General features: G+C 43.4%; 1 protein-coding gene across 1 annotated transcript; it reads right to left on the reverse strand.

The window, feature by feature from the left end:
* Positions 1 to 60521: 60521 nt before the first annotated feature.
* On the reverse strand, positions 60522 to 105509 carry LOC143998340 (opsin-5-like). Its single transcript, XM_077493955.1, has 5 exons — positions 105412 to 105509; positions 95574 to 95736; positions 77911 to 78038; positions 76509 to 76843; positions 60522 to 61697 (listed from the first exon to the last, which is right to left on the reverse strand). The coding sequence occupies exons 1-5, from the start codon at positions 105494 to 105496 to the stop codon at positions 61089 to 61091; spliced, it is 1320 nt and encodes a 439-aa protein (XP_077350081.1). The 5' UTR covers positions 105497 to 105509; the 3' UTR covers positions 60522 to 61088.
* Positions 105510 to 143324: the final 37815 nt, after the last annotated feature.

Genomic DNA, 143324 nt, shown 5'->3' on the forward strand with positions numbered 1-143324 from the left:
TGGAAAGAGAGGGCCCAGGGACCAGAAACAGCACAGATTGAGAAGGGTAGAAAAGAGAGACTACGCAGGAAACGTCCGCGTAAAAAGCCAAGTCTTCAGTAACCTGTGGTCTCTTCTACCTTTCTAATCCTGTCTTTTATTGTGGGGCTTTCTGTTTCTTGCCAGTATCTTGGTATCAGACTTTTGGCTGCATTAATCAAATGAGGTAACACAGATTCTTTTTATTGTTTAATTAGACTTTCTATACCATGAAACAAACACATCCAAGGTTCTAATAATATTTCTCTGTTGGTAATTTCTTTTATTAACTGTAAGATCTCCATTTCTGAAAACGTTTTATTTTTGGGCAGTCCCAGATGTCATTGTTCCCACTACTTTACATTCCTCCAACACTATGGTGATTTCCCTATTTGATATTTACTTATTTTGTCTGGTGTTATATACCACCTTATAGGCATTTATAGTTCATCTCTGCTGTGTTAGCCCTTGTACACACGGTTGGACATTCCGACGGAAAATGTCTGATCGGACCGTGTTGTCAGATAATCCAACCGTGTGTGGGCTCCATCTGACTTTTTCTGTCGGAATGTCCGACCAACAAAGTTTGAGAGCTGGATATAAAATTTTCCGACAACATGATCCGATCGGACTTTGTCCAATTGTTTGTAGAGAATTCCGATCAAAGTGCTCAGATCAAAGTACGAGAGCAAAGCTATTGGTTACTAGGCTGAACTTGGTCCCATCGTAACAAATGAACGTCATCACGTTCCGAACGATCGGATTTCCCGACAACTTTGTCCGACCGTGTGTATGCAACACCAGTTTCGGACAAAATCCGTCGGAAAAAATCAGACGGATTTTGTGGTCGGAATTTCCGACCATGTGTACAAGGGCTTAGAGTCGACTGCGGAACTATGTACCAGTCTCAGAATTTTTCCTAATTTTTGTTTATTACCTCGTGCTCCCAATTCTTTTTTCCATTTTTTTTTATGTATGGTGGGGCCTCCAGTCCTTCCTCTACCATTAAAATGTAATAAATCCATGCTATGCCATTTGTTGGTTTTTGATTCCTTACTTAGCCGCTCCAGTGGCCTTAGATCTTCCACTGATCTTATTGGCTGTGGCAGAGATCTAACAAAATGTTTCAACTGGAGGTACCGCCATTCATTGGTCACCGTTAAATCTGTCTTGTGTTTTAATTCTTGAAATGTGCGTATTTTCCCCTTATCTACTATATACTTTAATTGTGTGTTTTCATTTTTTATCCAGTCTCCAAATAATTTCCCTTATCCCGGTGTAAAATAATTTGTTCCTTTCAGTGATTATAGTGGAGAATTATATTTCTATTTACCTTGTTTGTGTATTAGATCCCAAATACTAAGTACGTTTTGTGTCATAGCGTGTGTGTTCTCACCCAGTGCTCTATAGTCAGGTTGGATCCAAATGATTCTGCCCAACCATGTATCAATCATTATGTTCTCTATTTGTACCCATATTTTTTTATTTATCTCCTTTGTCCACTCCATTACTCGTGAAATTAACACCGCGTTCAAATATTTTTAAAGGTCTGGTATTATTTTTTTTTAGCCCACCTTCGTTTTATCTCTCCTTAATACTAAAAATGAAATTCTTGGTTTCCTATTCTGCCATATGAACTAGATTATTATATTTTTTAAAATATGTCTGAGGTAGGGGAGTAGGTAATATTTGAAATGTATATATCACTTCCGTTACTATTACCATCTTTATGGTATTTATTCTGCCTGTCCATGAGAGAGGCCTAGTTGCTATTTTTCTTATTTCCGTTCTTATTTCATTTAATAGTGGGATATAATTCAACTGGTATATTTCCCCTGGGATGATGTTAGTTTTATTTCTAAATATTTTAGTTCTGTCTTCCAGGTGAATTGAAATTCTTGCTGTAGGCACCGTTCTTGTTTATTTACATTTATATTTAACATTTCTGATTTAGAGAGATTTATTTTTAAATTTGATCATTCTCCATAGTATTTCAGAGTCTTCATTAGCTTGGGCATTGTAATCCTGGAGTTAGATATATAAAAAGGTACATCATCTGCGTAAGCTGCTATTTTATGTTCGTTCCTCCTCTCCAATCTTTATTCCTCCTATATCTGGGTTCTTCCTTATCGTTGCCAACAGGGGTTCCAATGATAATACAAATAATAGCAGTGGTAGGGGACACCCTTGTCTCGTTTCGTTATGCATTTCAAAATGGGGGCAAAAGAGTCCTGTTGACCTTCACATTTGCAGTGGGATGCTTATATAAAACTTTAATCCATTGGACCATCCTTGGGCCCACATCCATAGCTTCCAGGGTATACAACATAAATCCCCAGTCTACCCTGTCGAACGCCTTTTTCAGAGTCGATCGACAGGAGTAGCCCTGGGGAACTTTCTTCTCTAATTTTCTGAAGCAAGAGCAATATTCTTACCCCAATGTCTCTCCCTTCTCTGCCAGGGATGAACCCCACTTGGGCTGCATGTACCAAATCGGTTATCAGATTTTTCATCCTGGTAGCTAATACTTTTACGAATAATTTCGTATCTGCGTTCAACAGAGATATTGGTCTATAACTAGAGTATAAAGTACTATCTTTACCCTCCTTTGGAATAATTGTGATTGAGGCCAACAGGGCTTCTCTTCCCATCACGTAGTTTGTTCCATCCGTTCATAAATATGAACATAGTTTGGGTAACAAGTTTTCTTACATTTTTTTATAATAAAACATTGTGAACCCATCCGGACCTGGGCTTTTTCCCGATGCCGATCCTTTTAAGGCTATATTGATCTCCTCTTCTGTTATGGGTTTTTCTAGTGTGATTAGCTTGTTCTCGTGTACCTGAGGTAATCTAGCGCTTATTATAAACTCTTGCTAGTCCCCGCACCTCCGACATCGAGCAAATGGTCGAGGACTTGCGATTAGACCGTCACATCCTCCACAAAGCATACCAAGGGCCTCAACATCCTCAGCGGTATAAAGTATGAACCACCCCTGCGGCAGCTGGCGGATTCCCGTGTCAGTCAGTGCAGTGCCAGGTATCTGCATACTTGTAGGACCTCTGACCGATGGCATCCTAGGTCCTGAAGCAGACGGTACACCCGGAACAGGAACATGGTTGCTCAGAAATGTCCTTTTTTGCAGCAAAGCAAAATGTGACTAGCTCCGCTCTCTTCCTGCGACACACTCACGCGGTGCCTCGTGTAGGAAGATGAAACAGGCGTTGACTCCTCCCACTGGTTCCTCTGTTTGTGCAAGTTTGCAGGCTTTTCCACAGGGCTCCTCCCACACTTACGTACAACAGTGAAAGTCTTTGCCTTAGTCAAAAATGGCGCGGTCCAAAAAAAAGTCACCCTCTATTCCAATAAACTCACATGTATGTCTTTCTCCATTGTGGCAAATCCCGGACTACCAGCCCACACGTGTAGCACTTACCCCCGAAGGATCGGCTGAATTTTTCTGGGCTTACTGATTATTTCCACCAGCTCGTAACTCATTGTCCTTGTCTAAGGGTTCCCAGGGTTGATGACCCAGTAACTGTAGAGACCGACACTTGAATTCCTTTTTATTTTGCGTAAAACAGTTGAACAAACTCAGTTTCTACGCTGGGAATAGAGGGTATCAGGATAAAGTTTAGCTCAGGTACTTGGAACTGCTGACTTCAATAAGAGTCTCTCTCTGTACATAATCCAGGGAATAGCCACTCACAACTGGATTCTTTAACTGATGGATAAATCATTGACCTTGGATCTAGCAGCCAACAAGTAATTCTAATCTTGCAAAGTCTCTCACACAGACTTGGTCAAAAACTTAGTTGTAACTGAAAGGATAGAGGTAGGAACTTTTCTTACTGTACCAGAATCTTGTGGTTGGTTCGGCGATAGCGTAAGAAATATGGATTCAATCAATCTCCATAGAAGCTCAGCTTCCAGGCTCTTATCGAGCAGCCAGCCTCGTGCATGGCCCTCTTACCGAAGAGTCCTCCCCTGGTTGCATGTAGAGTTGCTGGGCCTCTCCAAACCCGAGACAGCACTGGAAAACACCTTAGAATCCTCCTAGTTACTGCGCCTCGAACTAGCCAGTTCCGAGGCTTGGAAATGGATGGATCAGCACCCCAGGCCATGAGGGCCTCTGGGGGCTGGTCAGCAGGACCTGGACCACGGAGTCAGCAACAACTTCTGGGCCAGAACCCAGAACCACGTGACTTCAGCACCTTAAGTACCCTCTCCTGGAATACACAGCGAGACAAACGCCCACTGATTGGCTCAGAGAGAGAGATTGGTACCCAATACATCCAACCAGACTATTTTCTAATGCCTCTCACTGGTGCGAACCCCACCTATGACCAGGCAGAACCTCAACACAGCCCAGCCAAACTGATTCCAAAGCATAATTTAGAACAATTAACCCCAAAACGTAACTATAGTTTTGGACAAAAAATAAATTTACAGACATAGCGCGTTCTCATTAGGAGTATAAATTTTATGAATGTCATCTTTGATCATAGTAATTTCTTTCTGACCTATCTGGGAGAAAAATAGTCTGTTTGATGTAACTCACGTAGATAGGGATCCCCTGCCTCCCCCTTTCTCCCTCCTCCCTCTCCCTCAACCCCATCCCCCTTTTCCTCCTGTCCATAGGTGGATTTTTATTTAATTTCCACCAGTGATTCTCTTATCTTGGGGTGAGACTTTGAATTGTAGGGGGGGGGGGGGGGGGGTGGGAGAGTAAGCCATGATCAAAGAAAAGGGGGACTTTTTGGTTTTGGGACTCTCAATCTTGAGGCAGTCCTCTCTGCTGCTTTGTCCAACAGAGGGTTAAATATTTTATTCATTATTTTTCCCAAATCTTCTCCTCTTTCTTCTGGCACCGCCCGAATCCTCAGATTCTGTCTTCTGTTTTGATTCACCTGATCTTTTAATTTATATATTTTCCTCTGGCCTGATTGCATTTCTTTTAACTTTTTGTTTTTTATTTTATTAATTCTTGAGCTTGTTTATCCATTTTTTTTCTGTCTCTTTTTCTCGTGTCAGCATTCGCCCCAGATCAGCTCTTAATGTGGAAATTTCAGATTTAATAGAGTTTTCCAATCTTGTGAACATGTCTGCCATGTTCATTTTTGTTGGTATTTGGGCACTGGCACTTGGTTCTTCCGTTTTACTTGTCTCCAATTCACTTTCTATACTTATGTCCTCACTAGATTGTTCAGAGGTCTCACTTTTTTTTTTTCTTGCCTTTGTTCATTTGTTGCTGTTTTTCTGGTCCTGGGCTCTTAGGACTTGCGTCTTTTGTCAGATATTTTTTAATTGTGCTTGAATTTGTGCTTTTTTTTAAGGGTTTTTGACTCATTATCCTTTATAGTTCTAAGAAAGTATAGAAAACTGCGCCAACATACAAAAAATATTGTATACACCAACTTCCCAAAATAAAGAAAATTTCTAATAAATTAATATATAATTAGTATACTTCAAAACTTATAACAAAATAGTGACAGTCAATATGAATCCATAATTAATGAGTTCATGAAAAAAAGTCCATAGATGGTCAACCCTTGCGATCCTATATAAAAACACCACGGTGGTTGCACACACTTGAAACTGCGCACACGCGCCCGTCACCTTATAGTGAGTGCGCTTACCAGATTAAAGCTTAATGAGAGCGTGGTAAATATATCCTTAGTCGCCACAGGGTACTCCTCCTCTTAATGGATCAGCATACCATAATTATGAGCAGTATTCATATGCACACATCCTATTCAATGGTCCCACAGATTGAGCCATTTATGTATCTAGAGGAACATTTGAAGACCTTCACTTGTCTGCATCAAGTGAACATTGATCATTACAAATTTTCTTTATTTTGGGAAGTTGGTGTATACAATATTTTTTGTATGTTGGCGCAGTTTTCTATACTTTCTTATTGCTGTTATGTGTGTGTATCCCACTTATTTCTGCTGCCTTCCTTATAGATTAATTCTATAATAATTTTTGTTTGTTTTTTGGCTAGCGCAATTTATTTTTTCCTTTATAGTTCTACCTCTCATAGTGTTTTTTTTACTTGTGGTTTTTCATTTCCCCAGTTTAATTTTCGTGTTTGATGTACCTTCTTCACTTTCCTTAGGCCTATGCAAGTGTATAGGTCCTCCAGTAATTCTCAAGGGAATTCAGGGGGTCCTTACTTTCCACTTTCTCTTTTCCCTTCTATTTCGTTCCTTCCTTCCTTCCTTCCCAAGAAAAATATCTTTCCCCAGACCAAACCGTTCAATGACAGTTCATGGACAATTCAAAGTGAATTTCACATATATTTCAACAAGCGATTTTGTGACAAGTTCATGAGCGGTTTTATATTCGTTTCATGCTCCAGTCTATAGTGTATGTGTTTCATGCTCAGTGTCCTAAGGCCGCGTACACACGCGCGGACTGTTTGCCCAACCTTGTTCGTCAAACAGTTTCGGCAAACAGTCCGCTCAAAATTTGCATGAGCGGACTTGCCCACACACGAGCGGACTGTTTCAGCGAACTGTTTGCCAAACAGTTCGCTCAACTTTTGAAATGAACGGACTCGCCCACATAAGGAGGAGGCAAATCCGCCCATTTCGAGCGCGTGTACAGGTAGGCGGGGCCCGCGAAGGAGACGTCGCGGGCTCCGCCGCCTGGAATGGGCTTAAAGGGGAACCCCAACGCCGAAAAAAATCGGCGTGGGGGTTCCCCCAAAGTCCACACCAGACCCTTGTCCGAGCACACTACCCGGCCGGCCAGGAAAGGGGGGCGAGCGAGCGCGCCCCCCCTCCTGAGCCGTACCAGGCCGCGTGCCCTCAACATGGGGGGTGCCTTGGGGAAGGGGGGGCCGCGCGGCCCCCCCACCCCAAAGCACCTTGTCCCCATGTTGATGAGGACAAGGGCCTCTTCCCGACAACCCTGGCCGTTGGTTGTCGGGGTCTGCGGGCGGGGGGCTTATCGGAATCCGGGAGCCCCCTTTAAGAAGGGGGCCCCCGGATACCGGCCCCCCACCCTATGTGAATGAGTATGGGGTACAATGTACCCCTACCCATTCACCTGTGAAATAAAGTACAAAAAAAAACACAACACAGGGAAAAAATATTTTATTGCACAGCTCCGGGGGTCTTCCGTCTTCGGGGGTCTTCTCGCCGGACTCCTCCGCTATCTGTGTGTAGCTCTTTTGCTAGCGGAGGAGTCCGGCTTTCTTCCTCCCCGCCGCCGGCCTCTTCTCCCGACTTCGGGGGTCTTGTCCCCCTCTTCGGTTCTTCTGCCGGGCCACCGCGCCTTCTTGTAGCTCTTTTGCAGGCGGTGGCCCGGTCTTCTGTCGCCGCTGCCTTCCGTTCTTCTGTCGCCGCCTTCGGTTCTTCTGCCGGGCCACCGCGCCTTCTTGTAGCTCTTTTACAGGCGGTGGCCCGGCCTTCTGTCGCCGCTGTCGTCGCCGCCGCCGCCTTCCGTTCTTGTTCTTCTTCTTGTTCTTCTTCTCCTGGAGATGTTGACTCGAAGAGCTCTCCGGCCGGAATGCCAGAGCCGCGCTGTGCGGTCACTTATATAGTGACAATGGGGCGGTGTCACATGGTATATGTCACATGGGTTGGTCACATGGGTTGATGTCACATGGGGACTATGACATCGTAATGGGGCGGGGTCACCATGTGACCAACCCATGTGACATATACCATGTGACACCGCCCCATTGTCACTATATAAGTGGCAGCGGAGCGTGTCCCTGGCATTCCGGCCGGAGAGCTCGTCGAGTCAACATCTCCAGGAGAAGAAGAACAAGAAGAAGAACAAGAACGGAAGGCGGGGGCGACGACAGCGGCGACAGAAGACAGGGCCACCGCCTGTAAAAGAGCTACAAGAAGGCGCGGTGGCCCGGCAGAAGAACCGAAGGCGGCGACAGAAGAACGGAAGGCAGCGGCGACAGAAGACCGGGCCACCGCCTGCAAAAGAGCTACAAGAAGGCGCGGTGGCCCGGCAGAAGAACCGAAGAGGGGGACAAGACCCCCGAAGTCGGGAGAAGAGGCCGGCGGCGGGGAGGAAGAAAGCCGGACTCCTCCGCTAGCAAAAGAGCTACACACAGATAGCGGAGGAGTCCGGCGAGAAGACCCCCGAAGACGGAAGACCCCCGGAGCTGTGCAATAAAATATTTTTTCCCTGTGTTGTGTTTTTTTTTGTACTTTATTTCACAGGTGAATGGGTAGGGGTACATTGTACCCCATACTCATTCACATAGGGTGGGGGGCCGGTATCCGGGGGCCCCCTTCTTAAAGGGGGCTCCCGGATTCCGATAAGCCCCCCGCCCGCAGACCCCGACAACCAACGGCCAGGGTTGTCGGGAAGAGCCCCTTGTCCTCATCAACATGGGGACAAGGTGCTTTGGGGTGGGGGGGCCGCGCGGCCCCCCCTTCTCCAAGGCACCCCCCATGTTGAGGGCACGCGGCCTGGTACGGCTCAGGAGGGGGGGCGCGCTCGCTCGCCCCCCTTTCCTGGCCGGCCGGGTAGCGTGCTCGGACAAGGGTCTGGTGTGGACTTTGGGGGAACCCCCACGCCGATTTTTTTCGGCGTTGGGTTCCCCTTTAAGTCCATTCCAGGCGGCGGAGCCCGCGACGTCTCCTTCGCGGGCCCCGCCTACCTGTACACGCGCTCGAAATGGGCGGACTTTCCGAGCGGGAACAGTTTGCTCATTTCGAAAGTAGCCTACACACGGGCGGACTGTTCGCTCAAACACAGTTTCAGCGGACAGTTTTTCGGAATTTCCGAAAGACTTTGTCCGTCCAACTGTCCGCTGAAACTGTCCGCTGAAAGCCCACACACGGGCGGACTGTCCGCCCAAACACTGTTCAGCGGACAAGGTTGGGCGAACAGTCCGCCCGTGTGTACGCGGCCTAAGTGGTTATTTCAAACGGACCTCTAGCTACTGGTGACACAGTTCATAAGGGATTCTGTAGAACTATGCGAGAGAAAACTTTCCTCCATCCGGTCAAGACTGTTCATGAACCATTACATATGTAGTTTGTAGGTGATTTCGAAAGTAAGTCAGAGGCAGTTTCATAGAAATATGATAAGCAGCTTCCTTAATAATTTATAATCTATTTCATAGCCAGTTCATACCAGTTTCATAAACGATTTATATGCTAATTCATAGGTGCTTTTTAAGCAATTTCCCGAGTAGTTTGCACATATTTTCATAACAGTTTATGAGTTGTTTCATAGGCAGTTCATATATTAGCTTAATCGTTAGAGTTTATCACTTTAGGTGCAAATTAACACTCACCCCCTACTTCTCCTCTCAATTCTTTATTTCCGGCATTTGCCAGGCACCCACAGGGTATTCCTGCTTCTCCTCTCCCTCCTCCATTTTCTTCAGGTAAAATATGCAACAATTCAGAGAACAATGAAGAAAGGGTATAGAGGGCAAACAAAAAGCAGTGGCACCATCAGATCGATTTTAGGACAGCCACCCTGTGTGAACTTGTGTTATAATAATCTTTTTTATATCCGACTCAGGGATTCCCCTCTTTCTGCTCCAGCTCCTTGTCTATCCCAACACTCACCTGCTCTCTCCTGATCTCTTGCATTCACTGACAGACAGGTATGCAGATAGACAGACTCAGATCTCATCAGCTGGCCGGGCTTCGACCGCTCCGCTCCACCGTTCCACTCCGCTCACTCTCCTCCTCTCCTCTTTTATTCCAGTACTGCGATCGGAGATCTCCTTCGAGCTGCCCGCCGGATCTCCTTTCCGCTTGGTTCCCCAGTGCGGTTTCCTTACACTCGGCTGGTTAATGCTGACTTACAGGCAGGGGGTATAGCAGGGGAGAGAGCAGGGAGTTCTCTGGTTGCCCAGCACACTCTTCACCATGAGCCAATATGCCACAAATCCAGTCGGGGGGCAACGGGTCTCAGCGAAGATCGGGGCCATCATATATTGGGACCCCATGGCCTCTCATGCCACAGGTCTACATCAGTTCTTGTTGGCTCACCCTCTCACGCTCCTTTCGGCACTATGGTCAGGCCTCTCCCCCAGCAAGAGTGCATCACCCTGTGGTATTGTTCTAATCACGGTAATAGTGCGCCACAATATTTAAAGGGATATTTCATTTTTATTGTTTCACTTTAAGCATTATTAAAGTCACTGCTCCCGACAAAACGGCCATTTTTAAAACTTTTTTTTTTGCATTGATACATGTCCCCTGGGGCAGGAACCAGGTCCCTAAACACTTTTTATGGCAATAAATTGCATATAAGCCTTTAAAATGAGCACTTTTGTTTTTTTCACGTTAGTGTCCCATAGACTTTAACGAGGTTCCGTGGCTTTCGAATTTGCCATAAACACATAATGTTCGCTGTTTGCCAGGCGGACAGGCGAACAGCCGATGTTCGAGTTATGTTTGACTCAAACATCTGGCTCATCCCTATCCACAACAGTAAAATCAGTCCGTAATTGCAGTAAAACATGCTTGTTATGCTCCCTGTGGAACCTAAGAGGTAAATCCTCCTCATCGTGTACAAAGGCTGTGCGATCCTGTCTTCTCTGATCCTCCTCTTCTTTAAGTGACTCCAACCCTTCTCTTGATAGAACAGAGCATTAGGAGTTAGGCTGCACATGCTCAGTTTTGTGTGTATTGCTAGAGAGTCGTTTTTTCAGTTTTTTTTGGGAGAGTGCATGTGATCAGCACAGGGCCAATCAGCGCTGTTCAGACAGGATCAGGCAGAATGAAAACTCCTCCTACAAGCTTAAGCAGACAGTGGTACAATTCACAAGATTGCTATATACTGATGATGAGAAAGGGTATTTAGCAGTTTATATTTACTAAAATAATTGCATTTCCATATTCTGTGTACTTTGGGAGACCAGATATATATTGAATGCAGGTTCTGGGTTTAGTAATACTTTAAATCTGTGTCTCTGTTGGAGAGATTTCTTACCACTTCCTGTCCTGACAGGAAGTGAGGGAAAATCTCTCCAAAGGGGTCCTGTACTGCAATAAAAACCTAAAAGGGGGGTCTACATCTTTCCTAAAACAAACAAAAAAAAAAAGAAAAAAGTTTTAACTGGTGATTTTGATTAAGTATTTTTAAGTATTTTCAATTGCAGCACAATATTTTTTCAACTTCAAAACACAACACATCAGCCTGAAAAGTTTGTTATATACAAACTATAGAAACCATTATTTTCATCATATATAACATGTTTACCCCTAAGGAAGGCACATGCATTTTTTCTAAATAAACAGTTATGTAGAAAAAAAAAAGCAAAGGGCATTTAGAGTGGGGATCGAAAGTTTGGGCACCCCAGGTAAAAATGTGTATTAATGTGCATAACGAAGCCAAGGAAAAATGGAAAAATCTCCAAATGGCATCAAATTACAGATTAGACATTCTTATAATATGTCAAAAAAAGTTAGATTTTATTTCCATCATTTACACTTTCAAAATGACAGAAAACAAAAAAATGGCATCTGCAAAAGTTTGGGCACCCTGCAGAGTTAATATCTTGTACTGCCCCCTTTGGAAAGTATCACAGCTTGTAAACGCTTTTTGTAGCCAGCAAAGAGTCTTACAATTCTTGTTTGAGGTATCTTTGCCCATTCTTCCTTACAAAAGTGTTCCAGTTCTTTGAGATTTCTGGGCTGTCTGTCACGCACTGCTCTTTTAAGGTCTATCCATAGATTTTCAATAATGTTGAGGTCAGGAGATTGTGAAGGCCATGGCAAAACCTTCAGTTTACGTCTCTCTTGATGTAATCCCCCATGAATTTTGAGGTGTGTTTAGGATCATTATCCATTTGTAGAAGCCATCCTCTCTTTAACTTCAGCTTTTTCACAGATGGCATCAAGTTGCCATCCAAAATTTGCTGAAATTTTATTGAATCCATTTTTCCTTCTACTCGTGAAATATTACCTGTGCCACTGGCTGCAATACAACCCCAAAGCATGATTGACCCACCCCCATGCTTAACAGTTGGACAGAGGTTCTTTTCATTAAATTCTGTGCCCTTTCTTCTCCAAACGTACCTTTGCTCATTCCGGCCAAAAAGTTCTATTTTAACCTCATCGGTCCACAGAACTTGTTTCCAAAATGCCTCAGGCTTGTCTATATTTTCATTTGCAAAGTTCAAACTCTGATTTTTGGGGTGAGGACGTAGAAGAGGTTTTCTTCTGATGACTCCATGAAGACCATATTTGTAGAAGTATCTCTTTATAGTGGAATAGTGTACCACAACTCCAGTGTCTGCCAGATCTTTCTGGAGGGATCGTGCAGTCAAACGTGGGTTTTGAATTGCTTTTCTCACAATCCTGCGAGCTGTTCTGTCTAATATTTTTCTTGGTCTTCCAGATCTTGCTTTAACTTTCACTGTTCCTGATGACTGCCATTTCTTAATTACATTCCAAACAGAGGATATTGACATCTGAAAACACTTTGCTATCTTCTTATAGCCTTCTCCAGCTTTGTGAGCGTCAACTATTTTCAGTTTCAGTTTTCTAAACAACTGCTTAGAAGAACCCATGGTGCTGATTTTTGGGGCAAGGTCAGATGAGTCTGGCCATTTAAAACCTTTGAGATTAACATCACCTGGTCTTCCCAGACGATGATTGAGAACAATCCATGACCCTGGCAGGTCTCAGCTTTGCAAAGGGGGCAGTGCATGCTATAAATTCTGCAGGGTGCCCAAACTTTTGCAGACACCATTTTTTTTGTTTTCTGTAATTTTGAAAGTGTAAATGTTGGAAATAAAATCTAACTTTTTTTCAAATATTATAAGAATGTCTAATCTGTAATGTGATGCCATTTGGAGATTTTTCCATCTTTTCTTGGCTTCGTTATGCACATTAATACACATTTTTACCTGGGGTGCCCAAACTTTTGATCCCCACTGTATCTGTAATTAGACTGTAAGTTCTTCCAGGGCTCCCTGCAAAATGTTTTGTATAAGGTAAGTGCTATATGAATGAGGTCAGGAAACTGATATATGTATATATACAGTATACATAGATGTACTGTATGCATACCTACTAATGATAATGACAGTGAGCACAATTTCCTTGTAACACCTGAGATGGCCTATAGTTACATTACAGCTGTTAAATGCTTACTAGACAAACAAATTCCACACCTCTGACCATAAAATTTGTTGGCAGCTATCAAAGAACACACTTTATTCCACAATAAAACATTTTATTACCTAGTGAATAGCATACTAGACAGCAGTCACTTTGCCCATAGCTCCCAACTGTCCTTGATTTGGAACAAAGTCCCTCTTTTCCTCTTCCCTCCTCATGTATCCCTCATTCTGGTCCGATCTGTATAGTTGTATATAAAATTGACTATTTATCTTTCAAAAAGTGGGCAAGGGGCTGTGTGTGTATACTCTTTTGCCCATTCCCCCCCCCCCCCACCCCTCCTGGCCCTGCAGAGCGGTCAGCTTGTGAGGCTTAAGGAGACTTGCTAATGCAATGCATCTCAATGCAGCTCCTCCTCCCATCCCTCCTGGATGATGCAACCACACAGGACACTGGGGAATGTAGTCAGGACAGAGAGCTGTGCTGTGAAAGTTAATTGGGCTGCCAACTACAAGAGCCAAGGACATTTTGTAATAGGAGGAGAGATGAGCAAGTTTTCTTCCGGCCTTTGGAGAAGAATTTCATCTTGTTGCTGGGGACTAGAGCAGTACACACCAGGGTGCTGCGTGTCTTTGTGTGCCTATACCGGAGTGTGGGGAATCGGAGCTGGAAAAACAGCATGCTAAGTGACCAGAGTGCTGGAATCAAACATCTGAGGACCTAGTGTTGGGACTGAGCTTTTAAAGACTGGATTGGTAAGAATAGAGCCAGAGGGACTACTGACCAACAAGTGTCCAGGCCAAAGTCTACTGTATGTCAGGACTGGTGAGCAACTGCAGCTGTGCTCATCCTAAGGACTACTGACCAACAAGTGTCCAGACCAAAGTCTAATGTATGTCAGGACTGGTGAGCAACTTCAGCTGTGCTCATTCTACCACTGTTTCACAGTTTAACACAACAGATGACCTATTTGCCTAGCAGACCCAAAAGCAATTGCTTGCAGTCTTAGAGACAGTGATAAGTGCCCTACCGCACAGTTTGGGCCGCACCGTTAAGCTGACAATACATGGATAGAAGATCTGTCGAATGACTGCATTAATGCCATCATTGTACCAAATTGTTTTACACATAATAACAACATAAATGATAAATTGTTTGTTGATCAATGCACATGTGCTGTTTGTTTTTTTGAACTATGCACAATTGATTTCCCTACTAATGTTTAGAAAATTGTTAAATTTTTTTGGCATAAAACTTTGCATTTCAACAATCTAAATGCACCCACTAATATTTCTAAAGTTGAACGATTGGGCTTATCAAATGTTTTTTGAATGATTTTCTATCCATGTATGGCTAGGTTTAGCCAGCTGAAGTAGCAAGTCAGATACCTTACAAGGGTACCACTTTTCAGGAAAAAAAATTGCATGTGTAGCACTGACTTCCAAAGGAGCTGCTGGTTTGATTTGGGCCTGCACTCTGCTGATAAACCCCACTAACTTGCCTCAGTCCCTTTGACACAGCTGCGGTGCAATACAATACAGTACAATATAATATAACACAATATACCTGTATTGTCCTCTCAGGATCCACTGGCTCCACCTGCTGGGAGAAAACAATACTCCACACAACGGGGTACTTAACCAAAGTATATTTTACTATATATATTGGTAAACAGGTGATTACAGCAATTGTACTGTCATCCCAACATAGAATGACAGGACAATGAATTTTGATAAAACAGTTATAAACAATATATTATATATATGGGAGCTCTCCCTACTTTTATAGCTATACATGAGATCTCACTTAAAGTACTCAGTCTTTAGTCTTCCTGTCTTCACTAGCAATGATAATTCCTTATAATTTGTAACCCAAGGGTTAAAGTAATTAAAGTTGAGGATGATCCTAGTGTTGCTTCCGTAATTATAATACAATACTTGAGATGCGATAGTAAGTAGGCCTTATGCCTGCCTAGTGTCAGTTGCTATACTTCTCCTCCATGGGACTAAGGATCCCAGCGAGGCCTGTATATAAGTCTGATTAGGTGTAAAGTTTAGAAAAGTGTGGGCCGCAACCCGCTCACCAACTGGATCGGAAGCTCGTTATGGTAAATTTAGTCCGGTGTTTGCAGCTTGCTTCTACGTCAGCCAACTCCGTCACTCTGTTCCATTCCGATAGGTGGACCTTGTCTTCAAACGAGTGTCTCTGGATCTTTCCAATCTGATCACTGTGTCTCTGGCACTTCAGGTCACTCACACAATCGAGCAGAATTGCGCTCCGTAAGAGCAACAGGCCGCTTCCTCCAGGAGGCCTCCTCACAAGTCCTCACAGGTAGGCCATGCGTTCCCAAGAGACCTAAGATGGCCGCTCGGGGTCCTTTTATGTCCTAGTGCAGTGCAAGAGAGGGTGTCCATGGGTAGGTCACCCAGCATCCTGGGTAAAAAGGTCAACTCTCCATTGTAAGTAACAGTCATTTCCTGTAAATAGTTTAATGCTTGTGACAGCAAAAATCATTTAAGTCCACTTTCAGTTTTTGGCCACTAGATGGTGCCAAACAGTAAGCCATAGAAACGTCCATAGACTTTCATTGTAAATGCTAATACACATTAGTAGACAAGGATACCAGCACTACACATGTAGACAAGGGTTCTTGAAAAAGTTTCCACGCTTTTTTATAAGCTTCCCAGCCGTCCTCACCACAGCGTCACAACTCTTATACTAAACTGCAATATCAGCCGGGTTGCCAGACAGAATTGACACATGACACTCTCAGACATAAACTAATTACTATTCCCCCTGCTCTAAGTGTTTCCAATGAAAATATAAAAGTATAAAAGTGCAGAATATATATATATATATATATATATATATATATATATATATATATATATATACCCTGTTTCCCCTAAAATAAGACCTAGCGTGATTGTCGGTGATGGCTGCAATATAAGCCCTACCCCCCAAATAAGCCCTAGTTAAAATCCCTGTAGGTCTTCTTTTCAGGGTAGGGCTTATTTTCGGGGGAAACAGGATAGGGCTTATTTGGGGGGTAGGGCTTATATTGCAGCCATCACTGACAATCACACTAGGTCTTATTTTAGGGGAAACAGGGTATATATATATATATATATATATATATATATATATATATATATATATATATATATATATATATATAAAAACACACCTACATATGCTTGAGAGATATAATATACAGTGCCTTGAAAGAGTATTCATACCCCTTAACATTTAAAAAAAAAAATTCTCATGTTACAACCAAAAATATAAAGGTGTAAAAAAATACTGCGCTGTGAAAAGATGTGTTCTACCCAGCTGCCAACACTACCGAAGACTACACAGTAACATACAAAAATTAAAACAAAAAAGTGTGGCACTTAGGTGGCAACAAACCACATGAACCAGTAAAGCACTAATTCAAGCAAAGAAAATTACATACACTTAAAAAAAAAGAAAATATGTGTAAATTCCGTTGTATATCAAGAGATCTTACTCCCAGGTGGAAGAGTGCATGAACCTCATGCACACAAAAGGTTAAGGTAAATAAAATTAATTTAACATATACAATCCATCAAGTGAACGTCTAACAGTCCTTGAAATGTGTAATATCAATCACAATTCCAAACTTGAGGTGACGTGAAAAAAGGTGAAATTCAACTTCTGATGTGTAGAATAATACCACCACCACCGTGATAAAGAAGGGGAGAGGAGGCTTACCAAATGACGTGGACTCAGAGGAAGGCTTACGCCTCTCGAGTCATATGGGCCTGTAGGTTAGCAAACCAGATAATCATACATCTAGTATGTAATCTCCCGCAAGTCTTCAGGTCATGAAATCATCCGTAGCGATCCTCCTATAGTGCTCATCCCACGAAAATAGGGGGCTCGGGTATCAAAGACCATGGAAGTAGCAAACTAGCATAGCGTGATACCGTTTTAACATCCAATTTATTAAAAAATAATAATAAAATTACACTCACATTTGGTTCAATCGTAATAACATAGTCAGAAAGTAGCGATGTCCGTAAGGGGGTCCACCCGACGCGTTTCAACTAAACAGCCGTCCTCTGAGGAGTGCACACTAATTGTTGTCCCTGTCGACAGATTCTCCCACCTGAGCTGTGGATCTCTGCAGCTCCTCCAGAGTTACCATGGGCCTCTTGGCTGTTTCTCTGGTTAATGCTCTCCTTGCCCGGCCTGTCAGTTTAGGTGGACGGCCATGTCTTGGTCGGTTTGCAGCTGTGCCACACTCTTGCCCATTGGCTGTCTTCAATATTGATTGGGCCCTGGGCAAACATTTTCTTGGGAACCCCACCGCCCCTCCTACGGCATGCATGTATGTGTATGTGTGTGCATGCATGTGTGCATGTATGTATGCATATTTATGTATGTGAGTGTGCATGTATGCGAGTGTGCATGTATGTGCATGTGTTTATCAGTGGCGGTGCATCCATAAGGACGCACAGGCGCCGCCCCCTCTCTCCAGCCACCCCCTCTATGACCAATGGATTGATTCATGCTTAGCATGAATCGATCCATGGCCACTGCTGCCACCCCCATATTTAGGTGTCCGGCTCCTTTTCGGGCGCCAGTCGCCTGAATTACAGCGGCGGTGGGTGTTTTTGAAGCACGTATTAGAGCCATAGGCTCTAATAGGCTTCAAAATAGGTGAACTGTGAGCGCCATGCTTGACACTCACAGTCCACCCAGGTGTGTTTAGAGAAACAAATTAATATTCACTTTCCTAACACTGAACCACCTTTCCACCAATCGGGTGTGCAGGTCTGTTACCCGTCACCTGATTGGCTGAAACTATAGGCACGGCTATTGGATGCCTATCAGGAGGAGAGGATGGGAGATGAGGACGGCAGGAGACGCATAGAGGACCCCGCTCGTGGCCATCACCCGCTGCTCCACTGAGACAGGGTAAGTGCTGGGCAGACGGCGAGCGGGCCGGGGGGTTTCTAAGTGGCAGCATTCGATGGCACAGTTGCAGCATTTGATGGCACACTGGCAGCATTTAATGGGCACAGTGGCAGCATTCGAAGGGCACAGTGGTGGAGTTTGATGGGCATAGTGGCGGCGTTTGATGGGCACAGTGGCTGCAATTGATGTTTTTTTTCTGAATTTTTCAGTTCGCTTGCGCCCCCCTAAAAATTTGGATCACCAGCCACCACTCGTTTATATGTACGTGCATATGTGCATTTATATATACATATATATATATATATATATATATATATATATATATATATATATATATATATATATATATATATATATATAATGTGTGTGTTTATATATATGTGTGTGTGTGTTTACATGTATGTATGCACATTTTATGTATGAGCTTTTAATCCTGACCCCCTATATGTGTACAATCAGAACTGATTTTTTTTTGCTTGTTCATAGTACCAGCAAAAAAATGCTGTTCCTCCGAAAAGCGATCCATGCTCAGATCGCTTTTCAGAGGTATTTGACAGCCGGTAAAGAGGCAATATGTTGCCTTCTGAGAGCCTGTTTTAACCCCTTAAATGCATCATCACTATGCTGCAACTGCATGCAATGTACACAGTTGCAGGGTGGTTGCAGTCCAGCTAAATTCCCCTAGGGGTGTACTTCAAGGGTACCCTGACTAGAAAAAGATTGACTGAATGTCTGCGGGAGGGAGAGGAGGAGAAGAAGCTGGGGGAAATGGAGAAATCAGTAACTTGTGACCGGGCCCTGGTGTTCCGCCAATCGGTGCTCGTAGAAAACAGCCCTATCCGGGGGTCAGGGGGGCCCCTCCATGGTTTCTTGCATCGGGGCTCTGAGGGTTCTAGTTACGCCACTGGACTGCGGACATGCTATAGGTGACAATCTGAGACTGCAGACATGCTATAGGTGACAATCTGAGACTGCGGACATGCTACAGGTGACAATCTGAGACTGCAGACATGCTACAGGTGACAATCTGAGACTGCAGACATGCTACAGGTGACAATCTGAGACTGCAGACATGCTACAGGTGACAATCTGAGACTGCAGACATGCTACAGGTGACAATCTGAGACTGCAGACATTATACAGAAGATGGTCAGAGAACTTTCAGCAATGCACAGTTTTACAGTTGAATAACACAGCTCAGGGTTTTAGCAGTCAGGCATTTTATGGGTGTAAGGACATACCTAGCCAGCCAAGCTCACTACATACATTCAGAGGTCCAGGGCGGGGCTTCCACTGTCTGCTCCCACTACAACTGCTCCACCCTAAGCATACAGGCTGCATGAGGCAGGGTTAAAGCATCAGTGCAGCTCCTGGCCCCACCCCCTCTCTGCTGTTCAGCTCGGGAATACAGCCTGCCATGTCCTCTGTGCACTCTGCAAAGCCATCATCGGGGCCCCAATTCGCAAGAAGCGGGCCCCCCAACAAAGACTGGGCCCAGGGCTAGTGTCCCATTTGCCCCGTGTTAAAGATGGTCCTGCTCTTGCCATTTTTGGATGACGGATTGAACAGTGCTCCGTGAGATGTTCAAAGTTTGGGATTTTTTTTTATAACCTAACCCTGCTTTAAACTTGTATAAAGAAAAAAGTGGGCAAGTGGGACTTTAAATGAAGCATGTCAATTGAAAATAAAAATAATAAATACATGTGAGTAGATGAAATGATTTATCAGAAAGTTCATACATAAATTACCAATCAAAACTCAGATTATAACAGCTACCATTGCTGGAAGTTCTGCCAAATTTTTGGGCTATATTGTAAGTCATTTTTTCAATCAAGTGCATCAATGTGATATTCTCTCCATTTAACTGAGGTTCCACATGTTCAATTAAGCTTATTTTAATCCTTGATTATATCAACTTTGTCCTATAGAGTTTGTACTCAGTCATGTGATTTTATGATTTTGATTGGTAATTTATGTATTTCTGATATGAACTGCATTCATGTATGTCTATTGATTTGTCTGTACTCCAGATTCTCTGATTATTATTATGGAAATATATTAATTTTATATCTGTATTTATATTACTGTATTATTTATGCATTCAGATCATGGACTACCCCTAGGGGTTATTGACTATAAATTAAATCTAAATCATTTTATCTACTCACATGTATTCATTATTTTTATTTTCAATTGACATGCTTCATTTAAAGTCCCACTTGCCCACTTTTTTCTTTATACAATTTACCCAGGATGGAAGCATGCCATTGCTACTTGGTACTGCGGCAGATCACTTCTCTCAAACCTGCTTTAAACTTGTTCACAGCTTTATCCCTGACCTGTCTGGATGCAACACTTTTCAGATATTTCTTTGTAAAAAAATTGAAAAACCATTTATCATTTTCCTTCCATAGAATCTCAATAAAATACATTTACGTTTTTGTTTGTAACATGAGAAAATGTGGAAAATGTCAAGGGGTATGAATACTTTTTCAAGGCACTGTATATGGAGTGCACTTTGATACAACTGTTAGTGATTTATTGCAGAGGAGATACTGTGAGATTGCTGTTTATGCTGTTCATTTGTTTAAGCAGTTCACTGATTACCCTGCCCTTTACCATTACTGCTGCTATTAATTCAGATCACAGTGATTCTAAAGCCTCATACACACTATAGGACTTTGTACAAACTTTCCCGTGAATTTTTGTACAAAGGGCGTCGGCCCTGAACTTGTATTGAATATACACGATTGGACTTTTTCAGACAACTTTCACCAAATCACGTGGTTTTTCTGCTCTTTACCGCCACCTTTGGACAACTTCTGTATTGTTCTCTGATCTTTTGCATTGGTTCTGAGCATGTGTGTTTGTACTTTGTACAAAAGTCCAATGGTTTTGTGTACACACGATCAGACTTTGCTCCATCTGACTTTTGTTGCCAGAAAGTTTGTCCGTTCGCACAGCCAACAAAAGTCAGATGAAAACCAAAAAAGTTTGTCCGATGGAGCGTACACACGGTCGGATGTTGCTCCAAAACAGCTAAAGGCCCATACACACGATCAGACTTTTTGACAACAAACATGAAAATTAGCTGTTTTGGAGCAACATCCGACCGCGTGTACGCTCCCTCGGACAAACGTTTTTGGTTTTTATCGGACTTTTGTTGGCTGTGCGAATGGACAAACTTTCTGGCAACAAAAGTCCGATGGAGCAAAGTCTGATCGTGTGTACACAAAACCATCGGACTTTTGTACAAGGTACAAACAGGCATGCTCAGAACCAATGCAAAAGATCAGACAACAATACAGAAGTTGACCAAAGGTGGCGGTAAAGAGCAGAAAAACCACGGGATTTGGTGAAAGTTGGCTGAAAAAGTCCTGCTGTGTGTATGCAATACAAGTTCAGGGCCGACGCCCTTTGTACAAAAATCCAAGGGAAAGTTTGTACAAAGTCCTATCGTGTGTGTGTATGAGGCTTTATTTGCATGTTTGTTGTCAAAAAGTCCAATCGTGTATACGGACGGGCCTTTAGAAAAATATAACTAAAGGCCCGTACACACGATCTGGAGCAAAGTCCGACCGTGTGTACACAAAACCATCGGACTTTAGTACAAGGTACAAACACGCATGCTCAGAACCAATGCAAAAGATCAGACAACAATACAGAAGTTGACCAAAGGTGGCCCTGGAGTAATTGAACGTCCTCTTTTGAAGTGTCGTCAGTACATTGAAACGTCACTACGTTCGTGTTTGTTGCCTAAAAAGTCAGATCGCGTGTATGCAATACAAACTAACGCCAACGCCCTTTGTACAAAAGTCCACAGGAAAGTTTGTACAAAGTCCGATCGTGTGTATGAGGCTTTAGGCCGGGTTCCCACTGGTACAACAGGACAGTCGTACAACTGTGGATGTGACTTTGCCCTGTGACTGACTTGAAGTCCTCCGAATTCAATGGGCGATCAACAGGGATCTGACTTTGATCTCGACAATGCCAGGCACCTTGTATCTGGTATGAATCTTTAGGGCAAACTCCACGCAAAATTTAAAAAAAAAACCGGCATGGGCCCCCCCTCCCCCAAAATCCATACCAAACCCTTATCCGAGCACACAGCCTGGCAAGTCAGGAAAAGGGAGGGGACGAGCGAAGGCCCCCTCCTTGCTGGACCATACCAGGCCACATGCCTTCAACATGGGGGGGTGGGTGCTTTGAGGCAGGTGGGGCCCTGCGCCGTTTAAAAAAAAAAAAAAATTATTTGGCATGGAGTTTCACCTAAAGATTGAGGCCCGACACAAAGTGCCTGGCATTTTTGGGATCAAAGTGAGATCCCCATTCATTGAAGTCGGACAGATGTCCGACTTCAAGACGCAGGGAAAAGTCAGATCCACAGTCGTACGTCTGTCGTGTCATACCAGTGTGAACCCGGCCTTAAACCCAAAACCAAAATGTAATATATTGGAGCTTACTCATCATTAGATGTGGTGGCTGCATGGATTTTATTTTTATTTTTTTGGGGCTTTTTCCCCCCCTGTTTTCACTTGCGGAATTGGCAAATTACAGACCTCCTGTATGAGGCTCAGTTCACACCTGGATTGCTGGATTGTGAAACAAAGTGCCAGAAAACTGCCATATTATAGCCTGGTATTCATGTCAATTGGTTCATTGCAATCAAATGGATTCATTTACTAGTTTATCACTTTTATCCATTGCTAATTATTTTTAATTGCAATAATATACTTACTCTATTTATAATCAAGTAGCCTGGTGACCATTTCCATATGCTAATACAGTGGTGGTAGTGTACTGACACTTATTCCCGGTTCACACCAGTGCGCTATGCGATATCGCATGTGATTTGCACCGCACTGCAGTGCAAATCACATGCGATGTATGTATGAGCCAAAGGGTCACACGGGACCCTTTTTTTTGGTCCACACCAGAATCGGATCGCATGGGTGTTCACACCCATGCGATCGGATTCATATCAGAACTAACAGTTCGCACTGTGATATGCAAACTGAAATGGGGGTCATTAACCTTCTATTGACACTCCCAGCAGTTTGCATAGTGCAGTGTGAACTTCCTTGCGAGTCAGGTACGATGTGGGAACCAGCAGTGGATTTCCAAGGTTCCCGCATCGGACTAGTTTGAACTGAGCCGTAAGGTGGTCTGTGTGCAGCAGCCCCCTCGGCCGCAGTAACACTTACCTGTATACAACAAAAAGAACCGCTGCTCCAGGTGTATGATCAGAGCCTAAAATGGAGTATCTCATAGAGTGCCAGCCCCGGCCCGCCTCCGTGGGAAACTTGTAAGAGAAGAAAGAAATGGCTGCACATCCAGAATTCTTGATTGCCTTTTATCATTCACAATGATAACACCAAAGACGCCAACATAAGGTCACGGAGACGCATTTCACACATACATCTTGTGCTTAATCATTACAATGATTGAAATAACTGATAGATCTTAAATAGACTGCCCCAGTAGCTACAGGTGTTCTGGGGGCGGTGATAATCAGTAGTAAAACACAGCCCGGTCAATCACCAAACTTCAGCTGCAGTCATTGGCTCCTGCTACTGTCAATCACAGCCAGTGAGCCAATGAGGAGAAAATGGGGGTGGGGGGGCCGAGCCACTGCTCTGTGTATCTGGACACATAGAGTGGGGCTCGGGAGTGAGCATGCACCAGTGCTCCCAGAGCAAGTGGCTTACTATTGGTGGCGCTGGCTGAAGAGGAGGAGCCAGGAGCGCCAGCAGGGCACCCAAAAAGAGGAGGATCAGGGCTGCTCTGTGCAAAACTACTGCAGAGCGCACGTAAGTATAACATGTTTGTTATTTCAAAAATAAGTATATTTTTAAATATAAGTATAGATTTTGAAGGACAGAGCAGTGATCCAGTCGTGGCATACACCTCAGCAGGGGTAGCATTTGTTTACACAACAGAAAGTAACAGATTCCCTCTGCCTGCTTTTAAGTATAACTAAAAAATTGTATTTTTTTATTTTTTGGATAGGATGGTGAAGAATAAAAACATCTGTCAGGTTTTTATTGCTGTCAGTGTCCCTGTTAGTCAGATTTACCCTCTCTATTTTTTCTGCCTTATATTACCGAGAGTGAAAGTGATAGAAAATCCCAAATTTTGAGTTGTCACCAGAACAGGAATAGAGGGGAAATCTTTTAATGGGACATTAATTCTGGTGACAATCAGGAATTCTGTCACTTTGGACATTTTGATTGTGGGACATGAAGCAAAGGGAAATCTCTCCACTGGGACACAAATAGCAAAAAACTAACAGGGGTTATGACCCTCCATTATCCATCCAAAATGATGTAGCACTACCCCGCAGGAAATTCTGGTAACTGGTTCCTTCATTTCAACACAGCCAAGCAAAAATATTTTTAACTCGCATCTGGACACAAGAAATTAGTCTCTGAGCTTTTGTTGTGTTATTGCAGGTAATAACTTGGATGGGTTAAAAGGGGTTGTGGGACACCCAACTTAACAATGAATGGTGACAACTTCCATCCTATGTACAAAATCCTGCAATGTCCTCCTTCTTGGACACCGTCACTCTTTAGTGATCAAAAACAAAAGTACCTTGAGGACTAGGAGCTCTCAGTCCCTTTTAGAAAACAGCACAGTATGTTGTAAATTACATACAGGGGTATCTCCTCTCCTCTGTAGAACTGCTCCCAGCTCTACTGCCTACAGGAACCAAGAGCCCCCCTACTGCTTTTCCAACAGCCCACCTGGCTGCTTCAAATATCTCCTAGGACAAGGGATAGGAAGGGTTATGCACAGTGCTCCCCTCCTGAAAGCTTGCTACATGTGGCAGTCTCTCCCCTTGTGAATCCCTGGGTGTGCTGATGTACTCACTCTGTCCTCTTTGCACCCTTCTGCTCCTTGGGCAAGATTTCTCCTCAAGCCGAGACACTGATAGGATCTTCCCAAAGTTGGGTTTCACTTGTCCAGGATTCACCCGGACAGTTCAGGTTTGGAATCGTGTGTCCAGGTTTCAGACTGTCTAAGACCCAGACATATCATTTAGACTGGACTATGGTTTCCCAGCAGGGTTGCTGGCTGCAGTTGTCTAAGCTGAGAGTGTCTGTTACACTCTTTCACACTGCCCAAAGCCAGCACTAACAACCCCCCCAAAAACACACACAGATGGTAGAAGAGAGAGGGCTCATTTTGCACCTCTTCCCCCCACCCCTACTTTGTCTGCCCACACTCCAATCCCCGGTGCTGTGCCTCAGAAAAGGAAAGTTGGGTCCGGAAATCTGAAGTCGAGCAGCCTCAGATACATCTGGATGAGAGGTACTGACTGCCAATGGGTGAGTGAGCTCACCATCCATCCTGTCTATGACTGAAGTCTCCCCCTTCTCTCTCCTGCCTCTGAGTAAGTACACTAAGGTAAATCAGGGTTCTCAGAGCACCCCTTACATAAGAGTTCCCCTTTACACCAGAGGCCACAGTGTTTCCCTTTACATCAGTCTTCTTCGTACATCAGAGTTCTCAGTGTTCACCCTTAAATCAGGGTTTCCAGAGCATCCCTTATGTTAGAGGCCTCAGAGTTCTACCTTACACCAGAGTCTGCAGAGTCCCCCTTACAGTGAAAGGGAAAAAAACAAGGAATTTGTTGCCCACTGGAATTCAAAATTATCTCAATGACATCTTTATTGTCAAAAGGGTCAGACAGATACAGGCAATGGTAGACATTTCACAAGTGACAGCTTGCTTGTTCACAGTGAAAGGGAACTCTGTGAGTTCAGATGTAAAAGGGGAACTCTGTGGACTCTGATGTAAAGGTGGACTCTTGTTATTAACTTCATATGATTAGAAATGTTATTTAATAACAAAATATATCTATAGTTTATACTATAAAAAAAAATTGGCGTGCACCACTAAAGTGGTTGGGTTTGACTTGAAGAAATGATGGCAACCCTATCCCAAGCTAGCCTGAGTCCCTCCCCAGAACCAGAGGTCCCCTCCTAGGCCAGCAAAAGCTTTATCAGCAATCCATCCTCTACCTGAGTCTATTCCTGTCTTGGCTCCACCATATTTAAGGGCTGACTCAGCCGTCCTGGGGATTGGCCAAAATCCCCTCAAATATACAGATCAGAACCTCCTGGCCTCTGCCCACTAACTTCTAGAAGCTTCTACAAACTTCTAGATCCAAGGGGAGGCACCAAAGACCTGCTTCTGTGGAGACATCCAGCCTGACCTGCAGTAACCTCAACCCAATTTCTGACTCACAAACTTATCATGAGTCATACCTTAATTTTGCCTGTGCTAACACTAGTAGCACACTAGATGGTGCTACAATGAAGAAAATGTTTGCCTTTACATCTACTTTAAAGCAGACCTTCAGTTATTTTTTTAAACTTTCCATTTATTAAATCTTCTGCCCTTGTTGTTTTAACTTTGGATAGTAAAACATTTTTGCCAGTAAATACCTTATACAGCCCACTTCCTCTTTCTTGTCTGGTCCTTAACCTAGGCTTATGACATCATGCACAGCTCTCGCTCTCTCACTCTTGTGAGAGTTTGTCAGGAAGGATGAGTCATAAGAGGGCCAATGAGAGCTGCAGGGCTGCAGAGCTGGAGGTGTGTGTTTGTTTACATCCAGGAAGTGAACAGGCAGCAGCTTCAGCTGCCCACAGTTAAAATGGATGTAGCCAGACTCAGTGGAGGGAGATTTCTGCAGCATATTTGGCAAGTACAGAATCCCAGTATATATAAAATATGCAAAGTGGTTGGAGGGAAGCTTCAGAATGGCAAAGATGTTTTTATTACAAATTATGTGAGCAGACTGCAGTTTCTCTTTAAGGAAAACTTTCTTATACAGTGTAACATAGTATAATTTTGAATGTTCTTTAAGCACAACTCTGTTAAAAGTTTTTTTTTGTTTTGGACAGATTTTTTTAATGATTTAAAATGTAATGAGTAATTTATTATCTTTTTGCTGTGTAATGACAGGGAGGAAGGTTTAGAGGTATTTAACAAATCCTTAGAGATGAACTTCAACCATTAACCACTTCCCGACCAGCGCACGACGATGTACGTCGACAGCATGGCACGGGCAGGCATATTGGCGTACATGTATGTCCAATATTCGTTGCCGCTGTGCCATCGGGAGCGCGCCGCCGGCGGCGCGCTCCCGCGCTGGTCGGGACCCCCGTGAGTCCGGTCGCGGGACCCGCGGACTCGATCGCCGCGGGCATCCCCGCGATCGTCTCACGGAGCGGCCGAATGGAGGAAATGCTGTATAAACAACATTTTCCCATTCTGCCTAGCAACTAGTGACGCTGATCTCTGCTCCATGTGATTGGAGCAGAGATCAGTGTACACTAAATGAAAGCCCAACCCCCCCACAGTTAGTAACACACCCCTAGGAACACTTAACCCCTACACTGCCACCCACTGGTTAACCCTTTCACTGCCAGTGTCATTTACACAGGAATCACTGCATTTATATAGCAGTGATTACTGTATAAATGACAATGGTCCCAAAAATGTGTCAAAAATGTCCGATGGGTCCCCGACAATGTCGCAGTCACAATAAAAATCGCAGATCGCCGCCATTACTAGTAAAAAAAAAATAATAAAAAATTATTAATAAAAATGCTATAAAACTATCCCTATTTTGTAAACGCTATAACTTTTGCGCAAACCAATCAATAATCGCTTATTGCGATTTTTTTTACCAAAAATATGTAGAAGAATACGTATCGGCCTAAATTGAGGGAAAAAAATGTTTTTTTATATATTTTTGGGGGATATTTATTATAACAAAAAGTAAAAAATAATGCGTTTTTTTCAAAATTGTCGCTCTATTTTTGTTTATAGCGCAAAAAATAAAAACCGCAGGGGTGATCAAATACCACCAAAAGAAAGCTCTATTTGTGGGAAAAAAAGGACGTCAATTTTGTTTGGGAGCCACGTCGTACGACCGCGCAATTGTCAGTTAAAGCGACGCAGTGCCGAATCGCAAAAAGTGGTCTGGTCTTTGACCAGCAAATTGGTCCGGTCTGAAAGTGGTTAAATGAACAATCAACCATCTACTTTATCTCCCTTTCTATTACACCAGGGGTAGGCAACCCCCGGCACACAACGCCTCTTTTGCTGGCACTTGACTCTCTCCCCATCAGCAGAGCACTGCAGGGAGGTGTCAGTGAGACACTAATGCATTCCAATGTCAGAATTCCCCGCGCCGCATTGAGGGGGAGGCACTGTGCCCCCACACATTGTAAAAGATGGGGAACATTGATTGGTTCTCTAACTTTGCTGTAGCTGCGATCTTCAGCTTTTGTGATGGGGAAGAGATTGGGTTCAGTCCTGCTGGGAGGGGCGGTCCCTGTTTCCAGAAGGAAGATGACTCACTTGGTTGCCACTCCCAATCTCAGAAAGAAGAGATTTACCTGTGATTGAGAAAAACACAATCAGGTGACTGTTTGTGGAATGACTGTTGAGCTTCTGGGAACTTTGTTGAAATTATTCCTGAACCTTTGCGTCACTACTGAACCCCTGCACTCTGTGTCTCTTTAAGCCACAGCCAGTATTCAGCGCAATGAAAATCACACCTACTTTTCCTGCTGCGGGGGCCCAACTTATGATCCTGCACACAGGCTCACTGCTTTCAGAAAATGCCCCTGACCTGAGCTCATCATTGCACATCCATTTTAGATACTTGTATGTGACATCACATACATCACATACATTACATACATTTCATACATTACATACATCACATACATCACATACAAGCACGTGGGCTGTATGCGAGAGGTGGATGAGTGTGCCAAGACAGGTAGATGTGTCTCATCTCTGCTTCCTTGCACAAGTCTGCATATCACGCATATCATAGATGAGAAGAGGGTACAGTGGTGGAGCAGATGAGAAGGTGGGTACAGTGGTGGGGAAAATGAGCAGGGGGGGTTCAGAGGTAGGACAGATGAGCAGGAGGGTACAGCGGTGGAGCTGATGTGCAGGGAGGTACAGTGGTGGAAGAGATGATAAGGGGGTTCAGCAATGGGACAGAAGAGCATGGGGGTTACAGTGTTGGGGCAGATGAGAAAGGGGTTCAGTGGTGGGACAGAAAAGCAGGGGGGTAGAGCAGTGGTGCAGATGTGAAAGGAGGTGTATTGGTGGGACAGATGAGCAGAGGGTTACAGTGGTGGGGCAGGAGAGCAGGGGGGTACAGAGGTGGGGCAGATGTACAGGGGGGTACAGTGGTGGGGCAGAAGAGAAAGAAGGTACATTGGTGGAACAGATGGGCGGGGGGGTTACAGCTGATGGGCAGGGGGTACACAGGTTGGGCAGATGTGCAGAGAAGAAAGGAGGTACAGTACAACAGTGGAACACATGAGCAGGGGGTTACAGTGGTGGGGCAGAAGAGCAGGGGGGACAGATGTGGGACAGATGTGCAGGAGGTACAGCGGTGGGGCAGATGAGCAGATGGTTCAGTGGTAAGACAGAAAAGCATGGGGGTACAGTGGTGGAGCAGATGTACAGTGGTGGGGCAGATGAGAAAGGGGGGACATTGGTGGGGAATATGAGCAGGGGGTTACAGTGGGGTGAGAGATAAGCAGTGGGTACAGAGGTGGGGCAGATGTGCAGGGTAGTACAGTGGTGGGGCAGATGTGCAGCGGGTTACAGTGGTGGGGCAGATGAGCAGGGGGTACAGTGGTGGGGCAGATGTGCAGGGTAGTACAGTGGTGGGGCAGATGAGCAGGGGGTACAGGGGTGGGTCATATGTGCAGGGTAGTCCATGGTGGGGCAGATGTGCAGCAGGTTACAGTGGTGGGGCAGATGAGCAGGGGGTACATGGGTGGGTCAGATGTGCAGGGTAGTACAGTGGTGGGGCAGATGTGCAGGGTAGTCCATGGTGGGGCAGATGTGCAGCAGGTTACAGTGGTGGGGCAGATGAGCAGGGGGTACAGGGGTGGGTCAGATGTGCAGGGTAGTACAGTGGTGGGGCAGATGAGCAGGGGGTACAGGGGTGGGTCAGATGTGCAGGGTAGTACAGTGGTGGGGCAGATGTGCAGTGGATTACAGTCAGACAGACATTTTTTTGTTATAAAATTGGCACGCTCAATTTCTTTGAAAACATTTTTCGGCACACTGTGCTCAAAAGCTTGCCTACCCCTGTATTACACCATAGTAGATAGTTTGAAGGTGTGACTTCCACTTTCTGATTCCTCACCTAGGCGAGGATGACATAGGAATCACCCCCACACACTGCCTTCTGTCCACATTACACACCCCAGTAAACAATGTTTTAGGGAGTGACAAATGTGCCGCAAGATCCCATGCGTGCGCAGACATGCTGATGGTCTGTCAAGTATCTGGATCCTGGCAGAAAGCTGCAAAATGTGATTTGCCAGCCTTTTTAGTGCATCTTTGTGTATTTTGTTGCACATAAACCCACATTTTTAAAGTGTTTTTCATGTGTTATACAACCCCTGGCAAAAAGTAAGAAAGACAGCAGCTGATGTCACAGATGGTTCTAAATGTTCATTGAGCAAGAGAAAAATGTCAGAGACTTATAAAACGCATGTGCAACCCCTGGCAAAAAGTATTGTATGGAAAATGTTCATTCAATTGTTTAATTGTGTAAAAAAAAAATAATAATAATAATAACAAACTTGCCTCGAAACTATTAACATTTCAACCTTCTGGCTTTAAGAAACCTAAAAAAATAAAGAAAACTGAAGTTAGTTGCAACTGTTTTTGCAGATCAATCAGAGGAAAAAAATATGGAATCACTAAATTTTGAGAAAAATATTATGGAATCACCATGTACTTTGCAGTTCTACAACAAACCTCTGCATCAGATGACATTCTGAAAAAATGATGTCATCACCAAAGATCCTTTCAATTGATGGAATAAAAAAAGTGTCCAAAATCTCAATATAAACTTGTGCATTTATTGAAGATTTAATGACTGTCATCTCCCCCGTACCTTTTTCTGACATGCAACCCCATGTCATCAGTGATTGTGGAAATTTGCTTGTTTTCTTCAGGCGGTCGTCTTCATACATTTCATTGGAACAGCACCAAACAAACGATCCAGCATCATCACCCTGCCCAATGCAGATTGGTGATTCCTTGCTGAATATCACTTCTATCCAGTCATCCACAGCCCAAGATTGCTTTTTTTTTAATTTTTTTTAGCTGTACCCTTGTTTTCTCTGTTAGGCTGGGTTCACACTGCTGCGGGGGGAGATCCGGATGTGATTCGCACCGCAAATCACATCCGATCTCCGTAGCGATGCGAGTTCAGCCATACAGATAGTATGGCTGAATTCGCAGCGCTCCCGCAGCAAACTCACACGGGACCCTTTTTTTGGTCCGCAACAGAATCGGATCGCATGGTGGTTCACACCATGCGATCCGATTCCTGTGCGAGTCGGCAGATCGCACTGCGATATGCGGACGGATCTGGGGGTGTCATTAACATAACATTGACACTCCCAGCCGTCCGCATAGGGCAGTGTGAACTGCCGGCGGGAGGTGTGCGATCCCGCATCGCAGCGGTGTGAACCCGGCCTTAAGGTGATAAAAATGAGTTCCGCATTGGGAAAAACATTTTTTTTAAATACTGTAGCTGCTGACTTTTAATATATGGACACTTAAGCCCCATACACACTATCAGTTTTTCTGCTGAGTTTTTCCTTCAGATTTACCAAAACCATATAGTATCAAAATATCAAGGTCAAACCTTAGGAGTTTCAATGTGTATGCAATCAGGCAGGCCCTTACACTACATGGTTTTGGTAAATCTGAAGGAAAAACTCAGCAGAAAAACTGATAGTGTGTATGGGGCTTACTCTCTCCAGGGAGCCCGCAAGGTTGGCACACCAGCCGATTTCCGGAATGGTTGTCGGGTTCTGCCGCCGCCATTCATCTACTGCATGCTGCACTTTTTAACTGACCCGGCGGGGGGGGGGGGGGGGGGGGGGTGAAAGGTGGAACTCCACATTATTGATGGTTTGTGTTTGGCTTTTCTGTATGTAAATTCCATTTCCTTTAACCACTTGCTTACTGGGCACTTAAACCCCCCTCAGTCCCAGACCAATTTTCAGCTTTCAGCGCTGATGCAGTTTGAATGACAATTGCGCGGCCATACAACACTATACCCAAATGAAATTTTTATAATTTTTTTCCCACAAATAGAGCTTTCTTTTGGTGGTATTTAATTACAGCTCGGAGTTTTATTTTTTGCTAAACAAACAAAAAAAGATGCAAAAAAAATAATCATGTTTAATAGTTTGTTATAAAATGTTGCAAACAGGTAATTTTTTTCCTTCATTGAAGTGCGCTGATGAGGCGGCACTGATAGGCTGCACTGGTGGGCACTGATAGGCTGCATTGGTGGGCACTGATAGGCTGCACTGGTGGGCACTGATAGGCATAGTTAAGGCGGCACCGATGGGCACAGATAAGGCGGCACTGATGGGCAAAGATGGGCACAGATAAGATGGCATGGATGGGTGGCACAGATGGGTGGCACGGATGGGTGGCACTAAGGGGCACTGATAGGTACCACTGATAGATGGGACTGATGGGCACTGATAGGTGGCTCTGATAGGTGGCTCTGATAGGTGGCACTGCTGGGCACTGATGGGCTGCACTGCTGGGCACTGATGGGCACTGATGGGCGGCACTGCTGGGCACGGATATGTGGCACTGGGGTGCAGCACCTTTGTTGAGGCAGATTGTGGGCACTGCTGGGTGGCACTGTGGGTGGCACTGCTGGGTGGCAGTGTGGGCACTGCTGGGTGGCACTGTGGGCACTGCTGGGTGGCACTATGGGCACTGCTGGGTGGCACTGACAGGGGGGACACATTTTTTATTTATGTGGCAAAGCAGGGGGCAGGTGGGCACTGGCAGGGGGCAGGTGGGCACTGGCAGGGCTGGCCGTGATCGGGACTGATGTCCCGATCAGGGCCGCCGGTGATCGGCTCTTTTTTTTTCTCCTCGCGCTGTCAGCGCGAGGAGGAATAATAGCCGATTACCAGCTCCGTTGTATCACATGATCAGCTGTCATTGGCTGACAGCTGATTACGTGATAAGGGGTCGGGATCGACCCCTTGCTCGGATCGGTGATCAGGCGAGTCTCATAGACTCGCCGATCACAGAGCGCGCCGCGCGCGCCCCTCAGGGGGCATGCAGGCCGCTCGTGCACGGGACGACGTCAATAGACGTAGTCCCGGCAAAGGAGATCCGTGCTGTAGCCGCCATTCGGCTGTAGCGCGGGTCTCAACTGGTTAAGCTAATTCTTAAAGTTCGGTCGCAGACATTGACTCCAGTTTCTGACCATTTGTTCCTCATTTGTTTTGTTGTGCATTTTCTATTGCTTTAAATTTTCTAACTTGACGCTTTGATGTCTTCCTTGGTCTACCAGTACGCTTCCCTTTACAAGGTTACAGCGGGCTAAAGAAAAGCAATCATGGACTGTGGATGACTGGATAGAAGTGATATTCAGCAAGGAATCACCAATCTGCATTGGGCAGGGTGATGATGCTGGAACGTTTGTTTGGTGCTGTTCCAATGAAATGTATAAAGACAACTGCCTGAAGAAAACAAGCAAATTTCCACAACCATTGATGATATGGGGTTGCATGTCAGGTAAAGGTGGGGGGGGGGGGGGGGGGGGGGCGATAGTCATTAAATGTTCAATAAATGCACAAGTTTATAATGAGATTTCGGACACTTGTTTTATTTATTGAAAAAGGAAGTTCGGTGATGATGACATCATTTTTCAGGATGTCATCTGATGCAGAGGTTTTGTTTTAGAACTGCAAAGTACATGGTGATTCCATAATATTTTTCTCAGAATTGAATGATTCTATATATTTTTCCTCTGCTTGATCTGCAAAAACAGTTGCAACTGACTAGTTTTTATTATTTTTTTATTTTTTTAACTTTTCCTAAAGCCAGACGGTTGATTAAATGAAAATAGTTTTGAGGCATGTCTGTGATTAGTTTTATTCTACACAATTAAACAATTAAATGAACATTTTCCAACAGTGGTGATTCTATACTTTTTTCCAAAACATGCGTTTTGTAAGTCTCTGGCATTTTTCTCTTGCTCAATGGAAATTTAGAACCATCTGTGACATCAGCTGCTGTCATCCTTGTAACTCCTAGCTTTTTTTAATGGTTGTTATGGTGGCAAAGAAACGCTTGAAAAGCACACATAAATCATGCACAACCACTTGTGTCACGTGTATTCAGGCATAGCTCCCAACTGTCTCTGATTTTGAGGGACTGTCCCTGATTTGGAACAAAGTCCCTCTTCCCTCCCTCTCACTTGTCCCTCATTTTGGTCAAATCTATATATAATGGAACCTTGGTTTACGAGTAACGCAGTTAAAGAGCATTTTGAAAGACCAGAACTTTTTTTTTTTATTCTGACGAGCAGAATTCAAGCTAATGTCGTGTAGCAGTACCTTATTTGGCCAGAGGTGTGGGGGCGCCGGAGACACTCAGAACAGTTCGGAGCCATTCAGAAATACTTGGAATCACTCAAACACTCGGAAATACTCATACATACTCCATTCCCGAGTGTTTCTGAGCCTTTCCGAGTTCAGCCGAGCTTTCCCCGAGTATTTCCAAGCCTCACCTCTGGCCACATGCGGTATTGCATGTAATATATATATATATAAAACGCTAGCCTCTAGCGAGAAACCATTGCCCGTCTAGGCTCTGAGGAAAGGGGTTCTCCCCTGAAACGTGTCTGCCATTTGTGTTGGGGTATCAGTCAATTTACTTGACATCAGATCTGGGCATGTTGATGTTCAGTGAGATGGACCCAGCTGTATTGATTATGCCTTTTATCAATACTCGTTTGTGAGTAGCCATTTTGCTATATGTTTTTTTTTTTTTTTAAATAAAGCTCTGTCTATGGTAATGCACTAGGTCAGTGCCCCCTCTTTTCTTGTTTTGTTTTCTCCAGCCGCCATACCCAGCCATACTCAGCCAATATTACAGTGGGGGAGATGTCCATTACAGTGGGGGAAATGACGTGGATATTACAGTGGGGAGATTGTGGATCTTACAATGGGGACTATATGGTGGTGGAATTTTCACAGGTTTTTGCTAATTCAATTTTTACTTGCTGATCCAAAAAATTATCTGATCTGTGACTCTGATCCAAGGAACGATCCGATCCGTGAGTTTTTTGATCCGTTGCACCCCTAATTACAAGCATTCTCCTGGGACGGAATATGCTCGTAATCCAAGATTCCACTGTAGTAGTATATAAAATGCACTTTTTATCTTTCATAAAAGTCTTTCCCAGTGCTAAAAAGTGATAAACATTCTAAATGACTGCATTTGTAAATTTCAAAAGCTAATATAAAGGAATAGCAGTGGTTAAAAAAAAAACAAAAAAAAAACACTTGTGCATTTAACTAATCATTTTTTTGTAGAATTCTCCTCTAAGGGGGCATAGAAGGGGGCTGTGTTATGCCTACACACTTTGGATAATAGGTGTCCCATGTGTTCTCATCTCAAAAAATTGGGAGGTATGTTCAGGCACACCTATTAAACTCTATGGGGTTAAATATGCGCAAATCTGCAAACAAAAAAAAGCTCTTGTACTTCTCCCATTATGGATGGCACGCTAAAAGCATTAGAGTGTACTAGGTGCAATTTAAATAAAAGAATTTGTACTTGTTGAGCATTGTTGCACTTAGGCATAGGGGCCTTAGGGTGCATATTCTACATTGCTTACATAGATTGCCCTTCCTTTTATGGTTACATTACCCACATTCCTAGAATTTAGATATACTGACAACCAAATACTTCAGAAAAATATTAAACGCTAACATTTGAGCAATAATAACAAAATAGAGATGTAGTATTTATTTTAAAAACAAAACAAAGAAATGGCAACCACCTCAACCTATAACTGGCCTTTGCAGCAAGGAGCACATAAAATGCCAAGGCATGTCAAAAAAACAACAAACAAAAATTCCCAGCTCACTTACCATTTAGCCTGCAACAAACCAAATTATCCTTGTTTAACAGTTTGCATTAAAGCCAGGGGTTTATTTTGCACACATTGCAATTTGTAAGCTGCAGCGTCCAAGTCACGGCACCCCAGTGTACTGCAGCCCTAACTCTATAATCGTGAGAGTCTCTTGAGTTGAAGCATGTATATAATAATGGATAGAATAAGGACAGGTGTGTCAGGAGGGAGCCCACCCCTACTTAAATGTAGAGGAATGTACAGGGACGTACTGGACATTCAGCAATAGCACAATGGCAGTAAAGGTATCCAGTGCATCCCCTCACCAATTGGGAGCAAGGAGCACATGAAATGGCAAGGCAGCTAACGAAACAACAAAAATTCCCAGCTCACTTGCCAACCAGTCTGCAACAAACCGAATTGACCTTGTCTAATGCCGCGTACACACGATCTGAATTTTGGTCGGAAAAAGCTCTGATGGATTTCCCGATGGAATTCCAATGGGATTTCGCTCAAGCTGTCTTGCATACACACGGTCACACCAAATTCCGACCGTCAAGAACGCAGTAAGGTACAACACGTACGACGGGACTAGAAAAAGGAAGTTCAATACCCAGTAGCCAATAGTTTCCATCTGGTAGTTGAATCTGAGCATGCCTGAGTTTTTGCGTGTCAGAATTGCATACACACGATCGGAATTTCTGATAGAAACTTTTTCCATCTGGAAAATTGAGAACCTGCTCTCAATCTTTTGCTGGCAGGAATTCGGCCACCAAAATTCCGATGGAACATATACACGGTTGCATTTTCCGACTAGAAGCTCCCATCAGTCTTTTGCTGGCCGAAATCCCAACCGTGTTTACAAGGCATAACAGTTCATGTTAAAACTCAAGAGTTTTCATTTACAGACATTTTCAAATACGTGCACCAGTAGAGGTTGGGGTGGTTGCCATTTATTTGTACTGTTTGGCAAGTTTACTGTATCAGATGTTCTAACAGCAAAACATAATTTTTTTTAAATGTGCAATTGTTAAAAGATAAATAAGCACTTGTGGCAACAACCTTTTGTTTTCTTTAAGTGGGTTTACATTCCCATTTAGATCTAAAGGGATGCAATATCTGCTTTCAGCAGGTCAGACTGCAGTTTAAATGCATCTGTTAATGAAATATGAATGATCTCCGAAGCATTTAATTTGATGCCATCAATGCAAACCCAAAGCCCATCAAAATAGGGGCCTCAAAATGATCATTATTTAGCCCCATATTAAAGGGGTTGTAAACCTTCGAGGCTTTTCACCTCAAAGGTTTGAGGTGAAAGTCATACATTCAGCTTCTATGAATGCTGAATGAATGGCTCGGGAGCACGCCCGTAAGGTAACCCCCATGGGAGAGATTCTAATGCAGGGAGGAGCCACAAGAGCTACCGGGGGGGACCCCACAAATGGACAATCGGGGCCACTCTGTGCAAAACGAGCTGCACAGTGGAGGTAAGTATGATATGTTTGTTATTTAAAGAAAAAAAAAATGAAGCTTTAGTGTCACTTTAAATCTTCGTTTTTTTATTTAGTCCCTGTTAAATCCTTTATCCACTTTCTCGTTTAGCTATTTTGTAACCTTTATATGTATGCTATGTTTATTTACATAGGGTGGGTTCAGTTGCTCTCTGCCTATTGGCAGAGATGTCTAGCATTGCCCCATTTCACCTCCACTGCAGGGATAAACCTGGAAAGATGTTGTGCAGGGAAGATCTTAGATTTAGATATCCGAGTTCTGCTAGGGAATGATAAACTGAAGATCATGAAATAATGACATTTTTCATGTGGTGCTTTAAAAGTTGCCTTACTTCTTTGTCTCTTTCAAAGCCCCCCAGCATCTGACCATGAACTTCTACAATGCAGTCATATTTCAGTGTTAATTTGTACATCTAATTCATTATATTCTCAACAGGGAAAAAAATATCAACAGGCAATATTGATAGAAACTGGAACAATGTGCTTTGAGGGGTTTCACAGATATACAACTGGCCTTGAATAAGGACGGTGAACAGCTATAGCTTTGTGAGTGAAAAGTGAACACAGGCTGCATGGAACATTATAAATGGCAGGAAAAAGTCATTGTTTCTGCTTGCAGGGTGCACTTTTTAATGCAGTCACTGATTATGTGTGGGAAGCATTTGCTTTGAGCTCACTTTATAAATTGTAGAATTAGAGTGTTTTAGCAAGAGAACAGTTTTAAAAGTGGACTCTTGTGCCATCTAGTGGTTGAAAAGCAGATCTATACTAGTCTCCATATCATATAAGATCATATCATTTACAGTACATATCACATAATAGTTATATAATAGTTAATCACTTCTCTGTCACAGCCTGGAATCTTCACTGAGAAAAACACAGACACTGCTATTGCTGACTCCTGACATTAGTGGTGGTCAGTGTTCAGTATGAATGTCTCTGTTATATCAATGATCACGGTGAAAGTAGAGTTTGCATGTTCTCTCTGTGCCTGCATGGGTTTCCTCAGGGTACATTCGTTTCCTCCCACACTCCAAAGACATACACACGTGTTTATATGAATGTGAGTTAGGGACCTTAGATTGCACACTCCTTGAGGGCAGGGACTGATCTGAATGTACAATGCATGTAAAGCGCTGTGTAAATTGACAAAGCTATATAAGTACATGTAATAAAATAAAACCATGGGCTAATCTTTTTTTTTTCATTTTGGAGTAATACCTCGTATAACCCCTGTTGGTTTTTTGTTTTTTTATTATTCTATCTGTGTCTCATTGGGAGATTTCTGTTCACTTCCTCCCTCATAGCCAATACAAAGTGAGAGGAAATCCCCCCCCACCCCCCAAAGTGAGGGATTGGTTGTCACTAGGGTCACCAGAACTAGTGTCCCAGTTGGAAGATTACCCCTCTATTACTTTTCTGGGGACAACCCAAAATGTGTGACTTATTTTCACTTTTGGTGATGCCATTAAACAGGACAAATAGAGAAGGCAAATCTCCCTCATGGAATCACAGACTTCAATAAGGACCTGACAAGTGTTCTAATCCTTCTCCACTCTGTCCCAAACAAAAAAAAGTTTTGCCTTTAGACATATTTTAATGTACCCATTTCTTTAGTGATCAGTGTGAATAACCCATTACATTCGTGCTCAGTCAACTTTTTGAGATGTGAATGAGGGACACCTTTTAGCAAAAGTATGTAGGCATTGGACACACCTCCTGCCATGCCCCTTTAAAGAATAATTCTACAAAAAAAAAATGTTTTTTTTCACCACTGTTATTTCTTTATATTGGTTTTTGACAATTACAAATGCAGCAATTTAGAAACTGGATAAAAGGTTAAGCACTTTTGAAAGATACATAATGCATTTTGTATACAGCTATATAGATCAGACCAAAATGAGGGACAAATAAAGAGGAGAGAGGGAAAGAGGGATACCCCAGGATGCCAATCAATGCCATCAATCAGTGCCACTTGTCAGTGCCAATCAGTGGCAACCAATGCCACCTATCAGTGCCACCTGTCAGTGCCAATCAATTGAAACCAATGCCACCTATCAGTGCCAATCAGTGCCACCTGTCAGCGCCAATCAGTGCCAACCAATGCCACCTATCAGTGCCAATAATTGCCACCTGTCAGTGTCAATCAATGTCACCTATTAGTGCCACCTGTCAGTACCAATCAGTGCCAACCAATGCCACCTGTCAGTGCCAATCAGTGCTACCTGTCAGTGTCAATCAGTGCTGTCAATCAGTGCCAACCAATGCAATCTATCAGTGCCAGTGCCACCTATCAGTGCCTATCACCATCAGTGCCAACCAATGCCACCAATCAGTGCCCATCAGTGCTGCCAATCAGTACTGTCTATCAGTGCCCATGAGTGCTGCCTATTAGTTCCCATCAGTGCTGCCAATTAGTTCCCATCAGTGCTGCCAATCAGTGCCCATCCGTGCACTGAGTGCAGGGATGGGGAAATTAATTTAGCAGCCAGGCACATTGTCCATGGAGGGCCGGCCTGGTGGGGTACAACTGAAATCTGTTGATGTTTATTAATGCCACAGGCCAATCTTTAGTATAATAGGTAATCACCACACTACTATTTACAATAAACTACTGGAGGTAACTTAAAAAAAAGTCAGTAAAAGGCCTGCCAGTAAGCACTGTTATGTGTTCCCACACCACAAAAAAAGTGGAGCGCTAACATACTAATCAATAACTTAACAATAATGGTGGAATCGTCTTAATGTATGGAAATTTCAATAAACTTCAATATTACCCCAATACCGATCTCTGTGATATGTAACGTCATGTACAGTGTTGGTCATCTTACTTTAAAAAAGTAATTAGTTAAGTTACAAATTACTTCTCCCAAAAAGTAATTGCGTTAGTAACTCAGTTACTACATTGCAAAAGTAATTAGTTACACAGCAAAGTAACTGACTTTTTTTTTTAATATTCTATAGATGGGACTAGCGAGGGAAGTGAATGTCGCCACCTCCATCGGCAAGATTGACACCTCGCTAGCCCTGTCGCCTGGTATGAATTTAAAGGGGAGCAGTTTTTTCAGCGTAGGGGTCCCCCCAAAGTCCATACCAGACCCTTATCCGAGCACGCAGCCCGGCCGGTCAGGAAACCTCATATTGACCTAAGCCCGGCCATTCATATATAATAAAACCTTCGCTAGTCCTGTCTACCTGGTCCCGGGCGGTAGATGTAATTACGGTAACACCGCCCAAGTAATGGGAACGGCGTTAGCATGAGGGGAAGAGTAATCAGTTAGATTACTCGTTACCCTCTAAAGTAACTGCGTTACGTAACTCCGTTTATTTTAACTGAGTTACTTACATCACTGGTCATGTATAATACACATCAAACTGAAAAAAGACATAAAAAATGAAACTTAGCAGGGATGGGGGAAACCCCACTGGTAGATATTTGCCATACAGATTAACTTCAAGTGCAATAATTCCAGTGATATGTAATTTCACATGTAATACACATCAAAATGAGAATAAGACAAAAAAAAATGTATTCAACTTAGCAGGGATGGTGGAAACCCCTCTACAGATAATTGCAATACAAACTATCTTCAAGTGAAACAACTTTTTAGTTGGGAGGTTCACACCTTTATCGGACTTTGATTTTTTTTTTTAAGATTGTTACATTTACCGTATAACACGCACCCACGACTTTCCCCCGATTTTAAGGGGGGAAAAGTGCGTGTTATATGCCGATAAATATGGTAATTCTATATGTTTTAGTTACTATTATAATGTGAATTTTTGCACTTGAAGTTAATTTTCCGCCACCCTTGCTAAGTCCATGTCTTTATGATCCTTGCTTTGTGCATTGCTGAACAGTCATGTTTGGAACAGAACAGGGCCATATCCAAACTGGTCCCACAAAGTTGGGAGCATGAAATTGTGAAAAAAATATCTTGGTATGCTAACGCCTTAAGAGTTCCCTTCACTGGAACAAGGGACCAAGCCAAACCCCTGAAAAACAACGCTACGCCATAATTCACCCTGCACCAAATGATTTGGACCAGTGCACAAAGCAAGGCCCATAAAGACATGGGTGAGTTTGGAGGAACTTGACTGGCCTTCACCTTAGAGTGGAGACTGCAAGCCAGGCCTTCTCATTCAACATCAGTGCCTGACCTCACAAATGCGCTTCTGGAAGAATGGTCAAACATTCCTATAGACACACTCCTAAACCTTGTGGACAGCCTTCCCAGAAGAGTTGAAGATGTTATAGCTGCAAAGGGTGGGCCAACTCAATATTCAACCCTACAGACTAAGGCCGCGTACACACGGGCGGACTGTCTGGCCAACTAAGTCCGTCAGACAATCCGACAGACAGTCCGTCCTACTTTTGAATGAACGGACTTGACCACACACGATGAACAGACAGTCCGCTGAAAGCTTGCGCGATGACGTGTACAGCACGTCTGACGGGACTAGAAATACGACGTCCAATACACTGCAATGCAACCTTCGGCCGTGTAAATCCTTTCTGAGCATGCGCCATACTTAGTCCGTCCAACTTGCCTACTCACGAGCGGACTGTCCGCTGAAACCAAAGTTGGACGGACAATATTACGGAAATTCCGAAAGACTTAGTCCGCCAGACTGTCCGCTGAAAAAGTCCGCTGAAGCCCACACACGAGCGGACTGTCCGCTGAAACACGTTTCAGCGGACCAAGTCCGTCAGACAGTCCGCCCGTGTGTACGCGGCCTAAGATTGGGATACCATTAAAGTTCATGTGTGTGTAAAGGCAGGAGTTCCAAAACTTTTAGTAATATAGTGTAAATATATATATATATGAGTCTGTGACGTGTCCCAGACGATTGCCGAGAGGGAGGGGGGAGAGGTGAAGTTACTTCCAGCGCTGTAGCGCCCTGGGAGGAAGTGGGAACTGGAACCCTCTAAAAAGAGGGTTTCCGCCCCCCCCCCCAAAAAAAAATGACATGCCTGTCCTTGGTCAACAAACATGTTCTCAAGCACGGTGGCTGTAAGTGCCTGTATGATGACAAGATTTTCCCTCTGACTAGACGTTTTGACTATTCCAAGATACTCACCGCCACTCTAACCTGGATGTCCTCAGTTTGCTGTGCAGATGGATGGTGCTTGCAGTCAGCCCTTGATTGCCGTATAACAGTGTTTAAGTTTAATAGAATGGCACACATCCTTGGAAAGGCAAACATGATTTATAAGCCACTTGTACATCCCGACGCTAAACACTATTTCATAGGAGGTCGAGGCTCCTGTGAGTTCTTCCTGCTAGTTTGGTCCACTCTAAATACTTTTGCCAGAATGGAAAACTTCAAGAGCAAATGGAAGGGTGCGCTTTTCTGACGGACGCACAGCCATTGTCCTTTTCAATCCTTTCATCTCCTACGGGAGTCTGGTTGATGGGAGATTTCCCCCCCCCCCAGGCTAGTGCCATGGGGACCAGGGTGGCTAAATGTACGCACAGATGGTAAATCCAATTTTTTGGGATACGTGAGTGTCATCTACAGTAAAATTCTGTTACCTTTGGTACTTCAGACATCACACTACAGACCATTTCTTCATCCTGACAAGAATTGCGCATTCCACTCAAGAGGTGTATGTCCGCTCTGATTACATCAATATTATATGACTGCAATGGAGAATGATTCTAAGTCCTCCCTCAGAGAGATTTACAGGCTTTTATTCTCCTTTATGTTTCATACAAAGAAGATGGCTATTGCATTTTAAAGAAACTGAGTCTCTGTGTAAGATGGTGTAAGATGGTGTAAGATGGGTATTTCCAGTTCATGTGTCTTCCGTTCAGGCACTCCATCTCACCAATGACATTTATGGAGGTTCTAATCTCTGTGTAGCCCCTCTGAGAAAATGGGAGTGCTTCAAATCCATCATTACTTGGATGGTATTCTACAGTTGGCTCCAGATGACCTACTAATTCAAAAGGAGATTCTTCTGGCCAGCTTGAGATGTTTTGGCTGGATAGGAGGTGTCAAGACAGTTGGAGCAGACCTGACTAGTCATCAATACGGAGGCCCAATACAATGCTCATGGAAGCACTTTTCTCCTCCTTTGAATGGGCCAATCAGAAGGCAGTACTTGAACCAATTTAAAGTGTTTCTCCCCAGATGGTGATGGGTATGTCAGGGGACCCTCACTTGATCAGATCTGGACGGTTCAATATCAGGGACCATTGTCACCACTAATGCCAGTACTTGGTTCCCAAATAAATGAGTCTTTAATCGGAAGATCTTGCCCATATAACTCAAGCATTTAGCACCCCTCGGCTGAGTCTGTTTGCATCACCATCCATTCAGAAGGTGCCTCTCTTCCTACCCTCACCCATTGGTAGAGGAAGTGGATGCTCTCACTCACCCAAGAAATAGTCATCTAGCAGATGCCTTTTCTCTACTGACTTTGGTCATGAAGTCCTAGGGGAGACTGTTGTCTCAGGGTCTTACTGTGATAGCAAGCATGCCGATTGGCTTGGGTATACCCTAACCATGCAATTTGGTCAGGACCAAGCACTTCAGCTACCAGTGTTTCCACAACACCTGTCCCACGATGGACTGTAAATTGAGGGGGAAGGATTGGAGGACCTGGGCCATCTTCTGGAAGTGGTTCAATCCCAACAAGGTTCCAGAAAGGACATCAACAAATGCTATTTACTCTGAAGTCTGGAACAGGTTCACAGCCTTCGCAGCCTGAGCAAAATTTGGATCCTCACAACTCCTGCAGAGTTGCTATCATTTCCTCACATGGATCTGGATTTGTTGCTCAGCCTAGTTCCATAAGGGCTAAAAATGTCAAAAGGGAAAATGGGCATGTGAGCAGCCGGTGGAATGCTTCACAATGTTAGTCCTGAGACTTTGCCCTAAGGAGGAATAACGTTTCCCAGTAGGTTTTTTTTCTGGTCCTGGATTTTCTTGCCAGAACTGTTTGCATCATCAGAAAGCAGTCCTCAGTGGGACATCACTCAAGAAGCAGTGTCCCTCGATCCCTCGAACTTCAGGCGATAGTTTCAAGGGGCAGAGTGTGGGTTCTGCAAGCACTTGGAGCTACAGAGTGCAAGAGCCTCTAGAAGCGATACAGGCTCATTCAGCTAAGTCCATTTTTAGATCTCTAAATTCAGGCATTTGCTTATGGAGACATCTGCAAAGCATCAGGCTGGTTTGTGCAGTGCACCTGCCTCCCTCAGGCACTACAGGGAAGATCCAATGGCTTGTAAATCAATGGACTTTAATGGAATGACGGTCAAGGCTTCCATGTCCATTGTAATAAAGTTTGATTATTCATTTTAGCCCTCCGTGTTTAGCTCATTATTTATCATATGTATGTTGCCATGTTGGCATCAGGAAAATTGAATCAAAAATGTACCATAATTTTCCTTTCCTGACCCTAATCCATAGCAGCATACGAATCCTCCCTTTTTTTGACCTTGATATTTTTACAGAGAAAGGGGGAGGTTTCTCTCAGTCAGAATTTATTAGATTTGGACAGGTTCCGTGGGTGGATATAGGGGCGGAGCTATATTGTGTATGTGTATGTATTCTACCATTAATTGGCATCAAGAAAGAAAAATTACGGTAAGCATCTAATACAATTTTCCATTTTCATGACCAGCATGCCTATACACAAACCATCGGACCCAGTTGTTATTGTTTAATGTTTTAACAACTAGCTCATGCAGTAAATAATTGACCTGAATCTTGTACTACTGTTTTGTATGAGCGCTTAACATACTTTCATATACTTTTAATCTTTGTACATTTCTCTACATTCCAATATATACCAATCCAAAATTCTAACCTGCAAAAACTGCATAGATATTTGGAAAATATTTGGAGTAGAATGTGTGTATCACTTATTCCAGGATAACATCCTCCAAGAATTGAGTGGGTTCTTGGTGCCAAAGAGAAATTTTACCCCTATTTGAAACCCATTCTTCCTTTAGTACATGACATGATGCATTTTGTAACCTCTATTGCTACATTCAACTCTCTAGAAAAGCTCTAGTTTAAACAATGTACTCTAATAAGCAAGAGGGGCACTCTAATATCATTAGGGTGTAAAGCAGGATGAAAAGAGGATGTAGGGCAAGTAACAGAGGAATACTGGAACAAAGCATTAAGTAGAGTCCCACGGGAGGGTACATATGCTATGGAGATGTCCCAAACTGCATGGATAATGTCAGCAAATCATACTTACAATCAACTGAGTTTTCACTTTGATTATAGGGCCTGACCCTAAGTTGTACCTTTTGAACTTTCTTGACCTGTCAGATCTTGATCAGTTTACTGAATTAACCTTAACTATAACTCTTTTCTGAGCCCCAAAAAAAATATTGCTTTGAAGTGGATATCCCCAACTGCACCTACACTGTGTGGATAGATCCGTTTAACTCTTCACTGCACATCCACAACCATTTGAAAATACATGGTTACATAGTTTTGGTTACATAGTTACATAGTTATTCTGGTTGAAAAAAGACACAAGTCAATCTAGTTCAGGGGTGCCCAACCAGTGGCCCTCTGATGTGGCCCGCGACCTCCTGCTCTGGGATAGAATAGAACGAATACTGTTATTAAAGGTCAGTTTATTACTAAAATCACAGTGCATATATGGGCATATCTATTCTGCAGTGGTTACTGGGCTGCTTTAAAACTGATCCACAGGTGCAGAGCAATTTACCTGCGGGTTACCTGCACTGAGCCATAAACTTCTATTATTATCTGAGAGTTTGGTGAGCTTTCTGAAAGTGCACCAAAAATATATAATATAATAGAAGTCTATTGCAAAATGCAGGAAAGCCAAAAGTTCACTGCATTGCACACATGGTGTGGGTAAACCGCAGCGCATCAGTGTGAAAGCAGCCTTGGACCCCTTTCACACGGTCAGTCCAACATTCCAAACAACTGGACCCTCCATTCACCTCTAAGTAGTGGCAGACATAAACTGACTTTCAGCATTACCCACCCTTGTCATTGATTAGTACATCCCATACATATATGCTACAAAAAAAGGGTGAGGGGAAGCAATTTCATCCAAGAAGAGCAGTGAGAGAACCGTTGCTTGATTCAAAAAAGGTACATTTTTATTATGTATCAAAAACCATTATAATTATATAGCACAGCAAACAGAGATCAAAATCGCAGACCACAACCAATTAAAATAAGACAACATTGTCTAATTAAAAAGGGGGAGGATGTGCAGCTGCACACTTACTTACATTCATCATACCATTCAAGCTACACATGCACACCTCTGGAAAAAAGGCTTAAAAAAAGGCTAGTATACAAAGGGGCATTCCGCTGTATAGAGTTTTTTTTGGTGATGTGTAAGTATTAATACCCAAAGCTCAAAAACGGACACCATGGAACACATTGATTAATATGGAAGACTTATCCATCATCATTACGGGTTCCATTCCAGGGCCATTCCAAATTAACTTTGTTGAAATGAACAATTTATCGGCAGATAAAGTCGACCAAACTAGTGAGTCTGGGTGCAGGGCAGGTGAACCTGGATGGATATGTTTTTGTATCCTCACTCACATTCAGCAGAGTGGAAAGAAGCAAGTACACCAGGCTAATACGCAGTAAAAGCGTAGGCAGAGCAGCAAATATATTTCTATGTTAGCTCCAGAGCACTTTAAGAACAGTCTCTCCTTCAGCTTTGGCCGTTATGCAGGTAGGAATCAGATAAAGGTATAGCAGAGCAAGGAATAATGCATAAGACAGCACCTCTAGTCTTTATATTGGCAATAATTTAACATGACAGTGTCTCAGTACTGCTTACCACTCCTTGCACATCAGTCCATCCATCCATTCTTACTATAGGACAAACCGACCGTTTGTAAAAACCATAGCTCAGTCCATACGCTGCTCTGTCACTGATATTTCAGATGGTCGTTCAAACAAACTGCCCGCCCAAACACGCTGTGTATGCTGCCGTCGTTCAGTTCACGTTCGTGTGACAAGCTCACAGTCTCCCCCTGTATGACGTGCTGACGTCACATCAACTGACGCGTTTTGTTAGCCAATGGGAGCGCTAACTTCCTCAGAGCGATGAGGAACGATACATATATGCTGTCATGCTTGTGTCAGGAAAGAGGAAAATGTTATACCTGAAAATAATTTTCCTTTCCTGATGCAAAGCATGATGACATATAGGTCCCTCCCTAAAGGACTTTGCAGTGATCCTAAAGCCGCATACACACGTAGCCGTCTGTCCGACGTACTTAGTCTGGCGGACTTCCCGCCATACTGTCCGCCGTACTTTCCGAACGGGCTACTTGCCCACACACGGCACTTTTTCAGCGGACTAATACGGCGTACTAAGTCTGCCGTACTATCCGCCGTACTTTTGAAATGAACGGACTCGCCCACACACGCGGAGGAAAGTCCACTCACCGCGAAGGAGACGTCACTGGCCCCGCTGCCTGGTATGGACTTAAAGGGGAACCCCAACACCGAAAAAAATCGCGGCCCCCCCTTCCCCAAGGCACCCCCCATGTTGAGGGCACACGGCCTGGTACGGCTCAGGAGGGGGGGTGCTCTCTCGCCCCCCCTTTCCTGGCCGGCCGGGTAGCGTGCTCGGACAAGAGTCTGTTGTGGACTTGGGGGGGACCCCCACGCCGATTTTTTTCGCCGTTGGGGTTCCCCTTTAAGTCCATACCAGGCGGCGGGGCCTGCGGCGTCTCCTTCGCGGGCCCCGCCTACCTGGAGATCCGCTCGAAATGAGTGGACTTTTCTCCGGGCGGGAAAAGTCCGCTCATTTCAAAAGTACAGCGGACTGGCATACACACGGCCGGATTGTCCGCCGAAATGCGAGTCCGGTGGGAAGATTGGAGTGCAACACGGCATTCTAAGTCTGCCGTACTTTCGGGTCAAAAAAGTATGCCGGAGGCTACACACGGGACTTGAGTTTGCCGGACTTTTCCACCCGCTTGTTTGATCGTGTGTACGCGGCATAAGTTACGAGAATGCAGCCTACAGGGAGGAGACTTACTTATATTATATAACCAGTCCTGGAATAGGGCAGGGGGCGGAGCCAGCCCCATACGTATATATGCCGTCATGCTTTGCATCAGGAAAGGAAAATTACCGTCAGGTAAGTATAACATTTTCCTCTATACCCAAAGTTGGTCCAGAGGAAGGCAAAAAACCCAGCAAAGTTGGACTTGATATTTTGTTAATATGGAACACTGGACACTTTATGGATTTGAATCACTGGTCTTTTTTTTTTTTTTTTTAAATATGTTTATTGAAAATTTCCATTTTAAAAGCCTCAATCAAAAACAGAAAGGGGTAGATTTACAAAGCTTGTATCTAACCCACTACCAATTTTCTTTTTACTGCATTGATTTTATGTCTTTGTACCTAATACCATGCAATTTAATCACAATAACATATTTGTAAATAGGTAACTATTACCAAATTATTCATAGTGGAAGCATGTACAGTATGAGTAATTTAAGTTTAACTGATAATATAACCAATTAATCCATATAGAAGATCTACTTTGAAATCTAGAAAAAGAAAATGAAAGAAAATAACAAAGAAAGAAAACAGAAATAAAATACAATAAAGAATAAATCTTTATATTAGCAATAATATAAAGTAATAATTACAGTTGTTTGTCGATAGTATTGTGGTTAACTATGCTGGAGGTCTACCCCAAACATGGAGAGGCCATAATACTAAAGGATTAAGAGTCACAAGTTCATCAGCGATGCACAATCAAATTGTGGTAAATGACTACATCATACCATTGTACTGTTGATACATTTTTATGTTTATCAGCATTTCTGAAATTATAATACAATAATATTTTGGAGTCTTAATTATGCATGGGTAAACTCATAGTACTGCAAACACATAAATCTACTACATTAATACCAATATATACTGTATCTTCTTATTATTACTGTAAGATGTGAAAGGTTATTCCTATAACCTGCAGCGACTTCATTAATTGGGTACCTGTTATGCCCAGACATAATGTATGTTACATCTGTTTTTCTATGTTATAATTGTACAGTGGATATTAAAAGTCTACACAACCCTGTTGAAATGTCAGGTTTCTGTGATGTAAAAAAATGGAACAAAGAAAAATAATTTCATAACTTTTTCTACCTTTTAATGCGACCTATAAACTGTACAACGCAATAAAAAAAATGATATCTTTTAGCGGGAGGAAGTAAAAAAAAAAAAAACTAAAATAATGTGGTTGCATAAGTGTATGCACTCTCTTATAACTGGGGATGTAGCTGTGTTCAGAATTAAGCAATCAGATTCAAACTCATGTTAAATAGGAGGCAGTACACAACTGCCATCATTTGAGGTGTCTCTGATTAAACCCAAGTAAAGTTCAGCTGTTCTAGTAGGTCTTTCCTGACATTTTCTTAGTCGCATCCTAGAGCAAAAGCCATGGTCCGCAGATAGCTTCCAAAGCATCAGAGGGATCTCATTGTTAAAAGGTATCAGTGATGAGAAGGGTACAAAAGAATTTCCAAGGCATTAGATATACCATGGAACACAGTGAAGACAGTCATCATCAAGTTGGCAAAATATGGTACAACAGTGAAATTACCAAGAACTGGACGTCCCTCCAAAATTGATGAAAAGACGAGAAGAAAGGTAGAGGGAATTATGAACAGTTTCAAATACCAGTCAATATTGGCACAAAACCTTCAGGCTTCTGCTAGAAAGTTTAACATGAAGAGGAACTTCATCTTTCAGCATGAGAATGACCCAAAGCATACATCCAACTCAACAAAGTAATAGCTTCACCAGAAAAAATAAGTTTTGGAATGGCCCACGTTTCAGCGGACCAAGTCCGTCAGACAGTCCGCCCGTGTGTACGCGGCCTAAGATTGGGATACCATTAAAGTTCATGTGTGTGTAAAGGCAGGAGTTCCAAAACTTTTAGTAATATAGTGTAAATATATATATATATGAGTCTGTGACGTGTCCCAGACGATTGCCGAGAGGGAGGGGGGAGAGGTGAAGTTACTTCCAGCGCTGTAGCGCCCTGGGAGGAAGTGGGAACTGGAACCCTCTAAAAAGAGGGTTTCCGCCCCCCCCCCCCCAAAAAAAAATGACATGCCTGTCCTTGGTCAACAAACATGTTCTCAAGCACGGTGGCTGTAAGTGCCTGTATGATGACAAGATTTTCCCTCTGACTAGACGTTTTGACTATTCCAAGATACTCACCGCCACTCTAACCTGGATGTCCTCAGTTTGCTGTGCAGATGGATGGTGCTTGCAGTCAGCCCTTGATTGCCGTATAACAGTGTTTAAGTTTAATAGAATGGCACACATCCTTGGAAAGGCAAACATGATTTATAAGCCACTTGTACATCCCGACGCTAAACACTATTTCATAGGAGGTCGAGGCTCCTGTGAGTTCTTCCTGCTAGTTTGGTCCACTCTAAATACTTTTGCCAGAATGGAAAACTTCAAGAGCAAATGGAAGGGTGCGCTTTTCTGACGGACGCACAGCCATTGTCCTTTTCAATCCTTTCATCTCCTACGGGAGTCTGGTTGATGGGAGATTTCCCCCCCCCCCAGGCTAGTGCCATGGGGACCAGGGTGGCTAAATGTACGCACAGATGGTAAATCCAATTTTTTGGGATACGTGAGTGTCATCTACAGTAAAATTCTGTTACCTTTGGTACTTCAGACATCACACTACAGACCATTTCTTCATCCTGACAAGAATTGCGCATTCCACTCAAGAGGTGTATGTCCGCTCTGATTACATCAATATTATATGACTGCAATGGAGAATGATTCTAAGTCCTCCCTCAGAGAGATTTACAGGCTTTTATTCTCCTTTATGTTTCATACAAAGAAGATGGCTATTGCATTTTAAAGAAACTGAGTCTCTGTGTAAGATGGTGTAAGATGGTGTAAGATGGGTATTTCCAGTTCATGTGTCTTCCGTTCAGGCACTCCATCTCACCAATGACATTTATGGAGGTTCTAATCTCTGTGTAGCCCCTCTGAGAAAATGGGAGTGCTTCAAATCCATCATTACTTGGATGGTATTCTACAGTTGGCTCCAGATGACCTACTAATTCAAAAGGAGATTCTTCTGGCCAGCTTGAGATGTTTTGGCTGGATAGGAGGTGTCAAGACAGTTGGAGCAGACCTGACTAGTCATCAATACGGAGGCCCAATACAATGCTCATGGAAGCACTTTTCTCCTCCTTTGAATGGGCCAATCAGAAGGCAGTACTTGAACCAATTTAAAGTGTTTCTCCCCAGATGGTGATGGGTATGTCAGGGGACCCTCACTTGATCAGATCTGGACGGTTCAATATCAGGGACCATTGTCACCACTAATGCCAGTACTTGGTTCCCAAATAAATGAGTCTTTAATCGGAAGATCTTGCCCATATAACTCAAGCATTTAGCACCCCTCGGCTGAGTCTGTTTGCATCACCATCCATTCAGAAGGTGCCTCTCTTCCTACCCTCACCCATTGGTAGAGGAAGTGGATGCTCTCACTCACCCAAGAAATAGTCATCTAGCAGATGCCTTTTCTCTACTGACTTTGGTCATGAAGTCCTAGGGGAGACTGTTGTCTCAGGGTCTTACTGTGATAGCAAGCATGCCGATTGGCTTGGGTATACCCTAACCATGCAATTTGGTCAGGACCAAGCACTTCAGCTACCAGTGTTTCCACAACACCTGTCCCACGATGGACTGTAAATTGAGGGGGAAGGATTGGAGGACCTGGGCCATCTTCTGGAAGTGGTTCAATCCCAACAAGGTTCCAGAAAGGACATCAACAAATGCTATTTACTCTGAAGTCTGGAACAGGTTCACAGCCTTCGCAGCCTGAGCAAAATTTGGATCCTCACAACTCCTGCAGAGTTGCTATCATTTCCTCACATGGATCTGGATTTGTTGCTCAGCCTAGTTCCATAAGGGCTAAAAATGTCAAAAGGGAAAATGGGCATGTGAGCAGCCGGTGGAATGCTTCACAATGTTAGTCCTGAGACTTTGCCCTAAGGAGGAATAACGTTTCCCAGTAGGTTTTTTTTCTGGTCCTGGATTTTCTTGCCAGAACTGTTTGCATCATCAGAAAGCAGTCCTCAGTGGGACATCACTCAAGAAGCAGTGTCCCTCGATCCCTCGAACTTCAGGCGATAGTTTCAAGGGGCAGAGTGTGGGTTCTGCAAGCACTTGGAGCTACAGAGTGCAAGAGCCTCTAGAAGCGATACAGGCTCATTCAGCTAAGTCCATTTTTAGATCTCTAAATTCAGGCATTTGCTTATGGAGACATCTGCAAAGCATCAGGCTGGTTTGTGCAGTGCACCTGCCTCCCTCAGGCACTACAGGGAAGATCCAATGGCTTGTAAATCAATGGACTTTAATGGAATGACGGTCAAGGCTTCCATGTCCATTGTAATAAAGTTTGATTATTCATTTTAGCCCTCCGTGTTTAGCTCATTATTTATCATATGTATGTTGCCATGTTGGCATCAGGAAAATTGAATCAAAAATGTACCATAATTTTCCTTTCCTGACCCTAATCCATAGCAGCATACGAATCCTCCCTTTTTTTGACCTTGATATTTTTACAGAGAAAGGGGGAGGTTTCTCTCAGTCAGAATTTATTAGATTTGGACAGGTTCCGTGGGTGGATATAGGGGCGGAGCTATATTGTGTATGTGTATGTATTCTACCATTAATTGGCATCAAGAAAGAAAAATTACGGTAAGCATCTAATACAATTTTCCATTTTCATGACCAGCATGCCTATACACAAACCATCGGACCCAGTTGTTATTGTTTAATGTTTTAACAACTAGCTCATGCAGTAAATAATTGACCTGAATCTTGTACTACTGTTTTGTATGAGCGCTTAACATACTTTCATATACTTTTAATCTTTGTACATTTCTCTACATTCCAATATATACCAATCCAAAATTCTAACCTGCAAAAACTGCATAGATATTTGGAAAATATTTGGAGTAGAATGTGTGTATCACTTATTCCAGGATAACATCCTCCAAGAATTGAGTGGGTTCTTGGTGCCAAAGAGAAATTTTACCCCTATTTGAAACCCATTCTTCCTTTAGTACATGACATGATGCATTTTGTAACCTCTATTGCTACATTCAACTCTCTAGAAAAGCTCTAGTTTAAACAATGTACTCTAATAAGCAAGAGGGGCACTCTAATATCATTAGGGTGTAAAGCAGGATGAAAAGAGGATGTAGGGCAAGTAACAGAGGAATACTGGAACAAAGCATTAAGTAGAGTCCCACGGGAGGGTACATATGCTATGGAGATGTCCCAAACTGCATGGATAATGTCAGCAAATCATACTTACAATCAACTGAGTTTTCACTTTGATTATAGGGCCTGACCCTAAGTTGTACCTTTTGAACTTTCTTGACCTGTCAGATCTTGATCAGTTTACTGAATTAACCTTAACTATAACTCTTTTCTGAGCCCCAAAAAAAATATTGCTTTGAAGTGGATATCCCCAACTGCACCTACACTGTGTGGATAGATCCGTTTAACTCTTCACTGCACATCCACAACCATTTGAAAATACATGGTTACATAGTTTTGGTTACATAGTTACATAGTTATTCTGGTTGAAAAAAGACACAAGTCAATCTAGTTCAGGGGTGCCCAACCAGTGGCCCTCTGATGTGGCCCGCGACCTCCTGCTCTGGGATAGAATAGAACGAATACTGTTATTAAAGGTCAGTTTATTACTAAAATCACAGTGCATATATGGGCATATCTATTCTGCAGTGGTTACTGGGCTGCTTTAAAACTGATCCACAGGTGCAGAGCAATTTACCTGCGGGTTACCTGCACTGAGCCATAAACTTCTATTATTATCTGAGAGTTTGGTGAGCTTTCTGAAAGTGCACCAAAAATATATAATATAATAGAAGTCTATTGCAAAATGCAGGAAAGCCAAAAGTTCACTGCATTGCACACATGGTGTGGGTAAACCGCAGCGCATCAGTGTGAAAGCAGCCTTGGACCCCTTTCACACGGTCAGTCCAACATTCCAAACAACTGGACCCTCCATTCACCTCTAAGTAGTGGCAGACATAAACTGACTTTCAGCATTACCCACCCTTGTCATTGATTAGTACATCCCATACATATATGCTACAAAAAAAGGGTGAGGGGAAGCAATTTCATCCAAGAAGAGCAGTGAGAGAACCGTTGCTTGATTCAAAAAAGGTACATTTTTATTATGTATCAAAAACCATTATAATTATATAGCACAGCAAACAGAGATCAAAATCGCAGACCACAACCAATTAAAATAAGACAACATTGTCTAATTAAAAAGGGGGAGGATGTGCAGCTGCACACTTACTTACATTCATCATACCATTCAAGCTACACATGCACACCTCTGGAAAAAAGGCTTAAAAAAAGGCTAGTATACAAAGGGGCATTCCGCTGTATAGAGTTTTTTTTGGTGATGTGTAAGTATTAATACCCAAAGCTCAAAAACGGACACCATGGAACACATTGATTAATATGGAAGACTTATCCATCATCATTACGGGTTCCATTCCAGGGCCATTCCAAATTAACTTTGTTGAAATGAACAATTTATCGGCAGATAAAGTCGACCAAACTAGTGAGTCTGGGTGCAGGGCAGGTGAACCTGGATGGATATGTTTTTGTATCCTCACTCACATTCAGCAGAGTGGAAAGAAGCAAGTACACCAGGCTAATACGCAGTAAAAGCGTAGGCAGAGCAGCAAATATATTTCTATGTTAGCTCCAGAGCACTTTAAGAACAGTCTCTCCTTCAGCTTTGGCCGTTATGCAGGTAGGAATCAGATAAAGGTATAGCAGAGCAAGGAATAATGCATAAGACAGCACCTCTAGTCTTTATATTGGCAATAATTTAACATGACAGTGTCTCAGTACTGCTTACCACTCCTTGCACATCAGTCCATCCATCCATTCTTACTATAGGACAAACCGACCGTTTGTAAAAACCATAGCTCAGTCCATACGCTGCTCTGTCACTGATATTTCAGATGGTCGTTCAAACAAACTGCCCGCCCAAACACGCTGTGTATGCTGCCGTCGTTCAGTTCACGTTCGTGTGACAAGCTCACAGTCTCCCCCTGTATGACGTGCTGACGTCACATCAACTGACGCGTTTTGTTAGCCAATGGGAGCGCTAACTTCCTCAGAGCGATGAGGAACGATACATATATGCTGTCATGCTTGTGTCAGGAAAGAGGAAAATGTTATACCTGAAAATAATTTTCCTTTCCTGATGCAAAGCATGATGACATATAGGTCCCTCCCTAAAGGACTTTGCAGTGATCCTAAAGCCGCATACACACGTAGCCGTCTGTCCGACGTACTTAGTCTGGCGGACTTCCCGCCATACTGTCCGCCGTACTTTCCGAACGGGCTACTTGCCCACACACGGCACTTTTTCAGCGGACTAATACGGCGTACTAAGTCTGCCGTACTATCCGCCGTACTTTTGAAATGAACGGACTCGCCCACACACGCGGAGGAAAGTCCACTCACCGCGAAGGAGACGTCACTGGCCCCGCTGCCTGGTATGGACTTAAAGGGGAACCCCAACACCGAAAAAAATCGCGGCCCCCCCTTCCCCAAGGCACCCCCCATGTTGAGGGCACACGGCCTGGTACGGCTCAGGAGGGGGGGTGCTCTCTCGCCCCCCCTTTCCTGGCCGGCCGGGTAGCGTGCTCGGACAAGAGTCTGTTGTGGACTTGGGGGGGACCCCCACGCCGATTTTTTTCGCCGTTGGGGTTCCCCTTTAAGTCCATACCAGGCGGCGGGGCCTGCGGCGTCTCCTTCGCGGGCCCCGCCTACCTGGAGATCCGCTCGAAATGAGTGGACTTTTCTCCGGGCGGGAAAAGTCCGCTCATTTCAAAAGTACAGCGGACTGGCATACACACGGCCGGATTGTCCGCCGAAATGCGAGTCCGGTGGGAAGATTGGAGTGCAACACGGCATTCTAAGTCTGCCGTACTTTCGGGTCAAAAAAGTATGCCGGAGGCTACACACGGGACTTGAGTTTGCCGGACTTTTCCACCCGCTTGTTTGATCGTGTGTACGCGGCATAAGTTACGAGAATGCAGCCTACAGGGAGGAGACTTACTTATATTATATAACCAGTCCTGGAATAGGGCAGGGGGCGGAGCCAGCCCCATACGTATATATGCCGTCATGCTTTGCATCAGGAAAGGAAAATTACCGTCAGGTAAGTATAACATTTTCCTCTATACCCAAAGTTGGTCCAGAGGAAGGCAAAAAACCCAGCAAAGTTGGACTTGATATTTTGTTAATATGGAACACTGGACACTTTATGGATTTGAATCACTGGTCTTTTTTTTTTTTTTTTTAAATATGTTTATTGAAAATTTCCATTTTAAAAGCCTCAATCAAAAACAGAAAGGGGTAGATTTACAAAGCTTGTATCTAACCCACTACCAATTTTCTTTTTACTGCATTGATTTTATGTCTTTGTACCTAATACCATGCAATTTAATCACAATAACATATTTGTAAATAGGTAACTATTACCAAATTATTCATAGTGGAAGCATGTACAGTATGAGTAATTTAAGTTTAACTGATAATATAACCAATTAATCCATATAGAAGATCTACTTTGAAATCTAGAAAAAGAAAATGAAAGAAAATAACAAAGAAAGAAAACAGAAATAAAATACAATAAAGAATAAATCTTTATATTAGCAATAATATAAAGTAATAATTACAGTTGTTTGTCGATAGTATTGTGGTTAACTATGCTGGAGGTCTACCCCAAACATGGAGAGGCCATAATACTAAAGGATTAAGAGTCACAAGTTCATCAGCGATGCACAATCAAATTGTGGTAAATGACTACATCATACCATTGTACTGTTGATACATTTTTATGTTTATCAGCATTTCTGAAATTATAATACAATAATATTTTGGAGTCTTAATTATGCATGGGTAAACTCATAGTACTGCAAACACATAAATCTACTACATTAATACCAATATATACTGTATCTTCTTATTATTACTGTAAGATGTGAAAGGTTATTCCTATAACCTGCAGCGACTTCATTAATTGGGTACCTGTTATGCCCAGACATAATGTATGTTACATCTGTTTTTCTATGTTATAATTGTACAGTGGATATTAAAAGTCTACACAACCCTGTTGAAATGTCAGGTTTCTGTGATGTAAAAAAATGGAACAAAGAAAAATAATTTCATAACTTTTTCCACCTTTTAATGCGACCTATAAACTGTACAACGCAATAAAAAAAATGATATCTTTTAGCGGGAGGAAGTAAAAAAAAAAAAAACTAAAATAATGTGGTTGCATAAGTGTATGCACTCTCTTATAACTGGGGATGTAGCTGTGTTCAGAATTAAGCAATCAGATTCAAACTCATGTTAAATAGGAGGCAGTACACAACTGCCATCATTTGAGGTGTCTCTGATTAAACCCAAGTAAAGTTCAGCTGTTCTAGTAGGTCTTTCCTGACATTTTCTTAGTCGCATCCTAGAGCAAAAGCCATGGTCCGCAGATAGCTTCCAAAGCATCAGAGGGATCTCATTGTTAAAAGGTATCAGTGATGAGAAGGGTACAAAAGAATTTCCAAGGCATTAGATATACCATGGAACACAGTGAAGACAGTCATCATCAAGTTGGCAAAATATGGTACAACAGTGAAATTACCAAGAACTGGACGTCCCTCCAAAATTGATGAAAAGACGAGAAGAAAGGTAGAGGGAATTATGAACAGTTTCAAATACCAGTCAATATTGGCACAAAACCTTCAGGCTTCTGCTAGAAAGTTTAACATGAAGAGGAACTTCATCTTTCAGCATGAGAATGACCCAAAGCATACATCCAACTCAACAAAGTAATAGCTTCACCAGAAAAAATAAGTTTTGGAATGGCCCTGCCAGAGCCCAGACCTGAATTCCATTGAAAATCTGTGGGGTGATCTGAAGAGGGCTGTGCACAGGAGATGCCCTCGCAATCTGACAGATTTGGATTGTTTTTGCAAAGAGTGGCCATATATTGTCAAGTCAAGATGTGCCATGCTGATTTTAGTTTGTTGTTTTACTGAGTTGTACAGTTTATAGGTCACATTAAAGGTGGAAAAAGTTCTAAAATTATTTATCTTTTTTTTTTACATCCCAGAAACATGACATTTAAACAGGGGTGTGTAGACTTTTTTATCCACTGTATATATTGTTTACTGAATATATAGGCTATATAAATCAACTATGCACATGTGTTATCCCATTCTGCATGTCAGTCCCAAACCTGAGCAATTGGGGAGGGTTGATGACCTGGTGACCTAATCTGTAGAAAAAAAAAAGAAAATCACCATCACTAAAAATATGTATGGAATAGCTGGCCCGTTGAATCACAGAGAGTTGGATACAACTTAAAGTGTTTGCTACCCTAAAAAAAAAAATGGATCCTGTGCCCTTAACCATTCAAGACCCAGCCTTTTTCTGACACTTGTTTACAAGTTAAAATCTGTATTTTTTGCTAGAAAATTACTTAGAACCCCCAAACATTATATATCATTATATATCATTTTTTAACAGACCCTAGGGAATAGCATGGCGGTTGTTGCAATATTTTATGTCATATGGTTATTGCGCAGCAGTCTTTCACTGAATTTAAACAGTAAACTTAGCCCAATTATTTTGTATATTGTGAAAGATGATATTACACTGAACAGATAGACTTTAAAATTGCACGCACTTGTGGGATGGTGACAAACTATGGTACTTAAAAATCTTCATAGACGACGCTTTAAAATTTAACAGTTACCAGTTTTGAGTTACAGAGCAAGTCTTTCACTAGAATTATTTTTCTCGCTCTAACAATCGCGGCGATACCTCACACGCGTGATTTGAACACTGTTTACATTTGCGTGCGCGACTTACATATGCGTTTTCTTTGGTGCATGATCACGCGGGGACATGGGCACTTTAGATTTTTTATTTTTTTTCCCTATTTTTACACTGTTCCTTTAAAAAAAATCAGATTTTTTTTTTTTTTGCTGTCACAAGGGAATACCGCAAATAGCAAGTAGAAAGTAAAACAAATATTTGCTATAAAATAATAATAAAAAATGATTATTTCTTAATTGCAATGCTTAAAAATATGTAAACTAATTCAAATAGTTAATAGACTCAGATACAGTAAAAATCACATTAACTGTTTGATCTCCTGTTTACTAGTAAGTTAACCTATATACAGTAAAAGACGTATTTTTAAAAAGTTCTGTAGTTTAATACCATGGTGTTGTGTTCAGTAAGTGAATTTTTATAGAAGATGCATATATTGAAACAACCTGAGTTGTGTAAGCTGTCATTTGCTGACCTTTTTGCTGAATCAGAAGTAATTAAGCCAAAGCCAGGCAACAAGCATTTAGTAAGCAATGGCAAATCCTATATTTCTCCCTTGACAAGCTTATTTTAATCAAAAATTAAAATGATACTTTTTTCCTCAGGAGTGGACCTAAAGAGCAATTTTATATAAGTAAAAAACAAAAAAAACATAAAAAAAAGCCCTCTGCCTTCAATCTGATCTGTTTGTCTGGCAACCCATTTGTAAATGACCTCCTTAGAAGCACAGAGAAACTCAAAAAACATCATCTGATTACCTAGAATGGCAATGGTGTACTGAAGCAAAATCAGTAATGCATTGTTTCCCAATCCTATAAACAAATACCAACAGTGTGGTATGGGCAAGAGAATGCACCAGCACACCAAGGATCTTCAGAACAAGTCCAAAGCTTTATTCAGCGATCACATTGTTACAGCAGATAGTAAAGTTTCAGGGCCATGCAGGACCCTTTCATCAGGCATGTGACCTCACATGCCTGATGAAGGGGTCCTTTGTAGTTCGGAAACGATGCTATCTGCTTTAATGATGTGATCGCTGAATAAAGCTTTGGACTCATTCTGGAAATCCTTGGTGTACCGGTGACATTATCTTGCTCTGACTAGACACAGTTCCAGCCGGTGGTGACTTCAGCAGCCACTTATATGCACAGCCTTTTCTACAGGAACGTGTGTGTTGGGAATAGTGTACTATAAGGTATGAGCACTAGTTCAGACTCTGCTCTGTTGCACTGCTCTTCAACTTTAACAGCCATTTTTTAAAGCTGCTTTATATTCAATAGTACTTTTGTGCCATCAGCAAAATATGGTAACTGTACAGGCTGGCCAAGCTTAATATGTTGTGTGTCTAGGGATTGGCAACAACTGTAGTACTAAGCCCAAAGGTTCACAGAGGGTAGTTAGACAGGGGAAAAACACTCCAGGTGTTGATGTAGTTATAGGAGACCGAAGCAGGGAGCACAGGTGGGATCAGGAGGAGTAAGTTAAAGACAAGACAAGACCAAAGAGGCTAGGACAAGGGAGGAACCAAAAAAGAATGGAATACTGAACATGGTTGAAGGCTGTAGCATTGGAAGGTAAGGAAGGTAAGAGAGAGAGCAGTGAGTATAAAGGCTCCTCTATATATCTCAGTATATACAGTTACTAGACACAGGAATTACTTCTAAAGTTATTTCAAAGCTGTCCACACCAGTTCTTTTCTGTCCTTGCACACTCACTCTTAAAGTCTTCTTGGCACCATGTCTGAGATCTGAAGGCTTCATCTCTGAAACATTATCTGTTTGTTTAGTATAAGGCAAAGCTGTGAGTACATCATGGCAACATCTTGGGTAGTGCTTGAAACATTCAAATGTATCTTTGCACTTATCACATGGGAAGTACTGACATTCTTCTTTTGATTTCCCTGAAAGACAGTTTGATCTTTTTCTGCCAAACAGTTTGTGGAATAGCCCAAGAAGTGATACATGATGGCAAATATTGACATGTTTCATGCACAGACAGTGAAAGGTACAAACTTTGCGTAGAACTGTAAAATGCTTGCCAAGCATATTTCGGAAATTTGGCTTCAACAGAAGATAAATGATGGGATTGTACATTGTTGATGCTTTTGCAAATACTGCAGGCACGGCAAATGCCAAAGGAGGAATGATATCAATAGACCCAAATGCTGCCCACATAGCAATAATAGCATATGGACTCCATGCGGTGAAGAAACCAATGCACACAGCGATGCTTAGCTGAAAAACAAAAAAAGAGAAGACATTGCATTAGTTAGGAAACGGATATATTTAAAATTATTAGAGTTACTAAGAACTACATTTTTTCTTATGATGACTATTTATATACATAAATGAAAATATCATATCTTCTAAATTATTGCTTTGATATGCAAATTTTCATTTTAACCAAAATAAAATAATTGATTCTGACAGAAAATTCAACTAGGTTTAGGAAAATCGATCTTTGTTTTGTTGAATGACGCTGAACATTTTTCATTTAGCATATCTTGTAAAGACAGTGGGGATCAACAGCATGGACAGCAGGGAGGGTAAGTATTAACCCCTTTCTTTGCAGGGATGTCGTTGATTTAGAGATTAGATAAAGTGACATTGTCACTTTAAATTGAGGACTATATTATGATCAATAAGTTATTAATAAGTGATTGTTACATGTATGGCTAGCTTAGATAAATTATAATGAAAGGCAATGAGACAATGTATGCTTGTACATTCATAGCTGGGACTCACTCATTAGTTCTGCCAAGTTCCATAACTGTTTTACCCATAGGGGGAGCTGTTATCAGTTGCAAAGAGATTGCTCAACATGCTGTCACACAGAAATGCAACTGCTGCTATCATTAAAGTGTAACTCCACTTTTGTTGAGAAAAAAAAAGCATTCCCCTCTGGGTGATCTATGTACATTGCAAGGATTATACCGACCTTTGTTGTATATTCCTACCGTTTGTTATTCTAAAGGAATCCCTGTTTGTTCCTGTGTGCCTCTGTGCTAAGTGGGTCTAATAGGAGTGGTTTCATAATTATCAATCAGCTGTGGCAGCTGTAGAGCACTAATGAGGAAAGCTGCTGGGCCTGCATCCATTTAGACATATTCCTATTGGGGGTATCTCACCAAAAATGACATTTTTGTTGCAGGGGATGCCTGAAATCTGACTTCTATTTTAGGCAGACTTTTGGGAAAATTGGCGAGCCAATCACGCAAGCAGGAAATGACATTTCTGGGGAGTGGTCAGTACACATTCTGTGTACAGAACAACTCCAGGTAGCCATAATTTATTGCATTTTCAGAAAATGACAGCGGCTGCATATTGTAAAGGAAAGGTCATTTTTAATAACATTCAATTACAATATGAATTGTGTCGCAATTGTATACACTATATCATTTTTTCTTTATTTGCTTTTTTTTTCCCCCCACGAAAGTGGAGTTACCTTTTAATCAAAGTCACTCCCTTGCTGGGCAAATGCTGCATAATCTCAATTTATAACTGCTCTGATAAAAAAACATGGCTTTAGATTTGGTGCTCACTTTCCAAAGTACATTTTTGGCAAAGTGGCAGAGATCAGAGAGAGAATCAGTGATATCAACTACCAGGTATACCAGCCCAGAAAAAAAGCCCCTCCAAATATACTATGTAAAGCTAATAACATCCTGGAATGATTGGAAGGATCTCTTAGTAGACCCCTAAAGTATTAGCAGCAAGAGGTATACCATAGGTTAGGATGTCAGAGATTCTGTCTGCTACTAAGATTAACTAGATGCTGACCGCCGGCCGTCAAATGATGACCAGGCGGCGCACCTATTTGTGTTTAAACAGGGAATGCGCGCGATCGTGCGCGCGCATCCCTGTTTCTTCGGTGGCGGCGTGTCACGGAGACACCGCTCGCCACCGAAGGGGGTGAACAGCCATTGGTTATGGCTGTTTACCACATGATGAAGTCACGGCCGATCACAGATGGTTACACCCCGGCTGTGCATGGTGCATGCGCGCGATCGTGAGCTCGCTGCGCGTGCACGTCGGTGGCGGCGTGTTCCCCGGGAACACTGCTCGTCACCGACGCTGGTAAACAGCCATTGGCTGGCTGTTTACCCACGTGATCGGCTGTGAACCTTTCACAGCCGATCACTAAAATGTAAACAAACCGCGGTAACGAGATGTTACCGGGTTGTTCTCCTCCTCACACACCGATCGTGTGTGAGGAGGAGATTGCGGTAACATCTCATTACCGCCTAGTGTACACCAATCACACTGATTGCCTGCCTGCCCCCCCCCCCCAATAAAGAGGACCTGTCACCACCCCTCATAGTACCTGTCAATCACAGTCCATCAGAGTACCTGTCACAGTCCATCAGAGTATTTGAGTACCTGTCCCAGCCCATCAGAGTACCAGAGTACCTGTCCCAGCCCATCAGAGTACCCGAGTACCTGTCACGGCACATCAGAGTACCCGAGTACCTGTCGCGGCACATCAGAGTACCCGAGTACCTGTCACGGCACATCAGAGTACCCAAGTACCTGTCACGGCACATCAGAGTACCCGAGTACCTGTCACGGCCCATCAGGGTACCCGAGTACCTGTCACGGCCCATCAGGGTACCCGAGTACCTGTCACGGTCCATCAGGGTACCCGAGTACCTGTCACAATCCATTAGAGTACCGAGTACCTGTCACAGTCCATTAGAGTACCGAGTACCTGTCACAGTCCATTAGAGTACCGAGTACCTGTCACAGTCCATTAGAGTACCGAGTACCTGTCACAGTCCATCAGGGTACCCGAGTATCTGTCACAGCCCATCTGAGTACCCGAGTACCTGTCACAGTCCATCAGGGTACCCGAGTACCTGTCACAGTCCATTAGAGTACCGAGTACCTGTCACAGTCCATTAGAGTACCGAGTACCTGTCACAGTCCATCGTGGTACCCAAGTACCTGTCACAGCCCATCTGAGTACCCGAGTACCTGTTCCAGTCCATCTGAATACCCGAGTACCTGTCACAGTCCATCTGAGTACCCGAGTACCTGTCACAGTTCATCTGAGTACCCGAGTACCTGTCACAGTTCATCTGAGTACCCGAGTACCTGTCACAGTCCATATGAGTACCTGTCACCGCCCTTCAGAGTACCCAAATACCAGTCACCAAACCATCAGAGTACCTGTCACCAGGCCATCAGAGTACCCGAGTACCTGTCACCAGGCCATCAGAGTACCCGAGTACCTGTCACCAGGCCATCAGAGTACCCGAGTACCTGTCACCAGGCCATCAGAGTACCCGAGTACCTGTCACCAGGCGATCAGAGTACCAGAGTACCTGTCACCAGGCCATCAGAGTACCAGAGTACCTATCTCCAGCCCATCAGAGTACCCGAGTACCTGTCACCAGGCCATCAGAGTACCCGAGTACCTGTCACCAGGCCATCAGAGTACTTGAGTACCTGTCACCAGGCCATCAGAGTACCCGAGTACCTGTCACCAGGCCATCAGAGTACCCGAGTACCTGTCACCAGGCCATCAGAGTACCAGAGTACCTGTCACCAGGCCATCAGAGTACCAGAGTACCTATCTCCAGCCCATCAGAGTACCCGAGTACCTGTCACCAGGCCATCAGAGTACCCGAGTACCTGTCACCAGGCCATCAGAGTACCCGAGTACCTGTCACCAGGCCATTAGAGTACCCGAGTACCTGTCACCAGGCCATCAGAGTATCAGAGTACCTATCTCCAGCCCATCAGAGTACCCGAGTACCTATTTGCAGCCCATGTCTCATAGAATATACGTTGGGGTGTTTGCTTTCCAAAATGGAGTAATTTTGTTTGTAATTTTACTGTCCTGGTGGTCCAGGACCTTCAAAAGTGTGATAGGTAGGAATGAAATGAGATGTGTCATTTATGCTCCTAGAATGCCTGAACGTACTACTTCAATGTTCGACCTCTCTACGTGGCCAGGCTGTGTAAAAGTCCTACACATGTCGTATCGCCATATTCGGGAGGAGTAGCAGAATGTATTTTGGGGTGTAATTTTTGCTATATACATGCTATGTGTTAGAAATATCTTATAAATTGACAATTTTGTGTAAAAAAAAAATGTGTTTTAATTTTTTTCCACATATTCCAAAAACTTCTGGAAAAAAATGAACCACTCAAAAGACTCATTATGCCTCACAGATTATACGTTGGGGTGTTTGCTTTCCAAAATGGGGTCATTTTATGGGAAATTCCATTGTCCTGGTACTCCAGGGCCTTCAAAAATGTAATAGGTGGTTGAGAAATGAGATGCGTCATTTTTGCTCGTAGAACGTCTGAAGGTACTACATCAATGTTAGTGCTCTGTATGTGGCCAGGCTGTGTAAAAGTCTCACACATGTGGTATCGCCGTACTCGGGAAGAGTAGCATAATGTATTTTGGGGTGTAATTTGTTGTATGCACATGCTGTGTGTGAGAAATAACCTGATAATATGACAATTTTGTAAAAAAAAATAATAATAAAAAAAAAAAATCTTAATTTTGCAAAGAATTGTGGGAAAAAATGACAACTTAAAAAAACTCACCATGCTACTTACTTAATACCTTGGAATGTCTACTTTGTAAAAAGGGGTCATTTGGGGGGTATTTGTACTTTCCTGACTTGTTAGTGTCTCAAGAAATGAGGTACACCTGATGTACTGAAGGCCTGATCAGAAGTGATCAATTTTCAGTGATTGGCACCATAGTTTGTAGACTCTATAACCTTCACAAAGATCAAATAATATACACTAATGTGGGTTATTTTTACCAAAGATATGTAGCAGTAAAAATTTTGGCCAAAATTTATGAAGAAAAATTACTAATTAGCAAAAATTTATGACAAAAACAAAGAAAAAGGCATTTTTTTCACAAAATTTACGTTTTATTTTATTTATAGCACAAAAAATAAAAAAAACCAATAGTGATTAAATACCACTAAAAGAAAGCTCTATTTGTGTGGAAAAAAGGACGCAAGTTTCATATGGATACAGTGTTGGATGACTGAGTAATTGTCATTCAAACTGTGAGAGCGCTGAAAGCTGAAAATTGGTCTGGTCAGGAAGGGGGTGTAACTGCACTGTATTGAGATGGTTAAAGAGGTGAGAGAGGTTTCAGTAGTTCTTGAAAAATCAAGTGGTGTTTTCATAATTACCTGGCCAAATTAACATAATGTACCATGATATTGAAACTGAGCCTCACATCAAACTAAAGGTAAGACCTTATCAGGTACTAAAAGCTCAGATTTTTTTATATTTCAAAAGTGGTTCGTAGAATGGGTTGGATTAAAGAAGAATATAACAGCGAGTTATATTGCTCATCCCTTAACCAAATGGCAGCCTGAGGTTCTTTGATGACTTTAGGAACCTAAATAAAATATCCACAAATTTGACACTTATCCTATGCCTCAAATGGATGAGTTGATAGAAAGGTTTGGACCCTTCCAGGTACATCACCAACTTAGAGTTCACTTTTAATGGCCAGGGCAAAAAAAAAACAGCTTTTGCAACATCTGTTGGGCTGTACCTGTTTGTGGTATTAGAATTACTGCATTCTTAAGATGTATTTGCTTTGGCATGGCATATGTAGATGAAGGTTTTGGCAGTGTTATGCCCTGTACACACGATCGGATCATTCCGACAATAAAATCCATCAGATTTTTTCAGACGGATGTTGGCTCTAACTTGTCTTGCATACATACGGTCGCACAAAGTTGTCAGAAATTCCGATCATCAAGAACGAGGTGACGTACAACACATACGAAGGGACTATAAAGAGGAAGTTTAATAGCCAATAGCTTTCGTCTCGTAGTTTATTCTGAGCATGCATGGCAGAATTGTCTACACACGATCGGAAATTAAACAATTGGATTTTGTTGTCAGAAAATTTATATCCAGATCTCAAACTGTGTGTCGGAAATTCCGATGGAAAAAGTCAGATGGAGCCTACACCGGTCGGAATTTCCGTCAACACGCTCCGATCGCACATTTTCCATCGGAAAGTCCATTCATGTGTACAGGGCATTAGAGTTTATTCGTAAGGCAAGGTAAACACCCAAAACAGAAAACATGAGTAATAGGCCTGAAAGAAGCGACTGTGAAGGTACCAATTTTAAAAGTGACAGTACCTGCAGGGGAGAGAAGGTGCTTGGCAGGGGAGAGGGGGGTGTTCTTAGCAACACGAAAAACCCTAAAAATGGATGTAACACATAACATGTTGTATAGTTTGAACCCTTTTAAGAAAATCTGTTTTGAAAGAAATGTGTAGGCTACCAAAGCTAACCTCCATCTGAGAGTTAGTTTGTTAGTTGCCTGGATGTTACTCTGTTCCAGTAGCCACTTCTGAGTTATTGAAACAACACTCAGAAAGCAAGTTAGAAATCTGGATCTGCATAATTGTTGTGGCCCAGTGACTCTGTGATTGCAATTCAGTGTGCATAACAGCCAGAAATGTAAGCACTAGCAAGCTATGTATTTAATGTATTGCACTGGTCTCCTTTAACCCCTTCAGCACCGGAAGAATTTACCCCCTTCCTGACCAGAGCACTTTTTGCGATTCGGCACTGCGTGGCTTTAGCTGACAATTGCGCGGTCGTGCGACATTGCCCCAAATAAAATTGACGTCCTTTTTTTCCCACACATAGACCTTTATTTTGGTGATATTTGATTGCCTCTGCGGTTTTTATTTTTTGTGCTATAAACAAAAAAGTCTGACAATTTTGAAAAAAATACAATATTTTGTACTTTTTGCTATAATAAATATCCCCATTTAAAAAAAAAAAAAAAAAAAGAATTTCTTCTCAGTTTAGGCCGATATGTATTCTACATATTTTTGGTAAAAAAAATAACAATAAGCGTACATTGATTAGTTTGCGCAAAAGTTATAACATCTACAAAATAGGGGATAGATTTAGAGCATTGTTATTATTATTATTATTTTTTTTACTAGTAATGGTGGTGATCAGGGAAGTGTGTTTACACACACTCGTCCCTGTCCTGTGTCCCCTGCTCATAATCGCTCATGGCAGGTGGTCATCGCGACCGTCGGCCACGAGCATCGGCACCCCGACCCCGCGAGCCGACATATAGCTATGATGGCTTGTGCAGGGGAGCCAACCTACAGCGGTTGGTTGGGAAGCAGCAGTACTGCAGCTGTCCCCTGCTGGCTCTAAGACCAAGAGCTGAGCAATCAAATGGCCGCTGATTGGTCAGTTCTCAGTCTACACTAACAGTCACAGATCTTTTAGCTCTGTCTCTAGACTGCCCAATGGAGTGCCAAGCTGTGCATGGGAGCAGCTGGCTCAGACTATCAGCGGCATCTTTGGGTTGGGTTATTGATCGGATTACTGCAGAGCCTGGGCCAGCTCTGCGACATCTTCTGACAGCAGGCTTCAGCTGAATCTGCATCATATGAGTGCAGAACTAAGAAGTATTGCCAAAGAGCCTTGGCCATTCTCCTTTAAATTACTTTTGTAACCTTTACTTACCAAATCAGTATACAATCTATTGCTGTATTGATCATGTCCCTGAATAGTGGAAATGTTCTTTTTTTATGATTTTTGTGCAAAGATGACCTTTTACTTAAATCTGTCATTAACTACTATGTGGAAAAAAACAGAATGGCAAAGAGTAAAGAGAGAAACTCAGTCAGATGCAAATGCAATACAATTATCTAATAAAAACATCTAATTCTGCTGAGACGATATAAAGGAATTAGTGAAACTAGGAATAAACCAGAACACTAGAACAATTCATTTAGCTACAATCGCAGGAATGCATATATAATTCATATGTGATGACACTGTCATCTGCCACCTTGCTTGTCCTTAATTTGTGATTGCATTTGATTTTCCTCAGCTCAGCCCAAGGCGATGACAGTAGCAATTACTTTGCTTTTTATATATTTCTTGATCGTAATGCTGTTCACTTTGATTGAACTTTACTTAACTGCAGAGATCACAAAGTCAAAATACCAAATTCTTACTTTTTCCTAGATGATGCCACATTAAATATTAGCTGTCTTTTTTTAAGTGCATTTTGATTAACCTGGCATGTTTAACATTTCTTTCACTGAAATCAAAAGAACAGAAACACATAATAATGTTTATTTGCAATGTTAGTTTGAAAAAAAAAACAGGAATGCAAAAAGGAGATTTAGAGTGATAAGAGTTATACTGTATATACAGTACAACAATTTGTCATACATATTGACAGACAGGAATGTCTAAGCTGCGTTACTGTGATTTCTACAAGAATCGTAGTCTCCTACCTCCCGTTGGGTCTGTTGTACACAATACTTTGCCCCACATGGCATAAGTACTTGAGGTTTCTCTGAATGGGTAAAGTACAGGATTCCTTTAAAGTGGACGTTGCACTAAAAATGAAAAGGTTCACTTATTCAATAGTGGACTACCCAACATGAAGAATCCTTTTTCCTCCTGTAGAAAAAAAAACCTGTGGTAAAAAGTTAAAAATATCTTTACCTTCCCTCCCACCCAGCTTCTACCTGTGGTGCCCTGGCAAGTATGACATCACAATCTTTCCAGCGAGATCCTGAGAATACAGAAGATCTCAAATCTCTTGTTAATACACTCTTGCATTGTGCTGGAGGGTGTTTTCCAAATGAGCTTTGGAATACACAGCATTCACCCTTTCACCCTCTACCATTTTGAAGCTGGGTAGAAGGTACTATATATTTAAATTTTATTCTGCAGGGGGAATAATAGATTTTCCATGGGGGGTCCACTTATGCATAAACAAAGCTTGCATTTTAATGCAACTACCCCTTATGCAGCTTAATGGGAGTGTGCTTGGAGTGTACTTCCTGTACAAGGTGCTTCCAGTACCACTAATCACATTCAAATTTCCAACCCAAGTTTGAATTTGATTGGTGGCTAGAGGAATTCTCTTGCTGCCATTTTTTACATGAGGCTTTCTGTTAAGAAAAAAAAAACAGGAAGCCTGCAGTGGGTGTGCCTGAGAAATAATTAAAGGAGTTATAAACCATATTCATGAAAATTTGACCTAGGCACTCTGTAGTGTTATCTGTAGTGTTTTACTTATCTCTCTTCAAGGCTCTAAGTGCCGTTTGTCTCTGATGCTCCATTCCTATATTAACAGCAGGGTCACTTCTGAAAAGTTCTCTGACACACAAGATAACAGCAGCTAAAAATTTGTGTTGGGGAGGTAGCTTAGCGGTAGATAGGCAGAGAGCTTGTCTATTCAGACTATAGCTCTGCATGTTTCTTTGTTCTTCTGGCTATGTGTGCCTTTCCTCCAATCAGCTCTCACACAGTGTAAGCCCAGACTCCACACCCACTGCTGAAAGAGGAAGAAAGATTTCTTACACAATCTGCACTTTCCAAAGAGTGTAGAAAAGGGAAGACTGCAGATGTACAAGTAAAATCTATGTAGAAGGATTTGTTTAATCTCTGTGTATCATCTGAGGCTATTCACTTCACTGGGTATATGTGAGAGTTTACATCCACTTTATAGTAAATTGTAAGGACTTTTCGTTTTTCCTAAATAACATTAGCGGTTCATTGAAAGATTTTAATTCTTTTCTAGAGCTCCTTGTTTTTATTGTTTCCTGGCTGCTTATTAATGGTCTGAAATGAAAAAAGAGCACTTTGTTTATAAACGTCAATTATTTTAACGTCTAACGGCTTTATAACTACAAAAGCACCATTTCAGTCTTTACTAATTGTGCCCCAACTAAATAGGAAATAATGTTAGAGCATTGATATTCTTTATCTGAGGAAAGGCAATTTTGTTGGTGAAATGTACTCATTAATGCTTTCATAAGACTTGGTTGTATGAACATAGCATTCTAATGGAGGTAATGAGGACAGAGAACACCAAAGAGACGTGATGGGGAGGTTTGCTGGTTTTCATAACGCACAAGTCAATGTAATAAGAGAAAGACCAAGAGTCTGATCAATGGTCACTCACCGCGCTAGATCATATAAGTTGTAATAAAATATTCTTAATAAAGATTCTAAGGCTTTCTACACTATGTGAAAATACTACAATAATTTTACAGGACTTTCGGAATGTTCTTTAAAATATTTGGGTAATTTATTGGTAATATATTCTGAAAGCAATACATTTATGTCTTTTTTTCTATAATTTATATTCTGCAGCTAGCAAGGACTGATCTTGAATAATACTGCCTGTCATATTTGAAAGTGCAGTGTGGAACTCTGTGCCAAGAATGTATTGGTCCTGACAAGTTACCATTACAGCATATAAATCATGCGTAGCTTGACAAGTGACATTTCAATGTTATCAAACTTCTGGGTTCCAGCATAGCAGCATTCCCCATGTCCTACTGATCATGGAATTATGTTTTGTGGACAATATTATATATGCATATTAAGCTGCCAGGAATAATCTGCATTGCTCATTTCTAAGACTTCAGGGATGGCTGATGGACAATTTAATCTAAATTACATTAAAGGAAGCATGATCCAACACAAAACTTCACATGGCCAATTCTTAAAAAACATGACAAAACATGACATATCATTTTAAGCATAGCATTACATTGCAGCACCCCTCTAGAAAAAGTAAGAAAAAGCGATCATATGAAGAAAATTTATAAGAACATAGAAATATATGTATTATTCTTTTAAATTCACATATTTTATGTTTATGCTTTTTACCGTATGTTGAATTTCACAACCAGAAGAAAGATGGACTGTTCTTGGCTATGAAACATCACTCCCTAAATGGAGTATTGACACTTATGTCCTAATCATCAGGTACTGACATCTTCATCAGTTTTAATCAGAAAAGGCTGGTGTCAGTCTCAATGATGTCATGAGAAACAATGCAGTGCCTGCATTACTTTTGGTAAATATGAGCAATAGAGCAGGGCTCAAAATTTAAAATCGAGTTACTCGCCACCAGTTGCCCCACCCAAAGCCTACCCTGCCCAGCCCCCAATTCAGCGCCTAAACACGCCCTCGTAAATTATCTCATGAAATGACACAGTACAGAGGTGTTAAGGTACAGGGCAGGAAAGAGGGCACAGTACAGGATGGGCAGGAGGGCACAGTATAGGGTGGGCAGGAGGCCACAGAATAGGGTGGGCAGGAGGGCACAGTACAGGGTGGGAAGGATGGCACAATATAGGGGGGAGGGTCAGAGGGGCAAAGTACAGAGTGGTTAAAGGACAAAGTACCAGGCAAGCAGGAGGGTATAGTACAGGGGGCAGGAGGGCACAGTACATGGGGAGGTCAGGAGGCCACAGTATAGAGGGGTTAAACAACAAAGTACAGGGTGGAAAGGAGGGCATAGTACAGGGTGGGAAGGAGGGCACAGTATAGGGGAGGGTCATGGAGGCCACAGTATAGAGGGGTTAAACAACAAAGTACAGGGTGGGATAGAGGGCATAGTACAGGGTGGGAAGGAGGGCACAGTATGGGGGGTCAGGAGGCCGCAGTATAGAGAGGTTAAACAACAAAGTACAGGATGGGAAGGAGGGCATAGTACAGAGTGGGAAGGAGGGCACAGTATGGAGGGGGGGGTCAGGAGGGCACAGTACAGAGGGGCTAAAGGACAAAGTACAGGGTGGGCAGGAGGGCACAGTACAGGGGGTCATTGCTCGCAGTGCAGTAGGCAGAGCTCTGTCTCCCATCCATCCCTACACAGCCTGAACACAGGCACTAAGATCTCCTGCTCCCCACACAGCACACACTGGAGCTGAAATTGGATTCCTTTATACAAACAGGATGTGCACAGTGTATATCTGGCTACTGTGTTACAATTCTGACCTGTGAAATTCCCTAGTCAGACCTGGAATGGCAGCTCAATTTTCAGTAGCCTGCTATACACTGTGAATATTGTAGCTGTCAGATGGGGAGGAGGAGCTCTTAGTACCTGTGCTCAAGCTCAGCTGTGTACTGTGCAGGAATGGGAGACTGCCGGCGCAGTGTCAGGGTTGGTGGAGGGCTTTGGGAGGTTCAACTGACTAGATCCATCCATGATCTTTACACTGCTGTTGTGTGGGCAGATACATGTTCTGCTCTGATCCCTATTGGCCCCAATTACCTATTCATTCCATGAATCAGAGCAGTACACCGATCCCTCACACAAAAGCAGCAGTAGTGAGATGCTCCGCCTTGGGGGTTCCCACACTTGTCCTCAGCTTATGTTCACTCTCCCAATGCGAGCAGGCAAGTGGAAATTTTGAGGGCTGCCTTAGAGAATATCCCAATGCAAACATTTAATTCTTGTTGCAGGTGTTTTTTTATATTTTATTTGTAGCTCAGTGCAGACTTCTGGGAAAAAACACTGACCTAATCACACAAGCAAAAAAAAAACCTTTACGCATACAAATACCAAATATCTCTAGGTTGCCATTTTGTAAGCCAGCCACTTTAAAAAAAAATGTAAAATTTTCACACTGATAGAAAATTAGATTTTACTGATTGTACTGAAATTAAAGTTTTTAATAACAGCAAATTGCAAAATTACATTTGTAGCAATTATGTGCAATACAGACTTCACTGAAAGGGACATAACATTTCTTTACGTAATTATACTCTGTATTTTGGGACCATACTAACATTTACCTACAATAGCAAAGATCTGAATGGTTAAAAGAACAGATGTACAGTCAAGGTGAACCCATATGGTTTTATACAGGATATCAGAATAAGAGCAATGACTAAAGTCTTGGGTGGCTCATTTATGTTCACTGCAGTTTTGTGCTACAAAAGAAGAAATTAGTGAAAATAAAAATCAAAATATCATGATCAATTTCTTTGTTTTAAATGGAAGCTCTGGAGGCCTCACAACTTGGTTTAAAGCCCAAGTCGAGCCTGGCAAAAAATAAATAAAATAAATAAATAAAAAAGGCTTCTATAAAATATGGGCAACATGGTTAAACTCCCTGCTGTCCACATAGGCACCTTTGTGGTAGCTTTTAGAAAGCTTTTATGGGATGCGACTTCTTATATTTATTATCAAGGGTTTACTGTGAACCACTTACAAAGCGTCACAGGGGGAAGGGGAGTTAAAGATTCACAAAGCTCACTATCTCACCAATTATATGATGAGGGTGTATGTACCTAAATAAACTACTATCAAAAAATATGTCAGCTGTATAGGACAGATTGAAAAAGTAAGTAATAAAGACACCCTTGCAGTTCAGCTAATAAAAACGTACAAAATGGTAATAATTACAAAGTTTGATAAAAAACCTTAGTAGGGTAAATTTCAATTCAATCCAGATAGCAGCCTTATATTCAATCCGGATAGCAGTTTGCTGTAAACCTCATTCCAAATCCCTGTAATGAAGCATTAGAGCTTACTATGCTCTTTTTTAAACCAGGGACTTCTTTACTGCTTTAATATTTTTATCTATAACCCAAACTTTACTGTCCTTATTATAGAATGATCATGTTTCACAGAAATTCTCAGCTAATTGGAACTCTTTAAAAAAATGTCACCTTGGGGTACTCAGTATTATGCCTTTATTGTACTTTAAGGTGCATATTGTGCACCTAGAATCTATGTTTGTATTGGTAAATTCAAATATTCAAAAAACATATCCAAAAAAATACCATTGTGGCTGCTATACTTTCTCTAGGTACTGTCCACCACAGACTCATCTGCTCACTACTCCAGTGCAATTAATCTTCATGATTAAATGATGCCAGGCATCATTAAACCCCACTTCCTTCCTGCCCCCTGCCCTTCCCTGCCCATATATAACAATGCTGCAAAGAACAGTATATATATCATATGTGGCATGGCTTTCTGCAGCATTCAAGATCTGCCCACTGCTGGATGAAGACGAGGGTAAAGATAACCTGTGATGTCACCGTAGTAAATAGAAGACATTTAGAAAAAAAGGTTTATGCCCTGTACACACGGTCGTAAATTCCGATGGAAAAGGTCCGATCGGATTATATTGTCGGAAAATCCGATCATGTGTGGGCTCTATTGGACCTTTTCCGACGGAAAAAATTTGAGAGCAGGATCTCAAATTTTCCAACAACAAAATCCGATCTGACTTTTTCTGATCGTTTGTAGAGAATTCTGATAGGACAAAGTGCCATGCATGCTCAGATCAAATTACGAGACCAAAGCTATTGGCTAGTAGCCTCAACGTAGTTCCGTCGTAATGAACAAACGTCATCACGTTCCAAATTATCGGATTTTCCAACAACTTTGTCCGACCGTGTATATGCAACACCAGTTTCGGACAAAATCCGTCTGAAAAAATCTGACGGATTTTGTGGTCGGAATGTCCGACCGTGTGTACCGGGGCTTACAGATTTTTTTCTCCTGAGCAGATATGCTTCAACGGTTGAAGAAGGAAAGAGGGAGGAGAAAATCCTAGCTCGAAGTTGAACTTTAAACCTTCAACACCTTTATTACCTAGCCTCCATAGTGATCACCAGTGAAAATTTTGGATAGAACTAATTTTGACTTAATGCATTGCATAGCTATCATGACCCAAAATATGTAGAAACTCTTGTTTCCAATTCATTTTGGAGTTACAACAGACAAAATGCTAATACTATCAATTTGCTTCTTTCTTTACCCATGCAACCAAAAAACAAGACATTAAGTTAAACAGTTTTCCTTTATGGTTTATGCATTCCACAGTTTGAATTTCTAAAATAAACTTGCTATAGACAAAAGATAGTGGTTGTACATGGAGGTATGATTCAGCTGTCACAAGACCTTTTTTTTTTCTTTTTACAATGGTTGCATAAACAGGCTTACTTTTACTGTACATCTTTGATGCCCAGGCATGCATGTTTCATGTGTAGACTGCTTGTTATTATCTGATAAAATTATGTTGTCACTTTGGGTGCCTGATGTGAATAAAAGCGGATTGGATGGTATGGGCAACAGCACCTATTGGGATAAAATCTCACTTTTTATTAATTCCCCTTAGATTTTCATTTTTACCAGCAATTTGCAATTATTTTCAGGAGGCAGAGGAGGTGGATACTATAGGCCGTGCTACCATGATTGATCCCAGTTTCATATTATTTCTTCAGAGTAATTTACCTTTACAATGGTAATCTGTACATTGCTCATCCTTGCAGGAACTGAACTGTGACGTCCCACGGCTTTCCGAGACTCCTTCAATGTTATCAATATAAGCGTAAATGAAGTTATTATGACTCCACAAGGAATTAAGAAGCAAAATACAAAAAGAGCTATTATGTAAGACATGCCGGCTTGGCTCACGTTAGAAGAACGCCAGTCGATGCAGCAAGCAGTGCCATATGGTTCTGTTCCATAATCTCCCCAGTGAATTAAAGGTGAAGTTGCAAAAAGAGCCGAGTATGCCCAGGCGCAGCAAATGAGGATGCTTCCATGTTTATGGCCAAATCTATTTCCTAAAAAAGATGAGTTTTTTTAAATTACAATTCACGTACCAAATTATATACACAAAATAAGCATTTCAATTTGCATAATCTAATAAGAGAGGTAAAGTGAAACGTTCTCTGACTTCATGAATAAGCTTCATTAGCTGACATTCCCAAGATGCTTTCAGTAGGCAGTAAGGACATTCTTATTGAAAAAGATTACAAATCAGAACCCAGAAGAGTTTTTTCTGGTTAATACAGATTTACAAAGCTTTACACATGTATAACAATTTTTATTTTCATCCATCTAACTATAATTTAAAATCTCTTTGGACTTATAAAACTAATTAAAATTTTTGGAAAACAAGCATTCTTATCACATTATTTTTTCTTTGCGAGTCAAAGTTATATTGTGGTGTCTGGTAGTAAGTGAGATACTTCCTTAAAAAGGTAAAAATGGAGTAGAGGCTTATTTGAAATGGTATTCCCACATATTTTGGAACAAGATTTTGTCCTGTGCAAGATTTTTACTGTCAGACTTCCACTCCAATATATAACTAGCCCCCATTCATATGAGGGCAGGAGAACTTTAAATGGTGTGACATAGCATTATATCCTGATGGCTAGAAGAATTCTAGAAACCCAAGTAGTAGTATTTGTTTTTGTGCTCCTTTACTGACCGGCTTGTTGTGAATAAGTACGTTTTTAAAGGCTTTAAATTCCTCAATTCCTTGATATCTTCATATCAAGAAAACTGCTAGGACTGCAAAAACATTAAAGAATTTCTTGTGGTTCGAATGACATGCTTTCAGGAAATCCTTTACCTACTTTTGATCTAGGCAGTAGTACCAAGTCCTTAGAGAACTGTTTGGCAAGAAGAAGGAAGAACATTTTCTAAAAGCTTGTCCAGAAAAATTAACTGTTAGTATAGATAACAAAGTATCAGTTACATTGCTCAACTGTGTTTTCACAAGTGAGTTTCTGTAGTCACCCGAGGGCTCATTCATACTTGAACATTCCATGGTGGTGCATTAATGCACATTCCATGTAAAAGCATTTCTTACGCAAATTGTGTGACTGTCAATAAGTAAACTTACCATAAGTAGGAAAACAAACTTTAATGCAGCACACCGTACTTAGCAATGTTACAGTTGACAAGCTACAAATTCCGAACAAAACACCACAGAAAGCATAAAACAAACAAACATGGCTTCCATATATCCACCTAGAAACAAAGACAGAGAAATGTGATAGATACAGTAAGACTGTTAAAATGTAAAAATATTATATATAGAAAATGTAATTCATACATACTTCACATATATTTCTTCTCAAAATGTGTGTTAAAGTATATGTAAAGACAAAAATGTTTCCACTATGTCTCAAGACAGCACACCTCTGTGTGACCACCCACCTGCGGGGGAGAGGAAATAGAGTTATTAAATTTAAGTCAGACCACCTTTGTGATTTCCTGCCCCTCCCAAGGGCACGATCAGTGACAGTTTTTCCATAGGACCTCAGGTGGGAGTTTCTGTGGGCTCCATTTCAGTGTCTTCCTTTTCAAGCTAATCCCAACTTCCTCCTGACTGATGTATCTTGCAAGGGAGGAAACCGGTCAGGGTCCCAGTTTGAGGGAGATGCAGGATGCTGTTTGTGTACAGGGTGACAGTGATTCAAGTTCTAGACATAAGTCCTGGAGAGGATAGACTTTTTCAGCGGGCTCCAAGCGAGTTTTTGCTTGCAGTAGTTCACCTCTCTTTCTCTGCATGGTGGCAAAGAGCCTCAGCAGCATCCGGATGCAGCTGTGTGGCATCCTGCATGGTTTTTGTCTACGTCTGGTTCTGTTACTACCATGGAAAACATGGCAATGTTGGTAACATCGCTTCTTGACTGGTTAACGTGCAGGGATTATGAATTTTTAATGGTTTCTACTTCATGTAAGGTACGTTTATCTTCTTTTTTTAGTGCATTAGAGTCCTTTTTCAGAGTCCTGCTAGCTAGACTGGTAGATTTAGAAGAGGTGGGCAGGGAAAAGCAAAGAGAGAACCTGGTTCTGTGAGCAGTCTTTGGTCTATTTAAAATGGTAGTAAATCACATGAAGAAAAATGTACTGGGCAGTTAAAGTCATAATGTGCTAGTATGCTAGCACATTATGACAGATTTACATGAAAATGAAGCCCTCCAGTGGCATGCTGTCCCCGCTGAAGGCGCTTCCATTTTCAACCGGTCTTCCTTCTAGGATCGCAGGCTTTGACAATATGAATGGCCAAGCCAGTGATGACATCATGTGTGTGGGAGTTGCCATTTATGGCACAGCTCTGAAGGAACTGCACGGGTATACTGTTTTCTTTCAGAGTGCATGCACCAGTGACATCACCAACTGCATATAAAGTAAGTATTTCCTAAACGGTGCATGTTTAAGAGATTTTTACTGTATCTATAGGTTAGTCTTATTATAGGCTTATCTATAGGTAAAAGCCATACAAAGGAGTTTACTCCCACTTTAAGACCCGCTGCTGGTGTGGCTGTAAGATGAACAGAAATGGTGGTGCTACTGCTCATGAGACTATGCTAGGCCTGATATAAGTATTCTCCTTCTCTTTTCTACTACTTTCCTTCAAAAAATTCAGTGTTTGTACCAATTATTATTTTTCCCTTGTGTTTTTTAGAAAAGTAAAGAAATCTTCCTCTAAGCCTAGGAAAAAGGTTAATACTACAAAAAAAGTTTACTGCTTGTAATTCTAAACTTCCAGACTCCTTTTCCAAACCACTATGTTCCTAATGCAAAGACAAAAAAAAATTGCCATCTATTTCTACTTCAGGTGACTGTCAACCGCAGCGGCATTGCAGTGGGAGAGAAAGTCAGGAGGAACATGATTCCTTTATGGTTTCCTGGATCACTGCAGAAGATATCTTATTGGATACTGGCATCCCATGTGACTCTAGCAGCCAACTTGGGTCAGGCAGAGCCTATTTAAAGCCCTGGTTTCCAGGTTTGGAGCGCATTTTACATGAGGGTAGGGTACGGACCAGTCACCCCTCTGACAGGGTCAGTGGTTAGCAGCAGGGAGAGGTTCCAGACAAGTAAGGTAAGGATAGGAATGTGCCATCCTTCCTGGAGACTTCTCCATTTGGGTACAGACTGGCCAGGCCCCATTCCGCCCCTCAAGACAAACGCTGGTGGCACATCTGAGACCTGCTCTGCTACACAATGAGCAATTAACTGACATATTGAATGATACTCATGACAAATTTCTCTTGATCTGGTAATCATGGCTTAATTATTCCCCACCTGCACAGCAGACATCCCCCCTCCATTCAACCTAAAGCAACCCCCACATACTTAGCTAAACAATAATCTCTTTTCTTTTTAACAGGCCTTCACTAGCTAACCTCGGGAGCCACTGGGGAACCCCCCTTTCCCCTTTTCCCCATCCCCACACTCTTCACTTCTTTCCTACTCACCCCACCATGCGCCCCCTCCATACTAACCTCATTTTCTTTTTCTGATCTGCAGCCCTCTTGCTTGTTTCCCCCTCTTTCTGTCAAAAGCCCACGTGTTTCTGTGTTTTAAAGTTAAGAGCACCCTTTTTTTAAATTTATTACTTAGCAACTATCTAATGGCATGCCCCTTTGGAAAGCGCTTGATGCTTAACTGATTATCCTTGTCCTTTTACAAAGTGTAATTTAATTTTTGCGCTTTCTGGTCAAGTGATTATGATTATGATACTTTGATCTTTTGATGTCTACATCCTGATGTAATGTCATTTGATTCACCTGAAGCTATTGGGCATGTACTATATCTTTATGTTTTCAATAAAATATTTTGCTAAGAAGGTTCCCTTAAATACCCTATTGAAAAGAAGGAAGATCCAGTAATCAGTAATTATCCACCCCGTGATGATCCGCTCGCTCAGCGGGGATCGCTCCATTGTCCCCGCTGAGCCGGCGGATAACAGGGCGGTCTCCGCACACTGTGCAGGGACCGCCCTGTCAGCTCTCCGCTCTCCTCTATGGGGATCGGATGAGCACGGACCGTCTGTCCGTGTTCATCCGATCCGCTCTGCAGACAGATAGAAAAATAGGATTTTCCTCCGTCTGCAGAATCGGACCACAGCGGAGGCGAACAATAGCGGGTGTCTGCGGATGTTCATCCCGCTAACCCATAGGGATGCATGTATGTCCGTATTTCATCCGCAAACAGATGGATGAAATACGGACATACTGTCCACATGTGTGAAAGGGGCCTTGGAAGAACACGGTGTCAGAAACCATGAATCAGGCTGAGACAGAAGTACAGTTAAATCACACCTGTTTAATAACAATAAAAAAGGTAAACAGAGTAAACATAGTCAAAACATAGCCAGAGTTCAGGAACCGTAACGGATAGTAAGACAAGCCAAAATTTCAGGGAGCCAGAGAACAGCATAGTAGAACAGGATCTGGAGCCAGAAGGAATGCCAGCCAAGCAAGTCTTTAACAGGGACACAGGAGAGCATCTTTAGAGATGTGACCAAGGCGAAGGTAAAGATCCTCTGGACTGGACAGCTTAAGTAGGCAGGGGTGACGAGAAAGATATCATCAACAGGTGAGTCACTGTGGAGAGATAGGAGCTGGCAATTAGCCAACAGCTGAACGACCAGCTCAGAGAAGGAAGGGTTGAGCCCAGCCCTGACACACGGAAAGTAGCAACCAGTATCTTTTGTCCAAACATTCCTACCACAGAGGGCACCATATCCTCAAGAATTGGATAATGCAGCTTGAGCCTCATCTGCAAAACAGCACCCCCAAACATCAGATTTTGGCTTCCTGTCCAGTTCTTACCAAGGTGACATCTGTGACATCTGTGATGCATTATTAGAAACATTAGTGTAATATGAATGTCGAATTATTATTATAAAAATTGTGAAATTCATGCAGACATAAAAAAAAATTAATATGAAAACCGTAAATTAAAAGTTCATACAAAAAGATGCCTGTGCCAGCCTTTCACAATTCCGAACTGAAGATTGCTAGATTTCCACCATGCATGTGGGAAGATTCCAACTACCACCAGTAGCACAAGGATGAGATATCCCCTTTTAAAACAGGCCTTTGAATTATAAATGTCATATAGCACCTTAGCTAAACTCTCTGGTAGATTACATCCTATCCTTTGACAGGTCCACTCCACAAAGCATATTAATGGTCATGAAAAGGTGGAGACAGCCTATTGCTGCTCCTGGTTGCTCAAAGCTATACGATCGCATGATCACATTGTCAATAAGCTGTTATGAATTAATTTCTGTGACTGGCCCACAGATATCACATGGTACCCGGCAGGGGCGGGCTGGGCCGGGGGGCAGGGTGGAAATTTCCCCCCAGGCCGGCGCCTACATTATGTTTGAAACGGCCGCTGACTGTTTGTTCATTTTTTATTTTTATTTTTTTCACGCTGTGACGGCAGCCGGGACCCGGCGCAATAATCCCCTTCTCTCTGTGGTCACGTGACTCACGTCACGCCGTTCTGATCAGTCTCGGGCAGCGGCTGTCACTCACAGCCAAGCAGAGTGAAGCCGCCTCCCCCTCCTCCATGCACAGCACTGTGTAGACAAGGAGGGGGAGGCGGCTTCAATCTGCTCGGCTGTGAGTGACAGCCGCTGCCGGGACTGATCAGAACGGCGCGACGTGAGTCACGTGACCACAGAGAGGAGATTATTGCGCCGGGTCCCGGATCACTGAGCCGACAGATGTCACTCCACTCTGGTGCTGCTCGCACCTCCCCCCTGCAATGCCACTGCCTTTGGCTCGAGGTACATTATGGGTCCTTAGGTCCTTCTTTACTGTGGGGGGTCCTGCACTGTAGAGGGGGTCCTGCACTATAGAGGGGGTCCTGCACTGTAGGGGGGGTCCTGCACTGTAGAGGGGGTCCTGCACTGTAGGGGGGTCTGCACTGTAGGGGGGGTCCTGCACTGTAGGGGGGGTCCTGCACTGTAGAGGGAGTCCTGCACTGTAGGGGGGGTCCTGCACTGTAGGGAGGTCTGCACTGTAGGGGGGGTCCTGCACTGTAGGGGGGTCCTGCACTGTAGAGGGGGTCCTGCACTGTAGAGGGGGTCCTGCACTGTAGGGGGGGTCCTGCACTTTGGGGGGGTCCTGCACTGTAGAGGGGGGTCCTGCACTGTAGGGAGGGTCCTGCACTGTAGAGGGGGGTCCTGCACTGTAGGGGGGTCCTGCACTGTAGGGGGGTCTGCACTGTAGGGGGTCCTGCACTGTAGGAGGGGTCCTGCACTGTAGGAGGGGTCCTGCAGTGTAGGGGGAGGGGTCTGTACTGTATGGGAAGATTCGGCACTGTAGGGGGTTCTGTACTGTAGGTGAGGAGTCTGTACTGTAGGTGAGGAGTCTGTACTGTAGGGGAGTCTGTACTGTAGGGGGGGGGGTCTGCGCTGTAGGGTGGAGGGGTCTGTACTGTAGGAGGGTCTGCACTGTAGGGGAGGATTCTGTACTGTAGGGGGGTCTACACTGTAGATGGGGGTCTGTATGGTAGGGAGGGGGGTCTGCACTGTAGGGGGTCTGTGTAACATGCAGGGGGTCCAGAGCTGTGAGGGGCTGTGTAATGTAAAGGGGTGCAGAGGTGCAGGGTGCTGTGTAATGTAAAGGGGCCCAGAGGTACAAGGGCTGTGTAATGTAAAGGGGTCCAGAGGTTCAGGGTGCTGTGTAATGTAAAGGGGTCCAGAGGTACAAGGGCTGTGTAATGTAAAGGGGTCAGGAAGTTCAGGGTGCTGTGTTATGTAAAGGGGTCCAGAGGTACAAGAGCTGTGTAATGTAAAGGGGTCCAGAGGTGCAGGCTGCTGTGTAATGTAAAGGGGTCCAGAGGTGCAGGCTGCTGTGTAATGTAAAGGGGTCCTTAGGTGCAAGGTCCTGTGTAATGTAAAGGGGTCCAGAGGTGCAGGGTGCTGTGTAATGTAAAGGGGTCCTTAGGTGCAAGGTCCTGTGTAATGTAAAGGGGTCCAGAGGTGCAGGCTGCTGTGTAATGTAAAGAGGTCCTTAGGTGCAAGGTCCTGTGTAATGTAAAGGGGTCCAGAGGTGCAGGGTGCTGTGTAATGTAAAGAGGTCCTTAGGCGCAAGGTCCTGTGTAATGTAAAGGGGTCCAGAGGTGCAGGGTGCTGTGTAATGTAAAGGGGTCCAGAGATGCAGGGTGCTGTGTAATTTAAAGGGGTCCAGAGGTGCAGTTGTGGAGAGGGGGGGTACACAGTAGTGACAAAAAGATATTGAAGGATGCAGAGGTATGCAGGGGACACAGTGGGTGTTTTTACATTTTATGGTGGGGGGGGTGCCAGATATAGGATCCGCCCCGGGTGTCAAATGCTCTAGGTACGCCCCTGGTGTGAGCACAGCAGACTACAACTCCTACCTCCCAGGAGTCTCAGAGGCAGGCCAGGTGTGTGGCACGTCAGGGGAGGGGACGCCCGGCGTCAAGAACGTCACCTCGCACGTGACCTGCTGGGCTTATGGGGAGCAGTGGCTAGCTTAATCCGCTTCAGTTGTAAATTTAATTAATAATGCATAGTCATCATGACAATTAAAAATGTTGGCAGTGGCAGCGTGTGTTGTTTTTTTTTTTTAGCACCTCCCTCCCCACCAGTGGACTTAACACCCTCCCCCCCACCAGCGGACTTAACACCCTCCCCCCCACCAGCAGACTCGACACCCTCCCCCCCACCAGCGGACTCGACACCCTCCCCCCCACCAGCAGACTTATCTAACACCCTCTCCCCACCAGCGGACTTATCTAACACCCCCCCACCAGCGGACTTATCTAACACCCTCCCCCCCAACCAGCGGACTTATCTAACAACCTCCCTTCACCAGCGGACTTATCTAACACCCCCCCACCCACCAGTGAACTTATTTAACACCCTCCCCCCACCCACCAGCGGACTTATCTAACACCCTCCCCGCACCAGCGGACTTATCTAACACCCTCCCCCCACCAGCGGACTTATCTAACACCCCCCACCCACCAGCGGACTTATCTAACACCCTCCCCACCCACCAGCGGACTTATCTAACACCCTCCCCACCCACCAGCGGACTTATCTAACACCCTCCCCTATACCAGCGGACTTATCTAACCCCCCCCCCCCCACCAGTGGACTCACCTAGCTGATTAAGTGGTTCAATGGGCCACTTGACTGGACTTGCCCCCCAGGCCTAAGGCTGCCAGCCCTCCCCTGGTACCCGGGCCAAGCACCCTGTACCATGTGGTATCTGTAGGCCAATCACAGCACACTAAATGCTAAATCGGAGCTGATATGAATGTACCCCATTTATGACAGTTCAAACACTGCTGTTACAGTGATCATCAGTGGAAGAGCAATCAAAAGGGTTACAAAAATCCCTGATCACCCCCCCAAGGTGCTTTGGGGGAGCCCCTTTGCCTCAAAGCACCTCCCCATGTTGAGGGCATGTGGCCTGGTATGGTTCAGAAGGGAGGGGGCACTGGCTTGCCCCTCATCCTAGCCTGCTGGGCTGCATGCTCGGATAAGGGTCTGGTAAGAAATTTGAGAAGGGCCCCACACCATATTTTTTTACATTTTGTCTTTAAATCAATACCAGATCCAAAGGGCCTGGTATGGATTGGGGGGGGGGGATCCCCACGCTGGCCTTTTTTTGGAGACAGCAATCTTCATCTTGGAATTATGACATATTATTGTTACTATATAAACGTCATGGTTCCGTTGGTTCGCGACCTACTGAAAAAGTCCTATTTAGGATGCAATGCGTATAGGAATGGACCTTTACCATTGACACCATCACTTTATTTGCCTGGGAGCAGGTGGAGAGCTGGAGGATTGCTATGTTTTCTGCAAGTTTTTGTAATTTTCATGTTAGTGTAATTTGATCTTTGTACTGGAATAATAAATACAGTATCTCACAAAAGCGAGTACACCCCTCACATTTTTGTTAATATTTTATTATATCTTTTCAAGATACTACACTGAAGAAATTACACTTTGCTACAATCTAAAGTAGTGAGTGTACAGCTTGTATAACAGTTTAAATTTGCTGTCCTCTCAAAATAACTCAACACACAGCCATTATTGTCTAAACCGCTGGCAATAAAAGTGAGTACACCTCTAAGTAAAAATGTCCAAATTGTGCCCAAAGTGTCAATATTTTGTGTGGCCACCATTATATGACGACATCATGGAGCTGGTGGATGTTAGAGACCTTGGGTTCTCCGCCTTCCGTTTGAGGATGTCCCACAGATGCTCAATAGGGTTTAGGTCTGGAGACATGCTTGGGCAGTACATCACCTTAACCCTCAGCTTCTTAAGCAAGGCAGTGGTCGTCTTGGAGGTGTGTTTGGGATTGTTATTATGTTGCAATTCTGCCCTGCAGCCCAGTCTCCGAAGGGAGAAGATCAAGCTCTGCTTTAGTATGTCACAGCACATGTTGGCATTCATGGTTTCCTCAATGAACTGTAGCTCCCCAGTGCCGGCAGCACTCATGCAGCCCCCAGACCATGACACTTCGGTTTTGTTGCCAGCGGCAAGACACACTTGTCTTTGTACTCCTCACCACCACACAATCTTGACACCATCTGAACCAAATAAGTGTATCTTGGTCTCATCGGACCACAGGACATGGTTCCAGTAATCCATGTCCTTAGTCTGTTTGTCTTCAGAAAATTGTTTTCTTGTGCATCATCTTTAGAAGAAGCTTCCTTCTGGGACGACAGCCATGCAGACCAATATGATGCAGTGTGCGGTGTATGGTCTGAGCACTGACAGGCTGACTCTCCACCCCTTCAACTTCTGCAGCAATGCTGGCAGCACTCATACATCTATTTCCCAAAGAAAACGTCTGGATATGACGCTGAGCAGGTGCACTCAACTTCTTTGGTCGACCATGGTGAGGCCTGTTCTGAGTGGAACCTGTCCTGTTAAATCCCTGTATGGTCTTGGCCACTGTGCTTCAGCTCAGTTTCAGGGTCTTGGCAATCTTCTTATAGCTTGGGGCATCTTTATGTAGAGCAACAATTCTTTTTTCAGATCCTCAGAGAGTTCTTTGCCATGAGGTGCCATGTTGAACTACCAGTGAGCAGTATGAGAGAGTGAAAGTGATAACACCAAATTTAACACACCTGCTTCCCTTTTACACCTGTGACCTTGTAACACTAACGAGTCACATGACACTGTGGAGGGAAAATGGCTAATTGGGCCCAATTTGGACATTTTCACATAGGGGTGTACTCACTTTTGTTGCCAAAGGTTTAGACATTAATGGCTGTGTGTTGAGTTGCAAATTTACACTGTTATACAAGCTGTAACCTCACTACTTTACATTGTAGCAAATCGTAATTTCTTCAGTGTTGTGACATGAAAAGATATAATAAAATATTTACAAAAATGTGAGGGGTGTACTCACTTTTGTGAGATACTGTATATACTGTACTGTAAGTCTTCTTTTCCATTTTATGCCATTCATTATTATTATTATTCAGGATTTATATAGAGTCAACAGTTTATGCAGCGCTTTACAACATGGGAGCAAGACAGTACAGTTACAATACACATCAATACAGGAGGAATCAGATTGCCCTGCTAGTTAGAGCTTACAATCTAGAAAGGAGGGTCAAGGGGAACAAAAGGTAATAGCTGTGGGGGATGAGGTGATGGAGAAAATGAAAATGCAGTTACGTGTGTGTGTGTATGATTGGCTTCTCTGAAGAGAAGTGTTTTCAGGGATCCATGTTCATTCATGATGGATTGAAGGGGGGAAAGACTATGTAGAGGTAAGCCACTGAGAAGGGAGTTACAGTAGTTGAGGCGAGAGATGATTAGGGAGTGAATTAAAAACTTTGTTGTGTCATTGGTTAGAAAGGGGCATATTTTGGAGATGTTGTGGAGTTTGAGGCTGCAAGATTCGGACAGTGATTCGACGTGGGGCTTAAAGGAGAGTTCAGAGTCCAGGACTACACCTAGGACTACATTCATGGTCTTGTGGTTGGCAGAGGATGTATATATGAAGAGTAGAAGGTGAAAGCAGACCAGAATGATGTACCTACATATGGGATAAGCTTATATGACCATTTAGGAAGCTTTGAGGTCAAATATGGAGGTGGGCAGACTCATGTTTCACTGGGTGTAGTGTGTTAAGCACTTCTGAGAAGGGTGACTCACTATCATAGAAGATCTTGGCGCTTTCTATCATGGAAGATTTGTGTTGGACTATATTGCTTTCTTTTTTTTTTTTGTGGAGCTATATTATAATTTAGGACTCCACAGGGTGCAGATTTTTTGTTTTTATGCACATTATGAGTTCTGCTTTTCACTTTTATTATGTATTTAGTATAACATGTTTTTGGGTAGCTGCACACTATTTGGTTTATGAATATCTTATTCTATGATTTTTTTATTTACAGTTTTCATATAAATTTTTTATTACAAATTTTTAATCACATATTTTATAATTGAAAATTCAAATTGCACTTGATTTTTTTTTAATGAATTATACCTTAGTATAAATAATTTTTTTAATTTAAAGCCACACATTTGGTAAACATATTTGCCCAACAAGGTTAGATAACTTTGAATGATGCAGCTGCATATATTTTTTATTGTTTGCTTGTTTAGGTGAGCACAAAGATTCTGAGTATTTCATTGCTTTAAAGGCATCATTGGAGATGGTTTGCATCACTGCCAAAACTGATGTTTCAGATAAGGCATCTAGGCTAAGCTCCGTGGCATCCCCTTGGAAGGAGAATTTGTGTTTGACAAGACTCTGGACACAATCTTGGATAAAGTGGTAGACAAACAAGATTTTCAAAAGCAAAAAAAAAAAAGACATCCCGGCTTATCTAAACCTAACACCAAAATTGTATATATTGCAGATTAACAATCCTTAAATGTAGCGGCTGCCTTAGTTTAGTTTTTTTATGTTTTTTTTTTCCCTGGTGATCTGGCCAGTAACTCTTAGGCAGCGTACACACGGGCGGACTGTCTGCCCAAACTAAGTTCGTCAGACAGTCCGCTCAAACTTTTGAATGAACGAACTTGCCCACACACCGCACTCTTTGAGTGGACTAATACGGCAGACTAAGTTCGTCGTACTAAGTCCGCGCAACTTTTGAAATGAACGGACTCGCCCACACACGCGGAGGAAAGTCCGCTCATTTCGAGCGCGTGTCAAGGTAGGCGGGGCCCGTGAAGGAGACGTCGCGGGCCCCGCCGCCTGGAATGGACTTAAAGGGGAACCCCAACGCCGAAAAAAATCGGTGTGGGGGTCCCCCCAAAGTCCACAACAGACCCTTGTCCGAGCACGCTACCCGGCCGGCCAGGAAAGGGGGGCGAGCGAGCGCCCCCCCCCCTCCTGAGCCGTACCAGGCCGCGTGCCCTCAACATGGGGGGTGCCTTGGGGAAGGGGGGGCCGCGCGGCCCCCCCACCCCAAAGCACCTTGTCCCCATGTTGATGAGGACAAGGGCCTCTTCCCGACAACCCTGGCCGTTGGTTGTCGGGGTCTGCGGGCGGGGGGCTTATCGGAATCCGGGAGCCCCCTTTAATAAGGGGGCCCCCGGATACCGGCCCCCCACCCTATGTGAATGAGTATGGGGTACAATGTACCCCTACCCATTCACCTGTGAAAAAAAGTACAAAAAAAACACAACACAGGGTTAAAATATTTTATTGCACAGCTCCGGGGGTCTTCCGTCTTCGGGGGTCTTCTCGCCGGACTCCTCCGCTATCTTCTTGTAGCTCTTTTGCTAGCGGAGGAGTCCGACTTTCTTCCTCCCCGCCGCCGGCCTCTTCTCCCGACTTCGGGGGTCTTGTCCCCCTCTTCGGTTCTTCTGCCGGGCCACCGCGCCTTCTTATAGCTCTTTTAGAGGCGGTGGCCCGGTCTTCTGTCGCCGCCTTCCGTTCTTCTTCTTCTTCTTCTTCTTCTTCTCCAGGAGATGTTGACACGACGCTCTCTCCGGCCGGAATGCCAGAGCCGCGCTGCGCGGCCACTTATATAGTGACAATGGGGCGGTGTCACATGGTATATGTCACATGGGTTGGTCACATGGGTTGATGTCACATGGGGACTATGACATCGTAAGGGGGCGGGGTCACCATGTGACCAACCCATGTGACATATACCATGTGACACCGCCCCATTGTCACTATATAAGTGGCAGCGCAGCGCGGCTCTGGCATTCCGGCCGGAGAGAGCGTCGTGTCAACATCTCCTGGAGAAGAAGAAGAAGAAGAAGAACGGCGGCGACGGCGGCGACAGCGGCGACAGAAGACCGGGCCACCGCCTCTAAAAGAGCTATAAGAAGGCGCGGTGGCCCGGCAGAAGAACGGAAGGCGGCGACAGAAGACCGGGCCACCGCCTCTAAAAGAGCTATAAGAAGGCGCGGTGGCCCGGCAGAAGAACCGAAGAGGGGGACAAGACCCCCGAAGTCGGGAGAAGAGGCCGGCGGCGGGGAGGAAGAAAGCCAGACTCCTCCGCTAGCAAAAGAGCTACAAGAAGATAGCGGAGGAGTACGGCGAGAAGACCCCCGAAGACGGAAGACCCCCGGAGCTGTGCAATAAAAGGCACCCCCCATGTTGAGGGCACGCGGCCTGGTACGGCTCAGGAGGGGGGGCGCGCTCGCTCGCCCCCCCTTCCTGGCCGGCCGGGTAGCGTGCTCGGACAAGGGTCTGTTGTGGACTTTGGGGGGACCCCCACGCAGATTTTTTTCGGCGTTGGGGTTCCCCTTTAAGTCCATACCAGGCGGCGGGGCCCGCGACGTCTCCTTCGCGGGTCCCGCCTACCTGGAGACGCGCTCGAAATGAGCAGACTTTTCTCCGGGCGGGAACAGTTCGCTCATTTCGAAAGTACAGCGGACTGGCACACACACGGGCGGACTGTCCGCTCAAACCAAGTTTCAGCGGACAGTTTTACGGAAATTCCGTAAGACTTTGTTCATCAGACAGTCCGCTGAAACTGTCCGCTGAAGCCCACACACGAGCGGACTGTCCGCTGAAACACTGTTCAGCGGACAAAGTTGGGCGAACAGTCCGCCCGTGTGTACGCGGCCTTAGCCCTTGTACACACAGTCGGAGATTCCGACAACCAAATCCGTCGGAGTAATTCCGACGGATTAATTCCGACGGATTAATTCCGGAAGAGGTCCGGAAGTGATGTTGCATACACACGGTCGGACCAAGTTGTCGGAAAATCCAATTGTACATAACGTGATGACGTTATTACGTTAGACGGGACTACGTTCAGGCTAGTAGCCAATAGCTTTGGTCTAGGAATTTGATCTGAGCATGCGTGGCACTTTGTCCGTCGGAGTAGGCTACACATGATCGGAGTATGTCCGATAGGAGCATTTTGTTGGAAAATTTTACCGGCAAATTGGAAAAATTGGTCCGTCGGATATTCCGAAACAGTCCGATGCAGGCCACACACAGTCGGAATATCCGACAAAACGGTCCGATAGGAAACATTCCGACGGAATCTCCGACCGTGTGTACAAGGGCTTAGTTTGGCCATACATTATATGATTTTCTGGTTCCATTTTTCTTTAAATTTACCAAAACCATGTAATATGTAGTCAAACCTACACACTTTCAATTTGTCTGCAATAAGGCAGGCCTTTGCACTACACCGTTGAAGGTAAATCTAAAGGAAATTGAATAAGGAAATTGTATAACGTATGGCCATCTTTAGGGTGCCTCCACCTTATGGAGGAGCAAAGGAGCCAACCTTGGACAGCAGCATTGCCAACATGTAAAGAGGGTAGTGTTGGATTAAAATTTAGAGGGACCCGACTTACAATTTAAAGTCAAATTTGGGCAAATACTTTTTAAATGGTTACGGCAACACTTTTTTTCCCTTTGGGATAAATGTTTTATATAAACTAATAAAAGCTAATGGTTGTAATCACTCCTGTCAATGTTAATGGTTTATCTCAACCCTCTAAATGCCACTTTTGCTGGACAGCTTGGTCTGTTAAAGAAAGTTGAAAAATACCAGACTTACTGGGTGGGCCACAAGGTGAAAATAAAGTAAAAAAGTCTATCAAAAAAGAATATGAATACAGCCACCATATTTAAAGATTGGTAACCTGCAATATATCACATCTTTGTTTTTAAGTTTAGCTACGCTTTAGAAGTGATTTGGGAAACCATTCAAAGGAAGTTAAGCCAAAAAAAATGTTCCTGAGCAGAAAATTTAAATATTCCCCAAAAGCAAATCTTCTGAGAGAGAAAAAAAAAGTCTGTTTTGGATCAAATGGATTTGTGTCTAAAGCACAAGGCTCTTTTCTTTATGCAAGAGAGACTTTCTGGAGGGGTTGGATGCCCTTGGCCAGAGGTGGCATTTTGTTCTTTTTTATATGTTTCCACCTCTACCCATTCTCCCAATGGTCTTAAAGAAGATGTAGGAGAAGCAGGTAGAAGTCTTTATCGTACCTTCTCAATGGCCCCGCAAGGGTGATTTACACTACCTTAGCAGTTGTATGCAGCCGAACAAATTCCTTTCCTATACAGTATTAACCTTCTGTTCCAAGGACCAGTTCTGCATCCAGCAGTAGTGAGACTCAGATTGACTGCTTGGTGTTTGAGCAGGGGGTCCTCAAGAAAGCTATTACTCTCTAACAGAGTAATCTCCACCTTTCAAGAGTAAGCCCTTGTACACACGATCGCACATTCCAACCACAAAATCCGTCGGATTTTTTCCGAAACTAGTGTTGCATACACACGGTCGGACAAAGTTGTCGGAAAATCCAATCGTTCAGAACGTGATGACGTTCGTTCGTTATGACGGGACTACATTCAGGCTAGTAGCCAATAGCTTTGGTCTCGTAATTTGATCTGAGCATGCGTGGCACTTTGTCCGATTGGAATTCTCTACAAATCATGTTGTCAGCTCTAAAACTTTGTTGGTCGGACATTCCGATGGTGCTCACACACGGTCGGATTATCCGACAGCACGGCCCGATCGGACATTTTCCGTCTGAATGTCCGACCGTGTGTACAAGGGCTAAGAAAGTGCAGACTTCAAAAAATGATTTTTACATTTGAAAATTTTTTGCAGATTTTGATGACAAGAAGTTGATCTTGAGTATCCCCAATTTTTATTTATTCTAGACATTCAGCTAGGTCTTGACAAGGGGCCGAAGCCAAGTGCCCTAAATGTTCAAATGTATGCACTTCTTACTTTTTTTACTTCAGCCTGCAAGACCATCCTTGGAATAAGAAGCTTATGAGATCAGATCCACGTTTTAACCTACATCCATCCAAAACTTCCTCCCTGGAATTTATCCTGGGAATAAGAGGTTTAACAGGAAAACCCTTTGAATCACTAGATCAAGCCTCTCTCAACTTCTTAACATTCAAGAAGACTTTTATTTTGGCTATGGCTATGTCTAGGGCAGTGGGAAATAGCTTTCTCTATACTTCCTTGTCAGAGAAGGGTTCTTTCCAGCCACATCCAACGTATACCTGTGCGCATGTGCTGCAGAATGGCGCTCCAGCGCATGCGACCCATTGGAACGGTGTGCATGTGCACAATAGCGCACATGTGTGCACAATGGTGCATGCCTGACGTGGTGCTCTGGCGGGACTATTTAAAATGGCTCTGGCATCCAAATGGGTTGCTGGTTTGTCTTCAGCTTCCCGTTTGTACCTGCTTCCTGTTTACCGTATTTGATTGCCCGTTGTCACCCGGACTGTTCCTGACTACTCTGCTATTCTCCTGACCCTCGGCCTGCTTAATGGACTTGTCTTGTCTTCTCTAGTGTTTGACCTTCTGCCTGTGACCTGGATTGCCTGCCTTCTCCAGTGTGTGACCCTTGCTTGTATCTCGGACTTACCTTGTACCCCTGTATCAGATCCTCAGCCAGTTCCGGAATTCCTGCAAACCCTGGTTCAGCCCTGCAGCCCTCTCTCAGGAACTCTACTACATGCTGGTGGTCCATGCCTCTTCATGCCACCTATTCCCTGTACTACCTCCAGGGGGCGGGGTGCGCTTAGTCGCAAGTCTCGGCTTCGGTAAGTACTCCCCTGACATCCCTACATACCTACTCTTCTTACATACCTTCTTACAGACCTTTCCTATATTCTGAAGGAGACATCAAATTCCTATCACTCTACTGGGATTCCATCCCTTCATCCTGATCTTTCTAATAAAGAAGATTAAGACTTTCACAACTGGATGTAAGGAGGTGTTTTCTCCAGTAATTACAGGACACATAACTTTGGGGAAGAGACAAAAATCTTTTAGCTCAGTTCCAAGGTAGGAATAAAGTCCAAAATGCCTCTAAGATTACTATAGTCTGATGGATTACTGAAGCCATCCATTGCAGTTATTTCGCCATTAAATTGAAAGCATGTTTTTCCCTCTTGGGCTGAGGCTTCCTCAGCAATGCTGGATCAGATATGTAGAGCTGCAACAAGATCAAGTTTTAATACTTTCACCAGGCACTACAAACTGGATGTGTATCTGGATCAGTGGGTGGACTTTTATGTGTAGCTTCACTCTCTCGGGTGCGCTGTCAAGGGATGTAGTAGAATACAGAAACTACCCTTACTGGTCATTCTCTTTCTATGTAGTCATCATAACAGACACTGTAGTTATGAATACATCTATCTCTTTTGCTAGTAATGTATTTGGAGACTCTGGCAGTTGTTTGGCCACTCATTACACACCACACCATTAAAATTAGAAGAAAAGAGGTTTAACCTTAAACTAAGGGAATTACTGGTAACAGTAATTTGTGTTTTCTTAGACTTGAATAGATTAGGGAAGGGTTGGAGTCCTTGTTAGGTTTTTATTGCTGTACATGTACCCACTGGGGAGATTTGCCCCTTTATTTATATTAAGGACCACTGTCACAAAGACAGAGGCTGAATAGAAATCCAAAATTTAAAGTTGTCCTCAAAACAAGAGGGTGAGGGTTAATGGTCCAATGTAGACATGTGGTCTGGTGACAACTGTCTAAAAGGTGAATTCCCCTCACTGGAGAGAATTCCTTTCATTCCAACAGCAAAAAGTAACCTGATAGGGTTTTAACCCTACCGCCTACTATATCCAAAACTAATATAAGGATTTATATACACTTTAATATCATATACTGTTCATCTAGACATATTTTTGCACACTTCGGGGATTTTCTGGTAAATTAACAAGTATTATAAGCCATAGCAATCAGATTTCAGGCTAGTAAAAATGGATGAATGTTAAATTTGCCTCCTTGCACTGCTACAGATTAAGCATACATGTCTATGTGCACTGTAATGAGCTGGAAAATGTGTAAACAATATTATTATTATTATAATGGAATAACACAAAGAAAAAAAAATAGCTGCAGTTGTTGGTAAGTGGGCCTCTTTGCTGAAGGTGATGAGACATACTGCTGTGAATAGAATACTATGGCCCTGGTTGTTAACAATAACTATTTTTATATACTAATACACAACTGGCGGAGTCTCCAAATACATTACTAGCAAAAGAGACAGATGTATTCATAACTACAGTGTCTGTGTTAATGAAACATCCTAAGTACAAAATAATATGTCAATTTTTGAACAATGGGACTTCTCATTTATAAGATTGAGTATACAGGCTGTGCTGTACACTGTGTAAATAATAAAGAAACAGCAATTCACTGGGGAAATATCATTAAATGTGTTTTGCATATATTTATTTTCGTCTTTCTTTCATCAAAAATGATCTAAAACAAAGCAATGTATTTTACTACATTAGCAAGCAAGGCGATTGGTAGCACAGCTGCAGACTAACCTGTGTGCAAAGCTGGAGGTGATGGCTAGAGGGTACAGAACCACAGTCATTCCAAGGTCACTCAAAGCCAGATTCACTATGAAGTATTCTGCTGGCTTTAACAGCTGCTTCTTCTGGTAGGATATGTACAGCAAGATGCTATTCCCAAACAGTGAGCCCAAACCTGTGTACAATTGGAAGACAAACCATGAGAAGTAAATATGGGACTCTAAGATATCCATACAATAAGGTGCCATAAACATATGATATAACCATCTGTGCAATTTCAGTTAGACAGGGTGAGGATCATATGCCTATGACTGCCATGCAACTGTGCAAGGCATCTGCTGGCCCACCAGTCCTTGGTTTGAATTGGCCAAGTGGGATTTTCAAAGTTAATTATGCTTGCAATAGATAAAGCAGGCACTAGGGGTATGTGCATGGAAACAATAGCTGGAGACCTAACCACCAAACAATACTTTTTATAAACCATGGTTCAGTAGTCATATCATCTGACTACCATATTTTCTCTATGAGCAAATTTTAATCCTTAGTAGTAACTCTGTCTTGAGCCCACATTAGCCCTCATGCTCCATTTCACACTTCCCATAACCTTTACACAAGCACAATTTGCATACTGTATGCAATGATGTCAAAATGTTCAATATCATTTTTAACAACGAGTTTTATTTATACTTTGATCACTGCTTGATGGGTGGCATCAGGAGGGTACTTGAACACCAAATGTTGCCTCAGCCATCCTGTAGCAGCACCCCCACCCCCACAGTCTATGGCAGATGGCAGAATTCAGTAAAGGATTGCAGCCTATGTTGAGTGCTGGAGGTTGCTAATGCATTGACAGTTTTCACCTTATGGCCAGCACTGTAGGGCTGATTGAGGTACTGATTCAATTGATCGATTGGTGGCAAATAAAGAGGTGGCAAATATAGAAAATATGGAGAACTCTATATCTGCCACCAGTCGACCAACTGAATCAGTGCAAAGAGGCTTGGCAGTGTGGAAAACCAGGGCAATCTGTATCTCAGGTGAGTTAGTAGTACACCTTGCAGGGTATTACTTACCAATTATTAATGATAGCAATTTAAATTATGCATTACATAAGGTAACATTATGTGTGCATTACATTATGTATAAGCACACATTCACAACAAAGTAAGGGGAATTATCTTCCTATTGACACCAATGTAAGGGGAATTATTTTCCCACGTACACCAATGTAAAGGCATTATTTTCAGCATGACACCAATGCAAGGCATATGTACAGACTGCCATTATTTTCCTACTGACACGAATTGAAGGGGCAGTACATTACATTCTCTTGACCACCACACTCTGTATTTGTGCTGTACTCTACAATCTTCTGACTGCTAAACTCGGTATGTTATGTTGTATGAAACATAATGCTGACTGATACACTTGAACCGTGCTGTGCATTTAACTTTCAATCGATTTTTATTGAACATTTTAAGTACAAAACATAACGTAAAAGGACTGTTTGCAGTTGCCGAGAAGGTGTTAGATGGAACGTAACTGCCGAGGATGTGATAACATTCAACAGTAAAAGTAGCATAAAATAATAAGCAAAACTTGTAGCCTGCAAGCGAAAGAAGGTTTCAATGGGCCAAGTAACTTTGTTGCAGGCCGTGAAACAAAAAGCAGCTCAAAACATCAAATCCGAATAAACAGCATGATCTGCAACAAGGAATGAAGAAAGAAAAAAAGAGGAAAGAAGGATGTCCAAAGTAGGAAAGTGGGAGAGAGAGGTGGGGTGAAGGGGAAGGAATGCCCAAGACCAGCATCACAAATTTGGACTATGATAATGAAGTATAGCTCTCCATGGACAGTGATGGATGGGCATATTGTATCTATGCTGCACATTTCATATGTGTTCATTACATGTGTTAATTGTCTCAACAGCAGTGGTCCCCAAGCCATAACTAGTTTAATAAAGTTGTCCTTTAAGGTAGACTCATGCAAATTGTTAGCTCTTGGTCTGTATTTTTTGTGCAAAAAAGCATACAAAGTGAAAGCTTTTTATATTTATAAAAGATAACCCTCTGTCCTGAGATTTATGTCGGTGTGATAGATTCTCAATCGTTACATTGTAATTAAGGCATATTTGGTGGATAGAAGAACTGTGACAGCGCATACTACAAATACAGGCATACCCCACTTTTAAGTACCCAACTGAGTTTATTTACTAAAACTGGAAAGTGCAAAATCAAGCTCACTTCTGCATAGAAACCAATGAGCTTCTAACCTCGGCTTGTTCAATTAAGCTTTGGTAATAAAACCTGGAAGCTCATTGGTTTCTATGCAGAAATTAGCCTGATTTTGTACTTTCCAGCTTTAGTAAATAAACCCCATTGTGTACTTAAAAGTGGGGTATGCCTGTAGACTCATGTTGTATTTAACAATACCTCTTTATAAGCTACGTTCACCTTTAAGAATAAAATAAGAAATGCACATATTTTTTGCAGGAAAAAAATGTGCATTTATTATTTTTTTCCTATAGGAGCCTGCAAAGCATTGCACTCACTATGAGAAAACTAGAAGTGTCAAGAGTCTACAAATGTGCTGATTACGGCACATTTTGTCCATTGATAACTACAAGCTTCTTTTTTAATCAGAACTTGTAGTCTATTCATTCAAAGATCTCTGTAAATAAATGATGTGGCTGTGCGGACAGAGCTTTGCACAGTCACACCGATTTTAAATGTGACAGTGGCTGTGGGTTAAGAGAGCCCCTGCATAAAGTCAAGGGGACATAGGAGTGACCAGGTGGGGACTTAGGGGGTGGAAGGCAGGCGCTTAGGAACATGTTACATGTTACATGTTACACCCTACATATGGGTGTGAAATGTTCCTAAAGGTGACCTTAGCCTTTAAGTCACACCTACTGGTCTCTTTTTAATGTTCTCAAAGGGGCTTCAGTCTGTGTTTTTACACTATAATTGATTACTTTATTATATATCCTTTTTCATTCTCTAATCATTTCTCAGTTTAACATGTCTGCTTTTCCAATATGTGGAATATCGTATTAACCTCCCTGGCGGTACGATTATTTCGGATTTTAGGTGCTAAAAGCGGTACCATTATTTTGCATGAAAATTTGGCGTTTTATATTGTAGTCCTGCAATTCTTAGGAATAACTCTCTTAAATCTGTCCAAACCAGAGTCTAGCAGACATCCCGGGTATGATAAAGTTTGAAAAATTAAATCATAAATTATAATATAATAAATAATTATAAATAATTGTACCAAATAATAATATAACAATAATAAAAATTATTCAATAATGTAATCAAATCAAAAACACTGAAATTTGCTCAGTTGCAGAATTGTCACTGTCATTACTTTTCAGTATTTGATGACGGATCTCCCCACAAATCGCTATCGCTCAATTCTGCAAGTGATTCTAATTTATTATCGCTGTTTTCTAGCTGGTCTAAAATCATTTTTGATGTACAGTGACAGTTTTGGTTGCTATGGGCAATCTCCAGTTTCCAGGCATAAAGAACAGTTTTTATTACATAAAACTGCATGCAGGACACTGGGCAGACCACTAGGGACAACGGGGATGTGAAATATTTACATACAGCAATGTAATCTGTAAGATTACATTATACTGTATGTTTACTGTTTGTTTCACTTTTTGAATTTGGCGCCGATCTCTGTGCCCGTGCGTCGCAACGCTCGCAGGGCACGGAGATCGGCGATGTAATGCATCGAGCGAGACACGGCTCGCTCGTACAGCGGGGAGACAACGCTGGATCCGAGGGAGAAGGTAAGTAAACCTCCTCCTGGATCCAGCGATGCAGTCCCGAGTCTGACTCGGGGATACCGCTCTTGGTATAAAAAATCCACCCCGAGTCAGACTCGGGAATACCGTCAGGGGGGTTAAGGACCTAGTTCTCCCACCTATAATCATAGCCCCAGTGCAGCATCGGCAAAAAATAAAAAAGGATTTAGTCACCATGGCATTTTGGTGCACTGCAATGTGGCTGATAAGTTGGTAAACATGGGGACCTCTGCACTAGACTGTAGATGTTTGCCTTTTGACACCTGCTAATTCCGCAATGAGAGTGTCCTGAAGTCCTGCATGTGATGGTTTGGCTCCCACGGAGCCATGATCTCAACATCATGGAGTCTCTCTGGGATTACATGAAGAGTCAAAAAGGATTTGAGGCAACCTACATCCACAGAAGATCTGTGGTTGATTCTCCAAGATGTTTGGAACAACCTACCTGCTGAATTCCTTCAAAAACCGTGTGCACCACTAGGTGTACCTAGAAGAATCGATGTTGCTTTGAAGGCAAGGGGTGGTCACGCCATATATTGATTTAGTTTGGATTTTTTTCCTTTTTGTTTTATATTTTCCATTTTGTTAATTGATAAAAATAAACATACAGCCAATGTCAATATGAACTATCTTTAGTGTAAAGAAGAACATGGAGTCCTGGAAGTGATGGTTTGGCACCCACAGAGCCCTGGTTTCAACATCAGTCTGTCTGGGATTACATGAAGAGACAGTAAGATTTGAGGTAGTCTACATCCACAGAAGATCTGTGGTTAGTTCTCGAAAGATTTTTGGGACAATGTACCTGCCGATTTATTTTAAAAACTGTGTGCAAGTGTACCTAGAAGAATTGATGCTGTTATGAAGGCAAAGAGTGGTCACACCAAATATTGATTTGAATTTATCTCCTGTTCATTTACTCCCAATTTTGGTAATTGGTAAAAATAATCTATTAACACTTCTATTTCTGAAAGCATTCTTAATTACAGAATTTTTTCACACCTGCCTAAAACACATTACTGTATGCCAAAGAACTGTTTGCACTCAGTAAAATGAGAGGCAATGGTATTTGGAAGATTTATGGCTTATTTTTAGTGATGGACGAACTTCCGACGGGACGTTTCGCGAACGCGAAACGCGAACGGACACAAACGTTCGCGAAAACGACCGTTCGCCGCGGGCTCCATTGACTTCAATGGGAGGCGAATTTCGCAAACCTTTAGGTCGAATTTGCGGCCACGGGGTAATTATTGGGGGTAGCACGTAGTCCCACCACCTGGACAATAGCATAATACATGTATGAGGTGAATTTGGGATCGATAACTACAAGCATTTTTTTTTTATTTGGGAAATTGTTCTGACAATTCAGGACTATGGAGCTAATGAAGGCAATGGAGGAGAGGGAAGGTCAGGGACCAGGGTAGGCAAACAAGAGGGTGCAGGAGATACAGAGCACTGACAGCAGCACCGTAATACAGAGCACTGACATCAGCACCGTGACATACAGCGCTGACAGCAGCTCCGTGACATACAGCGCTGACAGCAGCTCCGTGACATACAGCGCTGACAGCAGCTCCGTGACATACAGCGCTGACAGCAGCTCCGTGACATACAGCGCTGACAGCAGCTCCGTGACATACAGCGCTGACAGCAGCACCGTGACATACAGCGCTGACAGCAGCTCCGTGACATACAGCGCTGACAGCAGCTCCGTGACATACAGCGCTGACAGCAGCTCCGTGACATACAGCACTGACAGCAGCTCCGTGACATACAGCGCTGACAGCAGCTCCGTGACATACAGCGCTGACAGCAGCACCGTGACATACAGCGCTGACAGCAGCTCCGTGACATACAGCGCTGACAGCAGCTCCGTGACATACAGCGCTGACAGCAGCTCCGTGACATACAGCGCTGACAGCAGCTCCGTGACATACAGCGCTGACAGCAGCTCCGTGACATACAGCGCTGACAGCAGCTCCGTGACATACAGCGCTGACAGCAGCTCCGTGACATACAGCGCTGACAGCAGCACCGTAAGCAGCCCCAGGAGGAAGTCAGCACAGCACAGGGATGGTGTGATCCCCTCATAATAAGAACCCCCAGGAGGAAGTCAGCACAGCACAGGGATGGTGGGAGCCCCTCATAATAAGAACACCCAGGAGGAAGTCAGCACAGCACAGGGATGGTGGGAACCCCTCATAATAAGCAGCCCCAGTAGAAATATGACACCGCTCAACCTCTTCAAAGAGGAGGGTAGGGGCATATAGTACGGTGTGCTTTTTTGGGTCAGGGAAGTGAGCCAAATGAATTAAGAAGGTCTGTGTGCTTGATTCCAAAAATTGTTTATAGACATATACATGGTCTACTGATCACATGTGTTGAATTCCTCCGAGATCCATGCCTCATTCATTTTTAGAAATGTGAGGTAGTTAACACTGTCGTGAGCTAGGCGAGTACGCTTATCGGTCACAATCCCCCCTGCTGCGCTGAACGTCCTTTCGGACAGGACACTGGATGAGGGGCAAGCCAACAGTTCGATTGCAAATTGGGCAAGCTCTGGCCAGAGGTCAAGCCTGCCCACCCAGTAGTCTAGGGGTTCATCACTCCTCAGAGCGTCCACATCGGCCGTTAACCCAATGTAGTCGGACACCTGACGGTCTAGGCGTTCCCTGATGCTGGATCCGGATGACACCTGTCGATGGGTCGGCTGAAAGAATGACCTCATATCCGAAGTCACCAACACATCTTCAAACCGGCCTCTTCTTGCAGGCGCTGTTGGATTGGTACCCGCAAATCCTTCTCTGGGAGTGGGAATTGCTCCTCTGCCAGCGCACGCAAAAGCAGAATGCAGCATTTCTCGAAGCAAGGCCTGGAAGTGCTGCATTCTGACAGCCCTCTGCGACGGCGGTAACATTTCCGCCATTTTGTGTTTGTACCGGGGATCTAAGTACGTTGCCACCCAGTACTGGTCCTTGACCCTCATGCTTTTTATACGGGGGTCCCTATTAAAACACTGGAGCATGAAGGCCCCCATTTGCACTCAAGCGGAAGGTATGTGGTGGTGGTGGTGTTGTTGGTGGTAGTGTCTTTGGGGGTGCACATAGCAGAGAGTGAAGAAGAGGGTGCAGATCGAGAGGATGAGGAGGGTGCAGAAGAATAAGGCTGAGTGAGCCACTCAACCAAGTCTGGTGCGTCCTTTAAAGTAATTGAACGCACCTTCTGCAACTTCCCACTTTGGCTCAAGGCTGTTGCTCCTGCCCTACCCCTACCACCCCTGCGGAAGGGCCTGCCTCTTCCTCTGCCTGTCATTTTTTAAATCACCCTGTGACAAAACTCTTAGTCCCTATACCGCTGAAGGACTGCTGCAGTATAGGGCAGCGGTCAGCAGTAGTGCACGTCAACCCTATGTATTGTGGACCGATAGCGGTCCTTACAGAACAGCAGACTGTACTGCACTCAGGCCTATGTACCGTAGCACCCTATACCAAGTTACCAGTCCTTATAAAAACTTTTGTGGACCAAGCAGGTTGTGTGTTAGTGTTTAGCAGACTGTGCGTCAGTCCCTATACCGCTGAAGGACTGCTGCAGTATAGGGCAGCGGTCAGCAGTAGTGCACGGCAACCCTATGTATTGTGGACCGATAGCGGTCCTTACAGAACAGCAGACTGTAACGCACTCAGGCCTATGTACCGTAGCACCCTATACCAAGTTACCAGTCCTTATAAGAACTTTTGTGGACCAAGCAGGTTGTGTGTTAGTGATTAGCAGACTGTACGTCAGTCCCTATACCAATGAAGGACTGCTGCAGTATAGGGCAGCGGTCAGCAGTAGTGCACGGCAACCCTATGTATTGTGGACCGATAGCGGTCCTTACAGAACAGCAGACTGTAACGCACTCAGGCCTATGTACCGTAGCACCCTATACCAAGTTACCAGTCCTTATAAGAACTTTTGTGGACCAAGCAGGTTGTGTGTTAGTGATTAGCAGACTGTACGTCAGTCCCTATACCAATGAAGGACTGCTGCAGTATAGGGCAGCGGTCAGCAGTAGTGCACGGCAACCCTATGTATTGTGGACCGATAGCGGTCCTTACAGAACAGCAGACTGTAACGCACTCAGGCCTATGTACCGTAGCACCCTATACCAAGTTACCAGTCCTTATAAGAACTTTTGTGGACCAAGCAGGTTGTGTGTTAGTGATTAGCAGACTGTACGTCAGTCCCTATACCAATGAAGGACTGCTGCAGTATAGGGCAGCGGTCAGCAGTAGTGCACGGCAACCCTATGTATTGTGGACCGATAGCGGTCCTTACAGAACAGCAGACTGTAACGCACTCAGGCCTATGTACCGTAGCACCCTATACCAAGTTACCAGTCCTTATAAGAACTTTTGTGGACCAAGCAGGTTGTGTATTAGTGTTTAGCAGACTGTGCGTCAGTCCCTATACCGCTGAAGGACTGCTGCAGTATAGGGCAGCGGTCAGCAGTAGTGCACGGCAACCCTATGTATTGTGGACCGATAGCGGTCCTTACAGAACAGCAGACTGTACCGCACCCAAGCCTATGTACCGTAGCACCCTAGACAGACCAAGTTACCAGTCCTGATAAAGAGCTTTGTGGAACAAGTGAGTTGTGAATGATTAGCAGACTGCAGCAGAAGGGCAGCAGTCAAGTATAATATTCTTTCTATATTTGGAAGAAAGAATATTATACGTGTACAAGCCTATTACCGTACCACTGATACCAGTCCTGAAAAGAACCTTTGTGGAACTAATAGTAACAGCAAGTCTTTAAAATTATCCTCACTGCCTGACACACTGCTTCCTGCCTGTCCCTATACAAATTGGCAAAAAAGAGTAGGCTGGAACGATTAGCTGGAACAGCTCTTTTGTGGACCTGATAGTAACAGCTAATGATGATGATGATGATGATGATGAAGAAAGACTAATCTGGCTGAGCTGTCCCTAAAATAGCAGCATACAGCGCTCTGTCCCTTTATCTAAACTGACAAAAGAAACTCAGGCTGCTGACCTAACACCTATACCAGTCCTGAAAAGAACTTTTGTGTACCAAATAGCTAGCGTTTTCTCTGTCCCTACTCCACACAGGATCCTTTCCCTACAGTGACAGAAGAAAGAATGTAAAATGGCCACCGGATCGGGTGTATTTATAGGTTAGGGGGAATGTCCAAGTGTCCATGAGCTGTCATGTCTCAATTGGTTGTCCTGTAACACATGATAAACGTGTCACGAAAGGTTAAAGTTCTTGTATACATTAAACACGTAAGTCCGCCGGGGCGAACGACGGAAAAAGGCGTTCGAACCCGCGGACGGCGAAAGTCGGAAATTCGCCGCGAAACGACCGCCGGGCGAAACGTTCGTCCATCACTACTTATTTTGCACCATTAATGAAGATTAATAAACACTTTGAGATATTCAATTTATGAACTTTAAATTGAGAGTGACACCTTTATTTGCACGAGGTGGAATTTAAGTTTGTTTATTTATTTAATTGCACTACCTGTTTGGGGAATTTAATTTATTCTTGTTGTTGAGTTTCTAATCTTTAGTTTTTTTCATGTGAAATGAACATTAATCTGTCAGAAGCCGTAATTTATCACTCCCAGTTACCACCACTCTGGAACTGGTGTAATCACATAAGTGTGATATACTGTATGGTAATTCTGAATTGTTTGCTGCATTACATTTTTTAAAAAGGCCGATAAAAATACTGGCTGGATCATAATAGAACTGGTAGTGGTAAAATGCCAGAACTGACTAAATAACTTGTGATATGCAGGTTTGTAAATAAGGTATGAAGTAAAAGAGGTATCAAGATAGATAACAGAGAGAGATAAGACCAGAGAGAGAGAGAGAGATAACACCCGAACAAATGAAATACAGGTTTGTGAATTGAGCCCATAATCTACAATCTTGCTTTCACCTACCCAAATTTCAAATAGTGATGTAATTTAAAAAGCATATAAGACAACCGTTTTACTATTTTTATAGAAATATAGATTTAATAAAGCTTACCAAATATTAAATAAACCATTCCAACAACAATGTCAGCTGTTTTAGGAATATTTGAATAGTAAGAAATATTTCTTGCAAAGTCCATCTGAAAAATAAAGTTATCCAAAACAGTAAATATTAAACCAAAATCTAATACAATAGCATTTTGAGACTTTATCCAGAGTCTTGGCAGACAATTTATAACAGTGCTCCTCTCACCTAGGAGCCCTTATAGTTCCCAATGGATAATAATTTATCCTTGTTCATCATGCTCAAGAAAGGCCCAAGTAATGGGCCGAAATGCATTCCTATTTTAAGTCTACCTCAGCAGAATGAGTGCCCCTTAAACTGTCCCTTAATCCAGACTTTGTGTACCTGCCTACAAATTTGTGCTATTTTATCCATGAAAAAGCTAATTAAAGGTCATCTATCACTAAAGGTTTAATGTAATTGTCATCTGGCAGGTCCAATGCTAACACTTAGACCCTTTTCACACTGAGATGCTCTACAGACGCTCTACAGGAGCGGTGCGCTGGCAGGACATCAAAAGAAGTCCTGCAAGCAGCATCTTTGAGGCACTTTAGGAGCGGTGCACACACCGCTCCCAAAGTGCTCCTGCCAATTGAAATTAATGCAGCGGCACTTTGCGGATGCTTTTAACCCTTTTTCGGCCACTAGCGGGGGTTAAAAGCACCCCACTAGTAGACAAAAAGCGCCACTAAAAGAACGGTAAAGTGCCGCTAAATATAGCAGCATTTTACCGCCGACGCCACCCGTACCAGTGTGAAAGGGCTCTAACTTCTCCACTGGTATAATTTAAAGCTTTAGGTCTTTTTATTTATTGATTGTGATATATTAGGTGCAGTACAGTGGTGGCTGGTGCTCCATTTTTTTTGGGGGGGGGGCGAACAAAGCCCCAACCAACCCTCTCCCATCAATAGCCTGTGATAGGGCCTACAGACAGACAGATCGATAGACAAAAAGATAGATAGATACATACATACATACATACATACATACATAACAGACAGACAAAAAGATGCACATAGATAAGTGTTAATAAGTGTATTAATAGTTTAATGAAATTAAATGAAAATGAAATGTTACACATTGATATTGGTCAATCTTTTAAAACGTAATTTCCCTTTTTTAATGGTTAATAACATGTTTCTAATGCATGTCTAATTGCATGTTCCTGTTACTTGCTTCTCAGTAATAGCAGTCCAGTGTTCTTATCCTACTAACTGGCAATTTACTTTCTCCGTGCAGAGCATTTAAACTTACCTGGTGGCTGGTGATTTTTTGGGGGAGGGGGTCATTTTTTGGGGGAGGCGGCAAACAACCACCCCCCCTGGTTGGTAGGTCAGAGGGCGGCATCCATCCCTACCCCGGCACTTACCCCATTGGTTAAGGGCTCCTATGGGCAGATTGTGTGCTCCTACGGGCGGAGGGTTGCAAGCTCCTACGGGCAGCGGGTTGCAAGCTCCTATGGGCGGTGGGCTCCTGTGCCCTCTCTGCATCACGGCAGCTTCCCCCTCCTCCTCCTAGGCATCCAATAGGATTGCCTGTCCTTTCAGCCAACCGGGTGACCAGTGTCAAAACCTGCTTCCTGATTGACCAGGAGGAGGATCAGTGTTAGCAACAATGAATATTGATTAGCTGTTGTAACACACCTGGGTAGGCTCGGAGCGCACACTCTCTGCGACCCGAGTCCACCCTATATTGAAGCCTTTTAGAGCCTCTGGCTCTAATCTGTGCTTCAAAAAATCAGCCCCTCCACATTGGAGTCCATTTGCCAGTGTCCTAAAAGGGTCAGATGTATGGATAGGGGAGGCGGATGGATGGCTGCCCCTGCTTGCCCCTCTTTCTGCTTTGTATCACTCGAGAAAGGAGTGGGCATGCTCTGAAACGTGTTGTGGTTCTCCCCTCACCCCGGTGATGTTATACTCCTACTGGCGCTGCGCTCCAAGCTGATTCCATCAGGCATACCCAGAACAACATAGAACTTACCGGCTGACTCCCTGCTTCACCGTGGTCACGGAGATGGGTACATCCTTATACAGGAGGCGCTGAAGATTGTTCCCGGTGGGTTTCTGTTCCAGATGAGCCTACTCTGCCTTACCTTGATGTAAGTGTTTTATAAATACATGTTACTGTACATTAAACATTGCACTCAGAGGCGCTTTTCTATTTTTCCTTCTGAAACCAACAGTGTGGCATCATCTCTTTCACTGACACCAACAATAGGACACTATCCATCCTCCCACTGGCCACTAGGTAATTTTTTTACACCCACTGACCACTTTTAGAGTGACACCCTGTTGTCCAATGTACATAATGCTCAATTTCTTTGGGTTTTCTGATGTGTGTTTCATACAAATGTCTGTACTTCATGGAAAAAGCTGTAACATAACAGACCCCCTTCCTTGAAATTGGAGATATTAGACTCAATGTTGGCTACACGGACATAGGCTGATTCTTTAAATGAATGCTCTAGGAATAAAAAATTGTGGAACTAGTGAGCTAGTATTGTACTTCTACAAAACAAAAAAAATGAAAAATAACGTAATACACAACATTCTGGGAAAATAATGTAAAGTCCATAAATAACCTTACAAACAATAAAGTATAATTTATTGAACATATACAGTATGCAGATTATGATGGAATACACAATACTTTATGTAGATACAGTGTACGAAGCACAATGTATGTAAATATGTGCAGATCAGAAAAAAATTTCCCATAACAGGGCATTATGGAGTGAGTCATCTGTGAAATAACAGTATACATTCCAGAAATGTCTGATGGATGAGATCTACACCTAGAAGGCTCATCAATGAAAATGGTTTAAAGAGAGATACATTATTTTACATAGAATAAATTAAACCTTAAACTGTAGCTGCAGTGACATTTAGTATAATATAGGGGCAACTGAAATGTATAAAATTCAACTACAGGTGATTGCTCCATATCCAATAATCTTTTAAAGCATCCAAAGAGACCCAACAACCAGGGTATTCTATTATGCAAATAATGACTTCCACCTGAAATTTGGCTGGTCCCCCATCTACAACACCTTATGCCGCGTACACGCGATCTGAGTTTTCGTCAGAAAAATCTTGTATGGTTTTTCCAACGAAAATCCGCTCAAGCTTGGCTTTCATACACATGGTCACACAAGTTCTCTGAACTTTCCACCGTCAAGAACGTGGTGACATATAACACGTATGACGTGACTATAAATAGGAAGTTCAATAGCCACTGCGCCCCCCTTTGGGCTCCTTCTGCTAATCTCGTGCTAGTAGAAGTTTGGTGAGAGACGATTCGCGCTTTTCAAATTCATGCTTTTCTGATTGTTACTGCTCTTCAGTTTGTGCTTGTGGGTTCGCATCTGGTTTCTATTTATTAACATTCAATTTGCAACAGACATGAGCTAAAAATTGTGTGTGATTGATGAAGCAAAAACTAAAACTATGTCCCTTTTTTATACACCGGAAAGCCTCAGCAAGGATGAGGGTCTATAATGTGGAAGCCAGGAGGTGGCAGGGGGAAGTGGCAGCCAGGGACAATGCCTCTTATGTGAGAACATAATTTTACAGACCCTAAATAAGGGGTTGAGTGGCCAAATGACAGAAAATACACACCTTTGAGAGTTTGTTCCATCCTGCTCCTCCTCCACCCCCTCCTACACCTCCTCCCCCTCCTCCTCCTCCTACACCAACTCCACCACCTGCCACAACTTGACAAACAAAGCCACAGCCTATAAGTAAGCGTGCAAGTAAGACAAGAAAGTGCTGGCCTGGGTTCAGTCTGGTCTGACAGAAGACACAGGCTGTTGTAGTATCACAGCCTGGGGACATATATGTCATCTGCTGCTGTTCCTGATCTCTCGGAGTCCAGGACCAGATTGTGCTCAATATTGTGCTCAGGCTACCAATTTTCTTTTTCAAATAGTTGATGTCTGCCCTGGGGTCCAAAGGCTTCACAAATTTCTTCAGTTTCTCCAGCATGACCCAGAATAAATGGGTGGCACAGTGGTGTAGTGGTTAGCACTCTCGCCTAGCAGTAAAAAGGGTCGCTTGTTCAAATCCCAACCATGACTCTACCTGCCTGGAGTTTGCATGTTCTCCCTGTGCCTATGTGGGTTTCCTCCAGGTACTCTGGTTTTCTCCCACACTCCAAAGACATGCAGGTAGGTTAATTGGCTTAATTTAATATACACTGCGCTGGAATGGCTATGCACTGAATAATCTGTATCTTAATCTATAGTTATAGATCCACAAGAATATAATAATGTGCATAAAATAGCAACTGTTGTATGTTTACTATTTTATGCACATTATTATATTCTCGTGGATCTATAACTATAGATTAAGATACAGATTATTCAGTGCATAGCCATTCCAGCGTAGCGTATATTCAATTTTGGTTTTAATGTGCATGAACATATGAGACGTGTTTAACGTTTGCAGCTTGTTAGTGGCAGATAGATAGGGGGTTCTTTAAGGCCCGCAGGATTTTGTTGTTTTGTAAGATTAATTGGCTTTTGTCCAAAATTGGCCCTAGTATATGAATGGGGACCTTTGATTGTGGGCTTCTTGAGTCCCTACCAGACCAATGTGAGTGTGCGATGTACAATGTACAGGGATAGGGACAATTGTAGACACTCACTCAGGTTGAACTGGATGGACTGGTGTCTTTATTCAACCTTACTAACTATGTAACTATGTAACTATGTAAAATGGTAATTTTGTTTTCAAAAAACACTTGCCTATGTGTTTTTATTAAAAAAAGGCCAGTTTGTTTGTGAATAGGTACATTTCAAAAATACAATGTCAAATTAACAAGGGACACCAACCAATCTCCTTGAGGTTAAAAAATACAAGATAATAATGTTGTTAGTAACTTGACACACAAAAAAATAAAAAATGATGGAGATCACTAGAAAATAATTTTAAAATAATCAAAAAAAAGGAGATCTTGAGTTAACTAAAAAAAAGTCAAGTAAAACACTTTAACATATAATTCTAAACATTATTATGGAGATGTGGCTTTAAAAACTAAAAATATTATTAAGGAGATCACAAGAAATAATAAAGAAATACGTTTGTCAGAACTGTGTGAATATCAGTAGCAAAACAACTTAATTCTTCTAGCATTATAAAGAACAAAAAATTTGCTGCATTAAAAGATCCAAAAATTGACAGCGTGACAAATGTGCTATCTCCATTACGAATGCTATTTTTACCAGACCGAGCACTTCTGTCTCGTACTTGATTATGAGCATGCATGGTTTTTTGTGCAACGAAATTGCATATAGACGAACGGAATTTCCGTTCGGAACTTTTTCCGTCTGAAAAATAGAGAACCTGGGAATTCTACCAGCAAAAGTCCGATGGAGCATACACACGGTCGCAATTTCCGAAAAAAACCTCACATCGGACTTTTGTTGCTGGAATTTGCGATCGTGTGTATGGGGCATTACTGTGGGTTTAATAATCCTTATCTAAACAATAGAATAAGCAGCACTAAATATAATATAAATCCACACCAGTGAATTAAAAAATATGAAATACTATAGATCCACTCCAGTGAACGTGAATAACTAAATGTTACTTCACTGTGCAAACCCTGCCTTGTGCATACAGAAATAAATAAAAAATGAAAAAATAACTTGTATCAAAATCAATTAACACAAATTATTGTATAGTGCATATCACCAGATGAATAATGATGGCAAATACATACAATCTTTTGAAACAAATCACCCTGTGACTAAATAGTTGTTCAACACTGAAAATAAATAAAGAACGAGAATCAAGTGAATTGTTTCAAGTTCTATCAGACAGTGTCCACTTCCTAAAAAATTGTTACAATCACCACTGTGAAACTTCCTGAGAACATAATATAATGTAACCCAGTGAAATCATAGTCCATACGTTACTATGGGTTACTGTGTTGGACTATCCGACGGACTTTTCGACCACGTGTGGGCTTGTCAGTTGCAGTCAGGCCAAATCACTGCCTTCTGACCCTAGGTCCACATCTATGCATTTTTAGTGCATTTTGCAGTTTGCAGAAACGTGCTACAGTCAATTTAACATGGTTTGCTATGGTAGAAATTCACATTTATGCATTTTGCGACAGGTGCGTTTTTGGAAAGGGTCAGGGACTTTTTCCCGAAATTTGCGGGTAATAGACTTCAATGAAACCGCACCAGTAATGCAAGTGTTGTGTTTGTGATGCAATTTTTGATGTGCTTTGCATTTTGCGTGTTTTATTTTAGCACTGTATATAGCTTGTTGCTAAGCAGGGAGCCTGGGAATCCGGCCACCAAGTTCTTACCAACTGATGAGTCATCAGCTGTCAGTGGGATTCCCCGCTGACAGCTGAATGTAAAAGAGAAAAAAAATTGCTGGACATTCATAATTAAAGGACCTGTCAACCCAAAACTGATATTTTATCATTTAAGGAGGGGGCCAGAAATCCGGCTGCCACGTCCTTAGCAACTGATGAGTCATCAGATGTCAGGGGGGTTCCCCGCCTGCTGAAGGTAAAAAAATAAATAAAATTGCCAGAAAAAAAATGCAAAAAAATTGCGTGGGGTCCCCTCCCCCCAGGACCCCTTATCGGAGCAGACCAGACCCTTATCGGAGCATGCCACCTGGCAGGTCAGGAAAGGGAGGGGATGAGCGAGTGACCCCCTCCTGAACCATACCAGGCCGAATTCCTTCAATATGGGGGGGTGGGTGCTTTGGGGGATCATCTGCCACATCTGTTCATGATCATCAGCCACATCTAATTCCATTGTCCTGGTGCTCCAGGGCCTTCAAAAATGTGATAGATACTCAGAACCTTTAGAACGCCTGATGGTGCTACTTGGATGTTGGGTCTCTGTATGTGGCCAGGCTGTGTAAAAGTCTCACACAAGTGGTATTGTCATACTCAGAAGGAATATCAGAATGTATTTTGGGGTGCAATTTTTACTATGTACTTGCTATGTGTTAGAAATATCTTATAAATTCACATATATAAAATAAACATATAAATATCTTGTGTAAAAAAATAATTCTTGCGAAACAGACAAACAAACAGACAAACAATTTGTGCAAATATGTGAACACCGTCTATGGAACACAAAGTCTATGGGACACAAATGTGAAAAATCAAAAGTGATAATTTTAAAGGCTTATATGGCTCTCACTAAATAGCGTGCTGTGATTGGCCAAAGCATGCAGGTCAGGTGTATGCTTTGGCCAATTATCATACAGCAATGCACTGTGGTCTTGCAGTGCATTATGGGGTGCTCGAATTTGCTGTGAACGTCACATAAAATTTGTTTTTCGGTGAACGGGCAACACCTGATGTTTGACTCGAACTCGAAGCTCATCCCTAGTCATTATACATAAAATGAAAATAACATTTGGGTGAACAACAATATTCCTTTCATTCCCTTTAGCTTTATCACTTGAATGGTGCAAATAGTTAAACACACTTTCTGTTTAGAGGAATTCAAATTCAAATAAATATTTTACAAATGACACTTGAATTCTTTAACTGAATCACACCCATACATATCACATTCTTGTTTTTTCTGGGGCAGTGACATGTTTTTAAATCAAGAACTCTTTGGGAGGAGGTGGCGCGTGATTTCTTAAAAGCATTTTTTCGCCATTACAATGTTTGCAATGAATCATTTATGCATATACTTTATATGCAGAAAATAAGTAAAAAAAAGTAAAATTCGAAGATTTTTCTATAGACATTGCACACGTATGAAATATGTGAAAGTATACATTTTTATATTTATGTTAATAGTAAAAACAGAACTTTTGGAGTGCGACTGAAATTATTTATGTAAAGCCAATTTTCATGGTGGATAGAATGGTGAGGGTTTAGAACACCTGTCAGGTTTTTATTGCTGGCTGTGTCCCCACCAGGAAGATTTGCCCCTTATATTTGTCCTAATGACCAATGTCACCGGGACAGAAAATTAGGCAAAAGCTACAATGTTAAGTTGTCACTGAAACAGAAATGGAGGCAACGTTTTCCAGTGGGGACATCTGTGAGATGGCGTTCATTAGTAAGTATATTGGCAGTCTAAAGAAGTCTACGCAGCTGACAAACACAAGTGCAGTACTATGCTTGGCCATATGAGACAGACCAAGTCTGATCTGAGGTCTGCTTTTAATTAATCCTAGGTTGGTGAGGGCATGAGAGAGATGTAACTCCTAATATCAGTTCTGCTTCATAACATGCTAAAAGGATCTCCAGCCAATCTCCAGTTGGGCAGGGAGTTGGGGTTATGAGGGGGTTAGCAGACTCCTGAAAACAGCATTATGAGTTAATCTAAACCGCTTGTGCCTAGCCAAATCAGAAATATCACATTTAATCAGGTTTTGTATGAGGGTCAATAATTATCCCTACTCTATTTCTATAATTTATTAGAACAACAGTAAAGAACGTACAGTTACATCATTTTCAAAATAGTCCCCTTGCATTTCAATGCACTCGTTCCAGCATTCCACATGCTTGGACACACTGCCATGAAAAAGTATTCATACCCCTTCAAAGTTTTCACATTGTGCCATTTTACAATCAAAATAAATGTATTTTATTGGGATTTTATGTGATAGACCAACACAAAGCGGCACATAATTGTGAAGTGTAAGGAAAATGATAAATGTTTTCCAAAATATTTTACAAATAAATATGTGAAAAGTGTGACGTGTATTTGTATTCAGCCCCCTTTACTCTGGTATCCCTAACTAAAATCTAGTGGAACCAATTGCCTTCAGAAGTCCCCTAATTAGTAAATAGAGTCTACCTGTGTGTAATTTAATCTAAGCATAAATACAGTTGTTCTGTGAAGCCCTTAGGCCGCGTACACACGGGCGGACTGTTCGCCCAACTTTGTCCGCTGAACAGTGTTTGGGCGGACAGTCCGCTCGTGTGTGGGCTTTCAGCGGACAGTTTCAGCGGACAGTTGGACGGACAAGGTTTTTCGGAATTTCCGAAAAACTGTCCGCTGAAACCTTGTTTCAGCGAACAGTCCGCTCATGTGTAGGCTTGTTCGTCAAACAAAGTTGCGTGCATGCTCAGAAAGGATTTTCACGCCGAAAGCTATAATGCAGTGTATAGGACGTCGTATTTTTCGTCCCGTCGTACGTGCCGTTCACGTCATCGCGCACGGTTTCAGCAAACTGTTCGTTCGTCGTGTGTGGCCATGTCCGTCCATGCTAATTTTGAGCGGACTGTTTGCCGAAACTGTTGGACGGACAAAGTTGGGCGAACAGTCCGCCCGTGTGTACGCGGCCTTAGAGTTTTTTTTAGAAAAACTTAGTGAACAAACGGCATCATGAACGCCAAGGAACACACCAGATCAGGTCAGGGATAAAGTTGTGAAGAAGTTCAAAGCAGGGCTAGGTTATAAAAAAATATCCCAAGCTTTGAACATCTCACGGAGCACTGTTCAATCCACCATCCAGAAATGGAAAGAGTATGGCACAACTGCAAACCTACCAAGATATGGGCGTCCACCTAAACTGACAGGGTAGGCAAGGAGCAGAGAAGCAGAGGAGCAGAGAAACAGCCAAGAGGCCCATGGTAACTCTGGAGGAGCTGCAGAGATCCACAGCTCAGGTGGGAGAATCTGTCCACAGGACAACTATTAGTCATTCACTCCACAAATCTAGCCTTTATGGCAGAGTGACAAGAAGAAAGCCATTGTTGAAAGACAGCCAAAATAAATCTCGTTTAGAGTTTGCAAGAAGCCATGTGGGGGACACAACAAACATGTGGAAGAAGGTGCTCTGGTCAGATGAGACCAAAATTTAACTTTCTGGTGGAAAACTAATGCTACATATCACCCTGAACACACCATTCCCACCGTGAAACATGGTGGTGGCAGCATCATGTTGTGGTAATGCTTTAAATCAGCAGGGACAGGAAAGCTGGTCAGAGTTGATGGGAAGATCGATGGAGCCAAATACAGGACAATCTTAGAAGAAAACCTGTGATGCCGCGTACGCACGATCAGAATTTCAGCCCGCAAAAGACCGATGAGAGCTTTTCATCGGAAAATGTGATCGTGTGTATGCTTCATCTGAATTTAGCTGGGCGAATTCCCGCCAGCAAAAATTTGATAGCATGTTCTCAATTTTCCACATGGAAAAACTTTCTATCGTAAATTCCAATCATGTGTATGCAATTCCGACGCGCAAAAACTCACGCATGTTCAGATTCAACTACGAGATGGAAGCTATTGGCTACTAGGTATTGAACTTCCTTTTTCTAGTCCCATCGTACGTGTTGTACGTCACCGCTTTCTTGTCGGTCGGAATTTGGTGTGACCGTGTGTAGGAAAGACAGTTTGAGCGGAATTCCGATGGGAAAACCATCAGAGCTTTATCCGACGAGAATTCCAATCGAGTGTATGTGGCATGAGAGTCTGCAAATGACTTGAAACTGGGAAGGAGGTTTACCTTCGTCAACAACCCTAAACATACAGCCAGAGCTACAATGAAATGGTTTAGATCAAAGCATACTCATGTGTTAGAATGGCCTAATAAAAGTCCAGACCTTCTGTAAATCCAATTGAGAATCTGTGGTAAGACTTGAAAATTGCTGTTCACAGGCGCTCTCCAACCAATATGTAGCCCCGGCTCCTGAAGAGCAGGCGCTATGTGTTTTTGAAAATTAATGTTACACCTAAACTGCAGTTTGGTTTGGGTTTAATTACTCCAAATTTTGACCTCAGCATCAGTCTGACTAGACTACAGGATGTTCTGCCTAGCCACAGGGGGTGCTGTCACTTCTGGCAGGTATGGAAACGCAGTCTGGTTGGGTGCTTTAGGCTCGGTTCACACAGGGGGCGATGCGAGGCGACACGACTTGCCGCGCCGCGACCTGCCGCGACCTCAGCGGCGACTTGCAAATGACTTCTGTATAGAAGTCAATGCAAGTCACCCGAGGTCGCCCAAAAGTAGTACAGAAACCTTTTTTCTAAGTCGGAGCGACTCGAGTCGCTCCTCTTAGAACGGTTCCGTAGTACAGAACGGGGGCGACTTGTCAGGTCGCGGCACGGCAAGTTGTGTCGCCTCGTGTCGCCCCCTGTGTGAACGGAGCCTTAAGGTTACTTTCTCTCAGAACCAGCCCAGTGGGAGTGACACTCTTGCTGTGCTTTCTGGGAGAGGGTACTTAAGATGTGGATGTCGCGTGTTTCGGGGGTTTCCGGTACAGAAGTATGTTCTGACTGCATGGTCCTGGTCCTCCTGACCAGCCCTCAGGACGCCTATGGCCTGGAGTGCGGATCCACCCAATTTCACGTCTCGGGCTGGCTAGCCCGAGGCAAGGAAATGAAAGAAGGGATTCGGAGGTGGTCCGGTGCCATCTCAGGTTGTGGAGAGGCCCAGCAACTTCATAGTTACCCAGAGGAGGACTCTTCGGGAGAAGGCCATGCAAGAATTGGCTTCTCAGTAAGAGCCTGGAAAAGCTGAAGGACCTAAGTGAATCCAATCTCGTGAGTATCGCTGGACCGGCTGTAAGATATGGTACCACACGATCGTTCTACAAGTGTTCAAGTTTCCTAGCACGCACTCTATGGCAAAGTCTGTGGCAGAGACTTGTTCCTGATTTAAGCACCCTGTTGGCTGCTAGGCCTGGTGAAAGAAGGACTATCCAACTAGGGTGAGGATCCAGCTGTGAATGGCTATTCTCTGGATTTTATTCAAAGTAAGAAAGTTCTTTATTACTGAATTTGACACTAAGAGTACCTGGACTTTTCACCTGAACCCTCTGATCCTATACTAAGAGACTGTTCTTTAACTACGTTCTTGCAAATAAAAATCCCTTTAAGTGGATCTGTCATCAGTCTCTATAGTTCTTGGGCCATCTACTATGGGAAACCCCTAGATGCAAATCGAGGTGAAGAAGGAAATGGTAAGCCCATTAAAATCAGCCGCTCCTTTGAGGGTCAGTGCTACAAATATGAAAGAGCTTGAGCTATTTTACAAAGAAGAATGGGCAAAAATGTCACTCAAGATGTGCAAAGCTGGTAGAGACATACCCAAAAAAGACTTGCAGCTGTATTTGCAGTGAAAGGTGGTTCTACAAAGTATTTACTCAGGGAGGCTAAATACAAAAACACTTTTCAGATATTTATTTGTAAAAAAAATTTAAAAGCATTTTTCATTTTCCTTCCACTCCACAATTATGTACCACTTTGCGTTGGTCTATCACAGGAGTCTCCAAACTATGGCCCTCCAGTTGTTCAAGAACTACAATTCCCATCATGCCTAGTCATGTCTGTGAATGTCAGAGTTTCACAATGCCTCATGGGACGCGCAGTTCCGTAAAAGCTGGAGGGCCATAGTTTGGAGATCCCTGGTCTAGCACATAAAATCCCAATAAAATACATATACGCTTTTGGTTGTAACATGACAAAATGTGAAAAATGTAATGGAGTATAAATATTTTTTCAAGGCACGGTATACCCTCATAAAAAGGCTTTGTCCCTCAGCCATGTATACACTGCTTTTTGCACATGTTGGTCTGTGGCAAATTGATGACATCTTGAGGCATCATTAACCACTTCCCGACCAGCGCACGACGATGTACGTCGACAGAATGGCACGGGCAGGCATATTGGCGTACAGGTACGTCAAATATTCAATGCCGCCCTGCCATCGGAAGCGCGCTGGTCGGGACCCCCGTGAGTCCGGTCCATCCCTGCGATCGTCTCACGGAGCGGCCGAATGGAGGAAATGCTGTGTAAACAGCATTTTTCCATTCTGCCTAGCAACTAGTGACGCTGATCTCTGCTCCATGTGATTGGAGCAGAGATCAGTGTTCACTAAATGAAAGCCCAACCCCCCCACAGTTAGTAACACACCTCTAGGAACACTTAACCCCTACACTGCCACCCACTGGTTAACCCCTTCACTGCCAGTGTCATTTACACAGGAATCACTGCATTTATATAGCAGTGATTACTGTATAAATGACAATGGTCCCAAAAATGTGTCAAAAATGTCCGATGGGTCCCCCACAATGTCGCAGTCACAATAAAAATCGCTGATCACCGCTATTACTAGTAAAAAAAATAATAATAAAAAATTATTAATAAAAATGCTATAAAACTATCCCTATTTTGTAAACGCTATAACTTTTGCGCAAACCAATCAATTATCGCTTATTGCGATTTTTTTTACCAAAAATATGTAGAAGAATATGTATCGGCCTAAACTGAGGGAAAAAAATGTTTTTTTATATATTTTTGGGGGATATTTATTATAACAAAAAGTACAAAATAATGCGTTTTTTTCAAAATTGTCGCTCTATTTTTGTTTATAGTGCAAAAAATAAAAACCGCAGGGGTGATCAAATACCACCAAAAGAAAGCTCTATTTGTGGGAAAAAAAGGACGTCAATTTTGTTTGGGAGCCACGTCGCACGACCGCGCAATTGTCAGTTAAAGCGAGGCAGTGCCAAATCGCAAAAAGTGGTCTGGTCTTTGACCAGCAAAATGGTCCGGTCTGCAAGTGGTTAAAGTGGTTGTAAACCCTCACAAATACCCAGTGAAGGGAACAGCCTAAGATGAAACACAGAGATTAAACAACTCCTCCTACATGTGTTTTACTGTTTATCTGCAGTCTTCTACGCTCTACACCCCTTCAAAAGGGCAGATCTTGTTAAAAATCTTTCTTCATCTGTCAGGAGCAGAGAGGAGGGGGCGGAGAGACTGCAGTTATAGTGTGTGAGAGCTGATTGGAGGAAATGAACACACACTCCTTTACACAGCAGAAGATATGTGTTCTGAATAGACAAGCTCCGTTCTGAGCCCTCCCCCCCACCCTTCCCTCACAAATGTATCTCATATGTTGGGAAAACTTTTTAGAAGTGACTCATGCTGATAACAGAGGAATGACGCACCAGAGAGAAATTACACTTAGAGCTTGGGAAAGAAATAAGTAAACACTGCAGATGTATGTGTTTTGGTGAGATTCCATGACTGAGGTTTACAATCATTTTAAGTTTTCACACTTTGCTGTAGTAAAACACTGTCCCCATATTGTCATGACAGCCTTCAATGGATTGCGGCTACTGGTACACCTTCAGACCACAAAATACCAGATGACTGTTCGCTGTTCTTCTTTGGTGCATACGGAGTGTGGTACTGCCATGTGTACTGTGCAACAGTGGCAAAGAAAACTGAGTGATGAAGGTCACAGATTAGATAAAGCAACAACAAAGGTGCCATCTCTTACATAGTTAGTTACGTTGAATAAAGACACCAGTCCATCCTGAGTGAGTGTGGGTGCATGCCTACAATTGTCCCTATCCCTGTACATTGTGTATCATTAAGATGCTCATCTTTTATATATATTATATCTCCATATAGTGCGGTCAATTTATGCAGCGCTCCACTCATATATCACACACTCACACTGGTCCCTACCCTCACATTCATATACTAGGGCCAATTTTTGGACAGAAGCCAATTAACCTACCAACATGTCTTTGGAGTGTGGGAGGAAACCCACACAGGGAGAACATGCAAACTCCAGGCAGGTAGTGTTGTGGTTGGGATTTGAACCAGTGACCCTTTTTACTGCTAGATGAGAGTGCTAACCACTACACGACGGTTCTGTTGCAAATCAGTACATCAGTAGTTACACACAGAAATCAGTACACCCAACCTAAAGATTATTATAGCGAAGATGCAAATAATCATTGACTTACCCTCATAAAATAACTAAATACCCTAAAAGGCTTTAATGGAAGCATCTCTTCCCCAACTCATGAGCCGTACAAGTTCTTTGCAGCAATGCAATAATTATTCACAGCATCACTAATCCAGAAGTATCTTTGAACATATCTCCTGGGGATAATTGCTGCTTCCATCAGAGCCTACTCACAAAGGTGCTCTGTTTCCCAACAGTATTCTCCAAGGGTTTTAAATTAAAATTGGTAAAATACAGGTAAATTAATGTATAAAACCTAACAAATAATAGTTATTAGCACGTATTTTCTAATATATCGCAGAGCTTGTTAACCTTGCATTGCAACGGAGCATGTAGGCAGGTACTTTACATCTTCAGTCAGTCTAATCTGATAACCATGTCCTAAACTGATATCCTGTGACTGGATTTTGCTAAATGCATTTACTGACACCCACATGAGAATTACTGTATGTTCACATGAATAGTTTAGGAAAAATTGTGATGCTTATAATAAATGTGTGGGATTAGATGTAATCCATAATTGTGATTACCAAAGAGCTGATTAGAAATACGTATTCCTGATAAATAATAATTTTTTTTCATGCATAGAGTGAATTTTTTTTTGCTTTAATCCCTATGTATTATAGATGAGATTGATGGAAACAAGTTATACTCCAAAAAAAAAACCCCCAAAACTCTGTATTCTATAGGATGTATTCTCTGTATTCTAATAGGATGTATTGGAAGACTGTATATAATGATGTGGCATGCAGAATTCAGAATAAAAATTATTTCACCACCTAGCGTTATGCTCGGGTCCAAGCTTGGTACTAAACAGAAGAAAAGAAACTGCAAGAGCAGAGATGGAGTAACTGTAAGCATATAGCAGTGAACCAATAGTGAAATAACTATAAAAGTCCATTAGTCCCCTCCCAAGCTTTTTTACTGGCAAGGGGGGATCCGTTTGTCTGTTTTTTTTCTCCGTCCACTGACTATGGGCAAGCGAATGTTAGCGGATTTTTTTAAACGGAAGAAAGCCCTATTTTTCTTCTGTTAAAAAAAAACAAACGTAAACCTAAATAGATGTCAATGGACAAATGGTCTGTTCTTGCATCTGATTTTGCATTGGTTGTTAGGACACGGCACCCACCGGTGTCCTAACAACTGATGACTCATCAGCGGGATTTCCTGCTGACAGTTGAATGTAAAAACAATTGCTAGCAATTAAAAATGTGTCAGGGTCTCCCAATCTATACCAGGCCCTGTTGAGGGCATGTGACTAGGTATGGTTAAGGGGGAGCCGCTCGCTTGCCCCCCCCTTTCCAGGACTGCTGGGCTGCATGCTCAGATAAGGGTCTAGTGTAAATTTGGGGGGACTCCCACACCATTTTTCTTTTATTTTGGCATGGGATTCCCCTTAAAATCTATACCAGATCCGAGGGATCCGGATGCATTTTTTAACCAAATTTGTATATGCCGGCAATTGTTTTTACATTGAGTCATCAGTTGTTAAAGATGCCGCGGCAGGCTTGCTGGCCCGCTCCTTAGCAACCAGCTATTCTTCAAAAAGAGTTTAGATTGGTCAATCCATTTTAGACCGATTCAAATTAGAATCATTCCAAAAATCTGAAATGTGTTAGAAAACAGATCTAAATACGGATGAACACAACAAATGTAAAAACTGAAGTCAGGATCAGTTTTTCACCCGATTTTCTAACAAACAAAAAATGTGACTGAACGGATGAAGAAAATGGAACACTTGTGTCAAAGGGGCCTTAGATTAGGGATGAGCCCGATGTTTGAGTCGAACGTAAGTTCGCCGAACAGTGAGCATTATCCAGTGTTCACAGCAAATTTGAACACCGTTAAAGTCTATGGGACACTAACATGAAAAATCAAAAGTGATCATTTTAAAGGCTTATATGCAAGTTATTGTCATAAACAGTGTTTGGGGACCCGGGTCCTGCCCCAGGGAACATGTATCAATGCAAAAAAGTTGTTAAAAATTGGTGTTTTTTCGGGAGCAGTGATTTTAATAATGCTTAAAGTGAAACAATTAAAATTAAATATTCCTTTAAATATCGTGCCTGGGGAGTGTCTATAGAATGCCTGTAAAGTTTTCCCGTGTTTAGAACAGTACCACAGCAAAATGGCATTTCTAAAGGAAAAAAGTCATTAAAAACTGATCGTGGCTGTAATGAATTGTCAGGTCCCGGCAATATAGATAAAACTCATAAAAAAACGGCATGGGTTCCCCCCCCCAGCCCATTACCAGGCCCTTTGGGCCTGGTATGAATATTAAGGGGAACCCCAACCCAAAAAAATTGCGTGGGGGTCCCCCCAAAATCCATACCATGCCCTTCAGGTCTGGTATGTATATTAAGGGTAACCCTGCACCAAATTTTAAAAAAATGGCGTAGGGATCCCCCAAAATCCATACCAGACCCTTATCCGAGCACACAGCGTGGCAAGCTGCAGGAAACGAGGGGGGACGAGAGAGCACCCTCCTCCTGAACCGTACCAGGCCACATGCTCTCAACATGGGGAGGGTGCTTTGGAGTCACCCCCAAAGCACCATGTTGATGGGGACAAGGGCCTCATCCCCACAACCCTTGCCCGGTGGTTGTGGGGGTCAGCAGGCGGGGGCTTATCGGAATCTGGAAACCCTCTTTAACAAGGGAACTCCCAGATCCGGCCCCCAATGTGAATTGGTAAGGGGTAAATTGTACCCCCACCAATTCACAAAAAAAATTAAAAATAGTAAAAAAAAGACAGGAGACACTTTGGGACAAGTCGTTTATTAAAAAATAAAAATGTCCAGCGATGTCCATTCATCTTCTATCATGTCGTCTGACGAAAAAAATAAATAGCTCAGCCTCCATGGGAGGCTCCCGCTGAGTGACGCTTCTTGTCGGTGACAGCTGTTACATAGCTGGGACTGGGACCCTGCCCCATGCTATCATGTCCTAAGTAATCGGCCTGAGATGTTATTTACCTTTTTCTAAGTCACATGCATCAAACACAGGGTCCGCAGCCAAAATCAGGCCCTCCAGGCCATTTCATGTGGCTCTTGCACTTATCCTTAAGCTGCTGCACCCCCTTCATCTCCGCTCCTAGCTTGTCTTAGCAGTTGGCAGCTTCTCTGTGCGGCCACGTAGAGGTTTGTCTCTGCCCCCCAGCCCCGTCTCTGCTGTCAGCAGCAGAGAGGAGGACAGAACTCCTCATGCAGATCCTGCACATCTCTGTGTAGCCGCAGCAACCATTTGTCCCCCACCTCCTCTGATCTCAGCATTCAGCAGACTCCAGCAAGTTATTCATGCCCTCCTCTGGTCCTCCTCCAGACCCTGTACTTTCTGCTTTCCAGCTCTGCCCCAACTTACTCCTGGCAACAACACAAGGGGTGTTCACTGTGAAGTAAGGGAGAGTAGAGGACTCTTGACCTCTGTAGGTGGGGGGGGGGGGGGCTCTTGACATCTGATATAGGGGGAGGGGTGTGCTCTGGACATATGCTTTAATTATTATGAGAGTAATACAATTCTATGCCAGTTAAAAAGGAGGGGCGCACATCGCTGGTGTCATGTTACCATGGTACCATGTTCTGTCTGAGAAGTCTCCAATAAAGTTTCTTGTGGATGATACTAGTCCTGTGCGACCCTCCTTTTCTTGCATCACCTGCTGCAGGAGTGGGAGTGGACTCCATGCCAGTCTGCACCTGCCCTTCACAGCTTTAGTCTTAAAATATTACTAAAACCAGTAATAATTGAATGCAGATATAATATGATAAAGAGTAGATACATTTATGCAGTCTTACAGATGCAAACGGCCCTTTAAGGGCAACTATAATGCTGATGCGGCCAGCAATAAAATTTTGTTTGACACCCCTGTTCTGACCCATGCAAGTCTTCCCCAAGCTCAGTGGGTTGATTTGTTCTGCTTTTTACTGGGAAAGAAGTTCCAGGTGGGAAGGACAATCACTAAGTTATGCATATGTATCTGACCCTACCAATCCCTGGAAAGTTGCAAAGGCACGGTCTGGGGAACCACAAAACTGAGCAAAATAATGGCAGGTCATACTGATCAAGGTATCACCAACTGCTTCAGACTTTCTAAAAACTAGCATACTAACAACAAATGGCATCATCAGTTAATAAAGTGGATGTCTGTTGCCTTCACAGCATTCTTGTTTGACCCTCTGCCTCTCTCTTTCAGCACTGGGTGACTTAGCTGACTGATGTAGAGAAATTGAGGGAGAAGAGAAACATTGGAATACTAGTCAGTACCAGTGTGCAAAAGTGTACTTGCTTTAGAAGAATAAATTACCTCTAACATTGGGTGTCCTACGCGTGTGGATGTTACTGCATTATGTAAAGCTATTAGAATCGCTTTTTACATTTTAGAGTGGGGCACCTCCAGACTGAACATTTTCTTGACTGAAAAAAGTTTGGGAAATAATGGTTGGGAAACAATGATCTATAAAAAGGTTTGGAAACAACGATCTATAACACTGCCATTCCTGTGGTTCCTAGGGGGTGGGAGGGTGATCCTCTTTAAAGTTTAAGTTCACCTTTTCAGGAAAATTAAAAGGTAAGCTAACACCCTACACCATCCCCCACCACCCATTTCCTTGTCCCCAATATACTTATTGTATCTCCATGGGCGACAAGCTATCAGTGCCAACGCAGCTGCTCTAGCAGTCCAGAGGTTGAAATCTCCACTCTCTCCCTCTTCTTTCTGTAGATTTTCCGAGACACAAAAGAGAGATTCTATGTGCGGGCACTAATGCTCGGAATCACTCTGATCCATCTCAGAAGCCTTGCAGAAAGAATGAGGAGAAGAGCAAGGGTTTCAAATGACTGGATTGCTACACCAGCTGCATTGGCACTGACCGTTCATCACCCACATAGGTAAGTACAGCAGGGACCCAGACAGGAGTGGTGGGTGGGGGGGGGTGAGGTTTTAGTTTCCCCTTTATTTTTCCTGAATTTAAACTTTAAAGAAGTGGATCACTATTAAAGGAGAAGTCCACCCTGAGCTCGTTTGGCTGGGCTTCTCCTATGGGACACAGGAAAGCATATAGTTTTGCACTTCTGTGACCCATGTTCAGCAGAGAGCGGTCTGAAGTCCGCTCCCTGCTGACGTCACTGGAATCAGTCCTGGCACGGCGTCATCATGACACTAAAGTCTGGATCCATGAGGTGCCTAGACTAATGCCTGTCTCAGCCTCTCAGCGAGCCGCTGGGAGACTGAGATGGCCGCTTCCCGCCCCTCCACAGGTCAGCGCTCCAGTGGGTGTGGGGGGGGCAGAGCAGAGAGCTGCTGGCTGACAGTCAGCAGCTCTCTGCTCGGGAAGGTGAAAGAACCGAGCCATCGGCAGTGCTTGATGGCTCGGTTTCAGCACAGAGGCGGGGGGAACAGATGCAGCATCGGTCCGATGCTGCATCCACCTAGGTAAGTATTATGGTAAAAGAAAAAAAAAAACATACTTCTCTTTTAAGTTTTATATCTGACAGATAAATAATGTCTTACTGGCTTATCTAACAAAGGAAAGGGCATTCATCTATAGCAGCTAAGTGACAAAAAATGATAGTAGAAGCCTGACCATCACACCTATATGAGCTTGTTGGACACCCTGTTCCAAAACCATGGGCATTAATGTGGAGTTGCCACCCCCTCCCCCCCCCCCCCCTTGCGAAGTGGATCTGTTGAAACTGATGCCAGTTCAACCAAAAGAGCATTTGTGAGGCTGGGTGCTGATGTTGGACAAGCAGACTTGGCTCATAACTCATACCCTAGATGTTCAGAAGGTATGGACGAACGGTTCAGCCTGAAAATAAGTTCAGACCGAACTTTTGTTGTTCCAACGTTCAGCGAACAGCCGAACAAACAGGTCATTTGACCGTTTGTTCGCCCCCGAACCAATCTCAATGCATTGCGGCGCTGAACAGTGCATTGCAAGCCCTGATTGGCTGAAGCAGTGAAATCTTCAGCCAATTAGGGCACAGAGCATTGTCAGAGTCATGATTGGACACTGTCATCATGACTTCCCAGAGTCAGGCTAAAAGGTGCCATGCAGTGCTTCAGCTGGTGTGTTTAGGGGACAGTAACCACAATGGAACAGAGATTAGGGATGCAGGGATAGGCCCAGTGGTGGTTCACACCATGCCAGCTGGAGCCAGGAATGTGCGATAATGGCTCAAACCTCTTGTCCGCCCTTAGACAGGGAAAGTTGACACATGTGCCATGCCTGGCATGTCTTAAATTTGGTGGTGTAGCCTTTCCTAAATACGTACCCAGGGTTGCAAAATGTGCTAAAGCTGGTGGTCATACACAGCCAGTGCTCGGTTGGCTTAAATTCAGCAGGAAATCCACCTGCCCAAAAACCGCCTGATTTGTGACATGCCTATCAGATGGAACTCAACTTTGTCAATGTTGCAGCGGCTATACATGCAGCAGAGGGCCATCAATGAGTACATGTGCGAATATGGCTCGATGATAGGCTCAGGGCGCCTCTGCTTTTTTTCCCCAAGCCAATGGTTGATCATTAAGGATGCATGCACTGTATTGTCACCATTTGAGGAGGACAAGGATGGTGAGCCGTGACAGTGTATGCATCAGTGACACCATCCCTGTTGTGTTCCTGCTGGAGCAGACTTTGTGTGGCATTATGGACAGGGCATTGGAGGCAGAGTAGCAGGAGGAAGAGGAGGACTTCCTTTTCTCTCAAGGCCCAGTTTATCTAAACATCATCATTCCTATGTCACAGAACACACAAGAGGAGAGAGGGGAGGAGGATGAGGATTCTGGCACTTTCATAGGCTTCGAAGAAGAGGAAGACACGTGTCAATCTGTAAGCAATGATTTCTAACCCCAGGAACCCTGGGAGTAGTACGTGACTGGGAGGAGGAAGCACAGAGAGTGCAGAAGATAACATTTCTTGAGGACACATTAAAGAGGATTTTATTGAACTTTTTTTTTTTACTCCGGTAGATTACAGTGTCGTGGAAAACGTAGTTTTGAGTCTTCTGTTGGTCAAGAGAGGAGCATCGAAGAAGGCGTGATGCATTTTTTTAGTCCTCGCCACTCGGGGCTGTCAGCTTCCACATCCCATCCACAGCATCCGCATCACATGGTGAACGATTACTTTGCAGCCAAAACAGAGACGGAAAGCTTTCCAGCTGATGATCCACTGACTTTCTGGGTCATGAGAACAGACCACTGGCCAGAACTTGTCCAGTCCAACTATTGAGTTGTTGGACTGCCCTGCATCCAGCGTGCTTTCAGAATGTGCATTCAGTGCTGCAGGGGGTTTCGTTACTGCTCATAGAACGCGTCTGTCCACAGACTCCGTGGACCGTTTGACGTTTATAAAAATGAATCAGTCCTGGATTACCAGCTATGAAGCCCCTGATGCCGATGTCACTGATTAAGTCTTTTTGGGATGTGTAATCTCTGCAAGACTTCGAGGCTGCCTAGCTTTGAGGGTGTTCAACCATTGCATCTGGAAGAATGTTTTTGGTATAGGTTTCATGGGCACAATTAACATCCAAAGACCAATTTTTCAGCACCTGTTTGACAGGTGCATATCATTGCAATTTTTTTGCCTCCATCAAGGGTACCTCTATAGGGTTGCGGTGGGAAGGTGCCCCCAACACCCGAAGAATATTTTTTCTGCACCTGTTTGACAGGTGCATATCATTGCAATTTTTTACAGCAAGGCCAATTCTTGCTTTCATCAAGATTACCTCTATAGGTTTACGGTGGAAAAGCGCCACCGACACCCAAAGACCAATTTTTACTCACCCGTTACTTCTATTCAAAGTCAAAGTGACACCAGAATGTATCCAAAAAAATTCTAATCTTGTTCTCAGTGCAAAATATAGGTAGCTTGCAGGGAAAATTACATTTCCTGAAAGGCTCCATGGCAGCATACGTGTGGGGTAGCCCCGCCTCCACGATTACCCAATAGGACCCAACTCCCATAAATCTTTGCTCCTGGCCACTATCAGTGTTCCTTTTTTGTCCTCCCCAGTAGGACCAGATGGTTTCTTTCCTGGAAATAAAACTTCACGACGATCGATTGGCTGATTGACTGAGAAATTTTCCTCCGATAGGCCCTGACTGTTAAGCAGGGTATGGAGAGTATTTGCAGAGTAGCGCTGAAGAAAGGATTTCCTACCTGAGTGCGCACGGTCTGTGTCCCGTTGCTATGGGTGACCATTATCTGCTGGAGGTATGGCGTGTGTGTTCCAGTCCGTTCGGCCAGGTGATCGTTGGTGGAGTGGTGAGCCTTTTATCTATCCATGGCAGCATTGTATTTGTGTGTATTTCTTTTGTTTGTCTTGCGGTCTCCTCCATGCCGTTTGCGTTCGCTTCCGCGTTCCAGCAAACCTCTCTCCTACTTCCGGGTTATGCAGGCGTTCTGCGCATGTGCGAACCCGGTATGAGACCGAGGCTTGGTTCCCGCGCATGCGCGCGAGCGCCTCGCGTCTGACGTCGGCGATGACGTCACGGGCGCCAAATTTAAAAGGCTTTGGAAGCTGTCAGAACCCTGGGAATGTTTGCAGTGGTCGCAGCGACTTCCCGGGGCTGTCAGCGCGGCGGTTTAAGGTAAGAGCATGTCCCTTAGGCTGGGAAAATGCTTTTTTAGAAAAAAAAAAAAAAAAATGTGTGTTTTATTTTTCTCTTTGGTTGCAGTGTTTCTTAAACTGTGGGTTTATTGTGAATATGGACGCCTTACTGCCTCCTAGTGGCCAGCCCGCTCATGTTAGGTAGGTCTTTAGTATTTATGCTTTTTATATATTGGAGAGAGTGTTTGGCATAGGTAGGATTGACTGTTTATCCTTTTCTCTCTCTGTCTGTTTTACCCTTACAGCCCTTCTGGGTCTGATCCACAACCTATCACTTCTAGACGCAGTGGATCATCAAGATCACACCGCCATAAATCCTCCTCAAGATCTAGCCAGCATAGGTCAAGATCTGAACAGCATAATAAGAATTATTCTCACCCCCCTGCTGCTCACTCCAGCAAGCGTACGGAAAAATCATGCTGGGGGTGCAGGATGCCTGTTCCTTCGGACGTATCCTTATGCGATCATTGCTTCTCCAAAGCTGCAGATGAAAGGGATGATGCAGACCAGCGTTTGGAGTCAATAGTAAGACGGGTTGTGAAGGAGTCTCTGCAGGAGAGGGATGCTCTACAGCTGTGTGAATCCCCGTCAGAATTATTGGCTCCTCCACCTGGAGAGAACCCATTGCAGGAGACATGGGAATCCTCTCAGCCAAGCCGCCTATCTGCTCCCATCTCAGATAGTGAATCTGACTGTGAGGATCCTGGTTTAGGTTTTGACTATGGACTGGTGCCTTCATTGGTCAAAGCAGTGAGAGAGGCTCTGAAGTGGGAAGACCCTATTACTTCCCCACCAAAGCAGAGAAAGTTCTTTAAACAGCTCAATAAGGAGCGACAATTTTTTCCCTTCCTTTCAGAGTTGGGTGACATTATTACAGAGGAATGGAGCAAGGTGGATAAAAAGGGTTCCATGCAGTCAAAAATCCTGAAATTATATCCCTTTAAAGAAGAGGATGTGAAGCACCTGGAGTCAGCACCACTGGTGGATGCAGCACTCATGCGTTTGGTGAGATATGTAACCCTACCCTTAGAGGATACGGTATCCTTTAAAGATCCTTTGGAAAGGCGGATCGATTCAGACCTTAAGAGGATATATCTGACTTCTGGAATGGCTTGCAAACCAGTGCTTGCAATGGCAGCGGTATCCAAGGCCATAGAATCATGGGCTGACTCTGTAGAGGAATTCCTGAGGGGTATTTCTATTGAGTCAGCAAAAGACTCCCCTATTCAAGAAATCAGGATGGCGTCTGCCTTTTTGGGGGAGGCATCTATTGATGTTATCCGCCTGATATCTCGGGATATGTTAGCAGCAGTCTCAGCTCGCCGTGCGTTATGGCTCCGTCCATGGCTGGCGGATCCAGCATCCAAACAGGCCTGGTGCCGTATTCCCTTTGAGGGGTCATCTTTGTTTGGTAACAAGCTGGATACTGCCATATCCCGGGCTACAGGTGGGAAATCTGGGTTTCTTCCCCAGGACAGACGTCTTCAAAATCAAAGGCGTCCATTTCCTAGAAGACAAGGCCCTGATCGTGCCAGGGAGGCGCGGAGCTATAGACCTGGTCGAGAATTCTCAAGGTCATGGAGATCCAGGCAATCTTCTTTCAAAAATACCTCAAAAGGGGGTTCGTCCGGCAAGCAGGATTCCGCGAAATCCTTTTGAAATTGGGCCCGCTCAAACTTGTCAGGTGGGGGCTCGTCTTCTCCACTTCAGGCATGTTTGGGCGGCCTCAATTCGGGATTTTTGGACTGTAAAAACAATTTCCTCAGGTCACAAGTGGGGTTTTATCAGCACCCCAAAGCTAAGATTTATTCCCACAAATCTTCCAGAATCAAAAGAGAAGAAACAAGTCCTATTGACCTACGTGAACTCTTTACTGGATCAAGGCGCAGCCGTTCCCGTTCCAGAAGAAGAACGTGGAGAGGGCATGTATTCAAAAGAAAAACGGCACATGGAGGCCGGTAATAGATTTGACCCATCTCAATTCCTTCATTCGCAAAGAGAAGTTCAAGATGGAATCTCTGCTTACCATCCAGCAGTCCGTGTATCTGGGGGACTGGATGATATCAGTCGATTTGAAGGACGCTTACTTCCATGTTCCCGTGGCAAAGGAGTTTCAACAATACCTCCGCTTTGCAGTAGGCATTCAACATCTTCAATTTACATGTCTTCCCTTTGGGTTAACAACATCCCCACGGGTCTTCTCCAAAGTTCTTTTGGCAGTTGTGGCCTTTCTCAGAGTCAAAGGTGTTCGTCTCCATCACTATCTCGACGACCTTCTTCTGCTATCCCAGAACAAAGATCAGCTCTTGGAGCACAAAGACCTAGTCATCTCCACTCTACAGGAGTTCGGGTGGCTTCTGAACTTAGAAAAGAGTCACCTAGATCCAACTCAGTCTCTTGTTTTCCTAGGGGCGCAGTTCAACACAGCAGAAGGTACTATCGCCCTTCCAGAAGAGAAGGTTGGAGTCATACGAGACAGGATTCATGCAGCCCTTGCAGCATCCCATCTCTCGGCTCTCCAATGTCTGAGGGTGATTGGCACAATGTCAGCCACCATTTCCATGGTAAAGTGGGCCCAGTGGCACACTCGTCCCTTTCAGAAGGGGTTTCTACAACAGTGGGACTTATCCAGCCAGACACAGCGCATATTCCTCACTCCAGCCATGAGGACGTCTCTTCTTTGGTGGCTACAGGGGAAGAACCTGCGCAACCACCATTCAATCATTCCCATCTCATGGGTCACGGTAACTTCAGATGCCAGCAACCGAGGATGGGGCGCTCACTGCCTTTCGGAGGTCGCTCAGGGCAGGTGGACGTTTCCATCACAGAGAGTCGTCTCCAATGTTCTGGAGCTAAGAGCGGCCTTCCAGGCGCTTCGGTCATTCCATCATCTGACAGCGAATGCCTCGGTCATGCTAAGGTTGGACAACACAACCGCGGTGGCTTACGTAAAGAAGCAAGGGGGAACTCGCAGCTGGTCCCTGTTACAGGAGACGGAGCCAATAATGAATTGGGCTCAGAAGAATTTGTCCAACCTTTCTGCAGTCTACATCCCAGGGGTGCAGAATGTTCAGGCGGACTTCCTATCGCGTGTCGAGTTGGACAACAACGAGTGGTCTCTACACCGGGAAGTATTCGATTGGCTCCTGACCTTAGGATTGTCCCTGGAAGTCGACTTGTTCGCTTCCCCGTGCAATCGGAAGCTTCCGAAATATTACTCAAGGTTCAGGGATCCCCAGGCATATGGGATAGATGCCCTCACAGAACTTTGGAAGTTTCAGACAGCTTACACCTTCCCTCCAGTTCCGGTGATCCTGCAATTCCTTCGGAGACTCAGGTCAGAGAAGGCGGAGATTCTCGCAGTGATTCCTTTCTGGCCCAACAGACCTTGGTTCCCTCTACTGCTGCTCCTCAGTTTTCGAGAGCCAGTTCCCCTGCCTCTCAGGTCGGATTTGCTATCTCAAGGCACAAGGTTACATCCATGCCCATCATGTCTGAACCTCAAGGTATGGTTTTTGAGAGGGAAAGGCTAGAAGCTCTTGGTTGTCCGGAAGAGGTCATCCCAACCCTTCTCAATTCCAGACGCGGGAGTACTAATAGGGTATATGAGCGTATATGGTCCAAGTTTTCGGCCCATATGTCCACCAGAGAAAATTCTTGCAGTTCTCCAACAATACAAGACATACTAAGCTTTCTTCAAACAGGCCTTGATTTACCTCTAGCTATCAGTTCATTGAGAGTCCAAGTATCGGCTATTTCAGCCTTTACGGGTATTTCCTGGGCAAACCATGCACTGGTACAACAATTCTTCAAGGGAGCTACCAGGCTCAGACCCCAAAGAAAACCAAGGTTTCCTAAATGGGACCTCCCTTTAGTGCTGGATTTTCTCTCAAACCTTGGAAAGGATTCTACGGAGCCTCTGTCCATAAGGGATCTCACTCTCAAGACCATCTTCTTGGTAGCTATAACCTCAGCCAAGAGAGTTTCTGAGATTAGGAATCTAGGTTCGGAAGAACCCTTTCTGACTTTCTTTCCAGATAGGGCAGTATTGATTCCCATGTTGGGATCGCATCCCAAAGTAACCTCGGTCTTCCATGAGAATCAGGAAGTTGTGCTTCCCACTTTCAAAAACTCAGAGAGTCAGGATGTTCATCCTCTGGACGTAGGACACGCGCTGAAACAATATTTGGAAGTCACAGCTCCCTTTAGACAAACAAAATTTCTTTTTGTTCTCCCTCATGGCAAGAATAAAGGATTGCGAGCTTCGGCTAGATCTATCTCTACCTGGATCGTTCAGATCATTCAGAGGGCGTACAGAGCAAAGGGCTTGGCTCCTCCTGAGGCATTAACGGCTCATTCAACACGGAGTATTTCAACATCGTGGGCAGCTTCTCGCCATGTGGCGCCTGAAGTTATTTGCAGAGCGGCCTCTTGGTCTTCTATTAATACCTTTGTTTCTCATTACTGTGTAGAGCCAGCGGCTCTGTCTTCTGTTAATTTTGGTTTGCAAGTTTTGTCGGTTGACAATGCTAAATAAACTTTTGTTCTTTGCTCGACATTTTGCCCACCCGGGTGTGTTTGGCGAGTTATTTCCCACACGTATGCTGCCATGGAGCCTTTCAGGAAAACGGAAAATTTATATCAAATACTTACCGTAATTTTCCTTTCCTGATAGGCTCCATGGCAGCAGGAGTTCCCTCCCAAATGTCTGGAGTCGGCTAGTTACGGAACACTGATAGTGGCCAGGAGCAAAGATTTATGGGAGTTGGGTCCTATTGGGTAATCGTGGAGGCGGGGCTACCCCACACGTATGCTGCCATGGAGCCTATCAGGAAAGGAAAATTACGGTAAGTATTTGATATAAATTTTCAGTTTTTTTTGGCTTTATACATGCAATTATTGCTGCAGCAGATTCTAGATATGGTACAGATCTGCCACTTTACAGTTAGACTAAGGGGACCCTCTAGGCACTATATTGGAATGTTTTTATCATTTTTATGCTTTCACTTTATGCTTTCACTTTACAAATCAAAAAATCACTGCTGATTTAAAAATTATGTTTTTCACAAACTTTTTTTTATTGATACATGTCCCCCAGGACAGGACCCGGACCCCTATAACCATTGTATGCCCAATTACTTGCATATAAGTCTTCAAAATGGGCACTTTTGATTTTTGACGTTCGGGTCCCATTGACTTTAATGGGGTTTATTATTTGGGTCTGAACTTTCTGGTGTGAACCAAAAAGGGGTCCGTTTGGCCCAATCCTAATGTTCAATAGGGTTGAAGTTAAGGTTCTTTGCAGACTACTTAAATGTCTCCCCACCAAGCTGTCTTTTTGGAACTGGCTTTGTGCCCCTGAACTCAATAATATGTCCGTAGAAGAAAATAATCTGGTCAGCCACACATCCAATAAAATCACCTTTATTTAGATATACTGAAGTAAGACTCTCCACACTACATTCAAGGGAACATAGCACTCCAATTATTGCAGTTAATGCCAACATCAGAGCTTAATCATAGTCAATACTAAAATTTTCACACAGGTATATATATATATATATATATATATATATATATATATATACATACAGACATGCACAAATACACTTAATGATTTCATAATTGTAGGTACAGTAACAATTGTTGGCAATTACTCTACATAATCTGCAAAGCTAATGCAGAAAAAAATCCTATAAAACCAATAACAACATATATATATATATATATATATATATATATATATTAGGCAATGTCCATTCTGTCCTCCAAGATAAGAACTAGGAGAGCTAATTAAACTCCTTGAAATAACACAGATAGTGAGTACAGTAAGAAGTACAGTAAGAAAAAGTAAGAAAACACTTGAGTTCTGGCAGAATTAGACCCCTTTCACACTGGAGGCGTTTTTCAGGCGATACAACGCTGAAAATAGCGCCTGCATAGCGCCTGAACAAAACGGCTCCATTCAGCCCGATGGCTTTTACACTGGATCGGTGCGCTGGCAGGGCGTCAGAAAAAGTCCTGCCAGCAGCTTCTTTGGAGTGGTGAAGTAGCGGTGAACTCACTGCTCCTCTCCATTGAAATCAATGGGGCAGCGCTGCTATACCACCGGCAAAACGCAGCTGTGGCAGCATTTTGCGGGCAAATTAATCCCATTTCGGCCGCTAGCGGGGGGGTTAACCGCTGATGCCCTAGGCGGCACAGTGTGAAAGGGCTCTTAACAGGTATTTTTTTGCACTGATAAGACTGTTGTAACAAAATGCTTATAATGCATTTCACCAACCAGAAGTGAGTAAATAAGTAAAGTTAATTTTTAGGTACACTTTAAACTTACAGCAGAAGAAAGCATAGTACACCAAGGGCAACAACATCATGCAAAGTAACAAGAAAATCATATAAACTAGTTACTTACCAAAAACGCTAATTAATATCTTATACATATAAAACAAACTACTGGTCTTTCTTTTAGTCTAAAACAAATCAACAACCGTGGCTCAAAAATAATTTAAAATCCAAAATGACAAAATGTTTAAACCCTTCTACTTTGCATGAAAATATACTCTAAATATATAAGGCCTCATTCAGATGGGCGCTGATGACACCCACAGCCTGAGAATAGGTGCCTTAGGTGCTACAAAGGCACAGTCACTGGTCCCAATCTGACAGCTTTGCAGGTTTAAATGAGTGGTCCCAAATGCAGACTGCCTGAAATTGGGACCAACGGCTGTGCCTGTGCAGGTGCTGCTTCCTAATTGACATAAACAGGCTGCCTGCACTCAGAACCTGTCAGCTAAATCTGCATAAACAATGTTCTCATTCTTTGGCTGTGGGTATCAGTGCCCATCTGAATGAGGCAATTTAAGGCCTGTGTTGTCCTATGTTGGGTGGTACCTGGGTTCAGTCATTAAATGGTGTCTAAATGTTACCAAAGATACCTAACTTTCTGTATGCATCTGAAATACATACAGTATGTATGTTCCACTATGTGTAATAAAAAGAATGTGATTATGAATATGAATAATTGGTATAATTAAATCCTGCAGTAAGCACAAGTTTAAATGTAAAAGACACTGAAAAGACCTATATATAGTTAGCGGAGATTATAGTAATCAGAGACAGGCCAAAGTTCCCTCACTAACTAGGTGGTGTACTGATATATTCATATGGTTAGTGTCATAGAGGAAAGGGTTGGGGAAAGGCTAGGAAATAAATAGTTTCACTTCACTTTGTTATAATTTAAAAAGTAAAAAGATTGTTTAGACTGCAGCGATTTTTAAAGGCCAACTACTCCTTTGGTTTATTAAAATATTGCTCAGCAAGCAGGCCCACACTTGCCATAGGGGACACCAGGCATTTGTCTGGTGAGCCAGGACCACTGGGATGCATGTTAGGGGTGGACTGGGTCTCAGGGTGGCAACTGTCTCCCGGACCACTCTGATGCTCCCAAGAAAAGGTTGCAGTACTAGTCTCGGCTGAGGCCGGGTTCCGCTGGTTTCACTGCTGACCGCCACTGCTCACTGTGTGGTTTCTAGGACCACCTAGTGTCTAGCAACCAGTGGACGTCACATAATGCAGAGAGAGGCCCCAGCATTCAGAGCAGAGGAGGATGTAACTTCCTCCTCCTCATCCTAGTGATCAGCTCCACCCCCTACAGCCTCTGTGGCAGCACCCCCCCTGCTCAGAAAGGGATGGGAAGTTGATTTGAGAGTCTGAGGTGAGGCCAGGGATAGGACCTGTTGGGCTGTCATGAGGGAGCTGAGCAGAGATGCAGGGACAGAGAGGATAGCAGCTGAGCTGGTGCTGATGACAGATGACACCCTTGGAGTTATAAAAAGGGGAGGAGCAGGACACATCCTTAGATCTCAGGGGTTTGTGCTAGGACTTGTAGCCCTTCACTTTGAGGAATGTGACCTCCCCCCCAAAAGTGAAGGACTAAAAATCCCATTATGATCCCCTCAGTGCTGAGGACATGACATAGCCAACTAGTGAAGGACAAAAAGTCCCAGCATGAACCCTTGACATCCTTAGATCTCAGGAGTTTATGCTAGGACTTGTAGTCCTTCACTTTTAGGGGATGTGACCCCGAAAGTGAAGGACTACAAATCCCAGCTTGAGCCCTTCACCCAAATCACTGAGGATGTGACACCTCCCACCCCCACCCAAATCAAGGAGATGCTGGCTACCACAAAGGGGATGACCCCAGGCACCCCACAAGAGATGTGAGGCAATAGCCCCAGGCACCCAAGCTTGTGCCCCGCCAGACAAGTTAATTCTACTTGGTTCCAGGACACAGGGCTGGTTCACACCATGTTCAGGGAGCGACATTGGAGAAGGAATAAAAATGTATCAGTCTACGCACATTTCATAAGATAAGGAACGTGCTTAGAATACACTATGGGTCTAGCCAGATACTGTCTATTTTCTTCTTCTCTGTTGCTGTGCTGGTCTACCGCCCACCAATAAGCCTGCAGGGGTCTTGGTCCTCCTCTCACAGTAAGGTTTTGATTTCTTTTTAAATGGTCTGCTCAGTCTAACATGCTCAGGTCTATTTTTTGTCCCAGTCCGGGCCTGCCAGCAAGTGTAAGTTGATTTCCCACAACACCATAGACTCCTGGACACACCCAGGAAAAATATGTTTCTTTGTTTTCCTCCCTCAGCTTAGAGAGGCCACACCTGATGAGACAAAGGTAGCTGGACAACTGATCTGCAGCCAAATGAGCAGTCCTCTACTGTCGGAACCATTGTGTGCACAACCAGGCAGGATTCTAGTAGTATGCAGCTTCACCAAAAGACCCAGTATTCAGTACTCAGTACTACAGAGCTTCAGTGGCTTGGCCCTTGCCCTTGGACCCATGATCCTTCCAGCTGTTCGCCTCTGTTACCACAGTTTGTTTTTCAAAAAATATAGTTTGAGAGCCTCTAATCTGAAATTCTATACAGGGCAGTGTTGAAGTTCTCACTCATTGGTGATTGCTGTGAAAATGTGCTATCTTTATTTCCCAGATTGTCAGGGCTGGGCTCAGCCCTTCCTTCTCAAGACTGGCCACTCAGCTGTCGGCTAATTGCCAGCTCCTATCTCTCCAAAGTGATTAACCTGTTGATGATATCCTGCTCGTTAGTCCTGCCTACCTAAGCTGTCCAATCCAGATGATCTCTGCCTTCGCCTTGGTCACATCTCTAGAGATGCTCTCCTGTGTTCCTGTTAAAGACTTGCTTGGCTGACATTCCTTCTGGCTCCAGATCCTGCTTGCTGTTCTACTACGCTCATCTCTGGCTCCCTGATATTTTGGCTTGTCTGACTTTTTATATATATATATATAATATTATTTTAAAGCCTGTTCATTTGCTAATTTTCTATTATAGAAAAAATCAGATGTGATGTGTTAGTAAACTGAAGTGCACACACTACCATGCAATTATTCAAACTGTATCTTACCAACTGGAAACCTTGTGGCATATGGAGATTTTCATGTGCCTTTGTATTTAGTGGTTACATGCTCTGTTTAACAGCAAAAGCAGGTGAATGTTCAACAGCATGCTGGCCTGTTACCATACTGGGAGCTCTACTATTGATTTCACATGTACAGTGTTTTAATGTTTTAATGTTTTAAATCTATTTATTGGAATATTATTAATATATAATATATATAATATAATTAATATTTACCACACGATGTGCCATTGCAAAGCTTGTAAGTTTGCAATTGTTTTAATGTATTTGTAAGTCCGAAATTTTTTACGTTTCCCGAAATATAGAATAGTTAAAAAAAATATATATTTTTTTTTTTGGTCCATGTATACCATTGCTATGTTAAAGGCAAGCTCTCCAAAGGTGAGAGAAAATCCTCTTTAGACAACTGCTACCTAAACAGGTGTCCCCAGGGGAAGATTTTTCTATTTCTTTAAGATCCCTCTATTCATATGGCAAATATAAAATTTGGAAACTTTCTATGCCAATGATAGTTATCACTCAAACATTAAAGAGGATTATTGTCCCCAGCTGGAACACAGACAGTAATGAAAACCCAAGATTCTTCCACTTTCACACTTTTTCAGAAACATTTTTTGGTTTACATATACTTTAAACAATTTGTGTTAAAATATCAACTTCTGTCCTTGTATTAAATTCTTGTAAAATTGTACAGTGTCAGTCTAACACAGGGGACCTATTGACAGGAAAGAGCAGACTGAGAAGTGTGATATACGGTATATGATGCGATTCCTTCACCTGGTCAGTAGCTTGTTAACTATTTACTGAAAAAGCTGTATTGGTTTACTAGATTGGAAAAAATGTGTTTGCTAAACTAAGTTATCTGGCATGGAAGCCTACACCACAAGCTTGTAATATAATTGCAAATCTTTAAGTAAGATAGGTCACATATGTGCCCTTCAACTACTGTTTTTCTCACACTCATTAAAACTTGAAAAACTGCTTTAAATGTTACTCATGTACCATGAAGAATATGTCTGTTAGATCAGAACCTTCACAGCCTGTTAACTGTAGAATTACCGGTTGTTCTGGAGTTTTTATTTTTACTTTCTAAGGCAGGCAATAGATAATGCAATTTTCTTTCCTTCTACCATGAGTCATCAACACAGTGTTGAGGGGGGAATTCCTTCCACAGTGCTATTGTGTTCTGTTTGTAGGGAGCCTTGCCTGCCAGAAGAACACAATGATTCGTTTTGCCGGCTACAGTTGTTGGCACTAATAGTTTGGGAAACACTCGACAGGCTGGTTGTACACAAGTCGATTGATAGATCGATTTGAGTACAACTAGGGTGCTTGACATGGATCGAAATTTCGGCCGGTCCCTGTTAAACTGGCCAAACTTTGATCCATGTATGAGCTGAATTCACAAGAAAGATAGTAAGAATCATTGTATTTCTGAGTGGAACCCTCTGTTAAGTGAAGAGGTCAAGCTGCAGCATTTCCACTTTGGAGAACAGAGGTAAATTGTTTAATTGTGGTCTTCACTTCCTCCCATAAAGATCTTAACTTGGGGCAGTATCAGAAGATATGAGATATTGTACTCACTGCTGAGTAGGGATGAGCCGAACACCCCCCGGTTCGGTTCGCACCAGAACTTTCGAACGGACCCCAAATTCGAACGAACGTTAGAACCCCATTGAAGTCTATGGGACTCGAACGTTCGAAATGAAAAGTGCTAATTTTAACGGCTAATATGCAAGATACTGTCCTAAAAAGGGTTTGGGGACCTGGCTCCTGCCCCAGGGGACATGGGTCAATGCCTAAAATGTTTTTAAAAATGGCCGTTTTGGCGGGAACACTGATTTTAATGACGATTAAAGTGAAAAAAAAAGTAAAATATTCCTTTAAATATGGTGCCTGGGGGGTGTCTGTAGTATGCCTGTGAAGTGCCACGTGTTTCCCGTGTTTAGAACAGTCCCTGCACAAAATGACATTAAACGGAAATAACACCATTTAAAACTGCTTGCGGTTTTAATGTTATATCTGGTTCCTGCAATATGGTGGAAAATCATTGAGAAAAATGGTATGGGTAGCCCTCCCTGCCCATTACCAGCCTATTTGGGTCTTGTACGCATATTAAGGGGAACCCTGTACCCATATTAAAAAAAGGAAATGCGTGTGGCCCCTAGGCCCTATATACTCAGAACAGCAGTATACAGGCGGCGCAAACAAGACAGGGACTGTGTAGGTTTGTTGTGTTAAGTTGAATCTGTTTGTAATTTTTAACTGGTACATTTTTAAAGTGTAGCTCCAGTCAAAAAAACAATTTTTAAGCTTTTTGGAAAACATAGGGAAGGGTTATCACCCCTGTATAATTTGTTTTGGCGTCCATCTTTTTTCATCTCACTTGCTGTTGTCTCCTTCCGTTTGCAAGTAGGAGATGTTTGTAAGTTGGATGTTTGAAAGTAGGGGCCTGCCCTATATGCTCTGCAGAAATGGCGGAACAAGGTGTTGGTTTTGCCACAACATTGTAAGCCCTCAAAGTGACTCTTGGTGGGCGCTGGAGCGCCCTGCTGTGAACGATTATATCAAGAATTGTAATTACATGCCATTGTTGAACAGTGGTAGAAAAATTGACCTTTGGTGGTTGTGGTGCTGGTGCCACAACACTATAAGTCCTCACCGTTACTCTGGGTGGGCACAGGAAGGGGCCCTCCTGTGAAATATTATATCAAGAATTGTAACTACATGTCCCTGTTAAACAGGGGCAGAAAAATTTGGCCTTAGGCACTGCTGCTGGTGCCACCACACTGCAACCTCTTCCATATACTCTAGTTTTATTGCAGGAATTAGCCCTGCTGCAAAGTATTGCATCAAAAATTGTACTTAAACGCCCCTGTTAAACAGGGGCAGAAAAATTGGGCCTTAGGCACTGGTGCTGGTGCCACCACACTGCAACCTCTGCCATATACTCTAGTTTTATTGCAGGAATTAGCCCTGCTGCAAAGCATTGCATCAAAAATTGTACTTAAACGCCCCTGTTAAGCAGGGGCAGAAAAATTGGGCCTTAGGCACTGGTGCTGGTGCCACCACACTGCAACCTCTGCCATATACTCTAGTTTTATTGCAGGAATTAGCCCTGCTGCAAAGCATTGCATCAAAAATTGTACTTAAACGCCCCTGTTAAACAGGGGCAGAAAAATTGGGCTGATGGCATCAACCAGAACCAGAAATGTTCTTCCAACATATCAGTGGAGGAGGAAGAGGATAGACAATCAACATAACAGGACAGTCACTCAGCATCAGCATAGGCAGTCTTGAAGGGATGTGGTATTTCAAAAAAAATTATTCGTTACATCAGCTTCAGGTGCTTGGTAGCTGTGGGTGATCCAAGACTGATTCATCTTGATGAAGGTCAGTCGATCAACTGATTCGGTGGACAGGCGCACCCTGTGATCGGTAACAAAGCCACCAGCAGCACTGAAGGTGCGTTCCGAAAGAACGCTGGATGCAGGACAGGCCAGTAGCTCAATTGCATACTGTGCAAGCTCTGGCCAGTGATCCATCCTCAAGACCCAGTAAGCCAGAGGATTTTCGGTGGGAAAGGTGTCCAAGTCTGACCTTGCCCCTAGGTATTCCTGCACCATGTAAATCAGACGCTGGCGATGGGTGCTGGAACCGATCATACCTTGGGGCTGCGGACTAAAAAATTGTCTGAAAGCATCAGTCAGACGGCCACCTTCTCCACCGCTCCTTCTGACCGATGCCTCAGCAACACGTTGTCCAGGACCAGGAGTTTGTAACCTCCCAGTCTCTGGGAACGCGTTGCACAGACCTTTCTGCAAGACCTCCCGGAGATGTCTCATCCTCTGCTCCCTCTGCGATGGCAAGATAAGGTCGGCAACCTTACCCTTGTACCGTGGATCAAGGAGAGTGGCCAGCTAGTAATGGTCCCTCTCCTTGATCCGAAGAATACGAGGATCCTTCCGCAGGCTTTGCAGGATCAGGGAGGCCATGCAGCGTAGGTTAGCTGAGGCATTCGGTCCGGAGTCCTCTGGGTCACTAAGGACAACATGATCCGCAGCTACCTCCTCCCAGCCACGTACAAGTCCACGTGTTTCTTGGGACTGTAAATCATCCCTACAAGACTGCTGCTGCTGCTGCTGATGCTGAGTGCCAGACTCCACCTCCATGCTGACACAATCATCCTCCTCCTCCTCTTTCTCCTCCTCATCCTCTTCCTGTGTGATGGGTGGCACAGCAGGAACACTGTCTGGATAAAGGGGGCCTTGAAAGGCAAGGAAGTCCTCCTCTTCCTGCCTCTGTTCTGCCTCAAGTGCCCTGTCCATTATTCCACGCAGCGTATGCTCCAAGAGGTGGACAAGAGGTACAGTGTCACTGATGCATGCACTGTCACTGCTCACCATCCTTGTGGCCTCCTCAAACGGTGACAGGACAGTGCATGCATCCCTGATCATGCCCCACTGGCGTGGTGAGAAAAAACCGAGCTCCCCTGACCCTGTCCTGGTGCCGTAGTCGCACAGGTACTCATTGATGGCCCTCTGCTGCGTGTGCAGCCGCTGCAGCATGGCCAATGTTGAGTTCCATCTGGTGGGCATGTCACATATAAGGCGGTTCTTGGGCAGGTTCAACTCCTTTTGGAGCTCAGCCAGCCGAGCACAGGCATTAAATGATCGGCGGAAATGCACACAGACTTTCCTGGCCTGCTTCAGGACATCCTGTAAGCCGGGGTACCTGCCCAAGAACCGCTGCACCACCAGGTTAAGGACGTGAGCTACACAGGGCACATGGGTCAGTTGTCCCTGTCGGAGGGCGGAGAGGAGGTTGGTGCCATTGTCGCAAACCACCATTCCTGGCTTAAGCTGGCGTGGCGTCAACCACCTCTCGGCCTGCCCCTGCAGAGCTGACAAAACATCCGCCCCAGTGTGGCTCCTGTCCCCCAAACAAACCAGCGCAAGCACGGCATGGCATCGTTTTGCCTGCGTACTTGCGTAGCCCCTGGAACGCCTACGGAGCACCGCTGGTTCTGAGGACAGAGCACTGGAAGAGGCCATGGAGGAAGAAGAAGAGGAGGGGGTGGAGGAGAGAGGTGTGTCACAACCAATAGTAGCATTTTGGAGGCGTGGTGGC

This window comes from Lithobates pipiens, unplaced genomic scaffold (assembly GCF_037356315.1).
Source record: "Lithobates pipiens isolate NorthernLeopardFrog02 unplaced genomic scaffold, aLitPip1_a1.2 Scaffold_19, whole genome shotgun sequence".
In the NCBI taxonomy this organism is placed as follows: Eukaryota; Metazoa; Chordata; class Amphibia; order Anura; family Ranidae; genus Lithobates; species Lithobates pipiens.

Excerpts from the sequence above, each read along its gene's own strand:
- LOC143998340 (XM_077493955.1), bottom strand. The coding sequence starts at position 105,496 with ATGGACTTTGCAAGAAATATTTCTTACTATTCAAATATTCCTAAAACA. Across the intron at positions 95,737-105,411 it reads AATGGTTTATTTAATATTTG|GTTTGGGCTCACTGTTTGGG; the intron begins GTAAGCTTTATT and ends AATTGTACACAG. Across the intron at positions 76,844-77,910 it reads AGTTTGTTTTCCTACTTATG|GAAATAGATTTGGCCATAAA; the intron begins GTAAGTTTACTT and ends CATCTTTTTTAG.